The sequence below is a fragment of the Phyllostomus hastatus genome, unplaced genomic scaffold (assembly GCF_019186645.2).
Source record: "Phyllostomus hastatus isolate PE091 unplaced genomic scaffold, TTU_PhHast_1.1 phas_contig_312, whole genome shotgun sequence".
NCBI classification, from domain to species: domain Eukaryota; kingdom Metazoa; phylum Chordata; class Mammalia; order Chiroptera; family Phyllostomidae; genus Phyllostomus; species Phyllostomus hastatus.
In genome coordinates this window covers 4,193,886-4,338,064 of record NW_025333849.1, presented here as the reverse complement: position 1 = coordinate 4,338,064, position 144,179 = coordinate 4,193,886, and the positions used below count along the sequence as shown (strand labels likewise).

The 144,179-nt window shown below is 41.7% G+C and overlaps 1 pseudogene; it reads left to right on the top strand.

The window, feature by feature from the left end:
* Window positions 1–29,322: 29,322 nt before the first annotated feature.
* On the top strand, window positions 29,323–31,417 carry LOC123819463 (annotated as a pseudogene).
* The last annotated feature ends 112,762 nt before the right edge of the window (window positions 31,418–144,179 follow it).

Here is a 144,179-nt window from a genome sequence, read left to right as displayed (position 1 = left end):
TCAGAGCTTCCAGAGATTTGCCTTGGCCTGAAAGCTTTCTGTTAAGCTTTGTCACTGAAATACCCTCCAGTTGTATTCAGCAGCTCAGCTTAAGCTCCACAGGGTGGGAGAAAAGGGATGCATGTGGGTGGGGCTATTGCTTCCCCTCAGGATGATGCTGGGTGGAGGGGAGTGGCCTGCCAAGAAACATGATTTCTGCAGTTTGGGGAATGACTGGGCACAGGGATTTTGGCAGCTGACCCTTCAGCTCTCTAGAGTCACCAACCCCAGACTCCTTATGTGTCTCTAGTCCACTCTGCCCTCCCTCTGCCAGATTTGAGGGTAAGTGGATACAAACAAAATGTTGTGCATTGGCCTTTTGAGAGGCTCTCTGCATCTCTAGCTATCTCTTCTTAGTGGATAGAAACCCCACTGCTTTTCACAGCCAATGTTATTTGGGTTCCTTTTCCAGTTCTGGTGCTCTAGGCTGGGGAACCAGCTTGGAATGTAGACCCACCCCCTTTCACAGGGGAAACCCCTCCAGCCACTAAAATGTTCCTCTGGAGCTTCAACTGCCACCTGTGGGAGCCCAGTCAGCCCTCTCACACCTCTGTACTTCCTACTAGTCTGGTTGTAGTGATGTGGTTCTTCTTTAAGGCCTTGGGTATAAGACTTCTCTCCTGATAGTGTTCAGTTGGTTATTCAGGATGATTTTTTTATAATTTAGGTTGTGAGAGGAGGTTAGTGTAGCTTCCTCTTATTCCTTCGTCATCTTGGGTCTTCCCAAGCATTCCTCTAATAGGCCCCATGCCCAGACTTACTCTGGGCTCACTTACTCTGAGCTCCAACACTCAGGCAGCAGTTCATAAGGTGCCAGGAACATTCAGAGAACTGAGTTGTCCAGTGGGGGCCAGAGGAGCAGCTTTCTTCCAGATAGAAATGCTAGCTGAGGCATTTTCTTAAGCCTTCTCCCTACAGAGCCTGCAGGTGAGTGCCATATCTGAGTCTCTATCTCCCTGACAGTGTTTATCCAGCCCTGGTGATTCTCTGAGACCCCATCTCACACAACTTTCAAACCCACCCAAGTCATTTCCAGTGGCTTTTCCAAACAAATGGTCTTTGCTTTGCTGTGTACTTTCCTAAAATCCTTCAAAGGTTCACCAACCCCAAATAAGCTGCATCTGACCTTAGCATGTCCCATACCTCTTCCTAAGTGGCTCCAGGCCCAGCACTAGTGGCAGCCAGTCTTGGTTTGCAACTTGGCCTGTCCCAGGCACCTCCAAGCCCAGCATAAGTAGCAGCCATCTTCAGATTGCTTTGTAACTCATGCCAGGTGGCCATGGGTAGGGCACAAGTAGAAGTTTACCTTGGCCTACACCTCCCAGGAGGCCCCAGAGCCAGAGTAACCAGTGGACAGCTTCATACCATCCCACAGCACCACCAAATCACATCCATGAGTGGTACACTCAAGGGAGTAGGGTCATTGAGCACCAGAGCCCCACAGACATGAATCCTGCTCCATGGGATTGGCTCTTGCCAACACATCCTCTGCTATGATTATAGCCAGTCCTCACAATTGATCAGCCTGGGATTAAATCCATCCCATTGATGTGCCAGTAGCAATCAAGGCTCAACTACAACAGGAGGGTGCACCCAGCCAATATGGGGGCACCCCTGATGTATTCAGCTTGGATGACTAGGCAGAATGTATCACTGAGCCCTATAGGACACCTACTACATAAGGTCACTATCCCACACCCAGGAGAAATAGCAACTCTATGTAATATATAGAAACAATCACAAGGAGGCAGCCAAATAAGGAGACAAAGAAACATGTCCCAAATAACAAAATAAAACTCCAGAAAAAGAGCTAAACAAAATGGAGACAAGCAATCTGCCAGATGCAAAGTTCAAAACACTGGTTATAAGAATGCTTGATGAACTTAGGGGAAAAGTAGATGAATTTAGTGATAACTTCAACAAAGAGGAAACATGAAATGGAGATATAAACTATAAAAGAGAGCCAGTCACAAATAAAGAATATAATAACTGAAATGGTGAATCCATTATAGGAAATCAACAGTAGAATAGATGAAGCAGAGGATCACATCAGTGGTTTGACAGATAGGGAAGCAGAAAGTATCCAATCAGAACAGCAAAAATAAAAAAAAAAATCTCCCCAAATTAGGATAGTTTAAGAAGACTCACAATTTCACGTCAACCAATATTCACCAAAGGGAGAGAGAGAGAGAGCAAGGAACTGACAACCTGTTTGACAAAAAAAATGATAAAAAATTTCCCTGATCTGGTGAAGGAAATAGAAATACAAATCCAGGAAGGGCAGAGTCCCAAATCAAATGAGCCCAAAGAGGCCCATACCAAGATGTATCATAATTAAAATGCCAAAGGTTAAAGAGAAAGACAGAATCTGAAAAGCACCAAGAGGAAAGCAGGTATTTTTCGGACCATAAGATGCACCTAGGTTTAGGGGAAAATAGGAAAAAAAATTTTTGAAGCAAAAAATGTAGTAAAATATTTAATAACATAAATAACATAGTATTTCACCAATGTAAATGTAAACAGAACTCAACAGCATCATTAACAACCATTATTCCTCCCAAATTGGTCGGGGGCTGGCGGGGGGCGGGGGGGGGGTGGGGTGTTGCATCTTATACTCCAGAAACTACAGTAGCTACCTACAGCAAAGCTCCTATAAAATTGGCAGCTTATTTCTTAACAGAACTTTGCAGGCCAAATGGGATTGGCACCAAATATTCAAAGTAATGAAAAGCAAGGACCTGCAACCAAGATTACTCTATCCAGTAAAGATATTTAGAACTGAAGTGCAGATAAAGAGCTTCCCAGAAAAGAAAAAGCTTATGGAGTTCATTACCATCAAACAAATATGAAAAATGTTACAAAGACTCCTTTAATAATAAGGGAAAAAATAATATAAATAACAAAATTGCCATGAATATATATCTATCAACAATTACTTTAAATGCAAATGAATTAAATGCTTTAATAAAAAAAGACACAGGGAGGCTTAATGGATAATAAAACAAGACCCTTACATATGCTGTCTATAAGAAACCCTCAGATTGAAAGACACACACAGACTGAAAATAAAGAGGTGAAAGAAGATATTTCATGAAAATGGAAACAAAAAAAGCTGGAATAACAATACTTATATCAGACAAAATAGATTTTAAAACACAGGCTATAACAAAAAACAAAGAAGGGCTCAGCAATTCCACATTTGGTTATTTTTCCAAAGAAACCCAAAACACTAAATCAAAAAAGACATATATATCCATATGTTCATTGCAGCATTATTTACAGTAGCTAAGATATGGAAGCACCCTAAATGTCCATCAATAGACAAATGGATAAAGAAGAAGTGGTGCATATAGATGATGGAATGAGACTCAGCCGTAAGAGAATGAAATCTTGCCATCTGCAACAACATGGATGGACCTAAAGGGTATGTGCTAAGAGAAATAATTCAGACAGAAGCAGACAAATGCCATAGGATTTCTTTTATGTGTGGAATCTAAAAAGAGTAAATAAAAAAAAACAAGCAGAACAGAAATAGGTTCATAGATACAGAGAACATTTTGAAGTTTGCCAGAGAGGAGGTGATTTAGAGGGATGGGTAAAAAAGGTGAAGTGATTAAGAAGGGCAAATTGGTATTACAGAACAGTCATGGGGATACAAACTACATTATAGGGAATATAGTCAATAATATGTAATAACTATGTATGGTGTCAGATGGGTACTAGATTTATTGGGGTGATCACTTTGTAAGTTGTATAAATGTCCAATCACTGGGTTGTACTACTGAAACTAATATAATATTGTTCATCAACTATCATTGAAAAATTGAAAAATAAATTATTAAAAAATAAAAGTCATTGTCTAGCTTTCTCATAAACAGTTTCTCTTGATTTCTTCTGTGAATGGACCATACTTTCTTGTTCCTTTTATGCCTGGTAATTTCTTGTTGAAAACTAGACATTTAAAATACTATAATGTGGTTGCTCTGAAAACCAGAATCTTCTACATTTTTAGGGATTGTTTTTGTTACTTTCTGTGGGATGTAGTAGTTTGTTTAGTGACTTTTATGAACTCTTTTTGTAAAGTGTCTATTCTTTGTTAGGTGTGGTCTCAGAAGTCTCTGTTCCTTTAAGTCATGGTTCCCTATTTTTTAAAATATATTTCTTTGAATCCACAAATGAACAAATGAATGAGAAAGGAAGAAAGGGAGGGAGGGAGGGAAGGAGGGAGGGAGGAAGGGAGGAAGGAAGGAAGGGAGGAAGGAAGGAAGGAAGGAAGGAAGGAAGGAAGGAAGGAAGGAAGGAAGGAAGGAAAGAATACTTCTCCAGACTTCAGAGGTTGATTCTGGGTTGGAGTAATAAATGTTACTTAACAAGTTCTTTCATAACATGAAACATAGAAAAAGAACATAAGGAAATCAGGTGAATGATGTCCTAACAAACAGAGTATTAATAAAGTGATGGAAGTTATGAAAAAGAACAAAATACTAGTTTTAGATTTGAAAGATATAACTGGAAGGAAAAATTCAATACAGAACCTCATTAGTAAACTTGAGCACACAGAAGAATCAGCAAGTTTGAAGGTAAGTCAATTGAAGTTATCCAGTCTGAGAAACTGAATGAAAAAATAATGACAAAAAAAGAACATAGACTGAGGATCCTAAAGTTTAATAGCTGATTTCTCATCAGAAGCCATGGAGGCCAGAAGGCAGTGGGAAGACATAATCAAAGTGCCAAGAAAGAGAAAAAAGTCTGTCAACTAAGCATTCTATATCCAACAAAAACTTGGCTTAAAAGTAGTAAGGCAAATTAATGTATTTTGAGCTAAACAAAAATTACTTGTCTGTTTCACCTAATTGGGAATTCTCTCAGGCCAGAGAATTGGCTATTCCTCAAAAATATTATAAGAAAAATGAACAAACTACTACAACTTAGGGCAAAAGATTACAGCTGAAGCAAATAATAAACATATCAAAAGCCTGGGAAGGAAGGCTAGGGAGTTTCTTTGGGAAACAGGTGTTCAAAAGTGCTTGTGTATATTGGGTAATTTAGAAAGACATGTATATAACCTGGGCATGACACATGACACAGAAAAGACCTAGAAGATCCTAAGCTTTCATTTCTGGCTGATCACTAGGCTCAAGGCAAACAGGAAGTGAAGATGAAGGCAGAATTGTAAATTACCTGATGAACCAACAGAGAGATACCCAAATACAGAATCCATCTGTGAAAACTGGGAGAGGTGTTTTTGTGTTGGGATTTTTTGTTTGTTTGTTTTTTGCTTTTTAAATTCTTAGCTACTAGTGGGCTTCAGGATCCCTAGAAGCTTTTCAAAGCCTCCATGAACATCTCATTCCCCAGTTTTTCTTATACTATTGGATCAGTCTATTGTTTGTCCCAACTATTAGTTATAAATTTAAACCATTTCCTGTAATTGTTTCTGACAAACACCCTCAAAAAGACTTTTCATACTGGGTGAGCTCTGACTAAGATCAAATAAAGTTATGCCGTGGCTGGTGTGGCTCAGTGGATTGAGTGTTGGCCTGTGAACCAAAGGGTCACAGGTTCAATTCCCAGTGGGGCACATGCCTGGGTTGCAGGCCAGGTCCCCAGGAGGGGATGTCTAGAGGCAACCACACACTGATGTTTTTCTCCCTCTCTTTCTCCCTCCCTTCTTCTCTCTCTAAGGATAAATAAATAAAAATCTTAAAAAAAACAAAACAAAAACAAATAAAGTTAGCCTTTCAAGCCCCCTTTTCCAGACCAAACAAAAACATACAACCATGTCCCTACATAAATGTGATCCCCAAATGAACAAGAGAGGTTATAGTGGAACCTAAGGGATGGGGGTCAGGTTGGATAACCTCTGGGAAATCAATGAAGCATTACAATACTTAGTAGGTTTAGGTTATAGTCCACAGCAAGAGTTGCTTTTGAGATCATCCTCAACTTCTGTGTCTGCCCCTGATGTCCACCAGTGACAGATAACCACCATAATAGCAGTCTGGCCATCATAGGAACAGGACCGTTCCTGCAAACAGCCACCTCTTAACATTAACTGTGGTTTGGGATCCAAAAATAAACAAAGCTGGCTGCCTCTGTTAGACGTGGATGTCTAAATCTCTCTAATCCAAAGAAGTACTCTTCCTTTAAATGAACCCCTCAAGGAGGTGACAGGCTTGGGGGATACTGGTAATAGGTAATTACCAACTTAACTATTCAAACTGGCCCAGTTTTGATAAAAGATACTTTTGTCCTTGTTGTTTCCCTGAGACTTTTCCCATGGTTGGAATGTACCTCCTCAGTGAGCAGGTAACCTCAGGTAATAAGCCTAAGGCTTTCATGCTATTGGTCAGTACAACCTGACCAATAGAGTATTTATCTATTGGTTGGGGAACAGATTAACCTTTTCCTATCAGTAAAGATGATTTAGGTAAGAAGGGGTATTGATTCCACCATTTCACTTTTTAATTTCTTGGTGTGGCCTATACTTAAAGCAACTACTACTAGTGAAAGCTAACTATAGACATAAGAATTAAACAAGGCTGTTCTCTTTATTGAAGCACCTCTACCAGATATTATTACCTTAATGATGGCATTAATAACAACATAGGTAAAATGTTTGGAGCTACAGGCTTGGCTAACATCATCTATTCAATAAAGATTTTGTAGGAATCAGCCACAATTTGCCTTTACCTTTTAGGGTCAACGGTACACCTTTACCTGATTGCCTATCAAGTACTTAAATGGCCCTGCAATCACAGAAGGGATTTTCAGCCAGGACCTGGATCCATACCCCAAAATTCCACCAGAAACTCAGCTTTTGCATTATATGGATAACATTCTCCTCATTGGACTAAGACTCTCTTCATAGGCCACTGCAGCCATGAGTGAACACCTCACAGAGAGGAGATGGACGATTGCCCCCACAGTACAAGGCCCCTTCCAATCAGTTAAAATGTTGGGGTATATTTGGAGTTCAGAAGGGTAAATTATTCCCAATCTGGTAAAAGACAACCTCTTATCACTCCAACTTCTTTCCATATCAGTAAAAGGATCCAACCAACATTTGGTGGGATGTTTGGAATCTAGCACCAATACATTCCTTCCTCTAGTATTTGCTGACTCCTTTCTATCACTCACCTGTAACTTTTCTTTTTTGAGTTATCAAAACTGAAATCCTTACTGGCAGTAAGCCAATTACTCTATGAATTAAGATTCCTATTATGACCTGGGTAATGGTAAAGCTCCCTATAGAACTGGATCAGCAACAGAGGTATTCTTGTTAAAACAAAAATGGCAGCTTTGAGTTAAACTCAGCCCTACTGGAGTGTCACACTCCGAGGAAATAGCCACTTAACCCTGACACCCTGTTTAACTTGCCAAGACCTCCAGAAATGCCTCTGCTATTTGCCCATTGGGGGTTGAGGGAAGGATGGTTAGCACTTTCAAAACAAGGAAATCGATGTTCTTTCTTTACCAGTGAAGTGAGCAGGGTGTATAAGAGAGACAGGCAATGAACAGTCTCAACCTATTACCCCTATTCAAATACTCTAACTTCCATATTTACATTATTCCAAGCAATAGAGCATGCTCTTGGCAAACATTTTCCTAAGGTTACTATTTTCACAGATATGTGCCTGGTTGCTGGCTAATGGGCTAACTTCTTGATTGGGACTTTGGCAAAATCAGGGATGGAAAATACAAGGCCAAAACATTTAGAATAAAGAGATATGGGGAAAAACAAACCAGATTGGCTCCCATTTTATCCATCTGGATCCACCTCATATGTTGGCTCCTACAAGACAAAATTAGACAAGACATGTAATAGATAACACACAACACCAAAGCTGATAAACTAACCAATCCATCCAAACAGATAAGTCTTCTGAAGAAGGGCAAGCCCCAAAGCTTTGTTATTTCCACCAGTAGGCACATGAGAAGTCAGGGCATTTGGGCATAATGAAGTGAAAAAATAAATTATTAATAGAGGAGCTGACCCAGAAGAAAAGCATTTGCACACAGACATTAGGGACTATACCATATGCCAGAAATCTAGATATTGGGCCTATTGTATGGGAGAAGAAATTTGCAAAGAAGGGGCACATTAGATTCTGCGAATTGACTTCATTATGCCTCTCTGAGCAGCAGCAGGAGTCACTGAATTTGCCTTAACAATGGCAGTTACATACGCAGGCCCTCTATTGACTTTCCCATGCAAGACAACCTCTACTGTCATTGAAGGGCAAACAAAACAGCTTTTATAGCCCTTGAGAGAAAGATCACAAATTTCACTTTATCGCAAATTAAATAAAAAATGGGTACTATAAGGTAATATAAAATAACATCAGCAGGTATCATAGGAATGGGCATTTAAAACAGGCCTATTGAAAGAATATGGAGAAAAATGGTCCCCAAAGTGATCAAAATCCCACCCATTTTTCTGATCACATCACATTAAATCCACAGTCCCTGATTACATTAAACTCATCCTTCCTATGGCATAACTACATTGTATTTAAATTCACAACAACCGAGGGGATTACCAACAGAGATACTGCAACCTCTGCTTGTTGTATACACCCACACTAGACAACAGAATAACCACTGTTTGTGGACATGGTAGCCCTGACTTTGCAACTAAAAACAAAGAAACATCACTCAGTACTTTCACCATTTCATTTTACTTCATAGAAAATTCAGAGCCTGATCACTTCCCATTTGATCCTAACAAGAACCTGATGTGGAAGACCAGTTCTGAGGTCATCCTCAGCTTGAGTTGGCTCATTGTCAGTGTCAGCCATGCAAACCATCTACCACCACCTGGAGAGGCCACCCACATACTTTGTGGCACCAACATGGACCTACACCTGATATCCAAGAGGTATAACTAATCATCTTCATACTGGGTGATGCTCAAGAGACAATTAGCTCTCCAACTCCTAACTGTGGGCAATCTCTGACTTTAATCCCTACTCTGCTGTTGTGCCACTTCCTTACCTAAGAAGTTTCTACTCACACCCACTCCATGTCCACACCACAGAAAGATGCACAACATACATCAGACTGGAGATGATGGGAACCATATCACTGGCTCTTTGGGTTGGACAATCAGCCCTGAAGCTAGCACTCCTATCTCTGCTAGTGCTGGCAATACCCTCTCTGGGTAAGCCAGTCTCTTACCATACCACTTGTGAGTCACAGGTCCCTTCTAAGCCCTATAGGCCAACTTTTACTTTAAATCAGATGAAACTCACTATCATTATAGTTCCATTAAATAAATAGAGCAATAGGGTGCTGCCTATCAAGTCTCATATAAGGAGTATCCAGAGACAGTGAGTTTATACCCAGTATTACAATCAGGATGCTCATTACTGATGCAGTCAGGACAATACCAACAAACCTTATAGGATTACAGAGATAAAATTGTATCTCCTAGTAATCCCTGAGATAACTATAACTCCTGCCAACAATGCTCTTACAACTCTTGGCCTCTCTTTACCTTCATTACAATAATTTTTTCTCCCTCTCTAGTATGAGGCAGGGTGTGTGTTAACAAAATGGCCAAAGGCACATTTCCATGGACCTCCTCTCTGGATGCTAATCAATATATACAAGGAAGGCAATATATACAACATATTACTTGGGCTTATGTATTTCTAAGAAATTAGGGATTTAAAAAATCCACTTATAAATGCACCCATGTAATTCAAACTCCTGTTGTTCAAGGGTCAACTGTATATTCATGTTTCAAATCATTATGTTGTGCACCTAAAATTAATACAATTTTATGTCAATTATATCTCAATTCAAAAAAAGTCTACATGTTTCACCTTACAGAAGGTAGAAACAATAATGAAAAGACCAGTAATGAAGCTAACTTGGGAGGAAATTTGTTGGTGTAGTCACTACCTCCCAAAGGTCCATCCCTGAGGCTTTGAAAACTGTATAAATGTCTCCCCTAGAAAAGTTTCCCTTAGTATAGAGACAATGGAGCAGATGTTCCCACGGTGAAACATAGCATCATTGTAACAAAATCATTGTAACAAACAAGGACAGAAATGGGTCAAACACAAAGTATTTACAATTGATGTCTGTTTTTTAAATAACTTGGCCACCTGTGAGGATCCTGTGTGTGAGTACCTTATAGTTCAGGATCTAATTTGGTGCATAGCTAAATTAACTTTCTTTTTCCCAAACCACTTAGAATACTTGTGAAATTTATTCCATGCCCTCACTAAGGCACACCAGTCTCAGCAAGGATGGAAATACAATTGCCCACCAAGCCAAACCTGCATGTAGCCTTAATCAAAGAAATACCTACCCATACAGATCCAACCCCATGCTGGGTTTGACTCCAACCACATGATTTTAGTACATATAGCATTAAATCTCTCTCCTGGTCACACTCTCTCATAAATCTCACTAATCAAGATGAGCCTATTCCCCTCACCACTGACATCCAATAAGAGCAACTACAATTATTGAATTTATGTGAGGCTAGTCACACAAATGTGTGGGCAATGGTGTGCTGAGTATATAACTCATATAGTAGGCCCAGGTACTGAGTGTGAGGTGGAGAACATCTAAGCCTGTTTGACTATAACATGGTATGCTCCTAGTCCAACCACTTGGAATTGCACTAAAGCCACACAAACTTACCTTCCCTAGGCACAAAGTATACAGGCAACAGAGGGAGCCTGGTGGACCTGAAAGAGAATAAAATTGCCTCCCCTATCACAAGCTTTCCCCTCACCCAACCCTGAAACATATTTGCTGCACCTGGATTTGGCTCAAAATTCTAGTAGACTTTTTCTCAACAGTGGACCCTCTAACTCAACCTACTTGTTTCCATAAACCATGCTAGCTTCAGCTCTCCAATGCCACAAATGAGCTCTTCACTGGTACTAACTTCTCTAGGACCACTTATTCTGGGGAGAGTAGGAACAGCCTAGGTGTGGGACACCTCAAAACAACAATAACAAAAAAACACAGATAACTGTACCCAAGGAATTATCTACAGCAATTAAACAAATGGCCCAGGAGTGGTGGATCTCAGTATACTTTAGGTACCATGGTGTTAGATAACTGGACACCCCTAGGTTATTTATTAGCTGTGAAATGGACAGAGGGGCAGTTTTATCCACCTGTTTACATTGCATGTGGCTCAGTAACACTGAGTCTTACAGATAGCCAGAGTCGCGTTACCAAAGGAGCCATAATGTCAATGTCTACTGACTAAACAGATTGAACAAGTAAAAATCTCCTTTTCTGATCTATTCTCCTGACTTTCCCCCAGGAAGTGGGCCAATTGTCTGCAAATAGACTTTAAATTCTACTTTGTGTCCTTGTAGGATTTGGAGTCTTTGGAATGTTTTATCACAGGCTCCAAACTCAGGAATTAGAAAGCAAGACACAACTTAGATTATAAAACAATGTGGAGCCCAGGACAGATCTGGGTATAAGCAAGCCAAAGATGCCTATGTATTTTGTAGTCCCCAGTGTACTGACCATGATGCTGCTTCCTTCTTCACAGCAGTCTGAGACCTCTAGCTCTAAGCCTGTTGGTACCAAGTTCAAATTTTTACATATTGCTTGCTTTAAATATAGCCCAAATAAGAACATTTTTAGTCATTTAAAACCTGACTCTTTCACATACCCTGTGAAATTGCACACAACATCTGCTAGCCATAGACAAAACTTTGAGCTGCTGCTGCTCATCAGAGGTCTTTGATTCGGAAAGTCCCTGTAATGGGCTGAGTCATATACCCCCAAAATTCACATGTTCCAGTCCCAATACCCAGCACCTCAGAATGTGACTGTATTTGGAGATAAGGTCTTTAAAGAGGTAATTAAGATAAAATGAGGCCGTTAGAGTGGGTCCTAATGAAATCTGATTGGTGTCCTTATAAGAAAATATTAGGACACAGACACACAGAGGGAAGATCATGTGAATACATGGGGAGAAGATAGCCATCTGCAAGCCAAGGAGAGAGGCCTCAGGAGAAACCAGCTCTGCCAAAGCCTTGATTTCAGACTTCCAGCCTCCAGAACTGAGAGAATAAATCTTTATTGTTTATGCTGCCCAGTTTGTAGTACTTTGTTATGGCAGCCCAAGCAAACAAATACAGTCCCCATCTTGCTGCTGAGCAACATCACCTAGACGCATGAGCCACCTCTCTGATTCCCCTCTCCTCCAGGAGTTCCTATTCCCTGTTTCACTCTGGGTGATTGTCCCATGCCACTGCCTCTGGGAAGGTCTGGGTCTATGAGAGACCTCACCTCTCATGCAACCCATCGAAGTGCCACCCAGCTAAATCTCATGTGTGCTACTGCTATCTTGTAGTCATGTCTTTTCCTTGATCAGCCTTGAAATCCTCAAACTTACCCCATTGTTTCTCCTTATCTCTATGCATATTTCTGTTACAAGTGGTTGAGATCTAGCTAAACAGTTCATCATTTCTGAGCTCAAAGAGTGTTGAGAGTCCTTAAAGACATTTCTTAGCCCAAAACTCCTGTTGCTGCCTATTCCTCAAAATAATAACCAAAGCGACAGCATGTGCTAACAGCTTTATATGTGATTATCAGAGGAAGACATCACAACAGTGTTCTGAGATTAGTACCATTATTCTCATTCATTGTACTGTTGAAAAATCTATGCAAATTAAGATACACATGAAGGTATATAAATGTTAATTAACTTGCCTGTTGTGTCAAACAGCAATATCTGACAGATTATAGGCCTGTTTCAGTGTAGAGACTAAGTGAATTATAGACATGCCACTTAATCCCAAGATCTTTCAAGAAACAGGGTGAATTTGCTCTGTAGTCACCCAGCAAACATATCATGAGAGGCTGCTAAGAATATATCATACTTGAGTAACATATATCATTAAACATGAAATAGGTAGATAGAAATAAATTCCCAAGCCCCTAAACTCACCTTGATGTGAATCCTGATTGCTGGATCTTTCTTCTGTCCTGACATATTTCAAAGTAGAACTATGAAGTTTTAATATCAAAGAATTTAAAGCTAAAAGGGGCCTTGGAGATAATCCAATCCACTTCTCACATAGCCTTGTAAAAACCAAGGTCTAGACTTGCCTAGAGATGGAAAGTGTTGGTAGAAGAGCTCTATTACATAATAATAAAAATAATTAAAACAAAATATATTATAATACTAGCTACTATCATTTTGGGGGATCTATGATTACCTTATTTAATCCTTAAAGCAATATTTTAATATAGGTGTTATTATCTCCATCTTAAATAAAAGTTTATAGGTCCAGAATCGCCTAGGTGATACAGAATGACAAAATCTAGATTTGAATCAAGTTCCCTTTGAGAATCAAGATTCTATGCTTTCATACTATTATTTTCATCCTAATTTTTGCCTCAATTTTTATCTATGCTACTAAAACTATAAAAATAATTAAAAATTATATCAATGAGACAAAAGAAGGATTAAGACAAATGTATGTATTTCATGATCAATATCAGAAATATCTGTGCAATATCAAAGCTTTTTTTCTTTCCTCAAGGAAAGTTTGAATGGAAATAATGTATGTACTGCATATCACTACTTCAAGCTGTAAAGATATGGGATCATTTAGAAAAAAAAAATAATGCCTTATTTTTTCTTTTGATTCTCCTGTAAATGTTCCATTTTTATCTTTAATTGTATAGTCTTTTTTTCTTTTTTGACCTGTCCCAGTGATTTTTATACTGATTTCTCAGGTTACATAGAAATAACAGAAGGAGATGCAGATGTGTTTTGTGTTGAGCCTTTTTCATGAACTCTTCATGTTCAGGAGCTTTGCTCACCAGAGTGGCTGTCGAGGAAAATAGCCACTTGTCTTGTGAAGCTTTGCCAAAAAATTCCTCAGGGCTGCTTTTTCTTTATCAATCTCCCTAAACCGGATATTTAGTGCCTTCTGGAGTTTTTGAATGTGGAGCCTGGTCCTCTTCTCCTCTCCCATATTGTTCACAAGGGCCTTCCTCAGATATGCAGGGTCTCCTGTTTTCATGGTGCTTTTCTTCATTGTGTAGCCCATTCCACCCATGTTCAAACTTTGGCAGAGGAAATTCAAGACATGAGTCTGAGGCTGCCTATAAATGCCTCAGTAAAATGATTCTCCTATGTTTGGAATATCAGAACCATGGCACCATGGCAACAGAGACTCACAGAATCTTGGAGCTGAAAGGCATCAGAAGTTCATTTAGTCCAAACTCTCATATCAACAGATTAGAAGTGTTTAAGCTTGTGTATATTCTTAGATTAGAAACAGTTGAGTAGTTTGATAGATCAGAATGGCAATCACAGTGCCTGTTGCTTTTTTGTGCTTACACATAAGTTGAATGTCAAGTGCTTTAGATATTCATAATCAGGACCAGATTCTTTATGAATAGAGAAAATAGAAAGTAGATTCAATAATTCAGTTTGATTACAGAAGCTATTCACCTTTTATGTATTCACTTAGAGTTTCTAAATAATTGAGATTTTGTCATTTGTCTAGGTATTGGATTAGACTTAAAGAACTTCATGAAGTATCTGTTTATCATACAAGAAAGGACAGGAAACAGAAATACACATGCATCTAGTCATGTGTGTAAAAAACTTCAGGAAAGAAAGAAAAAATAAAAGAGATGAGAGACATAAAGGGACAACAGAAAGGGTGGGAGAATGAGATACAGTAGAAAGTATAAAAAGAAAGACACTTCTTTGAGTATACTTTTTAGTAATTCCTACATTTAGAAATATGGTAATTTTTTCATTTGTTCAAAAATAATTAAAATATAAAAGGATTGGTGGAAACCCCTACTTTTTAATGGGTATTCTAGGATTGAGCAAGAAATAAATATATTGTGGATAATGAGAGACAGGTTCTGCCTGTTGGAGAAAAAAACTATAAATAAAGAAATGAGGAAAGCTATAATGTCCTCTTTGGTGCTGGATTGGAATTGGAGATGTCAGTATAAATTTATGGTTCTGTGAATCAGATGAACTCATGATTCTAAACATCATTGTGAATTTGTAGTTCTATTAATATAAATTCATAGTTCTATGAAGCAATATGAATTCATGGTCCTATAAAGCAGTATGAATCTGTCACTCTATAAATTGTTATGAATTCATGGTTCTATGAATCAGTATAAATTCTTGTAAAGAATGGCACACTAAAAACTCTGTCTCCAGGCAGTTCCATTTTCAGTTTGCTGAGGAAATTCCATACTGTTTTCCACAGTGTCTGCACCAGTCTGCATTCCCACTGTACTAGGGTTCACTTTTCTCCACAACCTCTCCAGTACTTGTTCGTTGATTTGTTTATGATGGCCATTCTGACTGGTGAAGTGGTGTCTTATTGTGGTTTTAATTTGCATCTCTCTGATGGCTAGTGATGCTGAGTATCCTTTTGTATGTCTCTGGGTCCTCTGTGTCCTCCTTGGAGAAGTGTCTGTTCAAGTCCTTTGCCCATTTTTAAATTGGTTCTTTTGTCTTCCTGCAGTGGAGTTGGGTGAGTTCTTTATATATTTTGGAGATCACATCCTTGTCTGAAGTCTTATTAGCAAATATATTTTCCCATGTGGTCAGTTCCCTTTTCACTTTACTGCTGTTCTCTTTAGCCATGGAGAAGCTTTTTATTTTGATGAGGTCCCATTTGTTTATTCTTTCCTTTATGTTGACCCAGCAATCCCATTGCTGGGATTATACTCTAAGAATCCTGAAACACCAATTCAAAAGAACCTATGCATCCCAATGTTCATAGCAGCACAATTTACAATATCCAAGTGCTGGAAGCAACCTAAGTGTCCATCAGTAAATGAGTGGATCAAAAAACTATGGTACATTTGCACAACGGAATATGCAGCAGAAAGAAAGAAGGAGCTCCTACCCTTCGTGACAGCATGGATGGAAGTGGAGAGCACTATGCTAGGTGAAATAAGCCAGATGGTGAGAGACAAATACTCTATGATCTCACCTATAAGTGGAACCTAATCAACAAAACAAACAAACAAGCAAAATATAACCACAAACATTGAATTAAAGAACAAACTGACAGTAACCAGAGGGGAGAGGGGAGAGGGACAATGGGGGGGAAATAGGGGAAGGTCCATCAAGGAATATGTATAAAGGACACATGGACAAAGCCAAAGCGAGTAGGTTCAAGGGTGGGAAGCGGGGTGGGGTGAAAATGGAGACAATTGTACTTGAACAACAATTTACAAAAAGAAGATAAAAGAATCTCTGTCTCCAAATTTGCCTTACAGATTTGGAATTTAGACTCTCTCAAACATGGTTTGAGCCCCATTAATTCTTGGCCACAAAATTTTGGAATGGTCTATAACCACTTTATTTTTCTGTATTTTATTGTTGACACTATTGTAGATGCTTCCATTTTCCCTACCTTGCCCAGCTCTTCCTAGCCTTAGTTCCCCCTTTCCTCCAGTCATCACTATACTGTTGTCTGTGTCAACAGGTATACATATATGTTCTTTGGCTAATCCCTTTACCTTCTTTCATTAAATCACACCTCCCATCTCCCCTCCGACAGCTGTCATTCTGTTGCATGGATCCATGCCTCTGTTTCTATTTTGTTTGTATATTTTGTTCATTAGGTTCCACATATAAGTAAGATCATCTAGATTTTGTTTTTCACTGACTGGCTTATTTCACTTAGTACAATGTTCTCTAGATGCATCTATACTGTCACACAGGGAAAATTTTTCATTTTTATGGCCTAGTAGTATTCCATTGTGTAAATGTCCCATAGTTATTTTATCCACTCATCTACTGATGGACACTTGGGCTTCTTCCATACCAGGGCAATTGTAATTAATGCTGCTATGAATATAGGAATGTATATATTCTTTTGAATTGGTACTTCAGGGTCCTAAGGATATATTGCAAAAAGTAGGATCACTGAGTCAAAAGGCAGTTTCACTTCTAATTTTTTGAGGAAACTCCATAATGTTTTCCACAGTGGCTGCACCAGTATGCATTCTCATACCAACAGTGCACTGGGGCACCCTTTTCTCCACATCCTCGCTAACACTAGTTGTTACTGATTTATTGATCATAGCCATTCTGGAGGGTGAGAGGTGATAGCTCATTATAATTTTAATTTGCATTTCTCTGATGATTAGTAACATTGAGCATATTTTTCATATGTCTCTTGCAATCTGCATGTCCTTTTTGGGAAAGTGTCTCTTCAGGTCCTGTGTCCATTTTTAATTGGATTGTTTGGCTTCCCAGTGTTGGATTCCATAAATTATTTACATATTTTGAAAACTAAGCCCTTATCCAATGTATCATTGGCAAATATGTTCTCCCACACAGTGAGTTCCCTTTACATTTTGTTGATAGTTTCTTTTGCTGTGCAGAAACTGGTTAGTTTGATGTAGTCCCATTTGTTTATTTTTTCCCCTTATTTCCATTTTTTAGGAGACATAATGGCAAAAATATTGCTCTAAGAGATGTCTGAAATTTTACTGCTCATGTTTTCCTCTAAGATTTTTATAGTTTCATGGTATACATTTAAGTCTTTTATTCATTTTGAAGACAAAAATCACATGATCATATGAATAGATGCAGAAAAAGCATTTGATAAGGTACAGCACCCATTTATGATAAAAACACTCAGCAAAGTGGGAATAGAAGAAGCATTCCTCAACATAATAAAGGCCATATATGAGAGACCTACAGCCAATATCATACTCAATGGGCAAAAAATAAAATCTTTTCCACTAAAATCAGGAACAAGACAAGGTTGTCCACTTTCACCATTTCTATTCAACTTAGAATGTTTTAGCCACAGTAATTGGACAAGAAATGGAAAAAAAAGGCATCCAAGTCAGAAAGGAGAAAACAAAGCTGTCATTGTTTTCCAATGACATGATAGTGTACATAGAAAATCCTATATATTCTGCCAAAAAACTGCTTGATCTAGTAAATCAGTTTGGCAAAACAGCAGGATACAAAGTCAATATCCAGAAATCAAAGGCATTTTTGTATACCAACAGTGAAATATCAAAAGCAGAAATCAAGAAAAAAAATCTTATTTTGAGTTTATTCTTATGTATGATATTAGTTGGTGGTCTAGTTTCAGTTTTCTGCATCTATTTTCCAATTTTCTCAACACCACTTTTTATTTATTTATTTATTATGTATTTATTTATTTTTCATTGTTGTTCATATTGTTTCATTTCTGGGCTCTCTGTTCTGTTCCAGTGATCTATATGTCTGTTCTTATGCCAGCACCAAGCTGTTTATTATTACAATGGCCTTATAGTATAGTTTGACATCAGGCATAGTAATACCTACAACTTTGTTTTTCTTTCTCAAGATTTCTGTGGCTATTCAGGGTCTTTTTCGGTTTCACAGAAATGTTTCGAAGCTTTTTACTACATCTATAAAATATGTCATTGATGTTTTTAATAGGAGTTGTACTTAATCTGTAGATTGCTTTGGGAAGTATGGAATATTTTGATGTTAATTCTTCCTATCCATGGACACAATATACCCTTCCACTTGTTTGTATCTCTCTCAATTTCTTTCTTCAATATTCTATAGCATTCTAAGTACAGGTTTTTCTCCTCCTTGGTTAAATTTATTCCTAGGTACCTTTTTTTCTTTTGGAATATTAAATGTGATTGTTTCCATGGTTTCTCTTTCTGATAGCTCATTGTTGGTATATAGAAATGCCACCAATTTCTGGATGTTAATTTTTTATCTGCTAATTTACTGAATTAATTTATTAGTAGCTTTTTGGTTGAGTCTTTAGGGTTTCTATGTACAATATCATGTCATCTGCAAATAATGACAGTTTTACTTCCTCCTTTGCAATTTGGATGCATTTTATTTTTTCTTCTTGTCTGATAGTTGTGGCTAGGACTTCCAATACTATGTTGAATAAGAGAGGTGAGAGCAGACATCCCTGTCTTGTTCCCAATCTTAAGGGAAATACTTGTAGTTTTTGTTCGTTGAGTGCAATGTTGCCAGTGGGTTTGTTATATATGGTCTTAATTGCACGGAGGTATGTTCCCTCTATTCCCACTTTGCTTAGAGGTTTGTTTTTTATCATAAACGGGTGCTATATTTTATCAAATGCTTTTCTGCATCTGTTGGTATGATCATGTGGTTTTTATCCTTCATTTTGTTTATGTGGTGTATCATGTTTATGGATTTGTTGATAATGTACAAAACTTGGTATCAATCCCGTCTGATCATGGCATATAATCCTCTTAATATGTTGCTGGATCATGTTTGCTAATATTTTGTTGAGAATTTTAACATCTATGTTAATCAGAGCTATTGCTCTATAATTTTTTTTCTTTGTAGTGTCTTTCTGTGGTTTTGGAATTAAGATAATGCTGGCCTCATAAAATGAACTTCAGAGTTTTCCCTTCTCTTGATTTTTTGGAATAGCTTAAAAAAGATAACTGTTACCTCTTCTTTGAATGTTTGGTAAAATTCACCTCTGAAGCATTTTGGTTCAAAGTCCTTCACTTTTGAAGCACTTTGATTTGTTGAGAGTCTTTGAACATTACTTCAATTGCTCTAATTGTAATCTGTGTATTCAGATTCTCTGACTCTTCTTGATTCAGTTTTGGAAAATTGTTTTTTTTTCTAGGAGTTTATCCATTTCTTTTAGATTGTCCAATTTTTGGCATATAACAGTTCATAATATTTTCTTATAACTCCTTCTATTTCTTTGGTGTCAGCTGTTACTTATCCTCTTTCATCCCTGATTTTATTTATTTGGGTCCTCTTTCTTTTATTCTTGATGAGTCAGAATAAAAGTTTGTCAATTTTGTTTATCTTTTCCAAGAATCAGATTTTGGTTTCATCAGTCTTTTGTATTGTTTCCAGACTCTCTTTCATTTATTTTTGCTCTAATCTTTATCATTTCCTACCTTCTACTCACTTTGGGCTTTGTTTGTTTGTTGTTGTTGTTTTTTTCTAGTTCTTTAAGTGTAAAGTTAGATTGTTTATCTGAGTTTTTTATTGTTTCCTGGGGTAAGTCTGTAATACTATAAATTTCCCTGTTAGGACTGTTTTCACTGTGTCCCATACATTTTGGGTTGTTGTGTTCTCATTTTCATGTTTCAAGGTAACCTTTGATTTCTTCCTTGATCTCATTATTAACCCATTTATTGTTTAGTAGTATAATATTTAGTCTCTATGATTTTGTGTGCTTTTCAATTTCTTGTGATTGATTTCTAATTTCATATTATTATGGTCAGAGAAGATGTTTGACATAATTTCAATTTTCTTAAATGTACTGAGATTTGTTTTGTGCCCTACCATAGAACATGTTCCGTGTGTACTTGAAGAGAATGTATATTCTGCTCCTGTGGGATGAAATATGCGGAGGATATCAAATCCATCTTATCTAGTGTGTTATTAAAAGTCACCATTTCATTGTTGATGTTCTGTCTGGAAGATCTACCCATTAAGTCAATGGGTTGTTAAAATCCATTCCTATGACTGTATTATCATCAATCTCTTTTTTTTATGATATAGAGATTTGCTTTACATATTTAGGTGCTTCTACAGTGGACACATAAATGTTTGGCCAAGTTATAGCCTCTTGTTGGATCACTCATTTTATCATTAAGTAGTGTCCTTCTTTGTCTTTTACTATAGCCTTAGTTTTGAAGTCTATTATGTGTATTACTACCCCAGCTTTTTTCCTTTCCATTTTAATGAAATATCTTTTCTATCCTTTTACTTTTAGTGTGTGTGTATCTTGCTTCCTGAGATGGATCTCTTGTAGGCGGCATATTATATGGGTCTTTTTTTCTTATCCATTCAGCTACCCTAAGTCTTTTGATTGGGGCATTTAGGCGATTTACCTTTAAAGTGATAGGTATGTTTACTCCCTCTTTCCCCTCATTCTATTCCTGCTCCCCCTCCTTCTCTCCTATACTCCTCCTTCTTCAAGCAGGCCCTTTAACATTTCTTGTAAAAGAGTTCCCCGTTCTCCACCTCTTGGCTAGCACTTGTTTGTTGATTCACTGATGATAGCCATTCTGACAGGTTTGACGTGATATCTATTGTGGTTTTAATTTTCACTTCTCTGATGATTAGTGATGTGGAGTATATTTTCATATGTCTATTGGCCATCTGTATGTCCTCTTTGGGGAAGTGTGTATCAGGTCCTTTGCCCATTTGTAATGGGATTGTTTGCTTTTTTGGTGCTGAGTTTTATAAGTTCTTTATAAATTTTGGATATTAACCCCTTATTAGATGTATCAGCAAATATGCTCTCCCATTCAATAGGGTATTTTTAAAAATTTTGTTGATAGTTTCCTTTGCTGTAAAAAAAAGTTTTTAGTTTTATGTAGTCCTATTTGTTTATTTTTTCTTTAGTTTCCCTTGTTGAGGAAAAATATCAGAAAAATTAATGCAGATGGGTACAGCAACTGTGGAAAACATTATGGAGTTACTTCAAAAGATTAAAAATGGAACTTCCTTCTGACCTAGTAATCTCACTTCTAGGAATTCATTAAAAAAAAAAACCCCGAAACACTAATTTGAAAGAATATAAGCAACCCTATGTTTACTGAAGCATAATTTACAATTGGCAAGTGTCCATAATTAGATGACTGAATAAAACAACTACGGTACATTTACCTAATGGAATATTAATCACTTCACCATAAAAAAGAGAACTTTAATCTTTGCAATGGCATGACTGGATCTGGAGAACTTTATACTAAATGAAATAAATGAGTAAGAGAAAGCCAAAGTCTATATGATTTCACTTATATGTAGAATCTAATTATCAAACTGAGCTAGGAAGTGAACAAAAAAGAGACTCATAGAGAACACATTGACAACTCTGGGCATGGGGGTTTTCAGGTGGTGGGATCAAGCAAAAAAAATAAAGGACTCATGGACATTGACAACAAACAGTGTGTTGATTTCAGAGGGGAGTGTGTAGGTGGAGGTAGAAGAGGGTATAAGGTAAATAAATAGTCTTGGAAAAAAATACAACAAAATATAAACTATTAGTACACAGCAATCAAGTGAGAATTATTCCAGGAATATAAGGATGGTACATTCTCAAGTCAAAAAATGTGATTCGCCACATGAACAAAATGAAGGATAAAAACCACATGATTATATCATTAGATGCAGAAAAAGCTTTTGATAAATCCAGCAACCATTTGTGATAAAAAAAAAAACTCTCAGCAAAGTGGGAATAGAGGGAACATACCTCCATGTAATAAAGATGTAAGTCAAGGTCACTGCCAGCATCACACTCAATGGACAAAACTACAAGTGATTCTCTTAAGATTGGGAACAAGACAGGGATGACTACATTCACCCCTCTTATTCAGCATAGTGCTGTAAGTCCTAGCCACAGGAATCAGACAAGAAGAAGAAATAAAAGGCATCCAGATTGGAAAAGAAGTAAAACTACATTTATTTACAAATAACATGATACAGTACATAGAGGACCCCCAAAGATTCAGCCAAGAAACTACTAGAAGTGATAAGCAAATTCAGCAATGTAGTAGGATACAAAATTAGTATCCAGAAAAGAGTTACAATTTTATATGCCAATAACAAACTAACAAAAATGAAAATTAAGAAAACAATTCCATTCACAATTGCTTCAAAAAGAATAAAATACCTAGTAATAAACCTAACCAAGTGTGTAAAAGACCTGTGCTTGGAAAATTATAAGACACTGAAGAAAGAAATTGAAGAAGATATAAAAAAGTAGAATATCCATGTTCATGGATAGGATGATTTAACATCATTAAAATGTTCATAGTACTCAAAGCAATCCATAGATTCAATGGAATTCCTATCAAGATTCCAATGAACCAGCCCTGGCTGGTGTGGCTCAGTGGATTGAGTGCTGGCCTGTGAACCAAAGGGTTGTGGTTTCAATTCCCAGTCAGGGCACATGCCTGAGTTTCAGGCCAGATCCCCAGTAGTGGGCACATGAGAGGCAAGGACACACTGATGTTTCTCTTCTTCTCTTTCTCCCTCCTTTCCCCTCTGTCTAAAGATAAAATAAATAAAATGAAAAAAGATTCCAATGAACCAATATTTGAAAAATTTATATGTAACCACAGAAGGCCCCGCATAGCAACAGCAATCCTGAGAAAGAAGAACAAATTTGGAGAAATCACACTACCTAATATCAAACTATACTACAAGTCCATAGTAATCAAAACAGCATGGTAGTGGCATAAAAACAGACACATAGATCAATGGAACATAATAGCAAGTCCAGAAATAAACCCACATCTTTATAGTCCATTAATATTCAACAGAGGAAGCAAGCACACACAAAGGGCTAAAGATAGTTTATTCAATAAATGGTGCAGGGAAAATTAGACAGGTATGTGCAGAAGAATGAAACTAGAACACCATCTTACACCACACACAAGAATAAATTAAAAATGGATCAAAGACTTAAATGTTAGACCCGAAACCATAAAAATCCTAGAAGAAACCTTAAGCAGCAAAATCTTGGACATTGATCATACAAATGTTTTATCAGCTATATCTCCCCAGGCAAGGGAAACAAAGGTAAAAATAAACAAATGGGACTTCAGCAAACTAAAAGTTTTGGCACAGAAAAGGGAATCATCGACAAAATAAAAAGACAACCCACAGAATGGAAGAACATATTCACCGATACATGTGATAAGGAAGTAATATCCAAAATTTATAAAGTACTTATAAAAATCAACATAAAAAAACAACCCTATTAAAAAGCAGGCAAAGGACTTGAATAGACACTTCTCCAAAGAGGACATACAGATGGCCAATAGACATATGAAAAGATGCTCAATGTTACTAATCATCAGAGAAATGCAAATAAAAACCACAATGAGATACCATCTCACACCTGTCAAAATGGCTGTCACCATTAAATCATAAAACAAGTGTTGGCGAGGTTGTGGAGAAAGGGAAACCTTTGCACTGTTGGTGGGAATGAAGATTAGGGCAGCCACTGTGGAAAGCAGTATTAGAGATACCTCGAAAAATTAAAAATGGATCTGCCTTTAGACCCAGAAATCCCACTGATGGGAGTACATCTGAAGGAACCCAAAACACTAATTCAAAAGAAATAAGCACTCCTAAGTTCACTGTGGCATTATTTACAATAGCCAAGATATGGAACCTGCCCAAGTATTCATCAATAGATGAGTGGATAAAACAACTATTGGATATTTATACAATGCAATTCTACTTGGCTGTAAAAAAGAAGAAAATGTTACCCTTTGCAACAGTATGGATGGACCTGGAGACCATTATGCTAATTGAAATAAGCAAGTCAGAGAATGAAAAATACCATACTATTTCACTGCCTTGTGGAATCTAATAAACAAACTGTACTAAAAAGCAAAACAGAGACAGACTCATAGATGAAGAACAGATGACAGCTAGTGAGAGGGTGGTTAGGAGATGGAGGGGACTGAGCAAAAAAGAAGAAGGACTCATGGATATAGACAACAGGGTGGTGATTGCTTGGGGGGGAATAAAAGAGGACTAAATGGCAATGAAAAAACAATATAGATTCTATATTAAAAAAGAAAAACATTTTTTTTGTAATGCTGGTTTGGTGGTAACTGACTCTATTAGTTTGTTTGTTTGTTTGTTTTTTCTTGTCTGAGAAGCTCTTTATTTCTCCTTCAATTTTATTTTATTTATTTTTTTTCACCCTCCCTCTGTCTAGAACCCCACGGAGGCTGGCACCCAGAGGTGCCCCGTGAACGTTTGCGGACCGAATCAACGACCAAACGAATGAAGGGCTGCCCACGGGGTGAGGCCAGGCTGGGGAGGGGGCCCAGAGGGCCAGGCTCAGGGGTCTGGGCTGCGGCAGCCCCTGGACGGTGGACTTGGTCAGATCCGGGCCGGCTGGAGGGGCTGGCTGGAGACAGGGGAGCCATGAGACAGCCAAGCGACACCCGTGATGGGGAGCCGGTGTGACCCCAGCAGGCCCTGGGCTGTGGCCCGAGACAGGCTGATCCACCACTTTAACCCGCTGCACTCACGGCAAACCCGAGACAGTCCCTGAAGCAGCTCTCTCCAGCGGCCTGGCGTCAGCTCCGCACGGCTCCGAGGTGCCAGCCCGGCAGCATGACCGGTGCTGCAGTGGGCCCTGCCGCGGGCTTGTGCACTGAGGGCCGGGCCTCGGGCCAGCGAGGCCTGGCCACGTTCTGACAAGACAAAGCAATTCCGGAACCCTTCAGGGAGGCGCAGGGAGAGGGGCAAGCCTGACTTTCCCTGCATCATCTGTAAAGATAAAGTTTCAAATAAACGGGGTGGGGGGGGGGGCGGGGAACCCTCAGCTCAGCTGGAAGGAGAAAACAAGTCCTCCCAGCCTGGAGGCTGGGAAGCCTGCTGGCTCGGCTGTTCCCGCACCAGCCTGGCCCGGGGCCCCGCCCCTGCGGGCACCGGCCCAGGGGAGGACCGCGGACACACAAGCCCACCTGCAGGAGCAGGCAGCCCAGCAAGGGTGGAGCTGGCATGGGTTTTAGAATCAGCCCGTCTGACACCCCATTGTACAGATGGAAAAACCGAGGCTCAGGGAGGCAGGAGCTTCTTCCAATGCCAGACAGCCGTCAGCGCAGAGTGGGAGCCGCCCCCACAGCCGACAACCCTGGCCTCCGAGACACAAAGCCCGAACGGTCTGCTGGGCAGCGGCATCGCTCCGCTGTGCTCACGGGGCCCCACACCCAGCAGAGCTCACGTCCAGGGCTGCTGAGGAGGCTGGAGGACCTGGGGCACACACAGGGGCTGTGACCTCACCCACAGGACCCCGCCCCTCCGCTACACTTCCACTGAGGCCCTGCTGCAGGTCCTGGGCCGGTCCCCCTACCAGGCGGTGGGATGGGGACATGGCCCGGGCTCAGGAGCCCACGGCCAAGAGAGACATGGGCGCTGAGGGTCACCAGAGGGCCCAGGGGGGCAGCGAGGGGCCTGGGACCCAGCCTGGGAGATCAGGGGGGCCTCCTGGGGAGGGACCTCGAGCAACACGTGGGGATGGGGTAGCCACAGGGGGAGATGGATGGGGGGGCTGCCAGCCTTCAGAACCGCCTGTGCCAGGGCCCCCGGGCCACGCAGGCAGTGACTGGTGGGCTCACAGCCTGGATGAGGGGGCCACAGAGCCATCTGAACGAGGCAGAGAGGACGAGGCAGGACCCAGCCCAAAACCTGGGCAAGAGCTGCTGAGATGGCTCAACAAAAACACTTGCTCCCTGCAGCCTGGGAGGGCGAGCGAGGCACCTGTGCATGTGTACAGCAATGTGCATGCACATGTGTATGATACACATACAAGCACAAGCATGCATGCATGCACTTATACACCTGTGCACATACACATAGCATGTACACACAACCACACACACTTGTGTGAATATTGCACACATGGGTATGTGCACACACATGCATGAAGTGTATGTGTGCACCCATGCAGATGTGTGATGTGCAGATATGTGTGCACACCTGCTGGGAGTGCACACACATGGATGTGCACCGGTGTATTTGTGTGAAGCGCCGAGTCATGCACATGTGCAGTGCCCAGTACATATGCATGGATGAGTGTGCACAGATATGTACACCTGCATTGTATGTGCATGTGGGTATGTGGGTGTGTGCGGTGTGTAGACCCTGTGCATGCACACGTGCGCACAGCTATGGGTGCAAGACAGGCTGAGGCCCCTTGTGGAGCACAGAGCACCTCATTGCAGGTGTCCCCAGCAGGCCTGCGCCCCAATGCCTCCCTAAGCAGCAGGGCCAGGACCCAACATCCCCAGGTGTGGCCCTGGCTAGACCAACCCCTCTGGACCCCATTCATCCCAGGGATGGGGAGGCAGCTGAAGGGCAAAGACGTCCCCCTTCCGAGTGGTTTCCTCTGAGGTGTACCTCTCCCTCCCCCATGTCCCCCCAGCCCTAGTGCAGCCCCACTCCCCCAGCAGCACCCACCCTGTTGTTTCTCCAGGTCCTGCCAAGCCTGGGCCTGGTCTTCAGTGACCCTTTGGGACAGGCAGTCTGTCCTGGGCCATGCCGTTCTTGTTGCAGGATAACTAGGGATGTGTGCCAACGTCTGGGGTGAGAGGCCACCCTGGCTCCCTGGGGACAGCTTTGGTCCCCAGGCTGTAGAGCGGCGGGCAAGCCTGCGTCCAGTGCAGCCCCAAAGCCCAGCCAAGGGCCACTCTACTTCAAGAACCCCTCGGGGGCCTGGCTTTCCCCAACCCCTGGACCCCAGACCTATGGGAGAGGCACTTCTTCCCGCTCAGGACAGGGACAGGCTGCCAGTAGTGCCATGTCTGTGACCTGAGGTCAAAGGCCAGCCAGGGGCCCCTAGGATGTCCAGGTACACGAGATGCCCCCAGCCTGGCCTGGCTGGGTAGCCCCTTCCTGGGCAGTGCCAAGTCCTATCTCCTTTGGGCCCCCGCTGCTCACAGTCCTTCCCCCCCGCCCCAGTTCCTTGTGCTACGCTCTCCCTGCTTGAGAACACTCGAGGTGTCAAGTGGAACCCGGACCCTGCATGTTCCTGTGCCGGCCCCCAGCGTACTCCTCACCAGAGGAGAACCCTGGCGGTCCCGAGGAGGCCCCCAAGGCTGCCTGGGTACTGGGAGAGGGAGAGAGCCCTCCACAACCTACACTGATGTCTGTGGCTCCCCCTGGCTCCCTGTCCTCCAAGACGGAGCCCACCCCTACCCCAGGGCACATGCCCCCGGGGCCTCTCACCCCCCCAATCCCCTTCATTCCCCAAATGCCCCCTCCTCCAGTCAGCCTTCAGGGAAACCTCACTCACTCCCAGGCATCCATGCCATCCACCACGCCCATCTCAGGGTGTGGCCAGCATGCTAGTGCACGCGTGCCTCGGAGGGAGGACGCAGGTGTGTGCGGGTCTTCCCTGCAAAATGCATTCCCAGGTGCTCCGATCGTTGGCACCTTTAGGTCCCTAGAACCAGGAGGACCTTTCACAAGGATGGTGTCCTCCCACCTTCCCAGGGTCACACACCTCTCACCTGCAGGACGCCTCAGTGCCTGGGGTTGGCGGGGGAGGGTCAGCCCCTCTGGGACGGGCCCACCACCTGGCAGCCTGACTCCGCCCGCCCTGCCTGGGCTCCCGCCTCCTCTGTGTCACGTGGTTAATAAGGATCCAAGTCTCCACTGCCCGTCTCTCCGCTGAGGCCTCTGAGCCCTCCTGCGTCAAGCCTTTTGAGGCCCTGGGGAGCTCTGCGAAGAGGCCCGAAAACCACCCGTTTCTAGGCATCACTGGGCGTTGGGGGGTGCTCCCTTCCCTCCCTGCCAGAAGTGTCCCATCTCTCCTCCAGCCCCGGGAATGACCGCCCCCACCCCGCGACCCCACCATCTAAGGAGGCAGGGGGGCAGCCGCCAGACTGGTGCGTTCTGGAAGAGGAAAGCTCTTCCTGCTGGTCCCAACAAGAACGTCAAGTCCCGAACTCCAACCGCTCCCCAAGGTCTGTCTCCCACAGCCCTCAGGCTGCCCGGAGGAGTGACCGGCCCTGGACGCAGGCCGGGTAGTGACAGTGCACATCTGTGGAGTAAGTGAACGGGAACATGCGACAGGGCGAAGAGCATTACCCTGACCATTCGCCCCTACGCCGGCAAGAATGAGGCACCCACGCAAAAACTCCCGTCATCCGGGCAATTCGATTAGGGGTATTAGAGGTGGTGGTTTGGAACACCCCCCACCCAGCATGAGAATTAAACTTCAACAATTGCCAACATGGGTACAGAGCTTGGGAGTCTGCCTGGAGCTTCCACGGTGGCCGCTGTCATGATTCGTGCAAGCCGGCAAGGCAGGGAACCAAGGTCAGGGGTGCGGAGGTGGCTCTGCCTGGGAGCACTGACCAGAGACGCATCTGGACCCTGCGCTCAGAGGACGGCCAGCGAGAGGCTGGCTCTCCAATCAGGCGGCGGACCCCAGCCAGCTGGTGCTACGCGCGTGTGCGCGCCCGCGTGTGCGTGTGCCCGAGGGGAGGCGAGGATGTTGCGGTCTGAGAGCAGGCTCCGAGAAATAACCGCGCAGGCCGGCCGGCCGGCACTCAGCCCTATCCCGCAGGCTGCAGGCGGCCCTGGAGGGGGCGCCCCGCGCCACCGCCCCGACTCCTCCCCGGCGCTGTGCAGGCAGGTTCGCCGAGGCAGCCTCGGGCTCTGGCTCCCGGCCCACTCCCCCGGGGCTGGCGGTGCTGGCCTGTCCGCCAGGCCGCCCCTGCCCGCCCGCTCCCCGCCCTGCTGCGCAACTCTACCCAAGTTGGAAGCCGAGCCCGGGCGGCTGCACTCGCGCGGAGCGCACGGCGGCGGCGTAGCTTGGGCTAACGAGGCGGCGCCCCCACTGCGGAGCAGGGACCGCGGGGGGCGCCCGCGCTGAGAGCAGCAGGAGGAGGGGCTGGAGAAGGATGCGCAGCAGTGCTCAGCCAGGGAAAGTGAAGTTGGAGCAGGAGGCTGCGCGTGGGGGTGGGGAGGAGCAGCGGCCCGCACTCCAGGGCGCCGGGCGGTAGCCGGCCAAATGGGAGGCAGAACTCCCGGGCTGCCGCCTGCAGCCTGCGCCTCGGCGCCGTGCCGGGGCCGCGGAATCGCTGGGGCCCGCCCGCTCGGGCGCCTAGTCGCTGTGGTCTGGAGGCTGGGGCGCTCCTGCTGAGCAGGGGCCGAGGGCGGGGCCAAGCGAGGATCCTGGAATCTGCCCCCTCCCCCCCGCCGCCTTGCGTCGCCGTTTGCTCCCGGAGCCTCCTGCTCTGCTAAAACGCGTGCGGCAGCTGCGGGGAGCCGGGGAGCCACGCTCTCCGGCGTGCCGCACGCTCGCCGAGCCACGATGGCCGAGGGCGGGCTGCGGGGAGCTTCGGACCCCGGCGGGCGCGCCGGAGGAGCAGGTGGCGATGCGGGTGCCGACACAAGCTGGGGGGCTGCCGAGCTGCAGCAGCTGCGTCCTGGCTCCAGGCGGGACGGCGTAGCTCGCCGGAGGACCACGGCGTCCCCGGCGCTGGCGGCGGCTCTGGCGGCGGCGGCAGTGGCGGGCCCCAACGCAAGCGGCGCCGGCGAGGGGGGGCGGCAGAGGAGCTGCCAACGCCTCGGGGGTCGCCTGGGGGCCGCCCCCAAGCCAGTACTCGGCAGGTGCCGTGGCGGGGCTGACAGCCATGGTGGGCTTTCTCATCGTTTTCACCGTAGTGGGCAACGTGCTGGTGGTGATCGCCTTGCTGACCAGCCGAGCTCTGCGTGCACGGCAGAACCTCTTCCTGGTGTCGCTGGCGTCGGCTGACATCCTGGTGGCCACACTGGTCATGACCTTCTCCCTGGCTAATGAGCTCATGGCCTACTGGTACCTCGGGCAGGTGTGGTGCAGTATGTACCTGGCGTTGGACGTGCTCTTCTGCACCTCCTCCATCGTGCACCTGTGAGCCAGCAGCCTGGACCGCTACTGGTCCGTGACGCAGGCGAGTGCAATCTGAAGCGCGCGCCGCGCCCCGTCAAGGCCACGATGGTGGCCTTGTGGCTCACCTCGGCCGTCATCTCCTTCCCACCACTGGTCTCACTCTCCCGGAAGCCCGATGGCGCCGCCTCCCCTTAGTGCGGCCTCAAAGAGGAGACCAGGTACATCCTGCATCTGCACCTTCTTCGCTCCCTGCCTCATCAAGTGCCTGGTCTACGTGCGCAACTACTGCGTTGCTAAGCTGCGCACGCGCGCGCTCAGAGTGAGGCACACGACCAAGGGCCCCGACGGCGCGTTCCCGTCCGCAGAGGACTGGCTGGGAACGTCGGTGGGCGCTGACCAGAACGGGCACTGCGCGCCCCCGCGCCGCCCGCGCGCCGTTGTGGACCCAGAAGACAGCAGCGCGGCGGCTTCCGGGTGCACTGCACGGGGACTGGCGGCAGCCGGCGGGAGGAGAGGGGGCCGCGGGCGGCGCGGATGCGCTGGCTCCTGGGCCTGCGGAGCCGGGTGCGCTCGCCAACTTCAGGTCCCCGGGGCCCAGCGCGCGCCTGTCTGGCGCCAGCTCGCGGTCTGTCGAGTACTTCCTGTCGCGCCGGCGCTGAGCGCGGAGCGGTGCGTGCCGCCGCAGGGTGGCTCTGGCGCGCGAGAAGCGCTTCACCTTCGTGCTGGCCGCGGTCACGGGCGTGTTCGTGCTCTGCTGGTTCCCCTTTTTTTTTTCAGCTATAGACTGTACGGCAGCTGCCGGGAGGCCTGCCAGGTGCCCGACCCGCTCCTCAAGTTCTTCTTCTGGATCGGCTACTGCAACAGCTCGTTCAATCGGGTCATCTTTCTCCTTCAATTTTAAATGATAGCCTTAATGAGTAAAATAGTCTTGTTTGTAGGTCTTTGCTTTTCATCATTTTCAATATTTCATGCCAATCCATTCTGGACTGAAATGTTTGTGTTGAGAAATCAGCTGATAATCTTATGGGAGCTCTCTTTTAGGTAATTAATTGCTTTTCTCTTGCTGCTTTCCAGATTTTCTTTTTTATTTCACCTCTGCCATTTTTATTGTGATGTGTCTTGGTGGGGCTTCTTTGGGTTCACCTTGATTGGGACTCACTGTGATTCCTGGACTTTTATGCATATTTTCCTTCACCAGAATAACAAGTGTTCAGTCATTTCTACAAGTAAGTTACCAGTCCCTTGCTATCTTTTTCCTTCTCGTACCCCTCAGATGTGGATGTTATATTTTAAGTTATCCCATACTTCCCCTACACTATCCTCATCCTTTAAAATTCCTTTTTTTCCCTTTTGCTGCTCTAATTAGGTGTTTTTTTTCTACCTCGACTTCCAAGATTTGATCCTGTGCTTCATCCAACCTACTTTTTATTCCTTCATTGTGTTATTCATGACAGGTATGTTATTCTTTTCCTTCTGGTACTTTTTCATGGTTATGCCCTCTTTCATGCTGTTGAAAATCCTTATAAGCATTACTTTGAACTCTATTTCTGATAAATTGCTTGCCTTCATTTCATTTAGCTCTTTTTCTGGAGATTCCTCCCATTCTTTCATTTGGGAGTTATTTCTTTATCTCCACATTTGAGCTGTCTTTTTGTGTTTGTTTCTATGTATTATAACCGCTATGACTCCCTGTCTGTGTGGGGTGACCTCACTTAGTAGTTGTCCTATGGGATCCAGTGGTGCGGTCTCCTGGATCTTTTGAGCTGGGTGCTCTAGGAATGTCCCTTGCATGCATTATGTGGGCCCTCCTGTTAGAACCAGGTCTCGATTGCTGTTGTCCTTCTCATGTTTGGGAACGACCTGTAGTCTGGCTGACCATGAGTCTCAACCCTGTCCATGACAAGCTGCTGCTGTGCAAGTGGTAAAAAAACAAAACAAAAAGCTCCCAAACAATAGCAACAACATAAAGATGAAGAAAATAATAAGAAAAGAAAAAGAAAAAAATAAGAGAAGAAAAAATGAAAATATAACAAGGAATAAGGAAAAAATAGAGAATAAAAAAATGGAAAAAATAATAAAAAATATAAGAAAGGAAAGGATAATATGAAAGAAAACAGAAAATAGGAATAAAAAAGAAAAAAGTGGTGTTTCTCTCAGCAGAGTTTAATTTCTGGAATAATCTCACTTTGGATATGCTGTTTGTGAAGCTTGTTGGATCCTGCTCTGATGTTTTCTGAAGCTGGCCACTTGGTGTACGTGGCCTCTTGGGTGGGAATCTGTAAGCCAATGACATATGCTGTCTATGTTTGCCCTCTGCAACCTGTTTGAAGCTACAAGCAATCCACAGTTTGTGGGTGCCTCCACTGGGCTTCTCTTCGTGCAGAAAGTATGAAATTGTACTCCAAGGGTGGCCTTTAGCAGCACAGGGCCCAGGGATGGGTCAGCAAATGTCCTAAGGCACCCTGGGATCTGCCTCCGCCTGCCTCCATCTACCTACCAGCTGACTGATAGGGTTAGTCCCTGAAAATGCTCAATCACTGAAAGAGGCTGGGGCAGGATGGGGAGAATGGGGCTGCTAGATCTCGCCTGAGGGAGAGATGCCATTCAGCCTTCAGGGAAGATAGGTGCGATTCCCCACACCAGAGCCATATGTCTCTGTCTTTCCTATTAGTCTAGCGAGTGAAGACTCTGGAGCCCAGAGGTTGGGTCTGTCAGAAACTGGGAAGATGTTTCTATCAGATCTCCCATGAGGAGGAGGTGCCAGTCAGGTTCATGGGAAAGTGGAAGGAATAGCCCCATCTATAAGGCAGTAACAGGCAACTCCTGAGTTTGCCCAGACTTCCACACCCTGTGCTATACCATTGCTCCTCAGCAGGGTTTAAAAAACACAGGGTGGAATTAATTCCATAGGATGGGGTGATTCCTTTTCTCCACGCTGATGTTACTGGGAGGGAAAAGCTCTGCCCAGGAAAGGTGGCTGCTGCAGTATCAGAGGATGACTCAATAAAGAGATCCTGGCAGCTGTTCCGCTACATCTCTCCCAAAAGCCTCAAACCCCAGACACTCCTCAGGCCACTTCAGTCCTCATTGCCTTCCCTCTGCTGAATGTCAGGGTGAGTGGCTGCCAATAAAATTTTGTGCATTGGCCATTTAATAGGGGGCCTTTGTCCCAAGTGGACACCTTTGTCCTAAGTGGGCTCCATCCTCACTTTGGTGGACAGAAACCCTGCTTCTTTTCATGGCTAGATGCTATGTGGGTGCCTGTTCCTGGGTCTGGCACTCTTGCCTGGGAAGCTGGGCCTGGTGTTTAGGCTTCACACATCTCAAGGGCAACCTCCTGCAGCTAAGATGTCCCTCCTTAATCTTGATTGCCACCCATGGGAGTAGGGCCAGCCCCTTTCGAATCTCAGCCCTACCTACCAGTTTCAAGGTGGCTTCTTCTGCCTTTCCTTGGTTACACATCTTCTCTTCAGTTAGTGTTTAGTTGGTAATTCAGGGGGATTGTCCTCCAATTTAGTTGTATTTCCTGACAAAGGCTTTTATGTCCTTCTCTTGGAATTTTAGCTATGACTTTCATGTAAGCCTTGATTATATTATTTCATTTCTTTTCACCTCATATGAGGAGAGACATACATAATGTTCCAGTACTTCTTAATCAGCAGCAGAAAACCTGAATAATATAGAATGTTCCTAATAGGAAGGAACATTTTTCTTCTAACAGGATAACATTACTAATTTTCTTTGTTTTTTATTGAGGTGTAATTGACATATAACATTATGTTAGTTTCAGGTGTGCAACATAATGATTTGTTACTTGACTATATTGCAAAATGATCACATTCTAGCTGGTGTGGCTCAGTGGACTGAGTGCTGGAAACCAAAAGGTTGCTAGTTCGATTCCCAGCCAGAGCACATGCCTGGGTTGTGGGCCAAGTCCCCAGTTGGAGAATGTGTCAGAGGAAACTGATCAATGTATCTCTCATACATTAGTGTTTCTCTCCCTTACTTTGTCCCTCCCTTCCCCTCTCTCCAAAAATAAATAAAATCTTTTTAAAAATGATCATCACAATGTCTAGTTAATATCTGTCCCCATACATAGCTACAACATATTTTTCTTGTGATAAAAATTTTAAGATCTATTCTCTTACCAACTTTCAAATATACAATAAAGTGTTATTAGCTATAATCTCCATGCTTTACATTGCAACCCCATGACTTATTTTATAACTGGAATTTTGTACCTTCCTCTACCATTTTACATACATCCCTCCCCCACCCCCTGACTCTGCCAATCTGTTCTCTATATCTATGAGCTCTATGAGCTTATTTTGGTTTTTAGAATTCATGTATGTCAGATCATATTGTCTATGTCTTTCTCTGTCTGACTTATTATACTTAGCATAATGTCTTCAAGGCCCATCCAGTTGTCATAGTGGCAGGGTTTCTTCTCTTTTTAATGTATGATTATCCATCTGTTGATGGATACATTTCTATGTGCTAGTTATTGTGAATAATGTAGCAATGAACATGGATGTGTAGATATCACTCCAAAACAGTGATTTCATTTCCTTTGAATATGTATGGAGATAATGGGATTGCTGGATTATGTGGTAGCTCTACTTTTTAATTTTTTTGAGGAACCTGCATACTGTTTTCTATAGCAGATGTAACAATTCAGATTCAACCAACAATGCATAAGGGTTCATTTTTTCTCTATATCATTGCCAACACTTTCTGTCTTTTTGATAGTAGGCATTCTAACAGGTGTGAGGCATTAATTTGTGGTTTGACTTGCATTTCCCTGATTATTAGTGTTGTTGAGCACCTTTTCATAAGCTTGTTGGCCACCTTTGTGTTTTCTTTGGAAAACTGTCTATTCACATCTATTTTAAAGTCAGATTATTTTTTTTACTATTGAGTTGTTTCGATATTAACCCTTGATCAAATAAGTGGTTTGCAAATATTTTTTCCCATTGTGTAGGCTGCTTTTTCATTTTGTTGTTTCTTTGACCATGAAAAAGGTTTGATTTAGTCCCACTTGTTTATTTTTGCTTTTGTTATCTTTGATTTTGCTGTCAAATCCAAAAAATAATTATCACCAAGATAAATTTCAAGGAGCTTACAATCCACATTTTCATCTAGGAATTTTATGGTTTCTGGTCTTACATTCAAGTCTTTACTCAATTTTGAGTGAAATTTGTGTATGATATAAGATATAGGCCCATTTTTACTTTTTCATGAGACTTCCAGTTTTCCAACAGCTTTTATTATAGAGATTGTCCTTTTCCCAGTGTATATTCTTGCTGCCTTTGTCATAAATTGACTGTATATATGTGGGTTTATTTATGGGCTCTATTTTGTTTCTTGGTCTGTGTCTGTTTTTATGACAGTACCATACTTTTTTTATTACTATTTGTAATAAGATTTGAAATTAGGAAGTGAGAGTTCTCCAGCTTTTTCCCTCCTCAGAATTGTTTTAGTTTTTTAATGGTCTTTTGTGCTTCCATACAAATTTTAGGGTTATTCTTACTAATTCTGTGGGAAATGCCATTGGAACTTTGAAAGGGATGCCCCTAAATCTGTAGATGACTATTATATTAATTTTAATGATTTAATTATTTCTACCCATAAGAATGTAATGTCTTTTAATTTATTTATGTCATCTTCAATTTCTCTCATCAATATCATACAGAGCTTTTACCTTCCTGATTAAATTTATCCAAAAGTGTTTCCTTGTTTTTGATGCTATTATACAGAGAATTGTTTTATTTCTTTTTCAGATATATGGCTGCTTGTGTATAGAAACACAGCTAATATTGATGTTCTATCCTGCCCCTTCACATTTAGTAGTTGTTTTTTTTGTTTTGGTTTGGTTTTTTACTTTATTGTTGTTCACTTACAGTGGTCTGCGTTTTCTCCCCACCACTCCCCCCACCCACCCCAGCCAAACCCACCTCCCTCCATTTCTTCCACTGTTCCCCTTGGTTTTGTCCAATGTCCTTTATAGTAGTTCCTGAAAACCCTTCTCCCCACTGTCCCCTCCCTCCTCTCCTCTGGCTATTGTTAGATTGTTCTTAATTTCAATGTCTCTGGTTACATTTTGGTTGCTTTTTCTTTTGTTAATTATGTTTCAGTTAAAGGTGAGATCATGTCCTCTAAAGCAAGGGACATAAAGGAAAGAATAAACAAATGGGACCTCATCAAATTAAAAAGCTTCTGCATGGCCAAAGAAAACAGCATTAAAATGAAAAGAGAACCAGCTATATGGGAAAACATATTTGCAAATGATACCTCAGACAAGGGTTTGATGTCCAAAATATATAAAGAACTCACACAACTCCACACCAGGAAGACAAAAAAATCTAATTAAAAATGGGCAAAAGACTTGAACAGACACTTCTCCATGGAGGACATACAGAGGGCCCAGGGACATATGAAAAGATGCTCAACATCACATTTAGTAGTTCTAACAGGCTTATTTGGTGGAGTCCTTAGGAGTTTCTGCAAAGAAAATAATATCATGTGCAAGAAAATATTTACAGAATATAAACACAATAAAATTAAGAAGGAATTTAAGCATTTCAGTATAAAAATCAATTAAACACAAAAAGAAGTCAGGAAGGTAGGAAATGAGGAACAAAATGAGCTGTAGGGCATATGGAAAAGAAATAGCACAATGATAAAAGTAAGTTCTTCCTTATCAGTAATTATTTTAAATGTAAATGGATTAAACTCTCTAATCAAAAGCAAAGATTGGATGGATAATTATTCAATTATCAGCTGTCTTCAAGACTTGCTTGAGACCCACAGAAGCAAACAGGTTGAAAATGAAGGGATGGAAAAAGATATTCCATGCAAATAGTAACCAAAAGAGAGCAGAAGTGGCTATACTAATATCAAGAAAAATAGATTTTAAGTAGAAAACAAGTTTATAAGAGACACCAAAAGATACTATGTACTAATAAATGGTTCAATACAGGAAGAAGATATGATTATATACATTTACACATTTAATGACGACTACTAAAATTTATGAAGTGAAAACTGACAGAGTTAAAGAGAGAAATAGACATTTCCAAAATAGGAAACTTCAATGGCCCTTTCACAATAATGGATAGCGCAACCAAACAGAAGAACATTGAGGAAACAGAACCAACCACAGCAACATATACATTCTTCTCAAGTGCACATGGGACATATTCTAGTATAGACAATACGTTAGACAACAAATTAAGTCTCAATATTTAAAAAGATAGTTATCACCCTGGCTGGCGTAGCTCAGTGGACTGAGCGCGGGCTGCGAACCAAAGTGTCACAGGTTTGATTCCCAGTCAGGGTACATGCCTGGGTTGCAGGCCATGACCCCCAGCAACCGCACATTGATGTTTCTCTCTCTCTCTCTCTCTATCTCCCTCCCTTCCCTCTCTAAAAATAAATAAAATCTTTAAAAAAGATAGTTATCATACAAAATATCTTCTACCACATCAGGATGAAGTTAGAAATCAGTAACATAATTAAAAATGAAAAATTTACAAAATCATGGAAATTTAACGAGTAGATTAAAAAAAGAAAACATAGGAAAAATTAGAACATACTTACAGATGAATGAACATGAAAGCAACATACCAAAACTTACCAAATATGACAAAAATGATGCTAAGGGAGAAATTTGTAGTGATAAATATTTACATTCAAAAAACAAGATCTCAAATCAACAATCTAACTTTATAATTAAGTAACTAGAAAAAGAATAACAAACTAAACCCAAAGCTAGCAGAATGAAGGAAATAATAGACATTAGAGCAAAGATAAATAAAACAGAGAATAGAAAAACAAGAGAAAATCTATAAAGCCAAAACTTGGCTCTTTTAGAACATCAACAAGATTGCAAACCTTTAGTTAGATGAATGAAGAAGAAAAAGACCCAAATTTCTAAAGTCAGAAATAAAAGTGGGGTCAATACTACAAATACTATAGAAGCACAAAATCTACCAAGACTAAATCTCAAAAAAGGGCAAAATTAATAACTAGTAAGGTAGTTGGATCAGTAATCAAAAATTTTACAACAAAGAAACCCTGGAACTGATGGCTTAACCAGCAAATTTTACCAAATATTTACAGAAGAACCAGTATCGGTCCTCAAACTTTCCCAAATAATTGGAGAGGAGGAAATATTTCATAACTCATACTATGAGGTCAACATAACCTTGATGCCAAAGCCAACCAAAAGCACTATAAGGAAAGAAAACTATAGACCAATATAATTTGTGAAAATCCTTCACAAAACACTAGGAAACAGAATTCAGCAGCATATTAAAAAACTATATACAGCATGACCAAGTGTGACATATTCCTATAATGCAAGGATGGTTTAACATCATACAGAAATCAATTGATATATCACATTAACAAGATGAAGGAAAAAAACCACAGAAACATCTGACTTGAGTTAGAAAAAAAATCTAATAAAATTCAATACCCTTTATGTTAAAAAATACTCAACAGAGTTAGAATAGAAGGAAAGTACTTCCACATAATAAAAGCCATAAATGAAAAACCCACAGCAAACATAATATGGTGAAACACAGAAAGCTTTTCTTTTAAGATCAGGAACAAGACAACCATGCCCACATTCACCATGCCTATTGAACATAGTACTGGAAGTTCTAACCAGAGTAATTAGGCAAGAAAAAGAAATAAAATCATCCTAATTGGAAAGGTAGGAATAAAATTATCTGGTTTCAAATGATATGACCTTAAAAATTTTAAAAAAAAGTTAGAATAAATGAGTTTAGCAAAGTAGATATAAAGTCAACACTCAAAAATCAGTTGCATTTCTATACAAAAACAATGAACAATCTGAAAAGAAAAAAAATTAAAGTCCCATTTACAGCCCTGATTGATGTGGCTTGGTTGGGCACTGTCCCACAAAGCAAAAGGTCACTGGTTCAATTCCTGGTTAGGGGTCAGGGTATATACCTGGATTGTGGGTTCAGTCCCTGTTCAGGGCATGTGTGAGAGGCAACTGATTGATGTTTCTCTCTAACATTAATGTCTCTCTCCTCTTTCTCCCTCTCTCCTCCTCTCTCTAAAGATAAATAAATAGAATCTTTTAAAAAATCCCATTTACAATAATATCAAAAAGAATAAAATACTTTGGAATTAATTAAGGAAATAAAGACCTGTATACCTAAAACTATAAAACATGGCTGAAAGAAATTAAGAGGATATAAATAAAGGGAAAAATATCTCACATTCATGGATTGAAAGCCTTAATATAGTTAAAATATTACCAAAAGTGATCTACAGAGTCAATGCAATGCTTATCAATATCACAATGACATTTTTACAAAAACAAAAATCTACCTAAATATTCACATGGAACCTCAAAGGACCCTGAGGAGCCAAAACAATCTTGAAAAAGAACAAAACTTGAGTACTCACACTTTCTGATTTTAAGCCTACTACAAAATCACAGTTATTAAAACAGTGTGGTATTGGCATAAAGACAGACACATAGACCAATGAAACAAAATAGACAAGCTAGAAATAAACCCTCATGCACACAGTCAACTGAGTGCCAAGACCATTTAATGGGGAAAGGACAGTCTTTTCAATAGATAGTGCTGGGAAAACTGTATATCCACATACAAAAGAATGAAGTTTGACTATTATCTAGCACCATATACAAAAATTAACTCAAAATGGATCAAGGACCTAAATGTAAGACTTAACACAGTGAAAATTTTAGAGAAAAATAGGACAAAATCTTCAAGACATTGAATTTGGCAATGATTTATTGGGTATGACACCAAATACATAGACAACAGAAGAAAAAATATGAATTGAACTTAATAAAAAATTAAATTTAACATATCAAGAGACATTATACACAGTAAAAAAGCCACACATAGAATGGGAAAAATATATGTAAATAATATATATCATAAGAGATTAGTATCTGAGATGGATACCAGCCAGCAGTATCCATCGCTGCAGTTGCTCCTCGAAACACAAGAAAAACATACACATGGACAACCAAGTCCTGTGGGGAAATAAGGATGAAACGGCCACTCTCTCTGATGGAGAGCGCCCTGTTTTCCCGCCTAAGTAGGCTTTTATTAAGAATACAGTTACAGTTTGTAGATTACAGTCTGGCAGGGAAGATCAAACAAGTAGATAATTTTCAAAGAGGCTGACAGAACTCCCACAGGGATTCTGGGCTGAGATTTTGGGCTTTATCACTTAAAAAGACTACAGAATCTAAAAGGCTAGTCTCGTTTCCTGCCCGTGCCTTCATATTCTAATTCAATAGCATCCTCCAGCAAGCAGATCCCATAGGATCTTGCATATTCTATGTCCCAGGCCTGATTACCCCAAGGGTCCACTGACTCTGGTCTGGACTGTACCGCCTTTGTTATTTCCACAGGCCTGAGTCAGGCAGAGGAGACGAAGGTAGCCGGGAGACTTGGATTTCTCACAACTAAGAACGAGGACTCAGGCTTTGACAAAGCCGAGGGGGCAGGGGTTGATGTCGATCACTTCTTCATTTCCACAGCCCCCCAAGTCCTTCCCTGAGGCCTCCACATGATCATGCCTGTCTTAAGCAATTCCCCTTTTGGGAAATCTTACCCATCATTGGCTAACTGATCAAGCATTGGAGGCCAGGCACAGAATAGGCAGTGTCTCCTTAGTGGCTCCTGGTTTGGAGGTCTCTCACTCAGCCTAAGTCTCAGAGGGTTATGTCTTCCTGAGACCAGGCAGGGCAGACCCCAACAAATATCCAGAATATAGAGAGAATTCCTAAAACTCAACAACAAAAATACCCAATTCAACGATGGGCAAAGGACTTGAATAGAATTTCTCCAAAGATATATAAATAGCCAATAAGCACATGAAAAGATTCTCAACATCACAGATCATTAGGGAAATGCAAATCAAAACTGCAGTGAGATACCACCTCACATCCATTGGAATGACTACATGAAAGAGAAAACAATGAGTTGACAAGGATGTGGAAAAATTGGTGCACTTGTGCACCATTGGTGAGAATGTAAAATGATACAGCTGCTATGGAAACCATATGGAGATTCTTTCAAAATTTAAATATAGAATTATCGTAATACCCACTAATTCCACTTCTGGTTACATATAAAAAAAAGCTGAAAGTAGGATCTTGAAGATATGTTTGTACACTCATTCACAGCAGCATTATCCTCAATATGTAAAACATAGAAACAATCCAAGTATCCACCAACTAATGAATGCATACGCAAAATGTGGCCTTAAAAATGAAGGAAATTCTTCAATAATGCAACAACATGGATGAACCTTGGGGACATTGTACTAAATGAAATAAATGAGTCACAAAAAGATGAAACTGTATGATTCCAATTATATAAGATGCTTAGAGTAATCAAAATCATAAAGGCAGAAAATATATGGTCTAGGAAGAAGAGAAAATGGAGTATAGACTTTCAGATTTACAAGATGAAAGAGTTAGGGGATGGATGGTGGTAGAGGCTACACAACAATGTGAATGTATTGTACTGAACTGAACACTTAAAAATGGTTAATATGGTAACTTTTAAGTTGATTTTTAGAGAAAGAGAGGAAGGGTGGGGAGAGAGAGATAGAGAAACATTGATTTGTTGTTCCATTTATTTATGCATTCATTGGGTGCTTCTTGTGTGTACTCTAATTGGAGATGGAAACCACAACCTTGGTGTATTGGGATGATGTTCCAAACAATTGAGCTACTGGGCCAGGGCCAAGATGGTAATTTAAAAAAATTTATTGAGTAACATCAGTTAATAACATTATACAAATTTCAGGTGTACAACTTTATAATACATTTATATACTCCATTGTATGCTTACCACCCCAAGTCTAGTCTCCCTCCATTGCTGTATAATTGACTACCTCTATGATCTTTGTCCTCCCCCCACTCTGCTTCCCCTCTGGTAATCATCATTCTGTTGTCTGTATCTATGAGTTTGTTTGTCTTATTTGTTTGTTTGTTTGTTTTTGTTTTATATCTCACATGTGAATGAAACCATACAGTTCTTCTCCTTTTCTATCTGTCTTATTTCAATTAGCATAATACCATGATACTCTCAAGATTCATCCGTTTTCACAAATGACATTGTTTCATTTTTTATGGCTAAGTAGTAGTTCTTTGTGTATATATGTATGTATGTGTGTGTATATATATGCCATATCTTCTTTATCTAGTAATCACGGTGGTAAATTTTATGTTACATAAAATAAGAAAAAAGGAACTACATGAAGTTAACATGAAGCAAAGCTGCAACCCGGATCTCAATTTGTATCCTGTCTGGGTGTTTTGGCATTACAGAAACCCATCTGGGGACTTCGTGAGTTTAAAAATAAAATGCGGACACTTGTAGAAAAGTTCACAATGTATGGGTGGCAAAAGCAGCCCAAATGCTTCCCTGCCACTTGAAAGGATACCTTATGTTGAGTGAAATAAATTGAATGATAGCTCCTCAAAATATATGTCTATGTCTTATTCCCTGGAACTTGTGATTATGATTGTATAGGTTTTCATGTATATAATTAAGTAAAAAATATTGATTTGATATCATCCTGGATTAGTCAGGTGGGTTCTACATCTAATAACAAATCTTTTTCTAAGAAGAAAAGACACAGACATGGAAGAAGAGAGACCATGTGAAGACACAGACAAGGATTGGAGTGAGTATCAAAAGTCAAGGAATGCAGACAGCCACCAGAAATTGAAAGACAAAGAAACTATGCCCAAAGTTAGCCAAGGGAAGGAAATAACAAAGATCAGAGAAGAAACCATAAGGTAATAGCTCCTTGAAATTGGTCTTGGCAATTTTTTTTTATGTGACACCAACAGCACAAGTAATAAAGAAAAATTAAAAAGTTGGACTATATCAAACCAGAAAATTGTACAGCAAAGAAACAATCCACAAAATGAAAAGCAAAAGGCAACCAATAGAGTGGGAGAAATATTTGTAAGCAATCTAATTAGGGGTTAATACCCAAAATATATAAGAAATTCATACAACCTAATAGCAACCCTCCTTCATAATAACCCAACAAAAATGGACATAGGGCCTAAATATACAGTTTTCCACAGAACACACACAAATGGCTGACAGGCTTATGAAAAGATACTCAAAAGCACTAATCATCAGTGAAATGCAAGTCAAAACCACAATTATATATAACCTCACTTCTGTTAGAATGACTATCATTAAAAAAACAAGTTGAGAAGGGAACCCTCTTATACACTGTTGTTGGAAATGTAAATTGGTACAGCCATTATAGAAAACAGTATTCTGTTTAAAATATGCTTAAAAATATAAAAGAGAACTAACATATGACCCAGCAATCCCACTTGTGGATATACATTCAAATGAAATGAAATCACTATCTTGAAGAGATATCTGCACTCCCATATTCACTGTAGCATTATTCACAACAGATATGAAAATATTAGTGGCCACCAACAGATAAATGGATTAAAAAGATGTGAGATTTTATAATTATATATATACATATACAAAAATTTAGCCTTGAGGAGGAAGGGAATCCTGCTTTCTGTCACAACAAAATGGACCTTCAGAGCATTAAGGTAAGTGAACTCAGAAAAAGAAAGACAAATATTTTATGATATGGTATCACTTACCTGGGGAATATTTAAAAAGCTGAACTCATAAAAACAGAGTAGAGTGGTGGCTACCAGGGGCCAGGGAAAACGGGGAGATATTGGTCAACAGTACAAACGTCCAGTTATAAGATGAATTTAAGTTCTGAGGATCTAATATACAACATTGTGATTACAGTTAATTATTCTGGACTATATACTTGAAAGCTGCTGAGAGAATAGTAGATCTTAAATGTTCAAACCACAAACACAAAAATGTAAATATGTGAGGGAATGAAAGTATTAATTAATCTTCCTTTGGTAGTCATTTTGCAATATATACATATATCAAATTGTCACAAAGTAGACCTTAAACATACACAATGTTGTATGTTAATTATCTCCCAATAAAGGTGAAAAAATCAAAACAAAACAGCAGCCCACTTGATTTTACCACACAACAAATTGTGCACGAGGAGGCACTGCCAACTCTTGGCACTTCCCATCCTTTTTCATATGTGCACACAATCCAATTGTGCCCCAAGTAACAACCTCAACTCTCATGTTAAATATACAAACAAAACCATACTACATATCTCCAGAACATATGTCAAAATATTCAGTCTTTCATATACACTAAACATACATACAGCAGCTACTTGCAACCTGAATACACATACAAACCACATCATACTACATAGATATTTACAAACAAAATCTGCTCATCCAGAATACTTATGTCACACCTACAGCAATATATGCACACAAATTACAAGCTTGAATACCAACATATGAGAACAAACACACTACCTATATGTTCACAATAAACACCCTACAGACACATAGGTCCATCCCCCAAAATACCCACACATAATCCCTAATATACACATAATTCTATAATTCCTGAACACTCAAGCCAACACACCTGATCTGTTTCCAAATACATACACCCAGCCTCTTCCACCTCTAAGAATACATATCCCATAAACGCAATAGCCAAAATATACATGCAGCCATAAAAAACCCAACTTAACCAAATATATAGAAGACTACCCCACCAACACTGAAAACACATGCATAATCCCTCCAAGTTCATCAACCATTACCATTATTTCAGAGGTGACACAAAGAGGATCCCTGAACCCTTTAACACACACACAAAGCCACAAGGCCCTTTTGCAAACACTCACAAATTACCCATGAATATATATCCCTCATACTCAGATAGATATACACCAAACACAAAAAACAGAATATATATTACCACCACAGTCCCCAAACATTTCCCTCACACAGATACAAAAACCCTAGCATTTGCCAAAGTAAATCATTGAGCCCATTCCCGACAACTCCAAGCCCTATGAATAAACTTAAGTAATTCACCCATGCACTAATGGTTTTACACAAGCAGTATGCACTCCTAAGACAAAAAGAAACATCTCTAGCACATTATATATAAAAATACACATAAAGCTCTTCTAAATACAAAATTATACATGTTAAACCACCACCCCCTAAATATTCACATAGAACCCACATACCTCCAGTACATACAAATATATCTCTCTCACTGCCTGGTATAAACACATAACCCTATTACTATACCAGTACAGAAATAGTCCCAGATACATACTAACACTCTAATGAAAAACTGTAAACACATATCATAGAAAATAGATATCCAATCTGCTATACTTCTTAAATATGCACACACACAAACTCAATATACATGTTTCTCACCACAAGCTCCAAATATACCCACAATTACCCAGGTCACTATAAATATGGAAACATACTACCCTGTACCCACAAATACACATACAGCCTCACACTAGCTGCATATACATAATCCCACACTGAAATAACCCCACCATCTTCTGGAGTACAGATTCATGTAAACCACACAACACCAATAATTGTATATATATGACATACCACTAATGCAATAAAATAGTAGTGAGACCTTCTCTCAAACACCCAAATACATCCACTTCCTGAAAATCACCATAAAACACATGTAATCATATAGCACATCCTGAACACATACAAAAGACCACTCAACATTTTGAAATATGCAGAAACATGACCCAACATCAAAAATAATATACACAAGCACTTTTTCCAACATTGCCAGTATGCACATACAACTAAATCTTCCACCCCACCATTACACACACACAAATTTCCAATATCTGGAAAACACATACACATTCTCAAAGTCCTAAATTACAAATACATAATGCTAATATCTTCAGTATATCTTAATTACATCTCAATCAGCCTAAATAAACCCAACACCAGCCACTCATAAAAACACACTGGTGACTCCCACTTACCCTAAATATCTACATAGACATCACTAATCCCCATGTACAAATATACTAATCAGATTCCAAATCCTATAAACACAAAATTAAACATCAAACTAGGATCATTTAAATCCATTTGAAACAGATTCTTAAATAATGACATGCACAAAACCACCCACTTTCCATGAAGTCCTACAATGCCAAGAGATCCACAAACACATATTGCAACATCACATTTCCAGATACACACAACCACCCACAACTTCTCCATTTCCAAAAACAAGCACAAAACTACTTAACATCCTTAAATATGCACAGTGAAACCTAACCAAGAACACACTAAAAATATACCCACACAGTACCTTGTCTCCCCCATAATACAAATATAAACCACCTTCAGCCCAAAATGTTCCCACACTGGTACATTGGCAAAGGTTTAAAAACTTAAATCAAGTCACTCTAAAGTAACTGGGGATAATGCTTTTGTTCATTTTTGTTGGAATCTTGCATCATCAGCCAAACATGTGATCGTAATTCCATAGTGACTTGACAACAAACTTCAGATTCTATCAGATTCAGCAAAGTTGCTCAACTCACTAACAAAAACAGTAAAGTTTGAATATAATTTATGGTTGATATTTTTCATGTTAAGAAGGAAGACATTAGTGAAACTATGAGGATGTCCATGAAAGTTTTGCTCATGTCCACTCATTTGCAATGACTTGAGCTACTTCTTGCTGAAGCAGAGAACATGTTCAAATTTGGAAGAACTGCCCCCTTGCTTTTATTTTTGGCAGGGGTGAGGGGAGGATGAGAGAAGTCTATCTTCTATGGTGCCATCCTAACTTCTCTGCAAATATCTATTATTACGAAATTAGCTTTTTAAAAAAATCATTAGCAGAACATCCACTTTTATTATTTGCTGAAAATATCAAAGGCAGATGGATCTTAGAGGAAGAGTTGCCAGTTCTTTCTCCTTTTTTTAAATTGAAAATACTGGCAGTGTGGAACATTGGTTCATAAAACCATACAGGTTTAAAGTACACAACAAAATGTCATCTACACACTGTGTCCTGGAACTTGTGTTATTCAGAATTACAGGAGACACAGAATGTCACCCAGAGTTATAATAGCATATGCCCATTATAAGAACCATCAATCACTGAACTATCCATGCAGCAGGTTCCCAGTGTAAACACTACCAGAAGTGAGCTGTGTGGGGGCATGAACACAGAGCCAGGGCATAAAAAACACACAGTGTAAACAACAATGAATAAGGGTGACATTTGAGGAGTGAAGAGTCCTCATGTCACTTACTTCCTTGTTTACATAAGATTCTGGAGGCCACAATGCTATGGCCTGTGCCCAGCCAGGATGGACTTTGTGGACCCTCCCTCCCAGTTAGCACATGCATGCCTATTAGAGACAACTGTAGCAATGGACGCTGGGAGCCACTGCAGGACACTCACCTCAGTAATTGTGTTCATGCGACCTAGCGAGAGGCACCCAGAGAATGGGCCCAGGCTGTCTCTGCAGGAAATGAAAGAAATGGAGGGTGGGCTCTCCCTGTGAAGCTTCTCAGACAAGTCTTCCTCAGGAACCTCCATAACTATAGGGTAAGTGGAGGCAGTCTAACTTCCTCACCCAGGAAGTAACTAAGGAAAACAGTGTTCCCTTAGCCTTGGAGGGGCCTAATAAATAGTGTTCTCATAGCCTCGAGACTGAGTCCGATAAACTGTTCTCATAACATGAAGTGGGCTCGTATGCGCAGAATTATGTTATGTGATGTTCTGGCTGTTTTCCAGCTCTGTTGCCCTTGAATACCTAAATAGGTAGGAACTCCCTACTGGGACAATGATGAGAGACACACAAGGGGGCAGGTGCCATGATGGGTATAATGCTGAGGAGCAAGGACTGTGACATGTGCTACTCAGAGACATGCAGATAGACACACAGCTTGCAGTGGGTGTGACTCGCCCACCCATGAATAAAGGCATGTCAGGCATCCCAACTTCTCTGTGAATATTATTCCATCTACGTGAATACCATAGACCTGCCTGGCCTTGGAGGGTCGCCAAACAATGACCCTCCCTCCTTCAAACCAGCACCCTGCTAAATGAGCACTTATGATTTTAAAATTACAAACATTCAATCCATGTGCTTAGCTACACCCTTGTAAAAGAATTTTGGGAGGTCTTTCTAAGGCACATATACTCAAATTGGGGCAAGTGCCTTTGGCCTTTTGGAATTACATTTCTATGGTTTCTAAAAATAGTGGGTCCTGACTTCCAGTCAAGATGGTGGAATAAGTAAACATGGATTGCCTCCTTGCACAGCCACATCAAAATTACAACTAAATTATAGAATAACCGTAACTCAGAACCATCAGAAGTCAAGTTGAATGGAAGTCTAACAACTATGGAATTAAAGAAACCACATCCATCCAGTCTGGTAGGAAGGGTGGGCAGAGATGCTAAATGCGTTGGTTCCACATCCACATGTGGTAGGTAAAAATGAGGGAGGGATATCTTGGGAGTGGAGTCATAGCCTCATACCAGGCAGCCCAGCCCAGGGTTCCAGTGCCAGCAAGATAAATCCACATAACTTCTGGCTTCAAAAATCAGTGGGGATTGAGTAAGTGGAAGAAATTTTTTGAATCCCAAGCATTTCCTCTTAAAGAACCCACACATGGACTTACTCAGATTCACTCTGAGCTCTAGCACTGGTATAGCAGCTTGAAATGCACCAGTGGCATACAGGGAGGAACTGAAGTGTCTGGCATCAAGGCAGGAGATGTGGGCCAGCTTTTTCCCAGACAGAAAGGTGGGCAGAGGCCAAGGTCCCTTTTCTGAGCCCTTGCCCCACAAAGCTGCAGAGCTGGCAGGTGGGTGCCATATCTGAAACTCCATCAACCTGGCTAACATTGTTTGCTCCATGCTGGAGATCCCCTGAGACTCTGTCCAACCCAGCTTTCGGGCATAGCCACTGTTAACTGTGACTTTTCCATATGACTGCCTGCCTTGGCTCATTCTTCACAAATTCCTAAAGCCTATCAAACCAGCAATAGCCATCTCTGTAAGCTCCTAAGCCCTGTACCTCTTGCTATTTGGTCCCAGGCCCAGCACCAGCAGTGGCTAGCCTAGATTCACATCTTTGCTTTACCTGGGAATCTCCAAACCCAGCACAAATAGCAGCCATATCAAATTATTTCATAGCTTAGACAGGGAGGCCCTGAGCAAAACACAGGTGGGAGCTCACATTGACCTGTACCATCTGAGAAACTCAGGGCCTGCACATTGCAGTGGAGAGCTACAGACCATGCTGGAGGACCACCACCATGCCCCTGCACAGCTGATCCTCCATGGAGAGTGGAGGTTGATGGTCAGTGGCCACAGCCAGTTCTTCAGCTGAGTGGTCTGGGTAAATCCCACCCATTGTCCTGCCAACAACCACCAGGTATCAACTACAAGAAGAGGGTGTACTCAGCCCACACGAAGGGTACACCTTGAGTACCCAGCTTGGATGATAAGGGAGGCTGTGCCACTGGACCTTACAGGACACGTACTATATTAGGCTATACTTCTAAGACATAGAATTAAAGCAGCTTTACCTAATACATAGAAACAAACACAGGGAGGCTGCCAAAATGAGGACACAAAGAAACATGGCCCAAATGAAAAAACAGGTCAAAACTCCAGAAGAAGAGCTAAATGAAATGGAGATAAGCAATCTATCAGATGCAGAGTTCAAAACACTGGTTATACAGATGCTCAAGGAACTTAGTAAGGACCTCTATAACATAGAAAAGATCCAGTCAGAAACTAAGGATACACTAAGTGAAATAAAAAACAATTTACAGGGAAACAACAGCAGAGTGGATGAAGTCAAGAATAAAATTAATGATTTTGAACACAAGGAAGAAAAAAAGCCAATCAGAACAATAAGAAGAAACAAGAATTCAAAATATATGAAGATAATGTAACCAGCTTCTGGGACAACTTTAAGTGTTCCAACATTTGCATCATAGAGATTCTAGAAGGAGAAAAGAAAGAGCAAGAAATTGGAAACCTATTTGAAAAAATAATGAGAGAAAACTTTCCTAAATTGTGAAGGAAATAGATATGCAAGTCCAGGAAGCACAGAAAATCCCAAACAAAATGGATGCAAAAAGGCCCACTCCAAGACACATCATAACCAAAATGCCAAAGGTTAAAGATAGAGAGAGAATCTTAAAAGCAGCAAGAGAAAAGCAATTAATTACTTACAGAAGTGTTCCCATAAGACTGTCAGTTGACTTCTCAAAAGAAACTTTGCAGCCTAGAAGGGTTTGGCAAGGAATGTTTAAAGTTGTGAGAAGCAGGGACCTACAGCCAAGATTGCTCGACCCAGCAAAGAGATCATTTAGAATCAAAGAGCAGAAAAAGAGCTTCCCAGACAAGAAAAAACTAAAGGAGTTCATTGTTACCAAACCAGTATTATATGAAATGCTAAAAGAACTTACTTAAAAAGATCAAAACTATGAACAATAAAATGGCAAAAAAAATACAAATCTATCAACAATTGAGTCTAAAAAGAACAAACTAAGCAAACAAGAATGGAGACAGAATCATGTATAAAGAGAGCATTTTGTTGGTTTCCAGATGGGAGGGTTGTATATAGGAATGGGGATGAAAAAGTACAAATAGGTAGTTACAGAATAGCCATGGGGATGCAAATTACAGTACAGGAAATGAAGTAGCCAATGAACTTATAGGCATGACCCATGGACATGAACAATAGTGAGGGGATTGTCTGAGGGAATGGGGGGTGCTGGGTGGAGGGATGCAAAGAGGGGAAAATTGGGAAAACTTTAATAGCATAATCGATAAAATATAATTTTAAAAAATAAAAAATAAAAATAGTGGGTCCTTTCTCCTAACAAGTCTGGATGTTCCATTAAACAATTCTGGCAAAGAAATTTAGACCTTTGAAACAATCCAAGAGATACTTTCACCTGACTGCATCCCTAGAGTTATTCCAAACACATTTACTGTGCTGGAATATTTTTCTTAGTGTATTTATTTTTATGGGGAGATTTTTCAATAAATGTTGATTCACAGGTGTTTCTATTGCAAGGTGGTTATAACATTGATCAAAACTTGACAGTCTGGGCTAGTATCTGTTGACATAGTAAGCAGCATGGGAAAAATTTCACCCTTCCTGCCCCCATTTTTTGCATTCTATTGCAGAATTTCATTTGACGATAAAACATATATGTAGTAGAAAAATAAATTTACTGACTTGAGTTTATTATACTTTCCAGAGAAACTGAAATTATCCAATCCTCTTTCTGGTCATTTGCAATAGAGGAAAGAAGCAGGAGAGAAACTCATCACTGCATTTTTCCATATTGCACAATTTGACTGTGAACTATGCAAAGACATACTTCTTTAAAATGTACATCAAAATCACTCAAAGGGTAAAAACTTAAATATTGAACAACACAATACTCTAAGAAAAAAAGTGGTAATTTTTTTTGTCTTGGTCATGTAGGCTACAGGGTCTTGGCCTGATGGACTGGAGTAAAGAGAATCATCAGTAAGTCTGTGCTGGCTGCAGTCTGCAGAGCTTCCAACACTGGATGGCACTTGGGGCCATAGGAACTCTAGCTAAAGAATGATGTGCATACAGTAACCAGACATGCTGGGTCTGCTGAGTCAATCCTAATTTAAAACACTAGGTTCTGTGTGGCCAAAAGTAGCCATTATTTTTTTCAGGATATACGTTCTGAATGTTGTTCAGAAAGTGTAGCCTGTGTTGAAATAAGCCAAGAGCTAGGTAGGAAGCTGTTTGAGGTACCCAAAACTAGGTTGATCAATCCAGAACTGAAATAAAGCACACATCAAGCAAAAGCCTTTGTGCTGTGAATTTAAAACAACTCAATGTATAAATTGCCTAAGGAGGCCCACACAAATTGCCCCTAAAATTTGAATTGGTTTCTGTGTATCTGCCAGAGCCCTCCATAGAGTGTCTCCACACCCTCGCCCACCCAATCCCACCTGCACTCTGTCCCTCTCTCACTTCAGAATGTCTGGAATCCTATACTCTGCAGTTTAAATTCAAAATCTTCCCTCTTTCATTTGCATGCTGAACATCTTTTGGAGCAGATCACTCTCTGGGTCCTGGACTTGAATTTTCTCATTTTGTCGAGGCTACTAGACAGTGGTGGTCAGTGCCTGAGCCTGCAGGATGACTTCAGCAATAGGTAAGCCTATAGATTTGAGGGGGGTTTGTGTTACAGACTGAGCTGTCCTTCAAAATTTGGGATTAAAATGTGACACTTTCACTGAGAAAACATCATTTAGACTCAAGTAGAGGAAGAAGAAATCACTGGACCTCCAAGGACCTGTCTCCCGGGGAGGTGGGAGCCAGTGGAAACCTGTGACAGCACTGGCTCCTAAAAGGTGGATCAAGATGACTCGGGAAAATGCCTGGGTGTGGAGAAAGGACAGCAGCAGGCACACAGATTCTTTCTAGAGGGGAGACAAGCCACTTTGTCACGTGTGTGTAGGGAGTAGTAGTGGGTTGTGTCATGGTGGTGGCACACAGAGGGTCACAGGAAAGCCTAGTCCTGTGTCCCGTTCTTCAGGCACCTGTAGCTTGCTCCACAATATCTTTAGGGATTGGAACTGACTATATGAAAGCTAATGGTGGCAGTGAGAAGAGGTGGTCTTAGCCAGAAAATTGTCCAGTGGGGCTCTCTGTGGCCAAGTCCACAATATAATGTTCTTCCTGAGGTACTGGAAAAATATTAATAAGCAAAATGGATTTCCTAAGTGGTTAGATTGTGGTTTTCCTCATGCTGCTGTAGTTCATGCTCCAGCAGGGACCAACCTAACTATTTATGACTTTTCAGTCTCTTCCCCAAAATATAATTATATAGGTTATATTCTTAATAGTACCAGATTCCAGGTTAATGGCAGTATATTCACTCAAGGTGAATCTCTTGGACTCTGGTTTACTCCCAGATGGGTAGGCCCCATATATCAGAGTATTTCTCCTCATCATAATAGAACTGCTCTATATCCAGATTTATATATATATAGACTCCTTACTGCTACCAATATAATTTTATTCTATAGGCCAACCAAAACCACCCCAAAAATCTTTGGGGTCTGTGCTTATGTAAATACTCCTCATGCTATACTTGTAGGAAACCCTAACATCACCATGTTAGGAAAGTCATTTCATATCACCTGTAACAATTGTATATTAACTGTCAATTCTGGATTGCCTAAGAATCAAACTACTTTTCTCATAATTCATCAACCTCCTCATATACTCCTCCCAGTTTTATTAGACAGTGAATGGTTTGATGATCCAGGCCTATATACACTGCAAAAATTTGATGCACTAATTAGACTCAAGTGTTTTTTTGTCACATTGATTTTAGGAATTACTGCATTAATAAGCATCATTACTTCTCTTGCATTATCTACTGCTGCCTTAGTTCAAGAAGTTCATACTGCTTATCATGTTAATGAACTATCTCATAATATTTCCTTAGATTTAACTATTCAAGAAAAATTAGATAAGAAACTAGAAATAAGAATTAACGCTCTAGAAGACACTGTAATATACTTAGGCAATCAAATCCAAAATATTAAAACCCAAATGGCCACAAAATGCCATGCTCAATTGAACTGGATCTGTGTAACCCCCTACCCTTATGACAATAATTCATATCCGTGGGACAAAGTTAAGACTCATTTACAAGGAATTTGGTATGATACTGATATAGGCCCTGACATCCAAGCCCTACAGGCTAAGACCAAAGATTTAAGCCATGCCCATCTAACCTCCCCTTTTAATGTTAATATAGCTAAAAATATTCTAACTTCTATTCAAAATTCTGTTAACCCTACTATGTGGTGGTCCAATTTAATTCATATAGGAATTACTGCAATAATTATAATCATTGTTATTTTTATTTTTCCAGTCCTTTTCAGAATAATCCTCTCATCAATCAGAAGTGTCGGCACTCACACTGTAATCAAAACAGCCTGGTACTGGCATAAAAACAGGCACATAGACCAATGGAACAGAATAGAGAGCCCAGAAATAAACCCAAGTCTCTATGGTCAATTAATATTTGACAAAGGAGGCAGCAACATAAAATGGAGTAAAAATAGCCTCTTCAACAAATGGTGTTGGGAGAACTGGACAGCCACGTGCAAAAAAAATGAAACTTGAGCACCAACTTACACCATATACAAAAATAAATTCAAGGTGGATAAAAGACTTAAATATAAAACGTGACACCATTAAAGTCCTAGAGGAGGACGTAGGTAGGAAAATCTCAGATATTTCATGAAGAAACTTTTTTACTGACTTGTCCCCTAGAGCAAGGGACATAAAGGAAAGAATAAACAAATGGGACCTCATCAAAATTAAAAGCTTCTGCACAGCTAAAGAAAACGGTATCAAAATTAAAAGAGAACCAACTGTATGGGAAAACATATTTGCCAATGATACCTCAGACAAGGGTTTAATCTCCAAAATATATGAAGAACTTACAAGACTGCACTCTAAGAAGACAAGGAACCCAATTAAAAAGTGGGCAAAGGACTTGAACAGACACTTCTCCAAGGAGGACATACAGAAAATCCAAAGACACATGAAACGATGTTCAATATCGCTAGCTATCAGAGAGATGCAGATTAAAACCACAATGAGATACCACTTCACACCAGACAGAATGGCCATCATAAACAAAACAACAAACAACAAGTGTTGGAGAGGTTGTGGAGAAAAGGGATCCCTAGTGCACTGTTGGTGGGACTGCAGACTGGTACAACCACTATGGAAAGCAGTATGGAACTTTCTCAGAAAACTCAAAATGGATCTGCCTTTTGACCCTGCAATTCCACTGCTGGGACTCTATCCTAAGAATACTAAAACACCAATCCAAAAGAACCTATGCTTCCCAATGTTCATAGCAGCACAATTTACAATAGCTAGATGCTGGAAGCAACCAAGATGCTCATCAGTAAATGAATGGATCAAAAAACTATGGTACATTTACACAATGGAATTCTATGCAGCAGAAAGAAAGAAGGAACTCCTACCCTTTGCAACAGCTTGGATGGAGTTGGAAAACATTATGCTAAGCGAAACGAGCCAGGCAGGGAAAGACAAATACCATATGATCTCACCTTTAACAGGAACCTAAACAACAAAACAAAGAAACAAGCAAAATATAACCAAAGACACTGAAATAGAGGACAGGCTGACAGTGCCTACAGAAGAGAGTAGAGGGAATCTCAGGGGACAGTGGGAAGGGTTCACAGGAACAAACTTAAAGGACACATGGTCAAAAACTAAGGGGAGGGTGGTAATGGGAGAGAAGTGGGGAGGGGGCTGGATTGGGAGTAAAAAGGAGAAAACTGTATTTGAACAATGATTAAAATAAAATTTTAAAAAAAGAGAAGCGTTGGCACTCAACTCAAGATTCTCAAATTAAAAATTAAAAGGGGAAATGCCACATCCTCTTCCAACCATGTTTGACAAGGTCCGAATGTGGAAAGAAGGAATTGAAGGAATCCATCTTCCTGGAAGAGAACGTGGCATACAAAGGGGGGCAGTAATTTTCCTGGGAGTTGCTCTTAATAATTTCCTTGCTGATATTAATCATGGTCTTACTTTGTACCCTGATTCCCATAAGAACAGGCCATGAGAAGGAGCCTCAAAGTGAGTTAATGATTAACTTTGAGGGAAATTCTGAAGGGACAACTAGTTCTCCCTAGACTATTGAATCATGCCCAAATTGTTTAAACAAGGTGTTTATAAACCTGAGTAAGAAATTATCCCCGATTGTTCCCATAAAAGAATTCATGAATCAGTTACAACAGGCTGAATTATTGGCAGATTCTCTCACACCTATTCCTTATCCACAGATACAAAGGGTCTTCCAAGAAAACAAGAAAAATCTATATAGACCCCTACCCACAGCCCAGGGATTCCCTTAGGTAGCATGTTGGATTAATGGCAAATTATAGTATCCCCCAAGAGGAGCTAATAGTCTCCAGAGGGTTCCAGATCTCCCATTGCCTTATACAGGAGCATATAATGAAGATGGCATTAGAATGGTCAATAAATATGGAGTCCAAGTGCCTTATAATAGTCTAAATTTCATGGAAAGTTTAGCTCGAAGCAGACCTCCCTGGTGTTTATTAACTAAGGAACAAAAAAGGTCACTACTCCGCCAGCTTGTCAAAGAATTTTGCCCATATTTCCCCCTATCATGCAGCAGCTTCAAAAAAGAACTCTTTTTACTATCCAAACAAAAATAGAATATGACCTGAGAAAGTCAAGAATGGCCTGTACCCTACAAAATTTAATAAAATTGCCTAATAAAATAGGTCAAAAGGTTTATTGTAGCTGGATTTCCTGTCTATCTCTCCTTACATGTTTGTTTTGGTGATCAAAAGTTGGTGGGGTTGTTAGATAATTGTATTTCAGGTTTATTAATTCACATAATTCCAATGAAGTTGTACAAAATAATTTCTTGACCAGAGAACAAAATCCCCTCTAATGAAATAGCCCCTGAATGTCTAAAAGCTGTTGGAGTAACAGCCCCTCCTTTACCTTGAATAGGAATATATATCAATTAGAATTAGACAGGCAAAGAAATAAGAAAAGCTGTCTAGCTATTACAAACTAAGCCCATAGAAACAATTACCAGGGAGTCAGAGTCCATAGTACATAGAGAAACATTTTAGACAGAAAAGATAGATAGCTAAGTTAGACATTACAAAGGCCTTATAATAAATTTCCTATAACTTCTACTCAATCTAGCGTATCCTTTTTCTGATAACTTTAATAAACAATACGACATTCAAACTGTGTACATACAGCTATTTCTAATTGTCTAATTTAAAAGGTCACTAGACTAGCGTGACCTGATATCCAGGTAGAAAATTTCCTGCTTCGCCTAACCGCAAACATTAATCACTACCAAAAATGAAAATATAAAAACCTGCTTGTACTTGCAATAAACGGAACAGAGCTTCACCGTCCTTTGAGTCGTGTTGTCGTCTGTCTCCCATCGCCAATGCCTTACCCACCTTTCAGGAACCCCTGGACCCAGCTGCGACCGGACCGCAGCACTGAGGGCTAGTCTGGAAGGTACCATCGCAGCCCAGAGCTTCTTCACTCCTTCCACCCAGAGTTCCTTCTCCTCAATCCAGGGAACTATTTGTTGTCTTGGATTCTACACAGGCAGGACAGCTGGGTAACCTCCACAAAGGTGGGAAGACTTGTCCTCAATTGTTCTGTGTGGCAACTCTGTTCTTCACACCTATGTTTTTTAGTCATGTAACTCAGGGTGCACCCTGACCTGCCTTTTGACTTTGAGGTGAGGGGTTTGCTCACAGTCCATATCATTGCATAATGAACATAAAACAGACGTGGAGCATTGCTGGGGACCACTCTGTGTGGTTCCTGAGAACCATAGCCCCGTGAGAGCAAGCCCTGAAAGGGGTTAGTAAGTCTCCCTGGAAAACCAGGTAATGCAGGTGGCAGACGTGACCCAACTCTAACACCAAGGGTTCTCATGGGAATCAGGCCTGAAATGTACATTGTATCCTTTGAAGCTTGCTTTGCTTTGTTTTGTGTAGCCCTAGTGATATAAACATGATGTTTATGTTAAAGTCATAAGGAATAAACTTCTCATCTCATGAAACACATCTTAAAGACCCTATGGTGTCAGCATGACTAACAGACCCTGACCTATGACAAATCTTTGTGTTCCTTCCTTTGTTATCTGTAGATAATACTTGTTTTCATATGACTATAGCCTTTTGACACTGATTGATGTGCTACCCACGTATGATGTATACACCTACACATACCACTCCCAATAAAAGCCATTTGGGAGAAGGGTTTGGGGAATTCTCCACTAGAGGGAAGTGCCACCCCCTCTTCCACCAGAACAGGAGGATTGTGCTCAGGATGACTTATTTACCATCTGAGGTGGATGGGAGGATTCTGCTGGATGGAGTTTCATCCCATAGAACATGGTTGGTTTTCCTGGAGAACACTTGTGAAGGTGGTTTCCTTTTTAAAGGGGGCAAGGAGAGTAGCACAGAAGCAGGAAGATGATCTTCTGTATCATCAATAAACATCCAAGCATGCCTGTCCTGAGTAATTAGGGGCACACGGTGTGTAGCTTGTTCTCCTAGGGTCTGCATAAATTCCTTTGAACAGGGATGTGTTCCAGACAATGTTGTCCCATTGACACCTGGCTCACACCTGGTTCTTACTGTGTCTTCACTTTCCATTGTTGGTAGTTGGAGGGGAAAGGACCATTTTCTGCAGTCCCACAACCAAAGTTACATGACAACAGCGATGGAATTTTCTGAAAATCTGAGGGACACAATGCCTACTTCACAGATCCTTCTCCTGGGAACAGAGTTCCTAAGGGTGGTCATTAGTCTGAGTGCTGGGGCCAGACTGGCAGAACCTGGCCCATGTGAACTGTTTGCTGTTGTTGATTCTGACAAGCATGCAAACGCTGGGCTGTTGTGTAAAGGGTAATATCAGGGTTCCTGGTACCTTCTTGTGGACAGATATTACTCAAGTGTTTCTGTATTGTGCAAGTCAAGGAAGGAAAGACAGTGATTTATATTTATGAAAAGACTGAAGAGGAGATGGGGCCTGTTCACAAAACCCTTAGGGTATCTAGAACTTACCCTGGAGAAGGTCAATACCACTAGTGTGTCTGCCTAGGGTTGTTTCCCATAGAGCAGATTTCTGTCCAGTGCCATGTCCTGGGGGACAGCCTCAGAGGCTGGCAGAGTCGGGTGCCAGGGCATCCTTAGGGAGGCTCTCTGAGTCAACGCTGGCTGGCACTATTTATTCTTGGCAGACAGTGGTCAGGGAGCCTTGGTAAAAAGAGAGCAAGTTCTCCAGTGCAATAATTCTCAACTGGAGGTCAGAGCACAACAGTGACTTGAGGACATTTGCAAACTCTACAGTTAGTCCCATCCAAATGCCCCTCACCTGTTTAGACTCACAACTCTGATGCCCCATTGGCTAAAGAGGACTCAGAGTGGTCCAGTCCTATTTGTTGATTCTCCTAATCCATTTACCCCTTTCCTTTGTCTCAACAATATCTGAGGTGCTAAGAGTGGGTGTGACTATGAATCCTGGTGCCTCCATGACTCCTTTCACAACATTGCACTCTCCCTTGTCCATAACTGGCTGTGCACACCAGCCACCTTGGGAGCAGCACCTGCTGCCCCTGATGATCGCATAATTCTCTCCTGGCCATCCCCTGATGCTGCCAGCTTTGCCTAGGACATTTCTGGTGTCAGGAAATGTTGGTCATGGCTCCAATGGGACTGGGGCTTGCAACTCTATGGGTCAAGTCAGGTCAGAAGCAAGGCAACCACAGGCTCCCCCCAGACTTAGACCATTGTCCCAACTCAGGACCCTTTCAACAGGAGTGCTCCAGGGACCCTCTGTGGAGGTTCTGAGTATCTTGCGCTACTATTCTTGGAAGCCTCAGCAGTGGAGATGATTATGCCTGCCTCAGCTTTGGGGAGCACCCAGGCCAGCCAGGGACATTGGTGTCCTGACCCTCCTTCTCAAGCTCTAGGATCAGCTGCCCACCTGGCCCCTATAGTCCCTCTAGTGAACCCTGGGCCACGGACACATGTGGCTTTCTGCAAGGTTAGCATGGCGATCGCCTAGTCAAAGGCCTCGCTGATGACTCCTGTAACCTCAACAGTATGTACAAAAACTTGCGACAGTGACAGCCCTTCAAGGCCCTGGCCCAGAGGCACCTTCCTGAGTCTTGATGCCAAAGCTCTTTCCCGCTTTCTCATGTGAGTGTTCTGGGCAGATGCACAGAGACTTACCTGGGGCTTTCATATAACAGAGAAACATGGGCTGGACATGCAGACTGGCCTATCCTGGATTACTGGAAGGAGGGTCTGAGGGTATTGTCCCAGCTATGGAGTGTGAGTGGATGGTCAGCCTCAAGTCCAGGTTCATGGACTGGAGTGAATGTGCGGCAGTAAGAACAGTAGCTGGGAAGGCTTGTCTTTGTGCATATAGATGCCTCCTGCCTCATCGGCTGGTACTCAGTCATGTTGGGGGGGTGATGGGAATATTTGCTGCACAGAGTTGGGTGGATCAGGTGTGTGGATATCAGGCCATAGACCATGAAGTAGCCCAGTGCTCCAGTCCCTATTCCCCAAGCCCACCACGAGGTTCGAAGAGGGAAGAGGGTGGGGCATGCAAGAATAGCAGTACAAAAGCAATTATGACCACATGAGCTATTATGAAATGGCAGAAAAATGAGTCAGGGTTCTGGGTCTTCACCCCTGCTGGGGGTGGGGTGGGGAGACAGTGTGCTGACTGCAGGGCAGGGTCCAGCTGTGGCGGTGCTCATCAGAGAAGATGTTGTTGGTCAGCATGTGGTCTCCAGAGGCCAGAGGTCCTTCTCCCCTCTGGAAACCTCTCCCTCACCTTCAGAGTATGGGTTCTTCTGTCCTATCTCCCCGCAGAGCTCCACCCTCCTCTGACCCTGATCCACCCTTGGTTCCACATGAAAGCTCAGGACAGGCTGGGGTGAATGTGCCCAACCCAGCGGGGTCAGACTCCAGCCAGAGGGGCTGTGCAGGAAATGTTCTCCACCAGCCAGCCTCCTGCTTCCTCAGTGGCCCAGGCCCTGACAGCAGTAAGGCACTTGTTCCCCATCCCTCCATCAGCCATTGTCTTTGCTGGGCTCTGGGAGGCTTCCTTCTCAGTACTGCCTGTGCCTCCCTCACCCTCCAGATTCATGGTGTTTGAGGCAGAGGAGGAGATGCATATTCAGGAGTTGCTGTTAATAAAGGGGATGCAGGGGGTACCTCTTCCAGCCCCACCAAGACCTGACTCTCAGGGGCCCCAGATGAGCCAACAGGGGCCTAGGGCAGGCCACTGTCCCCACATTGGTCCTTTTCTTCAGAGGGACTTTGGTCTTTTAACCAGAACAGACATGAGAGCTAGGAACTCAGCTGCCCTTTGTCACCATGGGGTCTGAACCTGGTCAACTTTCATAACCCCTTTCCCACCTCCCTGTTAAAAGACCCAACATAAAGTCTGCTCAGAAGCAGGCTGGAATGAGGGTGGGGGCCTTGAAGAATCAGTGGTTCCACATGTCCTCACACATGACTCTTGGATTCTCCTCTCCCCTCACACAATCACATGGCTTCAGGGGATCCTGACCCGGCCACATCCATGTTAATGCCCCCCAAACACTGCCCTCACTATTCCATGCTTAGGAGGTGGAAGCTTTAGCTCCTCACACTTTCCCCTCTTTCATCTATGCCCTGGTGCCCATTTCCAGGAAGGATATAACCAGGGTCCAGCAAGCCCACAGACACCAGTGGTACCTGGAGACCGAGGCACCCAATGAGATCCCCCTGAGATCATGAAAGAGTACGTGGACATCATGGATGAACTGCTGGGATTGGCCCACTCTGCCACAGGGCAGCCAAGTGGAGAATGAGAAGATGACAGAAAGTTGTAGCAGGACGAGGATGAGGCCTACCCAGACTGGGATCTCTTGAGCTACATTCAGGAGCTTTGCTCCCAGGAGGCCTTCATCAGCAAGGTGGGCTGGCTCAGAGCTCCAGGGTCTACAGGATTCCAGAGGGTGGCACTCCAGTACCCAGGCCTGGGTTCTGCCCAGGCTGATGGGATTAAGCTCTATTCTTTGTTCCTGAGCTGGGTGTATGCCTATGTGTGTGCAAGTGTGTATTGTGCATGTTTGGTGGGTATTATCTGTGTGTATGTGTGGGTGTGCCCTTGTGTTTGTATGTTTATGTGTTGCTCTGTGTATGTAGCTGATGACCATAACAGTGTAAAACACCCACCTTGTGCAAGAGAATGGGTTGGGTCTTTGCTTTTTCACTTTTCCTCCAGGTCCTGCTGACTCACAGGTTACTCCCTATCAAGGGTGCTCACAGTCTTTTCCTTCTGTTTCAGGTGGTAGGGGTCATTCACCACCCCCACCCCAATTCATGGCCCAATTGATGTTCTCAGAAACAACTGGATCTTTTGGACTGAGCTGAGGAGATGCTGGAGCTGGAGGAAGGATTCCCTCCTGTGCCGGTGAGCCAGGGGAGGAAGGAAACTTAGGAAGATGGGAGCAAGACCCCAGGTGAGCCATGGGAAGGATGGACCCCAGGTGAGTTAGAGGAGGGACCAATCCTAGGTGAGTCAGGGAGGAAGGGACTCCAGGGATCAGGGTTGGGGAACCCCAGGTGATCCATGGGAGTGAGCACCCAGATAAACCAGGGCAAGGAGCAACCCAGAATAGGGATGAACATGACTCTGGCCAGCCCACTCCTGCCTGTGGGCATGGCATGCCAAGTGGCCAGTTCTGGCCTGAGTGTGGAACAGGATGATAAGACAGGGAGGACTATAGGAAGAAGAGAGTGATAGGAAGGAGAGGATGGGAGCCCAGAAGGGGAAGGAAGGACACAAAACTAGAAATATGGCATAGGAGGACAGCAAGAGACCCACATGTATGTTTTGGATTTGAGTGACAGTGTCACCCTGTTTTCCTCCACCCGATGCCATTGTCCCATCACCCATGCCCCCCCTCCTTTCATTCACTTGTGCAGGGCCAGTCACTGTCCCCCTCTTCCTCACAGCTGAAAGTGGAGAAGTGACTCCTGGCCTCAAAGGAGGAGGAGGGTGTGCAGGCACCCCTGAGTCACCATGCACCCCGTTGGACTCAAGTCCTTCTGAGTCTGCAGCCAGCTAAGATGCCTAGAGATGTGTCCATAGCTCCCACCTGGGGGTCAGTGACAAAGCCTGCCCACCATTAACTGATTTCAAGGAACATCAAAAGCACAGTTGAGCAGATGCCCACCTGTCCAAGTCCAAAGTGTTTCTGTCTCTCTGGAACATCAGGAGTACCCACCACTCCAGGTTTCATGCCTCTCTGCTCCTCCCGAGGGTCATGGGAGCACTTACTGTGGCCTGGGACCCAGGGATGCCTCCATTCCCAGAGAGGCCCCTCCTATCAGGGAGACTCATGGGACAGTGGACAGGTCCAGAGACAATGAGGAGGACCTCTCCAGCCTGGCCTTCCTCTGGGCCTCTCCTGAAAGGTTTCTGCTGCCCTCTGGGCTCTCTCTGAGTCCTGTCCCTGCCTCGGACCTTGCCTGCCCTGCAGGTCGGGGACCCTGGGGAACTGTTCTTTCAGAGACTAGTCCTCAGCCGAGCTGCCCCTGCAGCTTCTACGTCAGGAAGCAGCTCTGGGTAAGGGCCTAGCCTGTGCTGAGAAAACTACCTCTCTCCAGAGCGGACCTCAGTGTCTCTGGAAAGCCAACCTTGGCTGTGGGGCCAGTTTGCTCCTCACAGCCTCAAAAGAGAAAGTGTGACCAGTCTGTCCCAGGGCATTGGAGGAAGCACCACTGCAGCCAGTAGGGAGCAATGGGGTATTCCTTCTGCTGCCAACCCCCCAGGTAGGGCCAGAAGATGTGACCTGGCTGTCCTCTAGAAGAGCCAAGGGCTCCTCCTTATCCCAGGGCTGATCCTAGCTGTTCTACTGACATGGAAGGATGGGAGGCAGGGAGGGAGGACAGGACCATTAGCATGGGGTAGGTCTAGGCAGGGATTTGTAGGAGTAGCCCCTCTGGAGCATTGTCTGTCAGTCATGAATAAAAATGGTTTTGTTTGAAAATGTTCTGGAAACTGTTGTCTTATACTTGGGTCTGCACTGCTCCTTGGAGAGAGGATCTGAGAGGAAAAAGGGTGCAGGAGGTCACAGGCACTACGGATCCACAGGTGACACTTTAGTCCCTTCTTCTTGTTTGACAGGGACTCCTTCGGACTGCTCCTGGGAGCACACAGCTCTCTAATTTGCAGAGTCTCCTCTCATCACTTTTATTCCTAAGACCAGACTGCGTGAGGGGCCTACCAAAGCAATGAGACAACAGGTCTGAGCAATTCTCAGCTTTTCTAGTATTTCTCTTGGCCTCAGAGAACAGGCTGCCTGTCTCTGTTTCATTACAGGAGAATCATCCTCTAGTCTCAGTGGGATGATTGAAAGTAGAGAGAGTTGGAGGTAGCGAGGCTGGAATGAAGGGGTGAAAAAGACAGTACTGGTGACAAGCCTTTTAATAAAGGCATGTCAAGCATCCCCACAGCTCCGTGCATTTTTGTCCATCTGCCCAAATCCAGAGTGAACCTGCCAGGCCTTAACAGGCTGCAAGACAATTGGTGATGATGGCAGTATTCACATGGTAGAGAAAAGGAGGAGCTTCCGGGGTCCCCGGAGGGGAGCCAGGATGGGTGGCCTGATACCAGGATGTGGTACCAGGTTGCCAGTCTTCTGGCATTGTGGACTCCCCCCGGGGAGTGGCCCCATGTCAGTGGCGCACCTGACACAGTAGAGCACAGGTGGCAAACACAAGGCCCGTGGGCCAAATCCGGTCCTCCACCTTGTTTTATCTGGCCCGACACCTTGTTTCTACCCTGAGGCAGCACCAAGCTCTTGCTTAACTGTTAAGGAGTACTTACATTTATAGTCCTAAAATTAAATTCAACCCTTTGAAGGCAACCTTGAGGCTGATGTGGTCCCCGGTGAAAACAAGTTTGACACCCTTGCAATAGAGGAGGCCCTGCAGGAGGTTGGAGAGACCCTGGAGCAGCCCACTGCCTGTGTGGCTGTGGAGACTGTGGGCTGGGTGTTTTCTTCAGCTTTGCGAGCTGAGACTGAGGCAGTGTTTCGAGACACAGTGAAACTGCATGAGCTTCAAAGAAGAGAAAAAGCCCTGGGAGCCAGAATCAGTTCCCTGGAAGAAGAGCTGCGAGCAGTGGAGCCACACCAATCTCCCTCCCTAGCTGCAGAGGTCAAGTCGCAGCCCGAGGAAGATGATGTTGAGGTGGAACCATGCTCCCAGAAGGCCTGCCCTGCAGTGTTACAGAAAATCAAATCCCAACAACTCAGGGGGATGTCACCCCCGGGAACCCTGCAGGTCCGGTTCAGATGGTAGAATATACTACCTATAAACCTTATATGCAGACTGAACTGGTCTATCTCACAAACCAATTTTACCAGTGACCTGGGGAGCCTTTAGGCATGTGGCTCTTGCACCTGTGAGATTAGGGGTGGATAGCATCATGTGTACTGATGATGAGATGGAAAAGTTAGTGTCCCTCATGACACACCCCTCCCTACACCAGCGGCTGCAGAATAGCCTGAGGCATGGTGGGGGGCAGGGCTCACATTCTTTGGCGGAGTGGGTAATGGCAGCTATCAGTACTGTCTGGGTAAATGCAAGGGATGTGCCAGAAATGGTGAGCAAGTGGCAGACGTTCACAGACACAGTGCAAATTCTGAGGGAGTTGGGCATGTGCCAGGCTATGTTCAATTCCAATACACAGGGCCTTGATGATGAATGTTTTACAGCTGGAATGTGGGATCTTGTATTCCAGCATGCTCCCCCTGCCTCGTTTGGGTTGTTAATGGCCATTTTAGTTTTGTATGTCGGCCGTCCCATAAATGACCTCATGACAATGGTGGCCAGTCTGGGAAAGGTAGAGTCTCACTGCCAGCAAAAAAACTGTTCCTGCAGTCTATCAGAGTTCCTCTGTTCCTCGGTCAAACAGCGCCCCCGTGTGGATGATCAGAACACAGACGCGGTCAGATCTTTTAGGGGCTAGAGTGGATCTCACTAAGACTGACAGAAAGCCAAACCTGTACCTATTAGAGCTCTGAGCTGACCAACGCTTCCTGTGGTCCCAGAAGAAGAAACTGACGGGGAAATCCGGGGTTGCATCCTGAGAAGCCTATCTAGTCCAGCTGGAAGACCACCTGGCTGTGTCAACCTCCCCAAATTAGGGAGGAAATATCCTTTGGACTTTTGACTAGGAAGGAGGCCAAGGAACCCATCTACAGGGGATGGATGGGAACCAGAGGCTCCATGTTGAATTGTCTATTAATTGGTGCCCTGAAAATATCTAGTGGGTTTCAGCTTTTGTAGATATAGGAGCCAAGTGTACCCTCTTACATAGAAATACTGGAAAGTTTCTGGGGCCTGAGGTCTCTATTGATGGTTATGAGGGACAGAATGTGAGGGTAAAGGCTGTACAGTTCTCTTTGTGTATTGGTTGTTCACCTGTCCCCTAAAGTATACTGTTTCTGTATCTCTCATTCCTGAGTATATCCTGGGTATTAATGTACTCCAGGGTCTGTGGCTACACATGACCACAGGAGAGTTTCGCCTGCAGGTGCAAGTGGTAAAAGCCATTGTGTGGGGACATGCTGACCATCCCCCTGTGCAATTGCCACTCCCACGATGGGTAAGGTGGTGAAATAATTCTGGTTTCCCAGAAAATGTAAGGAAATTGTAGCAACTATAAGAGAGTTAGAGAAGATGGAGATAATTAAGGCTGGCCACAGTCCTTTTAACTCTCTTGTGTGGCTACTGAAAAAGCCAGATGCTACATAGAAAATGACAGTTGATTACTCACAGCTCATAAGGTCATTCCTCCCATACATGCAGTGGTCCCTTCTGTGATGGACTTGATGAACCAGTTAACTAATGAGCTGGGAACTTACAAGTTTGTAGCTGATCTAACAAATGCCTTTTTCTCCATTGACATTGCTCCAGAGAGTCAAGATCAGTTTTCCTTCACGTGGGAAGGCTGAAAGTGGACCTTTTCAAGTGCCGCCTCAAGGATACTTGCACAGGCTAACTATCTGTTATGAGATTGTGGCAAAAGACACAGATCTAAGTGGCCACAGCCTCCAGAAGTGTGCCTGTTCCACTACATTGATGACATTTTGCTAACCAGTGATTCTCTTGCAGAGTTAAAAAAAAGCAGTGACACAAATGCTGTCTCACCTGAAGTCATGTGCCTGGTCAGTCAACAAAGCAAAGCTACAAGGGATGGAATGTATGTAAAATTCTTGGGGGTTGTCTGGTTAGGTAAGACATAAGTCATCCCTGCTGCAGTGACAGATAAAATTCAAGCACATCTGACCTCTGCCACCATGAAACAGCTCCAGGCATTTTTGGTCCTATTGGAGTACTGGAAAGAATTTATGCCTCATCTAGCCCAAATTGTTCATCCCTTGTATTCTTTGGTTAAAAAAAAAAAAGAGCAAACTGGGACTGGACCCCAACCTTGGAACAAGCATTGCAAGGAGCAAAGCACATCATTAAGCATGCCCAGGCCTTGCATGTTCTGGATGCTGCTAGACCCTGTGAGCTAGATGTGCATGTGACACAGGGAGGCTTTGGATGGGGTCTGTGACAGTGATCAGAATGGCTACATGAACCCTTGGGTTTCTGGCCCCAAGTATGGAAGGGAGCAGAGGTATAGTACTCTTTGACTGAAAAGCCATTGTCTGAAGTATAGGCTGCCCTGTTGGCCATAGAGGCTATAACAGGAACTGCTGCTGTGACAGGACCACATATCCCATTGCAGGGTGGGTCCGGGACTGGATGGCCAAACCTCATAGTGGGACATCTCAGATGCCCACGTTGGCTAAGTAGGGAGCTTATCTGCAACAAACAAGTACTCTGTCCACTGTCCCTTGTGGGCTGAGCTACAGGAAGTGCTAGATCCTGTTTCTTATGTCGATAAGAAATCTACTGCTCCTGTCCCTATAGAAGAAATGGAAGCTAGCCCCTTCCACAAAGGGTAGGCACCTATTCCCTCAGATGCATGGTACACTGATGGGTCCAGCAGGGCCAGCCTGCTGTGTGAATGGCTGTGTCAGTCCAGCCAGAGATAGACACAATCTGGTTTGACACTGGCATGGGTCAGAGTAGCCAGTGGGTAGAACTGCATGCCATGTGGCTCTTGGCTGCTAATGAGGTACCACCTGTGACTATTTGCACATAGTTGGGCAGTGTACCAGGGACTAACATTATAGATTTATACATGGCATGCAAATTAATAGATAGTTATGTATAGACCATTGCGGGGACAAGCCCTGTGGCAAGATCTCTGGGAAGTGGGCCACCAGAAACAAATCACTGTATATCATGTGACCAGGCATGTACCCCTAGCCTCCCTTGGAATGATGAGGCTAATACTCTACCCTAAGTGCAGTGGCTGGAAATAGTACCTACCAGCTCATCAGTAAAGGAAGTAGCTCAGTGGCTACACCATCACCTCTTACATTCTGGACAGAAGACCATGTGGTCCACTAACAAAACTTGGGGGTTACCTGTCACCTTAGCAAGTACAAGAAACTTTCAAGAATTGTATTATCTCCTTTCAAAAGCATCCCCAAAGGCCTATGGGAACTATTGGACAGATGGTATGGAGATGGGTACTGCTGACCTAGTAATGGGTGGATATTATAGAGGGACCTAGTTCAGAGGAATATAAGTATACTATTACTTGTGTGGACACAGCTACAGGACTTTTAGCTGCTTATCCCACATGGCACCCAGATCAGAAAGCAATAGTTTCTGCTCTGGAAAGATTATGTGCTGCCTATGAGCAACCCTTGATCATTGAAAGTGATCAGGGGATGCATTTTACTGGAGCCTTGATATAACAATGGGCTCAAGACCTGCAAATTGATTAAAAATTCCATGTGGCCTATCATCCCCAAGCTGCTGGAATGATTAAACGGTGCAATGGTCTCTTAAAGTAGGGCCTGCGAACTGTGGTGGCCACCCCTACACTCAGGGGTTGGACAAAATGCTTATGGACTGTCCTCCAGACTCTAAATGAGAGGAGTCAGAGGGGGTACCCAGCCCTGGTGCAAGTCCTGTTCCACTGGACTGCTGCTCCAATTCAGCTGCAGGTACAGACTAAGGATGCTTTGCTGAAACCAGGCACGGGAAAACGGGGGAATATTCTCTTGCCTGCTCTGGAGGACCTGGAGTGAGGGTAAACAGCCACTTGGATGTCGCCTTGGGAAATAAAAGCAACCCCCCCCCCATGCATTGGGTGGCTCTTGTTGCCCCCTGGGGATAAGAGGTGGAGAAAAACTTGCAAATTGTGCCCTGAGTGATTGGAACATAGCCTCCAATCTTAAAGGCGACATATCCAAGGCCAGCAGACCATAAAATGCTTCTTCGTAGCACCTTTGTAATATCCTTACGGACCATTATGAGTTCTCCACTATTGTTGCAAGTAGATGCTGAGCCCCCAGTTGAGGTGTGAAAGGTCTGGTATTCACACCCAGGAAGACACCCTCTTCCAGCCACTGCCTTATTAGCTGACAAGAAGCTTGCTTGTTTATTGCCTGAGGGTCATGACTTGCCGTTACTGGTGCCTATAACTGCTTTGTCTTTTCATCCTTAGGGTACAGAGTAACAATTTAGTGGACTGGGTACAAACCTATTCCTCAGTGGCTAACCAATCATCATGCTGGGTCTACATTGAAATCCCCCTGAGCATGTCTGCCAGCCTCCCATGGCACATCTTTCCTGCTTCTGTCTCAAATTGGACTTGGCTTCATAATCAGTGCAACACTGAACATCCCTTGTGGAATGCGACTTGAACTGATATTTATGCTGGGGCAAAGCTGCGGTATGATCAGCCCAGGCTGTTAGGCAGCTACTCCATATGGGATGGCTCAAGGATGGCTCAAAGGTGAGGCCATGGAGCTGGCTGGACCAGCTCCCTTTTGCATTGAGAAGCCCAAAAGACAAGCCCAGGTGGGCTGGACTCCAACAGGTCTGTGTCAGACTCAGACTGTAAAGCATGCCTGGGTGGCGCAGAATGATGCATGGGCTGTAGTTCCCACTGGAGCCCTCTGGGTGTGTGGCTCAAATGGGTGGCCTTACCTGCCTAGAAATTAGACTGGCTGTTATACCTAAAAATGGCCCTATTTGCCTGTTCAAGTTCAGAAAACTCTTATAAGCTAGTCAACAAATTGGGAGGCATTTAAAGTATGACACTGATTAAAGCATACTCCCTGGTAATATTATCCATTAGCTACTTTTTTCCCTCAAGCTGCTTCTGTAGTCACTGAGACTGAGATAACTGCTTTGGCTTTGCACACTGTTCGTGTATTAAATACAATACATAATTCCTTAAGACTGTTAAATAAAGAAGTGTATTGATTTTTTAAAAAGTAGCCTTGCAAAATCATATGGCTTTAAATATGCCGACTGAATCCCAAGGTGGGATATGTGCCCTAGTAAAGGCAAAATGCTGTGTATATGTGTCTGATGTCCATCAGAATGTCAGTCAAGTCTTATGGGCATTAGCTTCTGAGACCTGTGCCATTGAATGCCTGATAGGCAATCCTGTGTGGGAATGGTGGGCATCCCTGACCACTGAATGGTGGTGGGTTCTTGCTGTCATAGGTGGCAGTGCTTGTGTTTTGGTTTCTTGTTGCTGTAGTCTATACTGCTGTTGTGGTTTATGGGTACAGGGCTCTGCCCTCCTCATCAAGGGACCTTCATGGAAAATATCCTCACATAGATTATACAGTGAAGAACCCAGAAGGGGTGGATTGTAGAGTAAACAGAGGCAATCTGGATTCCTCACCCAGGTGTCTGGGCAACCAAGGGAAGCAGTTTCCCATAGCCTTGAAAATGGGCCTGATAAGTAATGTTCTCATAGCCTTGAGACTGGGTCTGAGAAACAGTTCCCACAACATTGAGTGGGCATGCATCTGCAGAATCACACTGTTATACAATATCCTGGATTTCTGCTGGCTTTCCTTGTATTTAGTATTCAAGGGGGTATGGGCTCCCCACTAGGGGACATGCAGCTTACAGCATGCATGGATCACCCACCATTAAATAAAGGCATGCCAAGCATCCCTACAGCTTGGTGCATTTTTATCCACCTGCCCAAACTCAGAGTGGACCTGTCAGGCCTTGACAGGTTGCAAGACAAGGTCCATTGCTGCTTCAACCATGGGCAAGCCCAAATCCATGGGCTACTTGGAATCTTGTAGGGATTTGCATATTAATCTTTGGAAAATAACTAGCATAGGTCCACTGGGAAGAAGTGTTTCATATTTTCATTGCAGTCAAACTTCTTTATTACAGAAAAGGAAACTTGATATTGTTACCAGACACTACTTGGGGTCCAGCTGTCTGGCGCCATCCCCTGGGCAAAAATTCTAGAGGCAAAGTTTTGGTGATAAAAGAACGGAGTATTTACTTAAGCCTATCAAGTCACAGCTTTAATCACTTAAGCTTACTAATTAAGGCTAAACTCTAAAACCTGAGTTCTATTTTTACCCTGTTAGTTTTTAGTTACTTGTTTCTATAGGGTTAGTTTACAAACTAAAAACAATATAATATACAAAAACTGCACAATTCTGGAAGAATGGTGGGCTTCTGCCTCAGAGGCTATTCCTTCTAGAACACCCAAAGAATAATCCTGCCACCCTCTGCCAGGCCAGCCTGATCCTAGGCTGAGCCTGGAGTTTCTTCCCATACAAAATAACATCTGTTGGGAAATGCAGGCAGTTGCAGCACTATCATCTAGATCCTCAATGAAGAAGAGCCTGAGAGGGAGCCTAAGAGCCAGAGCCAGAGCCCAAGCCTGAGAGAGAGCTAGCTTAGGAGTCAGAGAGCTCTCTTTGAGCTAAAGAGCCAGCCCTATTTATATTCCCATTGGCTCTGGAGGCATTCCACGTCTCAGCCAATGTCATCCTAAATTGCCCACAATTGCCTCAGCAAACTCCTCCTATGTGGGATTTGTATCACTACTTCTCCCCAGTGATCTGAGTTATCTTAATCAAATCTCTCTGTATCAATTTGACACTTTGCAAGGACAGGGTATAAGGTAGGAATCAAGGAGTTACTAGTGACTGAAATAGAATCTGTGAAAATGACAATGTCATCCATCCAACTTCCAAGGTAACCTGTCTTTCAATTTAATTAATTAATTAATTTTATTGTTGTTCAATTACAGTTGTCCCAATTTTTTCCCTTTTGCTCTCTCCCGACCCATCCACCCCTGTGCTCTGTCAGTCAATCCCTACACTGTACTCCATTACCACAGTCTTTTACACACATTGCCTGACTAGACCCTTACCCTTCTTTCCCTTGTTACCTCCCTCCACCCTCTCCTCTGGTCACTGTCAGTTTGTTCCTTACTTCCGTGCCTCTGGTTCTATTTTGCTTGTTTGTTTGTTTTGTTCATTACGTTCCTGTTATAAATGAGATAATATAGTATTTGTCTTTTGCATTCTGGATTATTTCACTGAGCATAATTTTCTCCAGTTCCATCCATGCCATCACTAAGGAGTTCTTTCTTTCTTTCTGCTGTGTAGTAGTCCAGTGTGTACGTACCACAGTTTTTTTATCCACTCATTTACTAATGGGCACTTGGGCTATTTCCAGCACTTGACTATGATAAATATCACTGCTATGAACATTGGGGTGCATACATTCCTTTGAATTGGTGTTTCAGGATTCTTAGGGTATAATCTCAACAGTGGGATCACTGGCTCAAAAGGCATTCCAGGTTTGTTTTTTTTGTTTTGGGGAGGTTTTTTGTTTGTTTTTAGGATATTCCATACTGTTCTCTATAGTCCGCATTCTTACCAAGAGTGCACTAGGGTTCCCTTTTCTCCAAAACCACACCAACACTTGTTTGTTGATTTGTTTATGATGGCCATTTTGACTGGTGTGAAGTGGTATCTCATTGTGGTTTTAATTTTCATCTCTCTGATAGCTAGTGATGTTGAGCATTCTTTCATATGTCTCTGGGCCCTCTGTATATCCTCCTTGGAGAAGTGTCTGTTCAGGAATTTTGCTGATATATTTAAAATTTTATTTATTTATTTATTTATTAAATTGTGGTTCAATTACAGTTGTCTCCATTTCCCCTCCATTACTCTCCCCCACCCTGCCTACCACCACCTCCCACATTCAATCCTACCTCACATTGTCTTGTCCATGGCTCCCTTATACATGTTCTTTGACAACCTTTCCCTTTCTTTGCCCTGTTATCCCCCTCCCCCTTCCCCTCTGTTTACTGTCAGTTTGTTTTTTATTTGCAAGTCTCTGTGTATATTTTGCTCACTTGTTTGTATTTGTTTCCAAAAACTTTTTATTTTTTCTTTGGTGTCATTGTTAATCCATTCACTGTTTAATAGAATGGCATTTGTTTCCATTAATTTGAATGGTTTTGAGTTTTTCTTTGAGGTTGTTTTCTAATTTTAAGCCATTGTGATCTGATAAAATGCTTAATATGATGTCCATTTTCTTGTATTTATTGAGGCTTGTTTTGTGTCCTACCACAAGGTCTGTCTTTGAAAATGTCCCATGTGCATTTAAAAAGAATGTATATTTTGCTTCTTTGGGGTAAAAGGTTCTTTATATATCATTAAGTCCATTTGGTCTAGAGGGTTGTTCAGTGCCAAAATACCCTTATTTATTCTTTGTTTGGAAGATCTATGTATTGTTGACAGTGGGGTGTTCAAATCCCCTACAATAAGTATGTTGCTGTCTATATCTTTTTTGAAGTCCTCTAAGATTTTCCTTATATATTTGGGTTTCTTATGTTGGGTGCATATATGTTTACAATATTTATGGCTTCTTGATGGATTCTTCCCTTGAGTATTATGAAGTGTCCTTCTGTGTCTCTTTTTATGGCCTTTGTTTTGAAGTCTGTTTTGTCTGATATAAGTATTGCTACCCTGGCTTTTGTTTTTTTCCCGTTCTCTTGTTTGGAATGTTTTTTCCCATCCCTTCACTTGCAGTCTATGTAGGTCTTTTGTTCTGAAGTTTGTCTCTTGTAGTCAGCGTATGTGTGGGTCATGTTCTCTTATCCATTCAGCTGACCCATGTATTTTGATTGGCTCATTTAATCCATTTACATTTAAGCTTATTAATTTTTTGTTTTTACTTATTTTTTTTAAAAAATATTTCATTGATTATGCTATTACAGTTGTCCCATTTTCCCCCTTTACTCCCCTCCACCCTGCCCCACTCCCACCCACATTCCCATCCCTTTACTTCATGTCCATGTGTCATACTTATAAGTTCTTTAGCTTCTACATTTCCCATACTATTCTTGCCCTCCCCATCTATTTTCCACCTACCATCTGTGCTACTTATTCTCTGTATTTTTCCCCCTCTTTCTTCCACCCACCCCCTGTTGCTAACCCTCCATGGATCTCCATTTCTGTGGTTCTGTTCCTGTTCTAGTTGTTTGCTTATTTTGTTTTTATTTTTGTTTTAGGTGTGGTTGTTAATAATTGTGAATTTGCTGTCATGTTACTGTACATGGTTTTTATCTTCTTTTTCTTAGATAAGTCCCTTTAATATTTCATATAATAAGGGCTTGGTAATTATGAAATCCTTCTACTTGACCTTATCTGGGAAGCACTTTATCTGCCCTTCCATTCTAAATGCAAGCTTTGCTGGATAGAGCAATCTTGGATGTAGGTCATTGCCTTTCATGACTTGGAATACTTCTTTCTAGCCCCTTCTTGCCTGTAAGGTCTCTTTTGAGAAATCAGCTGACAGTCTGATGGGAACTCCTTTGTAGGTAACTGTCGCCTTATCTCTTACTGCTTTTAAGATTCTCTACTTATCTTTCATCTTGGATAATGTAATTCTGACATGCCTTGGTGTGTTCCTCCTTGGGTCCAAGTTTTTTGGGACTGTCTGAGCTTCCTGGACTTTCTGGAAGTCTATTTCCTTTCCTGCATTGGGAAAGTTCTCCTTTCTTATTTGTTCAAATAACTTTTCCACTCGTTGCTCTTCCTCTTCTCTTTCTGGTACCCCTATAATTTGGATGTTGGAATGTTTAAAGATATCCTGGAGGTTCCTAAGCCTCTCCTCATTTTTTTGAATTCTTATTTCTTCAATCTTTTCTGACTGTATGTTTGTTTCTTCTTTCTGGTCCACTCCATTGATTTGAGTTCCAGTTTCCTTCCCATCACTATTGGTTCCCTGTACACTTTCTTTTAGTTCACTTCATTTTTTCATCTTATTTGTGACCAAATTCAACCAGTTCTGTGAGCATCCTGATTACCAGTGTTTTGAACTGTTCATCTGATATGTTGGCTATCTCTTTGTCACTTAGTTGTATTTTTTCTGGAGCGTTGATCTGTTTTTTCATTTGGACCTTTTTTTTTTTTGTCTCAACATGTCTGTTTTGTAGTGAGGAGTGTAGCCTTAGGTGTTCACCAGGGTAAGATAAGCCACATCACTGCGGTGCGACACTCTATGTGGGGGCAGGGTCCAAGAGGGAACAATGGTGCTTGCTCCACTCTCTGCCAGATTTCAGTCACTTCCGCCACTTCCCCCAAGCAAACTTGGCCCTTCTGGTGCTGATTCCTGTGTGGGTGAGTTTGTGTATGTTCTAGGACCCTGTGGGTCTCTCCAACAAACTCTCCTGTGAGGCTGGGAGTTTCTCCCAGCACCTCAACCCCAACAGGTGTTTTTGGGTGTTTCGAAGCTTTATTTCCCCATGCTTGGATTCTGGGTTGCATGGCCTGTTTTGCTCCCCAGTTTCACCTGGTTTATCTGCACATACGAATGTGGGAGTGACAGGTCAGCCAGCCACCTTGCACACCATGCCCCACTTCACAATCATTGCCTCACTGGGCCTGCTCATTACCACTCCGCTCCCAGGGCTCGCCTGGTGCGGTCTTGCATGCCTTGGGTTTGTCAGCTGCTGCCTTGTATGCCTGGTGCCACCACTTTTTTTGCCTTTTTTTGCCATGACCCCTCTTCACCCAGCTACCAGACTCTGCCCCCACTACCTGTCTGGATAAATGTGTCCATTTTAATTCCTTGGTTGTTGGACTTCCATACAGTTCAATTTTCTATCAGTTCTAGTTGTTATTTTGTCTCTAAATTGTTGTTGTCCTGATTTTGGTTGTGGGAGGAGGCACAGTGTGTCTACCTATGCCTCCATCTTCGCCAGAAGTCTGGAGACATACTCTTCTAGCCTTCTTTTGTTTGGAAAGCTCTTTAGTTCACCTTCTATTTTAAATGAGAGCCTTGCTGCATAGAATGGTCTTGGTTGTAGGTCCTTTTTATACATGGACTATTTTATGTCAATCCCTTCTGGTTTGTACTTTTTCTATTGAGAAATCTGCTGATAGCCTTATTGGAGCTCCCTTGTATGTTACCTGGTGTTTCTCCCTTGCTGCCTTTAAGATTTTCTCTTTGTCTTTGAATTTTGCCATTTTAATTATGATGTGTCTTGGAGTAGGCCTTTTTGGGTTCATCTTGACTGGGACCCTCTTGTATGCTTCCTGAACTTGTGTGATTTTTCCCCTCAATAAGTTGGGAAGTTTCCTGTCATTATTTTTTCAGACAGGTTCTCTCTCCCTTGCTCCTTTTCTTCTCTTTCTCATAGTCCTGTGGTGCAAACATTACTACATTTTATGTTTTCTTGAAGTTTCTTTATACTATCCTCATTTTGGAGGGTCTTTTTTCATTTTATTGCTCTGCCTGAGTATTTCTTTCTACTTTGTCTTCCAGGTCACTTATTTGGTCCTCTACTGCATCCAACCTGCTTTTAATTCGTTTTTACTGTATTTTTATTTCAGATATTATATTCTTAATTCTTTGTTTCTTGTTCACAGTTTATTTCCTTTTCCATGCTGCTATTGTTCCCACTCAGTTTCTTATAGTTGTCACTGAGTTCCTTGATCATCCTTATAACCTTATTTTTGAATTCTACATCTGATATATTGCTTGCCTCAATTTCATTTAGCCCTTTTTTAGGGATTCCTCCATTTCTGGAAGTTCTTTCTTTGTCTCCCCATTTTAGGTGACTCTTTTTTGTTTGTTTGTTTCTGCACCTTAAGATGCTCTGCTTTGCCTGCCTGTCTTTGTAGTGTGGTCTTCTGAGGTAGGAGTTCTGTGAGACCCAGTGATGTAGTCTTCTTAATCTGATCTGGGTGCTGTAGGGTTTATTCAGTTTGTGCAGGCTCTCTTGTTGTACATTGGTTTTGCTTGTTGGTGGCTCATTCGTTAGTGTGTTCTCCCCTTCCACTGGCTGACTGGCAGTCACCACAACTTCCACCATGTCTTGTATGTGGTTGTACTGGTTGGTTAATAAAGAAATATTACCAGAAAACCAAACCCATTCCAGCAAAACACACACACACACACACACACACACACACACACACACGAACCCTACCATATCAGCAATATCAATAGCAACTGAGCAACAGTTAATAAAGGTGGAGAAAGATTAAGAATGTTATAAGAAACAGGGAACATGAGATGACTAAAAGATTGAAAAATAATTTTGAATGGAAAGTAGAAGGAAAAATAATATGAGTAGGGAATAGAAATGGGGTGGGGAAAGGGAGAGAATAAAATTTTAAATGTAAGTAATACAGGGAGTGGTGATGGCAAATTGGAATATGAAAAGGCAATAGTATACCATGAGATTTGAAGTAAAAGTAAAAAGGTATTGAACCAATGTGAACAAAATCACAGAAAAAACACAGCAGTGTCAATAACAATGACAGTTGAGCAAAGATTAATAAACTTGGAAAGGGAATAAGAATATTATACAAAATAGAAAAGTGAATATGAGATGTCTACAGTAAAGAAAAGTGATTTGAAGAGGTTGGGGAAGGAAAACTAACAAGATTAAGGAATAGAAACCAGGCTAAGAAAGGAAAAAAATTACAATAAAATTCCTAACTCAACTGATCAAGGGCAGGGACAAGGGAAAATGGAGTAAGACTAGAGGAGGGTATCCTATGGGGTTTGAAGTACAAATAGTGAACAAATAGGAATACTGTTGGAGAAGAACGACAATAACCATGATATCCTCACACAACTAGCCACAATTTGTAAAGGCAGAAAGGAAATAAGATTATTATAAGATGGGGGAGAAAAAAACATGATCTGACTTGAGGAAGGAATAATGCTTTTGCAAGGATAGATGGGGGAAATAGTAAGTGTAAGAAATAGGAATATGGCATATCATGAGAGAAAATAAAGTTTACAACAACAGTAAGAGAGGTCAGGAAGAAGGGGAAATGGAGTAAGACCAGGGAAGGGTACTATGTGCAATTTGAAATAACAAGATAAGAAAAAAAGACATAATCTGAATAAAAATAATAAAAAATAAAAGAACAAGAGTAATGAGTTAATTGGAATACAATTGAAGGAAAAGAAGAAATACTAAAAAGCTACGTGAAAGGAAACACAGAAGGAAGAAAGAAAAAAACATGCAAATTCTGAGGAATAGTGGGGTGAGATTCATTTTTTTTTTCTAGGAATATATATATATACACACACATTTTAATTGTTAATCAAGCACAGTTTTTTGTCTTTTACTCCCATCCCAGCCCACCCACCTTTCTCTCCCCATCTCCCTCCCATTTCCACCCCTCCTAGTTTTTGTCCATGTGTCCTTTATATTTGTTGCTATAAACCCTTCCCCTTTTTCCCTGAAATTCCCCTGAAATTCCCTCCCCTCTCCCCTCTGGTCACTGTCAGTCTGTTCTCTATTTCAGTGTCTATGGTTATATTTTGCTTGTTTGTTTGTTTGTTGATTAGATTTCTGTTAAAGGTGAGATCATCTGCTTTTTGTCTTTCATCACCTGGCTTATTTCGCTTAGCATAGTGCTTTCCAGTTCTATCCATGCTGTTGCAAAGGGTAGGAACTCCTTCTTTCTTTCTGCTGCATAGAATTTCATTGTGTAATGCACCATAGTTTTCTGATCCATTCATTTACTGATGGGCACCTAGGTTGCTTTCAACACTTGGCTATTGTAAATTGTGCTGCTATGAACATTGGTGTGCATAAGTTCTTTTGGATTGGTGTTTCAGGGTTCTTAGGATATAATCCTAGCAGTGGAATTGCTGGGTCAAAAGGCAGATCCATTTTGAGTTTTCTGAGGAAATTCCATACTGTTTTCCTCAGAATGGGGAATTGTACCAGTCTGCAATCCCACCAACAGTGCATTAGGGTTCCCTTTTCTCCACAACCTCTCCAACACTTGTTGTTTGTTGTTGTGTTTATCATGGCCATTCTGACTGGTGTGAAGTGGTATCTCATTGTGGTTTTAATTTGCATCTCTCTGATTACTAGCAATACTGAGTATCTTTTCATGTGTCTCCAGATCCTCTGTGTGTCCTCCTTAGAGAAGTGTCTGTTCAAGTCCTTTGTCCATTTTATAATTGGGTTGCTTGTCTTCTTAGAGTGGAGTCATGTAAGTTCTTTATGTATTTTAGAGATTAAACCCTTGTCTGAGGTATCATTGGCAAATATGTTTTCCTACACAGTTGGTTCTTTTTTTATTTTAATACCATTTTCTTTAGCTGTGCAGAAGCTTTTTATTTTGATGAGATCCCATTTGTTTATTCTTTCCGTTACGCCCCTTGCTCTAGGGGACATATCAGTACAAATGTTGCCACGTGAAATATCTGAGATTTTCCTGCCTATGTTCTTCTCTAGGACTTTAATAGTGTCATGGTTTATATTTAAATCTTTTATCCACCTTGAATTTATTTTTGTGTGCAGTGTAAGTTTGTGCTTGAGTTTCTTTCTTTTTTTTTTTTTTTTTGCATGTAGCTGTCCAGTTTTCCCAACACCATTTATTGCAGAGGCTATTTTACTCCATTTTATTATGCTTCCCCCTTTGTCAAACATTGACTTTAGAGACTTGTCTTTAGAGACTTGTCTTTATAGACTTTGACTGTAGAGACTTGGGTTTATTTCTGGGCTCTCTGTTCTGTTCCATTGGTCCATGTGCCTGTTTTTATGCCAGTACCAGGCTGTTTTGATTACAGTGGCCATGTAATACACTTTGGTATCAGGTATTGTGATCCCTCCTACTTTTCTCTTCTTTCTCAAAATTGCAGCAGCTACTTGAGGTCATTTATGATTCCATATACATTTTTGAAATGTTTGTTCTATGTCTTTCAAATATGCCATTGGTACTTTAATAGGTATTGCATTGAATCTGTAAATTGCTTTGGGTAGTATGGACATTTTGATGATGTTAGGTCTCCTGATCCATGAACACAGTATATTTTTCCATTTGTATCTTTCTTGATTTCTTTCTTCAGTGTTGTGTAGTTTTCTGAATACAGGTCTTATACCTCTTTGGTTAGGTTTATTCCTAGGTATTTTATTTTTCTTTTTGCTATATCGAATGGGATTTCTGCTTCTGCTGTTTCATTTTTGGTATACAAAAATGCCTTTGATTTCTGGATATTGACTTTGTATCCTGCTATTTTGCCAAAGTCATTTATTAGGCCCAGCAGTTTTTTTGGCTGAGTCTATTGGATTTTCTATGTATACTATCATGTCATTTGCAAACAGTGAAAGTTTTGTTTCCTCCTTTCTGATTTGGATGCCTTTTATTTCCTTTTCTTGTCTGATTTCTGTGGGTAAAACTTCCAATACTATGTTGGATAGAAGTAGTGAAAGTGGACTACCTTGTCTTGTACCTGATCTTAGTGGAAAAAGTTTTAGTTTTTCTCCATTGAGTATGATGTAGGCTGTAGGTCTCTCATATATGGCCTTTATTACATTGAGGAATGCTCCTTCTATTCCCACTTTGCTGGGTGTTTTTATCATAAATGGGTGCTGTACCTTATCAAATGCTTTTTCCGAATCTGTTGATATGATCATGTGACTTTTATCTTTGCTTTTGTTTATGTGATGTATCACAGGTATTGATTTGCAAATATTGTACCACCTTTGCATCCCTAGGATGAATCTCACTAGGTCATGGTGTATGACCTTTTTAATATATCGTTGGATGTGGTTTGCCAATATTTTGTTGAGGATTTTAGTGTCTAAAATTGATATTCATCACTGATGTTGGCCTGAAGTTTTCTTTCTTTGTTGTGAATTTATCTGGTTTTGGGATTAGGCTGGTGCTGGCTCCATAAAAAGAGTTTGGGAGTCTTCCATCTTTTTGGATTTTTTTGGAATAGTCTGTGAAGGATAGGGGTTACCTCTTCCTTAAATGCTTTATAGCATTCTCCAGTGAAACCATCTGGTCCAGGGCTTTTGTGTATCGGGAATTTTTTGATTACTGCTTTAATTTCATCTGCTGTTATTGGTCTGTTCAGGCTTTCTGCTGCTTCTTCATTGAGTTTTGAAAGATTATATTTTCTAGAAATGTGTCCATTTCACCTAGGTTTTGAAATTCCTTGTCATACAGTTCTTCATAGTAATTTCTTACAATCCTTTGTATTTCTGTGGTGTCAGTTGTAATCTCTCCTCTTTCATTTCTGAATTGTGTCTATTTGGTCTTCTCTCTTTTCTTCTTGATGAGCCTGCTTAAAGACTTGTCGATTTTGTTTATCTTTTCAAAGAACCAGCTCTTGGATTCATTGATCCTTAGAATTATGCTTTTAGTCTCTATGTCATTTAATTCTGCTCTGATCTTGGTTATTTCTTTCCTTCTACTTGCTCTGGGCTTTGTTTTTTGTTGTTCCTCAAGTTCTTGTAGGTGTAGGGTTAGGTTGTTTGTTGAAATATTTCATAGTGATATACCTGTATCACTCTGAACTTCCCTCTCAGGACTGCCTTTGCTGTGTCCCATGTGTTTTGGGTTGTTGTGAGTTCATTTTCTTTTGTTTCCAGAAACTTTTTGATTTCTTCCCTGATTTCATTCTTGACCCATTCATTGTTTAATAGCATGCTATTCAATCTCCATGAGTTTGAGTGTTTTGGGGGTTTTTCCTTGAGGTTGGTTTCTACTTTCAGTCCCTTGGTATGGTTTCAATTTTCTTGAATTTGTTGAGGCTTGTTTTGTATGCTCTCATGTGGTCTATCTTTGTAAATATTCTATGTGCATTTGAAAATAATGTGTATTTTGCTTTTTTGGGATGAAGGCTATATATATATATCAGTGAAGTCCATTTCATCTAGGGCATTGTTCAATGCCACAATATCTTTGTTGATATTTTGTTTGGAAGATCTGTCCATTTTTGACAGTGGGGTGTTAAGATCCCCTATTATAATTGTATTGCTGTCAGTATCTTTCCTGAAGTCCTCTAAGATTTTCTTTATGTATTTGGGTGATCCTATGTTGGGTGCATATATATTTACAATGTTTATTTCTTCTTGATGGATTCTTCCCATGAGTATTATGAAGTAACCTTCTGGGTCTCTCTTTATGTCCCGTTTTTGAAGTCTATTTTGTCTGATATGAGCATTGCTACCCTGGCTTTTTTTTTCCTGTCCATTTGTTTAGAAAATTTGTTTCCAGCCCTTCACTCTCAGTCTGTATAGATCTTTTGTTCTGAGGTGGGTCTCTTGTAGGCAGCGTATGTGTGGGTCATGCTTTCTTATCCATTGAGCTATTCTATGTCTTTTGATTGGAGCATTTAATCCATTTATGTTTAAGGTTATTATTAATAGGTACTTATTCATTGCCATTTTCACACCTGTGTTCCTCTCTCTCTCTCTTTCTTTTTCTCCTTTCCTTAAAGCAGACCCTTTAGCATCTCTTGCAGAGCTGGTTTGGAGGAGGTGTATTCTTTTAGACTTCTTTTGTCTGGGAAGCTTCTTATTTGGCCTTCTATCTTGATTGAGAGCCTTGCTGGGTAAAGTAACCTTGGTTTCAGGACTCTGGTTCTCATTTCTTGGAATATTTCTTGCCATTCTCTTCTGGCTTGAAGCGTTTCCATTGAGAAATCAGCTGCTAGCCTTATCAGGGCTCCCTTGTATGTTACTTCCTGTTTCTCCCTTGCTGCCTTTAAGATTCTGTCTTTGTTTTGAAATTTTGCCATTTTAATTATGACGTGTCTTGAGGTGTTCCTCTTTGGGTTCCTCTTGATTGGGACTCTCTGTGTTTCCTGGATCTGTGTGACCTTTTCTCTCATCAAATTAGGGAAATTTTCCATTATTACTTTTTCAAATAGGTTTTCTCTCCCTTGCTCTTCTTCTTCTGGTGTCCCTATTATATGGATATTATTACATTTCATATTGTCCTGCATTTCTCTTAATCCCTCCTCATTCTTTCTGAGCCTCTCTTCCTTTTGTTGCTCTTTCTCAGTGTTTTTTTCTACTTTTTTCTGCAGCTAACTGATCTGATCTTCTGCTTCATCCATCCTGCTTTTCATTCCTTCTACTGTGTTCTTCATTTCCTTTTTGCCCTTATTGATAGTTTCTATTTCCTTTTTCATATTGATATAGTTTGCAGTAAGTTCATTGTAGTTTCCCTATAGTTTCCAGTAATTCACTGTGAGCTCATTGAGCTTCCTGATAACCATTGCTTTGAACTCAATATCTGATAGTTGAGTTGCCTCTATTTCATTTAGCATTCTTTCTGAGGCTTCCTCCTTTCCTTTCATTTGGGGATTGTTTCTTTGTCTTCCCATTGTTTGTGAGACTCTTCTTGTTAGCCTCGGCTTCTTAAATAGATCTATTCTGGTTCCCTGGGTTTATGGTGTGAATTTTTGTAGTAGAATACCTGTGAGACTCAGTGGTGCAGTCTCCTTCAGATATCCTGGTGTTCGCAGCTTCCACCTGCTCTTTTTTTGTGATCAGTTGTAGGGATAAGGCAAAATGGTTTAAGACAGCAAGAGAGTATTCTATATTTACAGTAACAGCCTGTAGAGAAGAGACCCTTTGGCTATGTATAGTATTAACCATGGTATTCCACCCAACTAGCCACATTCCAACTAGCCACATTTTAGAAAGGATGGAAAGAAGATAAGACTCTTGTTGGGGATGGAAAGATTGTGAGTTGGATCTAGAAAGCAGTGAGGTTGTTGAAGGTCAGATTCTGAGGTAAGGCAAGAGTAAAGGATAGTAAATAGGTGTAGTGTGTGAGAGAATAGAGTTAACCACTACAGTAATAGAGTTCAGGAAACCGTGAAGTTGGCTAAGGTCTGGGAGGGGTGTTGTGTAGTATTTATAATTGTATGGAGTAGCTATTATTTACAATAATATTAGAGCAACAATCATATTACAAAATCTGTGAGATCTAGATAACAAGAATAGGGAGTATAGGACCTTGAGTAGTGTGCTAATGGAACACAAGTGAAGGACAGTCAATTAGCAATTCATTATGAATGAGAGAACAGAGGAAAACTGTCCAATGATACAATATAACCAGCCAAGCAAAGAAGACTATACAGAAAGAAGAGGGGTACAAAAATACTATTAGAGTAAAAGATGTAAGAATAATGAAAAAATAATAATACAAATATGCAATAACTTGCAGGTGCTCTGTAATAGCAAAGTAAAATTTGTCTCACTGTTTCAGCTTTTGTGGTGCCTCCTCTTTGGGTCCAACTCTGGTCTTTTCACAGTTCCAGGTTTTTTGGTTTCACTTGTGAGTTTTTAAAAAGAAAAAAAAGAAGGAGGAAGGAAGAAGGGATAAAATTGGAAAGAAAGGAAGAAGGAATAAAACTAGAAAGAAGGGAAGGGAAGCAAAAGGAATTGAGAGATATAAAAATAATAAGAATTAAAAAATTAAAAATTACTTAAAACAAAAAATCAAACAAACAAACAAACAAACAAACAAAAAACCTCTTGCTGTTTTCAAACTGGCCAAACCAGTTTTTCTGGTCTTGCTAGCTGCAGCAGGCTGAGCAGTGATTGGTATTGCTTTTCTTTCTTTCTATTCAGCACTCAGTCAGCCTCATGTGTACTCTCCCCAGGGCTAGCTGTGCATTTTCCCCAGAGCTAGCCTGGCCCCTCTCTCCAGGGCCTTGGGTGTGGGCTCTGGGCCTTCCTAAGCACATGATCTCCCCGGGTTATGGGTGTGGGCTCTGGGTCTTCAACAAAGCACACTCTCCCTGGATTGCAGGCAGGGACCCACAGCCAGGCCACCTCTGGTCGCACCAGTTCGGGCATGCACTCTTCCCAGGGCTATGCATGGGTGCTCACAGCTCCTGTGTGTTTGCCACTTAGTCCTTATTCCCCTCTCTATCACTCTAAGCCACCAGGTCTCTTCCAGTGCTGCTCAAACCTTGTTTGGTCAGGGTGGGGGTGGTTGACCCAGCTCTCTCCCAAGAGCCCTGTGGCAGACTGGACAAGCCCTGGGCCTGGGGCTGAAGCCTTTCTGGTCCCTGAGCTGATCCCTGGGCCCTTATTGTCCTGAAGCACTCTCCTTACCATCTGGTTTTTTAATGTCCGCTACAATTTTTTATCTATTTTCATATATGCTGTGGTACTGTTGGCTGTTTGCTCTGTTTCTCCATAGATCAGCTAGGTTTCTCTCCCATGTGTAGAGAGAAGTAGAATCTGCTCCCTCCTACCATGCCACCATCTTTGGGTGAGATTCATTTTAGCTGTTGGTGTTCACTTTCTGGCTTCTCTGTGGATCTGTCTCTAGTTTTTTATCAGCACAAGGTCCCAGGATGGGTCATCCAACTTGGCAACACCACTTGTATCTCCTTCACCTACTTCTAGAGGGGACTTCATTGAGATTGAGAAGGCATGGTCTCTGTGTCTCCCCTGGAAGGTACTGTTCAGTCTTCTGGGAAAATTGTGGGTGCATTCCTCCTGCCCCTACACCTCCCATCTTAGTCTGTCCCAGCTTATTTCCAATAATGTATATATTCTGATTAAATAACTGTCCATTTCATGGGGGTGGGAATGCAATCTGTGAAGAGTGTCAGCTTTCTCCTGCTTGGTGTAGTCAGCAGCTCTGTGTGTGAGCCAAGGCCAGGCAGAGTTCTGAGTCCTTCTTGCTGCACTGCTTTCTGAACTCCCTATTTGATGACCTCAGTGCAATAGGATCCTAAGACTCAGTGTACTTTCTCTCCCTGTAAAGAGTTCAAAATGAGCCCTTTCAGGTATTCCTTTTGCTGTCTTTCTCTTGTGGAAATGCCCCCTGCAGGATTGTTAAGCCTGCCCAGCTGGTTTTGCATATCTTCCCTAATTTCTAGAGGTGGGGGCTGGATACAACCTTCCCTTCCTGGAGGTTTTGCTAAGGAATAGGGCTCAGTCTGGCTTTAAATAATCTCAGGTGCACAGTTCCCAGCCCACTGCCCTCAAAGCAAACAGCAGCTCGTACTTTCCACTCTGCACAGCTGCGCCAGACCGGGGCCAAAAAATCACCTCACTTTGCACCTTTTTGATCAATCTTCCTAGCTGCACTGAGCGGGAGGAAACTGTGCCCTCAGTCCTTTTTCCTTGTTGGCAGGGCATCTTTGTGTGGAGTCCCTGCCCAGCACACCTGAGCTCCCCTTTTAATAGAGACTCTCTGAACACTCCCACTGCAGTACTGAGTCACTGTCTGACTTTCTGTACATGCCACCTCTCCAAAAATTCATGAGTCTATTACAGTCATGGCTAGCTGTAGCTCTCCTACTCCATTAGATCCAGGTGCAAATAGTATCTTTCTCACTCTCTGGCATTCTCCCAGTTGGTGTTTGCCACCACAGCTATGGGTGTGCCAATAGCTTTGTGTGTGTAGCTTTGTTCTCCCTGATGACTTTGTGTATCCAAGTTGCTTCCAGCCTGGGTCTGGTGATTCCCTGCCCTGGGAGGGGAGGGAGCCACCAAGCTGCTGTCTCTGATCAGGCTCTCCATGGATGCAGGCACTGCAGCTGCAGGTGCTGTGGCTGCTGGCACCATACCCAGGGATTTTCCCCTCCACCTATAAAGCTCCTTACCACTGTTTTTGAAACATCTTCTGTACTCCTTGGCTTCCAAACTTCATACCAGCTAACATTCCATTAACTGTTCACTTTATTTTTTGGGAGATCAACTAAATGTCTGAGTTGGGTACAAGAGCAAGTGGACTTGGCTTCCACCTACTTGGTCACCATCTTCCACCTGGATGGAAGTCATGATGCTCATAGAGATACTGAGCACTCTATGGTGCTCCAATTCCAAGTATCTCATTGGGTGTACATAGAGAGCCTGGGAGCAAGTCACATCTCACCCATTTTTCTGTGAGGAAAGTGGGTTCAGGGAGGTCGGGGGACTGAGTGCACTGGGATAGCCTGGAAGCACCATACTGATTTGGCTCCAGAGACTTCCTCCTCCCCCATTAGGGATAAATACCCTGGAGAAAGCCATGGTATGCTGGGGAAATCCCAGTGATATAGGACCAAGACCTGTCAGCACACTCATGATTCTGGAGTGGCATCTCATTGTGAGTTGAGATTGCATTTTTCTGATATTGAGCCTTTTTCATATATTTATTGGCTATGTATATATCTTCTTTGTAGTTATGCATATTCACCCTTTGTTAGTTTTTAGTTGGTTTGTTTTTAATTATTGAGTTGTAAGAGTTCTTTATATATTCTACGTAAAAGTGTCTTTCCAGAGATATGTTTTGCAAAAAATTCTCCCATTTTGGGTGTTGTCCATTACTTATTTGATAGTGCCTTTGTAAGGAAGAGTCTTACCTTCTGGTGAAACACAATTTATTTCATTTTTCTTTTGTTGCTTTTGTTTTTGGTGTCATATCTAAAAATCTCCTGACAACCCTAGGTCATGAAAATGGATTCCTATGATTCCTCCTTTTTAAAACCATCTTTACCATTTTAAGTGTACAGTTCAGTAGTGCCAAGTATATTTTCACTGCTGTGCAACAGATCTATAGAAAATTTTCATCTTTCAGCACTGAAACTCTATATACATGAGACACTAATTCTACCATTTCCTGACCCAGACCTCGATAACCACCTTTCTACTTTGTGTGTCTGTGTCTTTGAATGCTTTTGATACTTTATATGAGTGGAATCATGCAAGATTTGTCCTTTGTGACTTGGTTATTTCTCTCAACACAGTGTCCTAGAGGTTCATTATATTAACCACAGTTTAGCAATGATGCAGTTTCCTTCTTTTTAAGGCTCATAATAGTCCATCATATGTACAGACCACCTTTTCTTTATTCATCTGCTTATGGACATTTGAGTTTCTTTTGGCTAATGTGAAAAATGCTGGGGGTTGGGTGGGCTGGGATGGGAGTAAAAGGCAGAAAATTGTACTTGAACAACAATTAAAATTTAATAAAATTTACATTAAAATAAATAAATAAAGTAGTGTAACAAAAAATAAAAATAAAGTTACTTCTCTGTCACTAAAAAAACAAAAGAAAAATACTGCAATGAATGTGGCTATGCAAATACCTCTTTGAGATCCTGCTTTGAATACTTTTGGATAAATATCCAGAAGTGGGTTGTGGCATCACATGGTAGTTACATTTTTAATTTCTTGAGGACAGCCCAATTTGGTGTATATCCACCTTATAAAAGTGCTTATGCTTTTATTACAGATGCAGATAATCAAAATTATATATAGTGGTAATTTGGGGGGTTATATATACTGTTGTACTGTATATATTTTTATATTGCCTTAATCTTTTTTAACATTATGAATTCATTGCAATAAAATTCATATATTTTAATATTATTTAATTTTTTAGTTTTTCATAATTTCTCATTGTGTGTGTATATTTAAAATAACTTATTAGTATCTTTTTCTTGAACTTTTATAAATTATAATGTTACAGGATAATCAGTTCTAGATGCAAAGGTTTTCTGTTCAAGGACTTTGAAAAATTGTTGCATCTAAGCTTTTTCTAATGCCTGCTGAAAATTATGCCATCATTTTAATAACCCTTTCTTAGTAGGTGATCATCTTTTTTGCTAATTAATTTTAAGATTGTTTTTGTCTTTTGAGTTCTACCATTTCAAAAGGGTTGGCTATTTTCTGGTTAAAATTTTTTCTTTCTTTTTTGGAGAGATGTTATTTATTTATTTTTAGAGAGAGGGGAAGGGAGGGAGAAAGAGAGGAAGGGAAACATCAATGTATTTTTGCCTCTCATTTGCCCCCTGCTGGGGACGTGGCCCACAAGCCAGGCATATGCCCTGACTGGGAATCGAACTGATGACCCCTTGGTTCACTGGCCAGTGCTCAATTCACTGAGCCACACCAGCCAGGGCTGGTTAAAAAAATTTTCTACCCTCCACATGATCTCTTTTGCTTCATTAACTGATAATACATATTCTTCATCAACTCTAGAACATAATATCTTTTCAAAATATCTTGTCCTTTCTTGTCTCTACTTCTGGAACCCAATATACATGTATATTATAACACCTTATATACCTGTATGTCTTCATTAGTTCAGGCTGTTATAACAAAATACTACAGACTAGGAGATTTAAATAACATTATTTACTTATTTTGTTCATTTTTAAATTTAATTTTGAAATTTTTAATTTCAGTTCATATTCAATGTTATATTAGTTTCAGGTGTATAGCACAATGGTTAAACATTTATATAATTTACAAAGTGATCCCTCTTGGAGTCTTGCACCCAACTGACATCATATTTAGTTATTACAGTATTACTGACTATATTCTCTAAGCTGTACTTTACATCCCCATGACTATTTTATAAATGCCAATTTATACTTAAGCCATTCACCTTTTTCACTCAATCCCCACAGACCCCTCCCATCTGGCAATCATGAGTTTGTTCTCTGAGTTATATATGAGTTAGGTTTAGGGTTATCGATAGGTATATAATTATTGCCTTTTTATTTTTCAAGTAGTCTCATTACATTTTTCATAATATTGGTTTGGTGGTGACAAAGTCCTTAAGCTTTTTCTCATCTGGAAAACTCTGTATCTCTCCTTCCATTCTAAATTATAGCTTTGCTGGATAGAGTGATCTTGATTGTAGGTCCCTGCTTTTCATCACCTCAAATATTTTGTGTCATTTCCAACCAGCCTTCAAAATTTCTGTTAAGAAATCTGCTGACCATCTTATGGGAGTTCTGTTTTATATAACTAACTGCTTTTCTCTTGGTGCTTTTCAGATTCTCTGTGTTTTACCTTTGCCATTTTAATTATGATGTGCCTTGATGTGAGCCTCATCATAGGTTCATCATGTTTGGAACTCTGCTTACTGGACTTGTATGTCTATTTTCTTCACCAGGTTAGGTAAGTTTTTTGTCATTATTTTTGAAAGTAGGTTTTTAATTCCTTGCTCTCTTTCTTCTTCTTTTATCAAGGTAGTGGGAATGCTGCTATACTTGATGTTGTCCTAGACATACCTAAAACTACCTACATTTTTTTAGATCCATTTTTCTTTTTGCTGTTCTGAATGGGGTTTTTTTTTTTTCACTATCTTGACTCCAAATTGATTCAATTTTCCTCTTCATCTAATCTGCTGTTGATTGTAATGTATTCTTAATTTTAGTCATTGTACCCTTCATTTCTGACCGTTCTCATTTATGTTTTCTCTCTCCTTTTTTACATTTCCTATCTCTTTGTTAGAGTTCTCACTAAGATAATATATTCTTTCCCTAAATTCACTGATCATCCTTATAAAGTGTTCTGAACTCTGCATCTGGTAGGTTGCTTGCCTCCATTTTTTAAAAAATTATTTTTCTGGAGTTTTGTCCTGATCTTTCATTTGGGACATATTTCCTTGTCTCCTAATTTTGGTTTTCTCCCTATGTGTGCTTCTAAGTATTAGGTAGATCTGCTGTACTCCCAGTCTTGGCACAGTGACCTTATGTAGTAGGTGTCCTGTGGGGCCCAATGAAGCAGTCTGCCTGATTTTCTGAGCAGGTGCCCCAGGGGTGTCCCATGTGTGGATTGTGTGTGCTCTTCTGTTGTAGGTGAACACTGATTGCTGTTGGCCCATCAGTGGTCAAGACTGACCCTCAGGCTTACTGACTGTGAGGATTTTTCATCATTACAGTGGACAGCTGTTGTGAAAGGACTGACCTACTGAGGGGATTCATTTTAGCATGGTTCTTGTGCCTGCCAAGTTCATCCTTTTGGTACGTGTACTTTTTGGCACTAATAGGGTGGTGTTTTGGTGTGGTCTGAGTAGAGCCACCAGGTATATTGGTGCAGGCTCAGGTAAGCTCCTACCTGTGTCTGGCTTGGAGCCACATGGTAGGTACTACAACATGATCTGTAGTTGGTTGCTGCCTGTGCTGAGCTTGGAGGCACCTGCTAGTGGTCATCCTGTAAACTGAGGCTGGCTGCCATTCTAGTGCAGGCTGCTTAGAAAAAGGTATAGGGCCTGCTGAAGCCATTGTTGCTTGTTTGGGATTTGTGAACCTTTGATGGATTTTAGAAAACTCTACAGTGTGGGCTCAGGTTGATTGTGTGGATTAACTTCTTAAACAGATTCTGGCTGGCCCATGAATTGGGTGGGACAAGGTCTCATGCAATCACAGGGTGGGGTTATGCAGGTTAATGGAGACTCAGACTTAGCATTAGCTGAGACTGAATCTGAGTGTATGTCAGAGTGGGAAGTGGTGAGAAGGCTCACAAAGGAAAAACTGTGCTTGCCAGCACCTTAGTCCAGAGAAAACTGCCCCATCAACCCTTGCCCTGAAGCCAGAAAATACAATTCCTCCCCATATGTCCCTGGTGCTTTTCAAGCTTTTGACCCTTTGCTAGAATTTTGGACAAGTTTTTGTGAGCAAGTACATCTGTGTTCAGGCCCTTTAAGATGCTTAGGCCTATAGCAGCCCTCTGTGTCACCAGGATTTAGTCCTCATTGATTTTTACAACCACCACTATGGGGACTCCTCTTCCCAACACTGGTGCTTTGGATGGGAGCTCAGTTTGTGGCTGAAACCTTTTGTTCCACAGTGGGGACCTTTGCAGCAAAGATATTTCTTCCAGTTCTTAAGAGTCACAGGCATGTGTGGGACCAGCTGTTATGAGTATCTTCTCCTCCTTCCAGGCTTTTGTAGCTTCTCCTTTATATCATTAATTATATGAGTTCTCTTAAGCTACTCTTCGTGGTTGAGAAGGGCTTTAATTTTGATGTACTCATGGGAGGAAGCAAGCAAAGTGGTTTCCTGCTCTGCTGTCTTGACTGGAAGAAGAACATTGTTTATTAAAATGGATATTTGTTTCTCACAGTTCTAGAGGCTGGAAGTCTAAGATCAAGGTGCCAGCAGACTCTCCTGTCCATAATTTTCTCGTTCATATTTTCTGACTCTTTCTTTTCTGTGCTACATTTTACCTAATTTAGTACATCAACCTTCTATGTCATGAATTTCTTCTTTTGCAGAATTTTGCAATGGTTTGATCTTATCTACTCTTTCCCCCATTCACTTTAATATAAATATGGGTGGTGTTTGTGTGTTCAATTTCATCATCTCTTATCAAATATATTCAACTTCAATAGTCAAGATTTAACAACAAATTATTTTTACCACTTTATCTGGAATATTCTTAACTGAAATGGGTACTTTTAAGCACAGTTCCTACTAGTACAGTTTGATACCAATCCTTGATATAGGTTGAGGTGCCAGCAGTTCTGCCACCATTGCTTTTGCACCATTAGTGTGTCACACAGTTGTTCTAGGAATAATCATGGGATTCAAGAAAAATATCCAGCAATGGAATATTTCAGCACCACTTTTCTTGGTGACAAGTGAAGGTCTTCAGTGATTATTTGGTACTGATACTGAACACATGCAAGGAAAAAAAAAGCCAGCCATTTTTTTTGTTGTTGCTCCATTAATTTGAGACAAAAGTCCTGGTAAGCTTTCAACTCAGCTTTGTGTTTGCATCTTTAACTGTGTAATTGGAAACTGTCAGGGCTATTATTTCTTTCACCGCATATTGTAACAGAAAGCTTGTACAAATGTGCTGCTAAAGTGGCTTTGTTTGAAGGAACTTGTTAAGTGATGCGTAAGGAGCCATGTGTTCCCAGTAGGATTTGGACTCTCTAGCTTGCAGGTGACCTTCTTGTCAGACAAGCAATTCTGCTTATTAGAAAATTGGCTCAGTGGATTGAGCTTGGGCTGTGAACCAAAGCATCGCAGGTTCGATTCCCAGTCAGGGCACATGCCTGGGCTACAGGCCAGGTCCCCCAGCAACCGCACATTGATGTTTCTCTCTCTTTCTCCCTCCCTTCCCTCTCTAAAAATAAATAAATAAAATCTTTTTAAAAATTACAAAAAAAAAAAGAAAATTGGCTAGTGTCCTTGGCTCTGCTGCCATCCCTTAAATGGTAGGCATATAAAAGACTGAAAGGGGATGGGGATAGTGGATACCCTGACCAATAGCACAGAGCCATCACATGCTGCTTTCTCACCTCCACTGCCCATACAGACACAAGAGGGTAAGAGATTCCTGTTTAATAGATGCTACTGATAACACCCTGACCTCCCAAGGAGTTTCAAATACCAACTTTTCACTACTCAGAAGCATAATGGAGAAAAGGAAAATGGTCCATGAAAGTCACTAAATGTCTTGTTTCAAGGGAAACTTGCTTATTGTGCAGAATGTGGTTCTTAGTTAATCAGAATAAGGGTGCCCTTTCTTTTGTAAAATGATGTTGATGATGTTTGAAAAATGAAGATTGACAATCCTGTGAGAAACTGTTTTTTTCTGAGTGGGGAGGAAGGGGAGTGATGAAAATTTGATTGTTGAAATGATGAGAGGGCAGGTTCACCTTGTGAAAAACTGCTTCCCCACAGGTTGCCCTCCATGAAGGCTTCATGGACACTGCCCCTACCCAGGGATTAAGGCTGCCAAAGCTGGTGTGTGCTGCCCGTTGACTAAGCCATGGGCCTATGAGCAGTACACAAGCTCAGACTCAGTCCTGACCAGCATGGGAGAGGAGAGGCTGGTGATCCCCTCACCCTGAGTGCTTGTTCAATGGAGAAGGGCCTGCAAGTCGCCATGCTCATTCCAGTCCCTGCCCACATAGGACCTGGGATTCTCTGGTCATGCAACATAGAGTACCAGAGCATGAGGTTGGGTACCTCTCCTGGACCTGAGTCCCTAGGGGATCCCTAGTTTTGACCCAGGAAGCAATGTGCAGTAGGGACTCACACACTTTCCACTTTTTCTTTCTGTGAACTTCCCTGATAAACACACCTCCAGCAGCCTGTAGTTCATATTTTCAGGGCATTCCCTTATACTTACTCTACAAGTGCAAATGACTGAGAACTACTATGTAAAATTAATAGCTGGAAAGTTTAGAAACTTCCACTCAAGATGGTAGTATAGAGAGACATGGCTGGCCTCTTTGAACAACCACATCAACATTACAACTAAAATATAGAACAACTATTACTTAGGACCATCAGAAATGAGTTGAATGGAAGTCTGACAACTGTGGAATTAAAGAAACCACATCCATCCAGACTGGTAGGAGGGCCACAGGTGTGGAATGGGCTAGCTCCTTACTGACATGTGGTGGATAAAAATTCTGGAGGGGTATCTTGTGAGCAGGAGTCCCAGCCCCACACCAGGCCCCCCAGCCCAGGGTTCCAGTGACAGGAAGATAAATACCCACAACTTCTGGTTACAAAAATCAGGGGGGACTGAGTCAGTGAAAGAAACTTCTGGAACTCCAAGCAGTTCCTTTTAAAGAACCCAGACATGGACTCACCTACTCAGACTCACTGCCTCTGAGCTCCAGCACCGGGGTAGCAGCTTGAAATGTACCAGTGGTATACAGTGAGAAACTGAAGCATCTGGCATCAAGATGAGCAGAGACCACTGTCTCTTTTCTAAACCTTCCACCCAAAAAGCCAGCAAACTGTGGCCATTTCTGAGACCAAATCAACCTGGCTAATACTGTTTGACTCACCTCAGAGATCCCCAGAGACTCAGTCCCACACAACTTATGGGCCAACCCAAGCTGATTTTCCGTATGAATGGTTGGTCTTGATTTATGCTGTATAAAATCCTAAATCCTATTAAATAAGCAACATCTGGCCTCAGTGAGTCCCAGGCTCAGCTCTAGCAGCAGCCAGTGTAGATTTACAGTTTGGCTTCAGTTGGAAATCTCTAAGCCCAGCACAAGTAACAGCCATCTCAGCTTGCTTTATAGAGTAGGCCCAGGGCAAAACAAAGGTAGGGCCTAACCTTGGCCTGCACCACCACCCTGCCTCTGCACAGCTGATCATCCATGGAGGGTGGAGGTTGGTGGTCAGTGGTAATAGCCAATCCTTGCAGTTGACTTGCCTGGGTAAATCCCTCCCATTGATTTTCCAGCAGCAACCAAGGCTCAGCTATAAGAGATATACTCAGTCCACATGACAGGTACACCTCAAGTACCCAGCTTGGGTGATAAGAGAGGCTGTGCCACTGGATATTACAGGACTATATACTACATTGGGCTACATTTCCAAGACATGGAGTAAAAGCAGCTCTACCTAGAAAATAAACACAGGTAGGCTGCCAAAATGAGGAGACAAAGAAACATGACCCAAATTAAAAAGTAGATCAATACTCCAGAAAAAGAGCTAAACAAAATGGAGATATGCAATCTATCAGATGCAAAGTTCAAAACACTCATTATAAGGATGCTTAAGGAACTTAATGAGGACCTCAACGCATAGAAAAGATCCAGTCAGAAACTAAGGATACACTAATTGAAATAAAAAACAATTTACAGGAAAACAACAGTAGAGTGGATGAAGCCGATAATCAAATCAGTGATATGGAACATAAGGAAGCAAAGATCAACCAATCAGAACAACAGAAAGAAAAAAAGAATTCCCCCCCCCCTCAAAAAAATGAAAATAATATAGGAAACCTCTGGGACAACTTCAAGAAGTCTAACATTTGCATCATAGGAGTGCCAGAAAAAGAAGAGAAATTGGAAATCTATCTGAAAAAAATAATGAAAGATAACTTCCCTAATTTGGTGAAGGAAATAGACATGCAAGTCCAAGAAGCCCAGAGTCCCAAATAAGATGGAAGCAAAGAGGTCCATACCAAGACACATCATAATTAAAATGCCAAAGGTTAAAGATAAAGAGAGGATCTTAAAAGCTGCAAGAGAAAAGCAATTAGTTACCTACAGGGAGTTCCCATGAGATTGTCAGCTGATTTCTCAAAACAAACTTTTCAGGCTAGGAGGGTTTGGCAAGGAATATTCAGTCATGAAAAGCAAGGACCTACACCCAAGATTGCTCTACCCAGCAAAGATATCATTTAGAGTTGAAGGACAGATAAAGAGATTCCCAGACAAGAAAAGCCAAAGGAGTTCATCATCACCAAACCATTATTAAATGAAATGTTAAAGGGACATATTTAAGACAAAGATAAAGCTATGAACAATAAATTGGCAAAAAATACAAATATATCAACAATTGAGTCTAAAAAAAACAAGCTAAGCAAACAATAAGAACAGAGGCAGAATCATGGATACAGAGAGCATTTTGATGGTTGCCAAATAGGAGGAGGTTATGGGGTAATGGATGAAGAGGTGAAGGGATTAAGAAGTACAAAATGATAGTTACAGAATAGCCATGGAGATAAGTACAGTATAGGAAATGGAATAGCCAAAGAACTTATATGTGTGACCCATGGACATGAACAATGGTGTGGGGATTGCCTGAGGGACTGGTGGGTGCTACGTGGAGGTGTGGCAAAGGCAGGGGAAATCAGGACAACTGTAATAGCATAATCAATAAAATATAATTAAAAAAGAAAGTTTACTCCAATTATGTCTAAAGAACCTATATGGGGTTATTAAACAAACAATTGCATTTTCCTCTTATGTCCAAAGTTTAAGTTTAAAATTATATGAAAGAGAGAATAAGAAAAGAAAGCCTCTAAACACTTGGAAGTGAAGACACACACTTCTGAACAAATCATAGTTAAAGAGGAATTTAATGAGAAAAATACATTCTATGCAGTCCCTGTCAGAGTCCCAGAAGATCTTCTTTGGATGGAAATTGACAAGCTGATCCTAAAATTCAAATGGAAATTCAAAAACATAAAATTGCCTATCTGGTTTGGAAAATATAAATCTCAGGGCTTTTGCTATCCAGTTCAAAAATTACTGCAACCCATATTAATCTAGACCACGAGGTTCTGACACAAAGGTAGACTTGTACACCAATGGTATAGAATCAGGAGTTCAGGAATCAGCCTTACTTTTTATTATCATCAGAATTTAACAATGTCCCATAACTATTCAATAGGGAGAATCAAGTCCTTTTTTTTTAATGAAGCCGTGGTGCTGGGTCAAATGGATATCCACTGGCAAACCAAACACACATACACACAAACACACAACTTACACACACACAAAAAAAATGAAATCAAAATTGATTACAGGCCCAAATATATAACCAACCCTTACAATTTTTTAAAGAAAATATGAGAAAATCTTTATGACATTTCATATCTGACAGCAAAAGTGTGATCCATGTAAGAAAAAATTGATAAACTTGACTTCATAAAATTAAAAGCTTTTGCTCTTTAAAACCATTGCTGAAAGAATAAAAAGTCAAGCCACATATTGGAAAAAATACTTGCAAATCATGTCTCTGATAAATAATTTATATCCAGAATACAATATTTGAAGAACTTTTACAACAATGAAAAGACAAACAGCACACTTTTTGAAATAGGCAAAAGATTTGAATAGACATTTCACTAAAGATAATATATGAGTAGCCATTAAGTGGATAAAAACATGGCCAATGTCATTAGTCATTAGGGAAATGCAAATAAAATTACAATAAGATACTGCTTCACACCTAACAGAATGCCTGTAATAAAAAAGATGGATAACATCTAGCGTTGGCAATTATGCAGAAAAAGTAGAACTGGGGTGGAAATGTAAAATGATACAGACATTTTGGAAAGCAGTTTGGCAGTGTTTTAAACTTCAAAGATAAATGTACCAGCAATTTCATTGTAGGAATCTACCCAAGAGAAATGAAAACATACATCCACATAAAGACTTGTACATATATACTCAAAGTAGCTTTGTTCATAATAGCCTGAAACTGAAAACAATCCAAATGTCCATCAACAGATAATCAAAATGTGTTACAATACAATGAAATGAAGAGGAACAATATACTGCTATGTGCCCCAACATGGATGAACTTAAAAAAAACATTATGCTAAGTCAAAGAAGTCAGACTTCAAAGACTACATATTGTGTGATTCCATTTCCATGAAATGCCCAGAAAACACATTTAGAGACATAAAGCATATCACTCATTGTCTAGAACTGGGAGTGGGAGCCAAGATTAATGTAAATTTCCTGATAGTTTCACAATTCTAAAAATTAACTGAAAGTCGTGAATTTTCTGTTGTAATAAGTAGATTTCAAGGCATATAAATTAAATCTCAATGAAGCTTCTAAAAAGTGAATAAGAAGTCATATATATTTAATCTTTTCTATGTTTAAATTTACCACACACAGGCCTCAGTCTCTTACTGACTCCTTTTTATTTTTTAACTTGGCTCTCTTCTGTGTATTGGTCTGTAATTTTGTTCTATATGCTTTGTTTTGATGATTTACCTATCTGATAGCTTCAACTGTCACCTCAATTCCTAAAGTACTACATCTCCTACTAAACTGTATCTATATCTGCAACCCAAATACACTCCCCAAGTTCTAAAGTGGCAGTTTAAATATTGGACAAATCCCACTCAATATTCCATAGATACCTCAATCTCAATTTATTTGATGTAGTCCTCATTATCTTACTTCACCATCAACCCTATAGTTCCTTTTACAATATTAATGCTTCTTACAGTCTCTATATTGAAGTATAAATTCTTCCTAACACTAGTACAACTTTATCAGACCCTACATATTTTTAAAACTTTATTGAAATTAAAGTTCTTAACCAGTAAGTAAGACTGTGTTACCCTTGGTTTTTACTTTCATTAATAAGAGTAGTAGTTATTAACTTGATATTTTAGTGTATACTGTGTCCCGTGCTATTTTTGTTACTCTCTTATCCCTAGACTCAGTGGTGAATAAAATAATTTCCCTGTAGTCTAGAGTTTACAGTCTAGTGATGAAGACAAACCCAGAAAATGAATGGGAAATGACAGAATCTTACCTCTAGTACAACAATTCCAAGGAATTGCATCCTGGAGTAGACAGGAGGGAACATGTTTTTCAAATTTGGATGTCTCCCTCATTCCATGGCAAAATCTCTGATTAACAGAAGATTAGGGTTCTTTATCAATCTGAAAATGTTGAGAATTTGATGGTTGAAAATGATGTTTTAATTTTCATTTTCTAGATAACTAAATAGATTGACCATCTTTTTCCTGTTTATGGGTCTTTTTAATTTACCCTTCCATCCATGAATTACCTTTCATACCCTTTCCCATTTTTCTGTGCATAGTTTACTCTCTTCTCATTAATCTGTAAGAGCTCTGGTTGCAATCTGTAAGAGCTCTGGTTGTACTTAAGGCCATACAACCTCCTGGGCAAAGACCAGGCATGGTTGGTGTCGGGAGCCCTTCTGGGAGGAGTCATGGCCCGGGTCAGTGTTGGGTCATTCTGGGGTAGAAGGTTGTCGGTGGTTGGGGTCAACCCAGGGTGGGGTCAGGGCCAGGGTTGGGCCGAGGTCAGGTCGAGGTCAGTGGCCCTGACAATGGGCACTGAGGCGTTGACTCACCCAGTCCTAGGCCATCCCGTGTTCCTGCTTTGGTTACTGCTGCTACTGCCCTTGGCCACCTCGGGACAGCAACGGTCCCCATTCACTCCTGCCCCGGCTTCCGGCGAGACATTGGAGCGTGGTGCCCCCACCTCCGTTTTTCAGCAGTTGGTCCCTGGAGCCCCAGGTGCATGGGCGGCACTGGGTGGGGTGAACAAGAGACACTACAGGGCTAGGGAGCCAGACTGTGGACAAGGACCCAGTGATTGGAGTCACTGGAGTCTCATCCCTTCTCTGTCCTCCCTTACACTAGACAGTCCAGAGACCACTCAGCACAAATGGATCTCAAATGGTTACTCCACTCCCTGGTTTCTGGTGGGAACTTTCCAGGAGACCCGAGGGTGGGGCTGTGGAACCCTTGCTGGGTGAGATAGAGCACCAGGACTGATGAATGAAGGGCCCTGAGTTGGGCCCAGGCATCCCAGTCTTCTTCCTGAGACCTAAACACAGGCTCTGGATGAGAACTCACCTCTCAGAGGGCCTGGTACACCCCTGCACCCCATCTTTCTCAGGCATGAGTACTAGAACCAGGGTTACAGTCATAGCCCACTCTCTCTTTTTAAACTATTGTTGATATTCAGTATATTATTTTATATTAGCTTCAGGCATACAGCATAGTGGTTAGACATTTGTGTAATTTATGAAGTAATTCCCCAGTACATCTAGTACCCACCTGACATACATAGTTATTACATTATTGACTATATTCCCTTTACTGTACTTTTTAGATCCTTCTATTTTGTAACTACCAACTTGTATTTTTCAATCCCTTCTCTTTTTTACCCAGTTTCCCCACACCCCCACTCAACTAGCAAACCATCAGTTTTTTCCTTGTATGTACAAGTGTTTTTGTCTAGTTTATTTAGTTTATTTTTTATACTCCACATGTAAGTGAAATCATGTAATATTTGTCTTTCTCTGTAAGACTTATTTCACTTAGTATAATACCCTGCAGGTCCATCCATGTTGTCACAAATAGTAAGATTTCATTTTTTTTCTCATGGCTGAGTAATATTCCATAGTATACAGTATTTGCACCACCTCTTCTTTATCTAATCATATATTAATGGTACTTAGGTTGATTCCATATCTTGGCAATTGTAAATAATGCTGCAGTAAACATAGTGATGCATATATATATTTGAATTACTGTTTTGGATATTTTTTGGATAAATACCCAGAAGTGGGATTGCTCAGTCATAAGGTAGAATTATTTTTAACTTTTTAGGTCCTTCCATATTGTTTTTACATAGCAGCTGCACAAATTTGCAGTCCCAAAAATAATCAAACAGGGTTCTCTTTCTCTGCATCCAAGACAAGATTTGTTGTTTGTTGATATAATGATAGTAACCATTCTCACAGGTGTAAGGTGATATCTCATTGTTGTTTTAATTTGCATTTGTCTGATGATTAGTAACATAGAACATCTTTTCATATGTCTATTGGCGATCTGCATGTCCATTTTGGAGAAACATCTATTTGGGTTTCAATGGATTGTTTGTTTTTTTTATTTTTTTATTTTTTTTATTTATTTTATTTTTTTTGTTTGACTGGGTATTTTAATGCAATGTATAATTCTTTGGATACATTCCCCAAAAACATGAGTTTAAAAACTGAAAGTTTCTTTTAAATATACCACCAAACAAGCTGATGTTTTGGTATTTAAAAATAACATAGTATCCTTGTATATGGAAAACTAGTTTTACAATGACCAGCTTTCTTTCTTTTTCCTTATTTGAAGGATTTCTTTGACCTTGGGATCTTTTTTTTTAATCATTGTTCAAATACAGTTTTCTCCTTTTTACTCCCAATCCAGTCCCCCCTCTCACTCTCCCCACTTCCCTCCCATTACCACCCTCCCCTTAGTTTATGACCATGTGTCCTTTAAGTTTGTTCCTGTGAACCCTTCCCACTGTCCCCTTAAATTCCCTCTACTCTCTTCTGTGGGCACTGTCAGCCTGTCCTCTATTCCAGTGTCTTTGGTTATATTTTGCTTGTTTCTTTGTTTTGTTATTTAGGTTCCTGTTAAAGGTGAGATCATATGGCATTTGTCTTTCACTGCATGGCTTGTTTCGCTAAGCATAATGTTTTCCAGCTCCATCCACGCTGTTGCAAAGGGTAGGAGCTCCTTCTTTCTTTCTGCTGCATAGAATTCCATTGTGTAAATGTACCATGGTTTTTTGATCCATTCATTTACTGATGGGCATCTTGGTTGCTTCCAGCATCTAGCTATTGTAAATTGTGCTGCTATGAACATTGGAATGCATAGGTTCTTTTGGATTGGTGTTTTAGTATTCTTAGGATAGAGTCCCAGCAGTGGAATTGCAGGGTCAAAAGGCAGATCCATTTTGAGTTTTCTGAGGAAGTTCCATACTGCTTTCCATAGTGGTTGCACCAGTCTGCAGTCCCACGAACAGTGCACTAAGGATCCCTTTTCTCCACAACCTCTCCAACACTTGTTGTTTGTAGCTTTGTTTATGATGGCCATTCTGTCTGGTGTGAAGTGGTATCTCATTGTGGTTTTAATCTGCATCTCTCTGATAGCTAGCGATATTGAACATCGTTTCATGTGTCTTTGGATTTTCTGTATGTCCTCCTTGGAGAAGTGTCTGTTCAAGTCCGTTGCCCACTTTTTAATTAGATTCCTTGTCTTCTTAGAGTGCAGTCTTGTAAGTTCTTTATATATTTTGGAGATTAAACCCTTGTCTGAGGTATCATTGGCAAATATGTTTTCCCATACAGTTGGTTCTCTTTTAATTTTGATACTGTTTTCTTTAGCTGTGCAGAAGCTTTTAATTTTGATGAGGTCCCATTTGTTTATTCTTTCCTTTATGTCCCTTGCTCTAGGGGACAAGTCAGTAAAAAAGTTTCTTCATGAAATATCTGAGATTTTCCTACCTACGTTCTCCTCTAGGACTTTAATGGTGTCATGTTTTATATTTAAGTCTTTTATCCACCTTGAATTTATTTTTGTATATGGTGTAAGTTGGTGCTCAAGTTTCATTTTTTTACACGTGGCTGTCCAGTTCTCCTAACACCATTTGTTGAAGAGGCTATTTTTACTCCATTTTATGTTGCTGCCTCCTTTGTCAAATAGTAATTGACCATAGAGACTTGGGCTTATTTCTGGGCTCTCTATTCTGTTCCATTGGTCTATGTGCCTGTTTTTATGCCAGTACCAGGCTGTTTTGATTACAGTGGCCTTGTAGTACAGTTTAGTGTCGGGTATTGTCATCCCTCCTACTTTACTCTTCTTTCTCAAAATTGCAGCAGCTGTTCAGGGTCGTTTATAATTCCATATAAATTTTTGAAGTGATTTTTCTATGTCTGTGAAATATGTCATTGGTACTTTAATAGGAATTGCACTGAATGTGTAAATTGCTTTGGGTAGTATGGACATTTTGATGATATTAATTCTTCCAATCCATGAACACGGTATATGTTTCCATTTGTTTGTGTCTTCCTTGATTTCTTTCTTCAGTGTTGTGCAGTTTTCTGAATACAGGTCTTTTTACCTCTTTGGTTAGGTTTATTCCTAGATAATTTATTTTTCCTTTTGCTATTTCAAATGGGATTTTTCCCTTGATCTCTGTTTCTGCTGTTTCATTGTTGGTGTACAGAAATGCCTTTGATTTCTGGATATTGACTTTGTATCCCGCTGTTTTGCCAAATTCATTTATTAGGTCAAGCAATTTTTTTGGTAGAGTCTATAGGATTTTCTATGTATACTATCATGTCATCTGCAAACAGTGACAGTTTTGTTTCCTCCTTTTCGATTTGGATGTTTTTATATCTTTTTCTTGTCTGATCACTGTGGCTAAGACTTCCAGTACTATATTGAATAGAAGTGGTGAAAGTGGACAGCTTTGTCTTGTTCCTGATCTTAGTGGAAAAGATTTTAATTTTTGCCCATTGAGTATGATGTTGGCTGTAGGTCTCTCATATATGGCCTTTATTATGTTGAGGAATGCTCCCTCTATTCCCACTTTGCCGAGTGTTTTTATCATGAATGGGTGCTGTACCTTATCAAATGCTTTTTCTGCATCCATTCATATGATCATGTGGTTTTTGTCTTTGCTTTTGTTTATATGATGTATTACATTTACTGACTTGCAAATATTGTACCATCCTTGCATCCCTGGAATGAATCCCACTTGGTCATGGTGTATGATCTTTTTAATGTATTGTTGGATGCGGTTTGCAAGTATTTTGTTGAGGATTTTAGCGTCAATGTTCATCAGTGATATTGGCCTGAAGTTTTCTTTCTTTGTTGTGTCTTTATCTGGTTTTGGAATTAGGATGATGTTGGCCTCATAAAAAGAGTTTGGGAGACTCCCATCTTTTTGGATTTTTTGGAATAATCTGTGAAGGATAGGGGTTACCTCTTCCTTAAATGCTTTGTAGAATTCTCCTGTGAAAACATCTGGTCCAGGGCTTTTGTGTGTCAGGAGTTTTTTGATTACTGCTTCAATTTCTTTTGTTGTTATTGGTCTGTTCAGGCTTTCTGCTTTTTTTTCATTGAGTTTTGGAAGATTATATTTTTGTAGAAAGTTGTCCATTTCACCTAGGTTTTCAAATTTCTTGGCATACAGCTCTTTATAGTAATTTCTTACAATCCTTTGTATTTCTGTGGTATCTGTTGTAATCTCTCCTCTTTCATTTCTGATTGTGTTTATTTGAGTCTTCTCTCTTTTTTTCTTGATGAGTCTGCTTAAAGGCTTGTCGATTTTGTTTATCTTTTGAAAGAACCAGCTCTTGGATGCATTGATCCTTAGAATTGTGCTTTTGGTCTCTATGTCATTTAATTCTGCTCTGATCTTGGTTATTTCCTTCTGTCTGCTTGCTCTGGGATGCCTTTGTTGTTGTTCCTCGACTTCTTGTAGACGTAGGGTTAGGTTGTTTGTTTGGAATGTTTCTAACCTTTTTAGGTGGGCCTGTATCGCTATGAACTTCCCTCTCAGGACTGCCTTGGCTGTGTCCCATAAGTTTTGGGTTGTTGTGAGTTCGTTTTCATTTGTTTCCAGAAACCTTTTGATTTCTTCCCTAATATCATTCTTGACCCATTCATTGTTTAATAGCATGCTATTTAATCTCCATGATTTTGAGTGTTTTTGTTTTTTTTTCCTTGGGGTTGGTTTCTAGCTTCAGTCCCTTGTGGTCTGAGAAAATGCTTTGTACGATTTCAATTTTCTTGAAATTCTCGAGGCTTGTTTTTTGTCCTATAATGTGATCTATCTTTGAGAATGTTCTGTGTACATTTGAAAAGAATGTATATTTAGCTTCTTTTGGATGGGAGGCTCTGTATATATCAGTAAAGTCCATTTCATCAAAAGTATTGTTCAATGCCACAATATCTTTGTTGATATTTTGTTTGGAAGATCTGTCCATTTTTGATAGTGGGGTGTTAAAATCTCCCATTATAATTGTGTTGCTGTCCATATCTTTCTTGAATTCCTCTAAGATTTTCTTTATGTATTTTGGTGCTCCTATGTTGGGTGCATATATATTTACAATATTTATGTCTTCTTAGTGGATTCTTCCCTTGAGGACTATGAAGTGACCTTCTGGGTCTCTCTTTATTGACCTTTTTTGGAAGTCTATTTTGTCTGATATGAGTATTGCTACCCCAGCTTTTTTTTTTCCTGTCCATTTGCTTGGAAGATTTGTTTCCAGCCCTTCACTTCCAGCCTGTGTAGGTCTTTTATCCTGAGGTGGGTCTCTTGTAGACAGCAGATATGTGGGTCATTTTTTCTTATCCAATCAGCTATTCTATGTCTTTTGATTGGAGCATTTAATCCATTTACGTTTAAGGTTATTATTGATAGGTACTTATTCATTGTCTTTTATGTACATGTGTTCCTCTCTCTCTCTCTTTTCCCTCCCTTCCTTAAAGCAGTCCTTTTAGAATCTCTTGCAGAGCTGGTTTGGTCGGGGTGTATTCTTTTAGATTTCTTTTGTCTGGGAAGCTTCTTATTTGGTCTTCTATCTTGATCGAGAGCCTTGCTGGATATAGTAGCCTTGGTTGTAGACCTCTGGTTCTCATTACCTGGAGTATTTCTTGCCATTCTCTTCTGGCTTGAAGTGTTTCCATTGAGAAGTCAGCTGTTAGCCTTATTGGGGCTCCCTTGTATGTCACTTCCTTTTTCTCCCTTGATGCCTTTAAGATTCTCTCTTTGTCTTGAAATTTTGTCATTTTAATTATGATGTGCCTTGGGGTGGGTCTCTTTGGGTTCCTCTTGATTGGGACTCTCTGTATTTCCTGGATTTGTGTGACTTTTTCTGTCATGAAATTAGGGAAGTTCTCCTTCATTATTTGTTCCAATAGGTTTTCGATCCCTTGCTCTTCTTCTTCTCCTTCTGGAATCCCTATTATATGGATATTATTACGTTTCATATTGTCTTGCATTTCTCTTAACCCCTCTTCATTCTTTCTGAGCCTCTTTTCCTTTTCTTGCTCTTTCTGGATGCTGTTTTCTACTTTGTCCTCCAGCTCGCTAATCCTATCTTCTGCTTCATCAATCCTGCTTTTCATTCCTTCTACTGTGTTCTTCAGTTCAGAAATTGTATTCTTCATTTCTTCTTGACCTTTTTTGACAGTTTCTATTTCCTTCTTCATGTTTATATAGTTTGCAGTGAGATTGATGTAGTTTCCCTCTAATTTCTGAAAGCTCATTGTGAGTTCATTGAACTTCCTGGTAATCATAGTTTTGAACTCACTATCTGATAGTTGAGTTGCCTCTATTTCATTTAGCATTTTTCCTGAGGCTTCCTCGTTTCCCTTCAATTGGGGGTTGTTTCTTTGTTTTCTCATTGTTCGTGGGTTTCTTCTTTTTTTCTTCTTGTTTGTTAATTTGATCTGTTCTGATTCCCTGTAATTATGGTGTGAACTTCTGTGGTAGAATATTTGTGAGATTCAGTGGTGCAATCTCCTTCGTGTATCCTGGTGTTCACAGCTTCCCCCTACTCTTTTTTGGGATCAGTTGGAGGAGTAAGGCAAAATGGTTTAGAACAGCAAGACAGTATACTATGTATTTACATTAGCAGCCAGTAGAGAAGTGATGGGTTATCCTTTGGCTCCTTATAGTCTTAACCGTGATCCTCCACCCCACTATCCACGTTTTAGAAAGGATGGAAAGAAGTTAAGACTCTTATTGGGGACAAGAGGATTGTTTGTTGGGTCTAGAAAGCTGTGAGGCTGTGGGAGGTCAGATTCTAAGGTTGGGTTGGACTAAAGATTAGTATATAGGAGTAGTGAGTAAAAGAATAGAGACAACCCCCACAATAGTATAGTTTAGAAAATTGCAAAGTGGGCTGAGATCAGGTAGAGGTATTGAGAAGCATTTACAATTGTATAGAATAGGTCTTACTAGCAGTAATAGTAAAGTGACAGTCTTGTGGCAGAATTGATGAGGTCTAGATAACAAGAATAAAGAGTATAGAACCTTGAGAGGTGTATTAATGGAACACAGATGAAGGATAGTAACTTATCAACACCTTGTGACTGAGATACCAGGGGGAACCTATCAAATGACAGTATAACCAGCCAAGCAAAGAAGATTATACAGAAAGAAAAAGAATACCAAAATATTATTAAAATAAAAAATGTCAGAAAAGTTAGAAAAAGATAATACAAATTTACAGTAACTTGCAAGATTTAAAAAAAAAGGAAAGAAAAGCAGAAGATGTAGTGCAGGAGAGATAAATTTGGAGTGGAAAGAATAATATTAGGATGAATGGAAGAAAAACATAAGGGATTGCGAGATAAAAATAATAAGAATTGAAAAATAAAATGTCACATAAAACACGAGATAAAATCAATCAACCAACAACAACCAGAGACACCAAACAAAACCAAACCAAACAAAACAAAAAAACCCACAAAAAAAAGCCAAAAAACCTCTTGTTGGTTTCTAACTGGCCAGACCAGTTTTTCTGATCTTGCTGGCTTCAGCTGGCTGAGGGACCTTTGAAATGCTTCTCTCTCTCCCAGCCAGATCTCAGCAAGTCTGTCAGGTACCCTGGGCGCTCCCAAGCACACTGGCTCTCTGGATCTCACTTCCACGTTCCTCCGGACTCCGGGGTCCTGCAGGGTTCCAGCTCTATGATATCAGGAGGCACCCGCGACGTTTTGGGATTCACTGCACCCTCCCTGGGGATCGTAAAAGGGTGCGCCCCTCCCCCAAACTTTTGAGATTGGGGTCTAGGATCGCCCTAAGTGCCTCGCCGGGACCCTTCCAGATTCAAAACGCACGAGAGTCAGTCTTCCCGATGGTGCTCAAGCCAAGCGCTTTCCAGCTCCGTGTTCCCCGCTGAACCACACTCTGATCCGGTGTTGGCACCTTTCCCGGCTCCCCCGGTCAGGCTGGCTGGAAATTTCTGAGCCACTACTGTAGGAACCCACCAAGCGCCACGTCCCTCCCGGGATCGCAGCGCACGATTCAGGCCTCCCTATGGGGTGCTAGCTGAGTGCGGCCCGGCTCTGTACTCTCCACCAATCTGCACTTCCACCAGGCTAGGGGTGCGGGTGCTCTTCCAGGCTGCCCCTGGTCCTGTCGGCTAAAGGCCCTCACTTCTCCCAGGTCTCTGGGCGGGTGTTCATAGTCTCTGGGTGATTTTTTCCCAGTCCAACTGGCCAATCTGTTCCTTCTAGCAACACGTTCTCCCCTGGAGTTGCTCATCCCCCGTATTGGGGGGAGGGTGCAGTGACTTCCCTCTCCCGGGAGCCCTGGGGCAGACCCCGGAGCACCGGGCGGGCCTGGGGTCTGCACACCCCTAGACCCCGAGCTGATCCCTGGGCCCCTTTTGTCCTGTAGCTGTCTCCTTACCGTCTGGTTTTTCAGTGAGTGCAATAATTTTTGATGTCCTGCTTTCAAAAGTGATTCGGTAACCTAGCCCACTTGCTCTGTTTCTCCACCGATCCGCGAGTTTCCCCCCTCTTCACAGAAGCCGAGAAAAACACTGCCTAGAGTAAAGCCGCCATCTTCCGTCCTGGTTTTTATTTTTTATTTTTAGATGTATGAGTTCTTTATAAACTTTGAATATTAACATCTTAGTTATGTATCATTGGTGAATATCTCTTTTTGTTTTAGTGTTCATTTCCTTTGTTGCTCAATAACTTTTTAGTTTGATACAGTAACATTACTGTATTTCTCATTTTCTTGCCCTTTGTCTGAGGAGATCTATAAAAGAATAACTAAAAGCAGCCCTGGCTGGCGTAGCTCAGTGGACTGAGCGCGGGCTGGGAACCAAAGTGTCCCAGGTTCAATTCCCAGCCAGGGTACATGCCTGGGTTGCAGGCTATAACCCCCAGCAACCGCACATTGACATTTCTCTCTCTCTCTCTATCTCCCTCCCTTCCCTCTCTAAAAATAAATAAATAAAATCTTTAAAAGAAAACTAAAAGCAATGTGATAGAGTTTACTGCCTTTGATTTCTTCTAAAAGTTTTGTGGTTTCAGGTCTTATATTACATTCTTGAAACCATGTTGAGTTTATTTTTTATTTTTATTTTTTTATTTTCATTGTTTAAGTACAGCTTTCTGCCTTTTACTCCCATCCCAGCCCTTGCTACTTCCCTCACGTTTCTACCCCCTGCCCTTGTTTTTGTCCATGTGTCCTTTGTACTTATTCCTGCAAACCCTTCCTCTTTTCCCCTGAAATTCCCTCCCCTAACCCCTCTGGTCACTGTCAGCCTGTTCTCTATTTCAGTGTGTTTGGTTATATTTTGCTTGTTTGTTTGCTTTGTTGATTAGGTTCCTGTTAAAGGTGAGATCATATAGTATTTGTCTTTCACCGCCTGGCTTATTTTGCTTATCAATATGCTTTCCAGTTCCATCCATGCTGCTGCAAAGGGTAGGAGCTACTACTTTCTTTCTGCTGCATAGAATTCCATTGTGTAAATGTGCCATAGTTTTTTGATCCATTCATTTACTGAAGGGCACCTAGGTTGCTTTCAGCATTTGGCTATTATAAATTGAGCTGTTATGAACATTGGGGTGCAAAGGTTCTCTTGAATTGGAGTTTCAGGATTCTTAGGGTATAATCCCAGCAGTGGGACTGCCAGGTCAAAAGGCAGATCCATTTTTAGTTTTTTGAAGAAATTCCATACTGTTTTCCATAGTGGTTGTACCAGTCTGCCATCCCACCAACAGTGCATTAGGGTTCCCTATTCTCCACCACCTCTCCAATACTTGTTGTTGCTTTGTTTATGAGGGCCATTCTTACTGGTGTGAAGTGGTATCTCATTGTGGTTTTAATTTGCATATCTCTGATAGCTAGCAATACTGAGCATCCTTTCATGTGTCTCTGGCTGGATCCTCTGTATTTTTTATTTTATTTTTATTTTTTTTGTTGTTGTTCAAGTGTAATTGTCTCCATTTTCACCCCACCACTCCCACCCACCCAGCCATCACATCTCCCAACTTCCATCCGACCCCTTTTTAGCTTTGTCTATGTGTCCTTTATATATTTTCTTTGATTACCCTTCCCACTTTTCCCCCGATATCCCCTCTCAACTCCCCTCCAGTTACTGTCAGTTTTTTCTTAATTTCAATGTCTCCAGTTACATTTTGCTTGCGTGTGGGTTTTGTTGATTAGGTTCCACTTACAGGTGAGATCATATGGTATTTATCTTCCACCACTTGGCTTATTTTGCTTAGCATAATGATCTCCAGATCCATCCATGCTGTCGAGAAGGGTGGGAGCTCCTTGTTTCTTTCTGCAGTGTGGTATTCTATTGTGTAAACATACCATAGTTTTTTGATCCACTCCTTTACTGATGGGCGCTTAGGTTGCTTCCAACACTTGGCTATTGTAAATTGTGCTGCTATGAACATTGGGGTGCATAGATTCTCTTGAATTGGAGTTTCAGGATTCTTAGGGTATAATCCCAGCAGTGGGATTGCCGGGTCAAAAGGCAGATCCATTTTTAGTTTTCTGAGGAAATTCCAAACTGTGTTCCACAGTGGCTGCACCAGTCTGCATTCCACCAACAGTCTACTAGAGTTCCCTTTTCTCCACAACCTCGCCAGTAGTTGTTGTTTGTTGATTTGTTTACAATGGCCATTCTCAATGGTGTGAAGTGGTATCTCGTTGTGGTTTTCATTTGCATCTCTCTGATGGCTAATGATGCTGAGCATCCTTTCATATGTCTCTGGGCCTTCTCTTTGGAGAAATGTCTGTTCAGGTCCTGTGCCCACTTTTTAATTGGATTGTTTGTCTTCCTGGAGTGGAGTTGTGGGAGTTCTTTGTATATTTGGAGATCAAACCCTTGACCAAGGTATCATTGGCAAATATATTTCCCCATATCATTGGTTCACTTTTCATTTTTCTGTTGTTTTCATGAGATGTGCAGAAGCTTTTTAATTTGTTGTAGTCCCATTTGTTTATTCTTTCCTTTATATCCTTTGCTGCAAGGGACATATTGGTGAAAATATTGCTGTGTGGAATATCTGAAGTTTTCCTGCTGATGTTCTATTCCAGGACTTCTATGGTGTTGCAACTGGTATTTAGAGTTTTTTATCCAACATGAGTTTATTATGGTGTATGGTGTAAGTTGGTGGTTGACTTTCAGTTTTTTTTACATGTAGCTGTCCAGATTTCCCAACACCATATGTTGAAGAGGCTATTTTTATTTCATGTTATGCTTCTGCCTCCTTTGTCAGATATTAATTGACCATAGAGATACCGGCTTATTTCCGGGGTCTCTGTTCTGTTCCATTGGTTCATGTGTCTGTTCTTATGCCAGTAACAAATTCTTCTGATTATAGCAGCCTTGTAATATAGTTTGATGTCAGGTATTGTGATGCTTCCTACTTTGTTCTTTCTCAAAATAGCTGAGGCTATTCAGGGTCATTTATGGTTCCATATAAAGTTTTGAAACGTTGATTCTATCTGGGAAGTATGTTATTGGTATTTTAACAGGGATTACAGTGGGTCTATAAATTGATTTGGGTTGTATGGACTTTTGGATGATGTTAATTCTTCCAATACATGCACATGGTATATGCTTCCATTTATTTCTGTCTTCCTTAATTTCTTTCATCAGCGTTGTGTAGTTTTCTGAGTACAGGTCTTTTACTTCCTTTGTTAAGGTTATTCCTAGGTTCTTTATTTTTCTTCTTGCTGTAGCAAATGGGATCTTTATCCTGATTTCTGTTTCTGATATTTTGTTGTTGGTGTACAAAAATGCCTTTGATTTCTGGATATTGACTTTGTATCTGCTGTTTTGCCAAATTCACTATTTAGGTTGAGTAGTGTTTTGGTGGACTCTATTGGATTTTCTATGTATACTATCATGTCATCTGCAAACAATGGCAGCTTTGCTTCCTCCTTTCCAATTTGGATGCCTTTTATTTCTTTTTCTTGTCTGATTGCTGTGACTAGGACTTCCAATTCTATGTTGAATAAAAGTGGTGAAAGCAGACATCCTTGTCTTGTTCTTCATCTTAGTGGGCAAACTTTTAGTTTTTATCCATTGAGTATGATGTTGGCTGTAGATTTTTCATATATGGCATTTATTATGTTGATGAATGCTCCGCTATTCCCACTTTGCTGAGTGTTTCTATCATAAATGGGTGCTGTACCTTATCAAATGCTTTTTCCACATCTATTCCACATTTCCCCACATCTATTCATGTGGTTCATCTATTCATTTTGTTTATGTGGTGTGTTACGTTTATTGATTTGCAAATATTGTACCATCCTTGCATCACTGGGATGAATCCCAGCTGGTCATAGTGTATGACCTTTTTAATGTATTGCTGGATATGGTTTGCCAATATTTTGTTGAGGATAGCAGCATCTATGTTAGTCAGCAATATTGGCCTGTAATTCTTTCTTTGTTGTGTCTTAACATGGTTTTGGGATTAGGATGTTGCTAGCTTCATAAAAAAGAGTTTGGGAGTCTTCCATCTTCTTGGATATTTTTGGAATAGTCTGAAGGATAGGGGTTAGCTCTTCCTTAAGTGCTTTGTAAAATTCTCCCGTGAAACCATCCAGTCCAGGGCTTTTGTGTGTTGGGAGTTTTTTGATTACTGTTTACATTTCACCAGCTGTTATCAGTTTGTTCTGGCTTTCTGCTTCTTTTTGATTCAGTTTTGGAAATTATATTTTTCTAGAACATTGTCCATTTCACCCAGGTTTTTGAATTTCTTGGCATATAGTTTTTCATAGTAATATCTTACCATCCTTTGTATTTCTGTGGTGTCAGTTGTAATCTCTCCTCTTTCATTTCTGATTGTGTTTGTTTGGGTCCTCTCTCTTTTTTTTTCTTGATGAGTATGCTTAAAGCCGTGTGGAATTTGTTTATCTTTTCAAAAAAAAACAAACAAAAACCAGCTCCTGGATTTGTTGATCCTTTGAAATGTTCTTTTTAGTTTCTGTGTCATTTAATTCTGCTCTGGTCTTGGTTATTTCCTTCCTTCTACTCACTCTGGGCTTTGTTTGTTGTTGTTCCTCCAGTTCTTGTGGGTGTAGGGCTGGGTTGCTTATTTGAAACATTTCTTTCTTTTTTAGGTAGGCATGTATTGCTATGAACTTCCCTCTCAGGGCTGCCTTTACTGTGTCCCATAAGTTTTGGACTGTTGTGAGTTCATTTTTATTTGTTTCCAGAAACTTTTTTTATTTCTTCCTTGATCTCATTCTTAACCCATTCATTGTTTAATAGCCTGCTATTCAATGTCCACAAATTTGAGTGTTTTTGAGGTTTCTCCTTGAGGCTGGTTTCTAGTTTCATGCCCTTGTGGTCCGAGAAAATGCTTGATATGATTTCGGTTTTCTTGAATTTTGTCAAAACTTCTTTTGTGTCCTATCATGTGGGCTATCTTTGAAAATGTTCCATGTGCATTTGAAAAGATGTGTATTTTGCTTCTTGGGGATGAAAGGTTCTACATATATCAGTTAAGTCTATTTGATCCAGTGCTTCATTCAGTGCCGCAATATCCTTGTTGATATATTGTTTGGAAGATCTATCTGTTGTTGAGAGTGAGGTGTTAAAATCCCCTAGTACAAGTGTGGTGCTGTCTATATCTTTCTTGAAGTCCTCCAAGATTTTATTTATATACACGGGTGCTCCTATGTTGGGTGCCTATGTGTTTACAATGTTTATGTCTTTTTTTGATGGATTCTTCCCTTGAGTATTATGAAGTATTCTTCTGTGTCTCTTTCTATGGCCTTTGTTTTAAAGTCTATTTTGTCTGATATAAGTATTGCTACCCACCCACCCCATTTTTCCTGTCTATTCACCTGGAATATTTTTTTCCAAGTATTCACTTTCAGTCTATGTAGGTGTTTTGTTCTGAAGTGGGTCTCTTGGAGGCAGCATATGTGTGGGTCACGTTATCTTATCCATTCAGCTACCCTATGTCTTTTGATTGCAGCACTTAACCCATTTACATTTAAGGTTATTATTGATAGGTACTTAGTCATTACACTTGTATCCCCTTTGTACCTGTGTTCCTCACTCTGTCACTCTTTTTTCTTCATCTTCTTAGAGCAGTCCCTTTAGGATATCTTGCAATGCTGGTTTGTTGGAGGTGTACTCTTTTAGCCTTCTTTGGTCTGGGAAACTCCTTATTTTGTCTTCCATTTTAATTGAGAGCCTTGCTGGCTAAACTAGTCTTGGTTGCAGACCTTTGCTTTTCATTACTTGGGATATTTCTTGCCATTCCCTTCTGGCTTGTAATGTTTCTGTTGAGAAGCCAGCTGCTAGCCTTATTGAGGCTCCCTTGTATGTTACTTCCTGTTTTTCCCTTGCCACCTTTAAGATTCTCTCTTTGTCTTAGAATTTTGCCATTTTAATTATGATGTCTCTTGGAGTGGGCCTGTTTGGGTTCCTCTTGATTGGGACCCTCTCTGCTTCCTGGATTGGTGTGCCTTTTTCTCTCGTCAAATTAGGGAAGTTTTCCATCATTACTTTTTCAAACAGGTTTTCTATCCCTTGTTCCTCTTCTTCTCTTTCTGGTATCCTTATTATACATAAATTATTATGTTTCATGTTGTCCTGCATTTCCCTTAATCCCTCTTTTTTTTTCAGTCTTTTTTTTCTTTTTTGTTGCTCTTTCTATGAGTTTTTTTCTCTATCTTTCTTCCAGCTCACTGATTCAACCCTCTGCTTCATCTAGCTTGCTTTTGATTTCTTCTACTGTGTTCTGCAATTCAGAAACTGTATTCTTCATTTCCTCTTGGCTCTTGTTGGTTGTTCCTATGTCCTTTTTCATGCTGGTGTAATTCACAGTAAGTTCCTTGTAGCTTGCCTGTAGTTTTTGGTAATTCTCAGTGAGCTCATTGAGCTTCCTTATAACCATTGTTTTGAACTCAATATCTGATACTTGACTTACTTGTATTTCATTTAGCATTCTTTCTGAGGCTTCCTCCTTTCCTTTCATTTGGGGATTGTTTCTTTGTCTTCCCATTATTTGTGAGACTCTTCTTGTTTGACTCTGCTTCTTAAATTGATCTGAGTTGACTCCCTGAGTTTGTGGTGTGAACTTGCATGGTAGGACACCTGTGAGATTCAGTGGTGCAGTCTCCTTGATCTCCTGAACTTGATACAGTTAGGATGCGCTTTATGTCATTTATGTTGGCTCTCTGGATGTAATTGTTTTGATTGTTGTTGGATCTTTCTTTGGTGAGTCCTTCCCTCCAGCTGGTTGACTGAGGGTGACTCCACCCACCATGTCTTATATGCTGTTGTGCAGGTGCTGCCAGAACAAGGACCAGGGAACAAACCCACCTCCACAAAAATATCTGCCTTGCCACCCCCCTGCTATTCCACTATCAACAGCAAATGAACCAGTATTAATAAGGGTGTAAAGAGATTAAGACTATTATAAGAAAGGAGAGAAATAAACTATAATGTAAAATCTAGTAACTTAATATGCACAGACTTGTTGAACAAGAAATTAATGTTAAAAAAGCTATGCAGGCAAGAAAATATCGCTAATTGTGGAGAAAACCACAATGGATTTCATCTCAGTAGCCTCTAGTATTTCCCACTGTTTTTCCTTTCTGAATCCGCCTCCTTTTGATGTGAGATGTTGACCCCATCTGACCTAGGCAGCCTGCTCCCAGACTTCCAAGGATCTACTGTCTGTGGCTTTTTCATTCAGTTGTTAATGTAGTCACCCTGCACTCAGAAGTCAGGCTTAAGCTCCATAGCCTAAATCCCTCCTGGGGCCAGGGTTCTTGTTTCCCCTCAGGCTGCTGTCACTCAGAGGGGAGTGGTCTTCCTGAGCAGGATGGCTGCTGCAGTATGGGAGATGACTTAGCACTGGGATCCTGGTGGCTCCTCTCTCAGTTCTTTCCCCAAAGCTTCCATCTCCAGTCTCTCCTCAAGCATCTCTAGTCCACTCTGAACCCCTTTTCCTTGGGATCTACTCTCTGGGGCTGTCTCTTTCAGTTGTTATTCTAGTCACTTTGCACTCAGCAATGAGGTTGAAGCTCCATAGAGCTGGGTAGAATCTCTCCTGGTGTTGTGGCTGTTGTTTACCCTCTGGCTGCTGCTGCTCTGAGTGCAGTTGTCTGCCTGAGCAAGATGGCTTTGGCTGTATGGGTTATGACTTAGCACTGGGATCCCAGAGGCTACCTTCTCCGCTCTCTTCTGGCTTCTGTCCCCAGTCTCTCCTCAGGTGTCTTCAGCCCACTCTGCTGCCACTATTACCAGAGCCCCAGGTAAGTGGATGCACATGAAAATTTTTTTCTTGGTCTTTTAAATGGGTCTTTACATCTCCAGCCATCCTTCTCTGGCAAAAAGCAACCCTGCCATTTTTCGCCACTGGTTGTTATCTATGTACTTTTGGGGCACTGGTGCTGTGGTTCTGGGATGGACCCCACAGTTCTCAGGGGATCCAACCAACTGCTTAATCATCCCTCCAGTGCTGTCGCTTGTGGGTGCCCAGCCAGCTCTCTGAAGCCTCCACTGCAGCACTTACCAGTCAGTTACTGCTAAAGATAATTCTTCTGTCTGTCCAAGGTTATAAGGTTTTTCTCTTGCTATTGTTCAGTTGTTTGTTCCTGGTGATTTCTCCATAATTTAGTTGTAATTTCAGATTGGTCCTGGGAGGTGGTTAGTGGGGCTTCCATTTACTTCTCAGCCACCTTGCCTTTCCTCTGACTTTACTCTTGTATATGGTGTAAGAAGGTAGTCTAGTTTCTTTCTATCTATCTTCCTTTTGCATGCAGCTGTCCAGTTTTCCCAACACCATTTCCTAAATATACTGTCTTTACCCCATTGTATATCCTTGCCTTCTTTTCATAGATTCATTGACTATATAGGTGTGGCTTTATTTTTGGGTTTTCTATTTTGTTGATTGATCTATATGTCTCTTCCTTTGCTAATACCATGTAGTGTGATTACTATAACCTTGTAGTATAGTTGGATATTAGGTAGATTGATACATCCAACTTTGTTCTTCTTTCACAAGCTTTCTGTGGCTTTTCAGGGTCTTTCGTAGTTCCATCTAAATTTTAGAATTATGTGTTCTAGTTATGTAAGAAGTGCCATTAGTATTTTGATAGGGATTGCTTTGAATCTATAGAGTGCTTTGGGTAGCACAGACATTTAAATAATGTTAATTCTTTCTATCCATGAGCACAGTATATACTTATATTTATTTATATATTCTTTGATTTCTTTATTCAATGTCTTATAATTTTCTGAGTATGGGGCTTTTTCCTCCTTGGTTAGATTTATTCCTAGGTATTTTTCATGAAATTTTAAAAGGGCTGTTTTCTTAATTTCTCTTTCTGGTAGTTTATTATTGGTGTATAAAAATTCAACCAAGAAAACCACCTGACCCCGGCCAAATAGGGGAATAGGTAGATGCACTGTGCCTCCTAGAACAACCAAGAGAAGGACAACAACAAATTTAAAAACAAAAACAACCAGAGCTGACAGAAAATCGAACTGTATAGAAGTCTGACAATCAAGGAGTTAAAGAAGAAACATTTATCCAGATTGGTAGGAGGGGCTGAAAAGGGAAGCTGAGTGGAGAGGACTCATGTCAAGGAGGCAGCTGGGGGAGCAGACATTCCCACATTTGTATGCAGATAAACTGGAAGGAACAACTGGGGAGTGAGACAGACTGTACAACCCAGGGTTCCAGTGTGAGGAAATAAAGCCTCAAAGTCTCCAACTGAAAGAACCCTGTGGAGGTTGAGGCAGCAGAGAAACTCCAAGCCTCACAGGACAGTTAGTTGGAGAGACCCACAGGGTCCTAGAGTATACACAAACCCATCCGTCCAGGAATTGACACCAGAAGGGCCCAATTTGCTTGTGGTTAGTAGAGGAGTGACTGAAAGCCAGCAGAGAGCTGAACAAGCAGCATTGTGCCCTCCTGACCCCTCCCCCACATACAGTGCCACAACACAACAACAAGGATTACCCTGCCCTGGCGAATACCTAAGGCTCTGCCCCTTACTACATAATAGGCACACTGAGGCACAAAAACTGGCCCAAATGAAAGAACAGGTCAAAGATCCAGAAAATCTACAACTAAGCAATGAAGAAGTATCTAACCTATCAGATGCAAAGTTCAAAACACTGGTAATCAGGATGCTCACAGAAATGGTTGAGTATAGCCACAAAATAAAGGAAAAAGTGAAAGCTGTGAAAAGTGAAATAAAGGAAAATGTACAGGAAGCCAACAGTGATGGGAAAGAAACTGGGACTCAAATAAGCAGTTTGGACCAGAAGGAAGAAATAAACATTCAATCAGAGCATAATGAAGAAACAAGAACAAAAAAAAATGAGCAGAAGCTTAGGAATCTCCAGGACAACTTTAAATGTTCCAACATCCAAATCATAGGGGAGCCAGAAGGAGAAGAGGAAGAACAAGAAATTGAAAACTTATTTGAAGAAATAATGAAGGAGAACTTCTCCAGTCTGGTAAAGGAAATAGACTTCCAGGAAGTTCAGGAAGCTCAGACAGTCCCAAACAAGTTGGACCCAAGGAAGCACATACGAAGGCACATCATAATTACATTATCCAAGATTCAAGATAAGGAGAGAATCTTAAAAACAGCAAGAGAAAAGGAGGCAGTTACCTACAAAGAGGCTCCCATAAAACTAGAACTTGAATTCTCAAAAGATACCTTACAGCAAGAAGAGGCTTGAAAGAAGTTATTCAAAGTCATGAAAGGCAAGGACCTGCACCGAAGATTATACTATCCAGTAAAGCTATCATTTAGAATGAAAGGGTAAATAAAGTGCTTCCCAGATAAAGTCAAATTAGAGAAGTTCATCATCACCAAGCCCTTAGTATATGAAATGTTAAAGGGACTTATACAAAAAAAGGAAGAATATCAAAACTATGAACAGTAAAATGACAACAAACTCAAAACTGTCAACAACCAAACCTAAAAAAACAACAACAACTAAGCAAACAACTAGAACAGGAACAGAATCACATAAATGGAGATCACTTGGAGGGTTATCAATGGGAAAGGAAGGGGGGAATTGGGGGAAAAGGTACAGGGAATAATAAGTATAAATAGTAGGTACAACATAGACAGGGGGAGGATACATAGTAAAGGAAATGTAGAAGCCAAAGAACTTATATGTATGGCCCATGGATATGAACTAATTTCAGGGAGTGGGCGGGAGATGGTATGCAGGGTGGAGGGGAATAAAGGGGGGAGAATGGGACAACTATAATATAATAATCAATAAAATATATTTTTAAAAAATGCAACCAAATTCTGAATTTTAATTTTGTATGCTGCTACTTTACTGAATTCACTTAACAGTTTTAATAATTTTTGGTGGAATACTTAGGGTTCTCTCTACATAGTATTACCTCACCTGCAAATGATAACTGTTTTACTTCTTCCTTTCCAATTTGGATGCCCCTTAGTTCTTTTTCTTGTTTGATGGCTGTTGCTTGAACTTCCAATTTTATGTTGAATAAAAGTGGTGAAAGAGGACATCCTTGTCTTGTTTCTGATCTTCAGGAAAATTCTTTTTGTTTTTTACTGTTGACTATGATGTTAGCTGTGTGTTTGTCACATATGGCCTTTTCTATATTGTGGTATGTTTCTGCTATTCTAACTTTTTCTAACATAAGTGGATGCTGGGTTTTGTCAAATGCCTTTTCTGAAACTATTGATCTGATCATATGATTTTTATCTTTCATTTTGTTTATGCATTATATCACATTAGTTTATTTGCATATAGTTAACCCAGGAATAAATCTTACTTGGTAATGCTATATGATCTTTTTGATTTATTGCTGAATCCAGTTTACTAATATTTTGTTGAGAATTTTTGAATCTGTGTTTATCAGGAATATTGGATTACAATTTTCTTTTTTTGTAATGTCTTTGGTTTTGGATTCAAGGTAATTCTGGCCTTGTAAAATGAGCTTGGGAGCTTTCTTGCCCCTTGAAGTTTTATAATTTTTTGAGGAAGATAGGTGTTAATTCTCCTTTGAATGTTTGGTAAAATTTACCAGTGAAGCCATCTGTTTGAGACTTTTGTTTGTTTGTAGTTTTTAATTATTATTTTGATTCATCTCTTCGGGTATCTGTTTCTTCTTGATTCAATCTTGGAAGATTGTAGGTTGCTAGGAATTTATCCATTTCTTCTGGATTGTCCAAAGTGTTGGCCTATAATTGTTTATAGTATGTTCTTAAAATCCTTTGTATTTCTGTGGTGTCATTTGTCACTTCTTTTTCATTTCTGATTTTATTTATTTTGGTCCTCTCTCTGTTTTTTTTTCTTTTTTTCTTATGAGTCTGGTTTAAAGTTTTGTCAATTTTGGTTGTCTTTTCAGAGAACCAGTTCTTAGTTTCATTGATGTTTTGTAATTTTTTAAAGTCTTTTATTTATTTATGCCCTGACTGTTGTTATTTTCTTCCTTCTACTCATGTTGAACTTTGTTTGTTGTCCTTATTCTAGTTTCTTCAGGTGTAAAGTTAGATTGTTTATTTGACTTTTTTCTTGTTTCTTGAGGTAGACCCATATTGCTATGAATTTCCTTCTTACAACAGCTTTTGCTGTGTCCCATATATTTTGGGTCATTGTGTTTTCACTTTCTTTTGTGTCAAGTTATCTTTTGATTTCTTCCTTGATCTCATTGTTAACCCATACACTGTTTAGTAACATGTTATTTAGCTTCCATGTGTTTGTTTTTCAATTTTCTTCTTGTAATTACTTTGTAGTTTTATATCCTTGTGGTTGGAGAAGATGCTTGATATAATTTAAATCTTCTCAAATTCATTCATACTCCTTTTGTGGTCTACCTATAAAATATTACATGTGTGCTTGAAAAGAATGTATATTCTGCTGCTTTGTACTGAAATGGTCCAAAAATATCAATTAAAGGCATATGGTCTAATGTGTCATTTAAAGCTGCTGTTTCCTCATTGATTTTCTGTCTGGATAATGTATCCATTGGTATCAATGGGTATTAAATTCCCCTGGAATTACGGTATTACTGGCAATCTCTTACTTTATGTCCCCCAGTATTTGCTTTATAAATTTAGGAGCTCCACTGGTGCCACTCTTCTTCTTTTAGAAATGTAGAATCTTGAGTCAAATATGGGGAGCAAATTTCCCCAAGTCACATAACACCAGACTCCTACCTGTGAACGTGTCTGCCTGAGATACTGGGGTGAGGTGGTGGGGCAGACACTTAGAAGCCACAATCTTAAGCAAGGCACATTGTTACTCTTTGAGGCCTTTAGTTCTTTGATCTTCAGAGTAGGCATAGCATGTGCTATTAAGGAAAATAATTCCTTTGATGTTCCAAGTCCTTGGAAGACCCACTCAGGGATGTCTGTCCTCCAGGAGATACTGTTGTGACCTACTGTGGCCACACTTGTTTCCTCTAGCCCCACCCTACGGGACTTTCTTGACTGTGCTCTGCAGTCCAGTCTTTGGCAGCAGTCAGTGTAGGCAAAGTCCAAGTAGTCCTGTGATTTTGGCCAAGCCACTTGACCTTTGACCTTCCTTTCCCCATCTGTGAGGTGGAGAAGGGTCTCCCTGGTACTGGCATTTGGGATACAACTGTTGTCTCTAACGTAGGCCAGGGGTTTTCTCCACAGTGTGTGGGAAGCCCAAGGTGATGGGGAAGATCTATGGTGGCCAGGATGTGGTGGCTGGCCAGTGGCCATGGCAGGCCAGCCTGCTCTACCAAAACCTGCACATCTGCGGAGCTGTCCTCATCGACTCCTTCTGGCTGGTTTCCACTGCCCACTGCTTTCTCAAGTGAGTCCTCCTCCCTGGGGCTCCAACAGATGGGCTGGTAGGGGAGGAAGATGTAGGGAAAGAAGAAAAAAGGCATGATGAGTATACCATGTCAGCTCCTCTGGGCTTTGCTCTGAAGCAGCTGGTGGCCTTCAAACACATGTCATTCTTTCCTTCAACCTGCATCCCCTCAACCTGGAATGTTCTTCCCCCCTATCCTGCCCAGGTTATCCTCATCCTTCATTACTAGCCTCTGTGCTGGTCCCCCAGGAGATTGGCAGTGTCCATTAAAGCTGCCATGCACTGGCTGTTTGCCACCTCAGACCACAGCTTCTCCTTAGTGTCCTCATAGCCTGAGTGTCAGAATCTAGGTGGGGACCTGGGGCTGCAATGACAGGCAGAAACTGAGCAATTCTTCTCACTTCAGCAAAGCTGCATGCTTGGGAGAAGCCGTGATGCATGGCTGTGTGGGTGACCTTAGAGAGTGACATGGCCACTTAGGAGTCTTAACTCCTTCATCCCCTCTAGGGCTGGCTCAATGTCCAACTTCTGAACAGACAAGGAATGAGCCTAAGGAAAAAGAGACATCACAGCCTTGGTCAGGGTGTTGGGGTTCATGTAGCAACTGGCTTTGAAAGTCCAGAGTCCTATTGGCACCTTCTCTGTGCCACACTTCATGTGAACCCCTCTGTGGCATAGGGAGTGGCAAGACCCTACCTTGTTGTGCTTCCATTCTGTCAAGAAAGAAAGTCCAACATGGGCTGAGAAGGGCCAACCCCACAGGAGAGGGAGGGAGGGAGGTCAGGAGACAGGCTGTGCTACAGTTGGTATGGAGCAGAAGGGGCTTGCCCAAGGAAAACAGTTTTTGGGCCTGGGGAGTATGGGGAATGGCTCCAGATGAATGAGCCATGCAAACAAAGTCAGGAAGGTGGGAAGTTTTATCACACATGTTCAGAGATCAAGGTGAGGTTTTGTTTCCTGCACTCATTTGCTCATTTAACCCATCTTTTGTGAATGCTTATAACCAAGTGAACAAGCAGCCCTTGGACAAGAAGATGTTTGAAGAAAGGAGGGGCAGAAAAAGTGTTGGAACCAGGAAGTAGGTCATGGGGAGCCTTGGGAAGGGTCCAGTTAAAGCTAGAGTTGTACACCTCTTCTTGTGTACAATCCAGAGGCCCTGATGTGATGACCCCACCAAAGGCCCCTCTAGCATTAGGTATCTCTGTTCCTTCAGTTCTAGGGTGTGATTGGTAAGCCATGTGTCCTGAGGTTGTGAGTAGACCATCATTCAGCCTACCTTCCCTGATAGTTAGAAAGGGAAGACAAAAGCTGTCTGCACCATGAGGAACATGGAGCCCACAAGGGTGTGGACAGTTAGACAAGGATGCAGGGAGAGAGAGCTGGCCCAAACACTCAGAGATGATGCTGACAGTGGCCCCTTCCTCCTCCAGCAAATCCCATTTCCCGGAGGACTACCAGATTCTGTTGGGAACCACCCAGCTGTACCAGCACACCCAGCACACCCAAAAGATGGCCGTGAACCGGATTATTATGCACCCAGACTTTGAGAAGTTCCACCCCTTTGGAAGCGACATAGCCATGTTGCAGCTGCACCTGCCTGTGAACTTCACCTCCTACATTAGTCCAGCCTGTCTCCCAAACCCTGGAGTGCAGCTGCCCAGTCACTTGTCCTGCTGGATAACTGGTTGGGGGATGCTCAGCGAGGACAGTGAGGGGGTGTGGGAGAGGTGGGTGGGTGAGAGTAGGGAGGGGGAATGAGGGGAGCAGTGCAGGGGTGGGGAGAGGGGAAGGAAGAAGGGAGGAATAACTCAGATTGCAAGGTCCCCATGCAAACAGACCACTGGTCTTTGGCCCTTTATGCCTTATTTCCAGAGGACTGAACAGTTCTAGTCCTAGTTTTGAAAAGTCTGTGATTCTAAAGCATCAGAGTTCCCTAAGTTGAAGACTGTGAAAGTCTGGGACTTTCACTTTTGAAATCAAGAATCTGGAGTCTTAGAGTCTTCATGGTTCCAAGGTTTTAATCATCCATGGATCTGAGATGACTTGATTCTACTTACATGTCATCCTTGGGGCCTGGCCTATTCCAGGCCACTGCCAAACACCCTGATTTCCTATTGCTAGAGAAGGTGCTTGGGAAAAATGAAAAAAACAACAACAACATCAACACATATTTATGGTTTTTGACCTCTGAGCCTAAATGATCAAGTTAGAACCTCATTTTGGTAAATTGCCTACTTTATGGGCTCTTTAGATGAACTGAATAACACAGAAAAACATTTGTTATTTTTTTAGGTTGAAGGAAAAAATGTAGGTGAAGACTTAAGGACAGGAGTATTTATTAAAGAAAGGAGTATTAATGGTTTTGGGAAATACTCATGGTATGCAGGGAAGAAATAACATATATTTGTAATTATTCATAAGCTCATAGTTTGGTATGGTGTTTCTCAATAGCAGTGGTACAGGCATTTTGGATAGACCATGTCTTCATTGGGTGGGAAATGCCAGAATCCCTGGCCCTTGCCTACTAAGTTTCAGGAACTTCTCCTAGTCATAAGATAACCAGGACTCCAACATATTTATTCTCTCTCTCCCTCCCTCTCTCTCTCTCTCTCTCTCTCTCTCTCTCTCTCTCTCTCTCTCTCTCTCTGTCACACACATATACATACATACATACATGCAAACACATAGAAGCTGGTTATTCCTTGAAGGCAAGGACAGCATCTTACTCATTTTAATATCACAATCTGTGCCACAGGGCCTGGCACATGGTAGATACTTCACCACTGTCACCCTGGATCAATAGAACATCATTTCTGGCCTGGACCTCCAGAGTGGTCTCCCAGCTCCCACCCTGTGTTCTCTGCTTTAGTTTCCACACAGCTGTCTGTTTGTGTTAAAAGGAGTCATGCCACTTCCCCACTCAGCACCCTAAATGCATTATCATTTGTGCTTAGAAAACAGTCCAAACTCTATACCTTAGCTATCAGCCCCTGTATGATGTTGGCCCCAATCTCTGTTTTATCCCCTACTGCATCTCTCATGCATGCCACCCCAGTCACCAGGTCTCTTTCCTACCTTGAACATGCCAAGGTCATCCTCACTTCAGGGTCTGATCCTTGACTCTCATCTCTGCTGATAATCTTTGCATGACTCATTTCTACATCACATTTACAACTCAGCTCCTCCTCTGAGGAGATTTACTTGATTGTGTGAGCTACAATAGACAATTCCACATCTTCCTGTTTTATTTCCTTCACACTACTTATTAGATGTAAAATAATTGTATTTACATTACTTACCCTATCTCCTCCAATGAAAACATTCCCCTGTATAATTAGTGCCTAAAAGATGACTACAAAGATAGATAAATAGATGAGTGGCTGGATGAAAGGACTGGGAGTATAGGTGATAGGATGGGTGAGTAGAAGGAAAAAAGATGGATAAGTGTGTGGTTAGATGACAAGCAGATAAATAGAGAGGGTAGATATATTGATAGATGGAGATGGAAATGGGCAGGAGAATAATAGAGGGATGGATGAAAAGGTGGTGATGGAAAAATGGAGGGAAGGATGAGTGGATAAGTAGGGGTATGAGGAAAGATGGGTAGATGGATGGAGGAATTAATAGATGGAAGGGTAGGAAAGTTAATGATAGACAAATGGAGAATCGATAGAATGGTTATGAAAAGTGTAGATGGGTTGATGAATGGTCGCTAAGCCCCAGTGAATGGCATGTGTCCCTGGGATTTACCTTTTTTCTTTGTGAAATAGAAGACATATAATCTAATGTTATGAGAGAGGTGGAGAATAGGAGGAGTTTGAAAATGTTTGAGAAACAGGGGAGGAGCTAATTGGGGGTGGTAGAAAACTGAAGCCATGTTGAAAGCTCAACTGTGCTGAGAAAAGTCCATGTGTAGGGGGCAGTGGTGAACAATAAGAGAGAGTGGGGCTCAGAGTAACCTGGCCTCCTCAGCTAGGCTACAGCACCCTTCATGGATCTCCTTCTCCTTGCAGAGCATCTACTCCCACCCTTCCATCTCCAAGAAGGAAAGGTGAATCTTATTGAGAACAAGTTCTGTAATATGTTATATGAGCAAAGACTTGGTAAAGGCAAGACCTACCCTGTGCATGAGGAGATGCTGTGTTCCGGGGACTTCTTGACTGGAAAGGCCATCTGCCAAGTGAGTGAGGCCATTACTGTTCTTCCCTTGCCTGAGCTCAGGGCCTCAGTTTCCCCAAGGGGAGCCTGTGTTGCCTCTACTCCCTTTATGAGACCCCTAGGACTCCCTGTTCCTTCCCTTTGCATGTTTTTCCTGGGCTCCACCTCTTAGCAGTGTTCCCCAGGCCAGTCCCTTCTTAAGCCCATATCCCATGACTGTGTCTGCTGGAAGGACCCACAAACAGCATCTATTTTAGGCATATTTTAAATTTTTTTAAAAAATATTTTATTTATTTATTTTTAGAGAGAGGAGAAGGAAGGGAGAGAGAGAGGGAGAAAAACATCAGTGTGCAGTTGCCTCTCACATGCCCTCAACTGAGGAGCTGGCCTGCAACCCAGGCATGTGTCCTGACTGGGAATTGAAGTTATGACCCTTTGGTTCGCAAGCTGGCACTCAACCCACTGAGCCACACCAGTCAGGGTATATTTTAAACTTCTGATTGAAGTATGGTATACATTCCAAAGAATATATGATTGAGTATATAATTACTGAGTACATAGTTTAATGAATGTTCACATACTGACACATGTGACCAACTCCACAGATTCCCCACTAATGCCCCTTACTCTCACTAACACCGCAGGGAACCACTATCTTCAATTTTAACACCTCAGATTAGATTATGAATTTTCTACAAGTGAAATTTATTTCCAGTTGGCCATCGTTTGTGACTTTTTAAAATTGATTATGCTATTACAGTTGTTCTATTTTTTCCTCCTTTTCCCTGCTCCACCCAGCACCCCCACTTCCTCAGGCAATCCACACACCATTGTTCATGTCCATGGGTTATACATAGGTTCTTTGGCTATTCCATCTCCTATACTGTACTTATCCCCATAAGTCTTCTATATACCTATTTATACTTTTTTCTTTAAGATTTTATTTATTTATTTTTAGAGAGAGGGAAGGGAGGGATAAAGAGAGGGAGAGAAGCATCAATGTGTAGTTGCCTCTTGTGCACCCCCTACTGGGGGCCTGGCCCACAACCCAGACATGTGCCTTGGCTGGGAATCAAACCAGTGACTCTTTGCTTCCCAGTCTGGCATTCAGTCCACTAAGGCACACAAGCCAGGGCCATATTTCTATTTCTTAATTCCCTCACTTCTTCACCCATTCCCCCCCACACCCCTCCCATCTGACAAACATCAAAATGCTCTCTATATCCATGATTCTCTCTGTTCTTCTTGTTTGCTTAGCTTGTTTTTTAGATTCAATTGTTAGTAGATATGTATTCATTGCCATTTTTTGTTCCTAGTTTTGATCTTCTTTTTCTCAAATAAATCCTTTTAACACTTCATATAATAATAATGGTGTGGTGATGATGAACTCCTTGAGTTTTTCTTGTCTGGGAAGCTCTTTATCTGCCCTTCAATTCTAAATGATAGCTTTGCTGGGTAGAGCAATCTTGGCTGTAGGTCCTTGCTTTCCATGACTTTGAATATTCCCTGCCAAACCCTCCAAGCCTGAAAAGTTTCTTTTGAGAAATCAGCTGACAATCTTATGGGAACTCCCTGTAGGTAACTAACTGCTTTACTTTTGCTGCTTGTAAGATCCTCTCTTTATCTTTAACCTTTGGCATTTTAATTATGATGTGTCTTGGTGTAGGTCTCTTTGCTTCCATCTCATTTGGGACTTTGAGCTTTCTGGACTTGCATGTCTATTTCCTTCACCAAATTAAGGGAGTTATCTTTCATTATTTTTTCAAATAGATTTCCAATTTCTTGCTCTTTCTTTTCTCCTTCTGGCACCCCTGTGATGCGAATGTTGGGCCTCTTGAATTTGTCCCAGAGGCTGCTTATACTATCCTCATTTTTTAAAATTCTTTTTTCTTCTTGTGGTTCTTTGTTTCCTTATATTCCATATCACTGATTTGATTATCTGCTTCATTCACTCTACTGTTGTTTTCCTATAAATTGTTCTTTATTTCACTTAGTGTATTCTTCGTTTATGACTGTATTTTTTATGCTATTGAAGTCCTCACTAAGTTCCTTAAGCATCCTTATAACAAGTGTTTTGAACTCTACACATTGTTTGATAGATTGCTTATCTCCATTTAGTTTAGTTCTTTTTCTGGAATTTTGATCTGTTCTTTCATTTGGGTCATGTTTCTTTGTCTCCTCATTTTGGCAGCCTCCCTATGTTTGTTTCTATGTATTAAGTAGAGCTTCTATGACTCCCTGTCTTGGTAACATGGCCTAATGTAGTAGGTGTCCTGTAGGATCCAGTGACACAGCCTCCCCTATTATCCAAGCTGAGTACTCCAGGTGTGCCCTTCATATGGGCTGAGTACACCTTCCTTTTGTAGTTGAGGCTTAAGTGCTGTTGGCAGGTCAATGACATGGATTTACCCAGGCCAGTCAGCTTCAAGGACTGGCTGTGACCACTGACCACCAATCTCCATCCTATGTGGAGGATCAGGTGTGCAGAGGCATGGTGATGGTGCTCTGACATGGTCTGTAGCTGTCCTCTGGGTGTGTGGGCTCTGGGGTTTTCTGAGTGATGCAGGCCAAGGTCAGACTCCACCTGTGTTCTGCCTGGAGCCACCTAGCATGAGCTTTAAAGCAATCTGAGATGACTGCTCCTTGTGCTGGGCTTGGAGATTCCTAGGCAAGGTGAAGCCAAGTTGTGAATCTAGGCTGGCTGCTGCTAGTGTTGGGTCTGGGGCCACTTGGAAAAAGAACAGTAGCTGGGGGCTTACAAAGCCAGCTACTGCCTTTTTGATAGAATGTAGAAAGTTGTGAAGCTTGAGCCAACACAGCCATTCATATGGAAAAGTCATGGTTAAGAGTTTGGGTGTGTCTGTAACTTGAATTGGATGGAGTCTCAGGGGATCTCCAGTGTGGGGCAAACAACATTAGCCAGGTTCATAGAATTTCAGATATGGCACCCACATGCCAGCTCTGTGGATCTGTGAAGTGAGGGCTGAGAAAACAGACATGACTTCTGCCCTCCTTTTTATCTGGGAGAATTCTATCCCCCAGCTCCCATTTTGATGCTCCAGGGAGGTACTGAAGTGTATGCCACTGGTGTCTTTCAAACTGCTTACCCCAGTGCTGGAGGCCGGAGGGAGTAAGTGTGAGTAAGTCCGTGTGTGGGTTCTTTAAGAAGAAATGCTTGAAACTCTGTAACTTTCTTCCACTGACTCAATCCCCACTGGATTTTGCATCCAGAAGTTGTAGGGACTTATCTTCCTGGCACTGGAAACCCTGATTGGGGGAACTGGTGTGGGGCTGGGACTCCTCACTCCTGACATATCCCTCCCGAATTTTTATCCACCACATATGGATGTGGGACCAGCCAGTTCCACATCTCTGGCCGTCCTGCCAGTCTGGATGGATATGGTTTCTTTAATTTGCAGTTGTCAGACTTCCATTCAACTTGTTTTATGACAGTTCTGAGTAATGTTTGTTCTTTATTTTAGTTGTAATTCTGATGTGGTTGTACAAGGAGGAGAGCTGCGTTTACCTAGGCCACTATCTTGACTGAAAGAGCCAGCCATCTTTTGTGTTTTAACATTATATTTGTGAGATCATTCAAACATCACATTTGGTTATAGCTGGCTCATTTTCACTGCTCTATAGGACTTTCTCATGCAAATTGTATTCTATGGTCAGTTCTTCTCTTGATGGGTATTTTAATATTTTCCAAGCTTTTCATTTCATTTCATTTCATTTCCAAGTGTTTCATACATTTTGTAGGAGTCCGTGAGTAGAATTGTTGGAGTCACATGCATGTGAATGTTCACCTTTGGCTGATGTCACCAAACATGTCCAAAGTGGTGGTACCAGTTCCACTTCCTCCAGCAATGGATGAGTTTATATCTTCACCTGTCACTTTCCATGTTTTCTTATTTTGGTTGGTATGTAATAATATTTTATTTTGGTTTTAATTTGCATTTTCCTGGTGGCTAATTAAGTATGTTTTCATATATTTATCATCATCAGGTATCTTCTTCTGTAAAGTTTCCCTTCAAGTTTTCTCCCCTCCCATTTTTCTGTTGGGTTGTCTTTTTCTTTTAGGAGTTGTTGGTATATTTGTATATTCTGGACATAAGTCCACTGTTGGATATATGGATAGTGAATATCTGTCTTCATTCTTCATATTGTCCCATTTTATATGTGTGCAAACAGGCCCAGAGAGGAAAAGTGGCTAGCCTAAATTAAGGCAGCACAGCCTGACCCTGTGTTCTCACTCCAAGCTCAAACATGCCTCCACAGCACCCCCAGGGCCCAACCTCCTGAGCTGGCCTTGGTGCTCTGAGCTTTTGCATAGATGGTACCATGGAGGGGAGGCAGAGTGTTTGGGCTCTGGGGTCAGGCACAGTGCTCTACCATGAGTCTCTAATCTGTGACCTCAGGTAACCTCTTCACCTTCTCAGCCTATATCCTCCTTCACAGTGTGGCATTCTGTGGCTTCCTTCATGAGACTGTTGAAAGGATGGTGTGGTGAGTTAAATAGTGTTTCCTAAATTCATGTCCACTTGGAACCTCAGAATGTGACCTTATTTGGAAATAGGGGTTTTGCAGTCATGATTACTTAAGAATCTTGAGATAAGAGCATTCTGAATTTAGAGGAGGCTCTGAATCCAATGACCAGTGTTCTTAAAAGAAGAGGGAAAGACACAGAGACAGACTTCAGACTTCTGGCCTCCAGAACTGTGAGAAAATAAATTTATGTTATTTTTATAAACCACCCAGTTTGTGGTGATAGATTATGGCAGCCCCAGGAAAGGCAAACTGGAGGGATGGGATGCATCTGACCCATGGGAAGGCCTCATGGACAGCTGTTTCCCTTATTTTCCAGTGGACTGCTGAGCCAGAGGGTAGAAGCTTGGCCACCTGCTCTCCTGGTAGAAGGTAGATTCAGGTTCCTTGGTCCCAAGTCCATAGCTAATAGCATGGACCTGCTGGCTGTCTGAAATGGCCCATCCTCCTCACAGAGTTAGCTGCACCCAGAGGCAGAGCAAAGGGCTCAGCCCCTGAATCCTTGTATGGTTGCCATGCTAGACTTTCTTTCCAGGCTTTGCCTTTACCTGCCTTCCCCTGCAAAGGCCACGCCTGTGGAGTGCAGCCCAGCATACTTTGTATGCCCTATTGACCCCATGCCTCCTCTAGTTTCTCCCAGGCTGAGGAAACAAATGGGCTGGACACCTGGTAGTCCTCCCTCCTCCCTTAGCCTTCCTGTCACCACAGCCTGTACTTGGGATTTCCTCTGAATTCATCTTCTGGATTCATCTTGGCCTGCTCCAGACCCCATCCTACATCATGGGGCTCCTTTCTCCCCCCGAAGTGTCCCTCCCCTTACATGGGGCACCCAGAAACAGCACTTGTTAGGACAGTTGGGGCCACAGGGTGACTTGCAGCTCAGACTGTGGGGCAGGACAAATCTGGTTCCAGTCTTCAATCTGTTGTTTTCTGGCACTGTGACTGGCTGTTTCCTCACCCATGAACTGAGGCTGCTAACAGCTTCCTCTTCATTAGGTTCTCATAGGAAATCTATCACAGTACCTGGTATTTAGTAGGTGGTGAACAAGTGCTGGCTGTTCTCCATAGTCTGCCTCCCTCCATCAGAGTTGTACTCATTCTTCTCATTCTGTGTTACACCCATCCTCTCACTGAAAGTAGAATTCACTGTCCTGCCCCCATGTGTACACATACATACACACAGTTTGCTCTGTCTCTATGCTGATGCAAACCACAGCTCACTTTGCATGGGATATGTGAGTGCTGATGTTTCCTCTGCCTTCTGAGAGCTCCCCTGGAGCCAGAAGGCTGTTGGAGCTTTTGCCATCTCTCCCAGACTGGCCCAGAATCCATTGTCATTTCAGCAACCACATAGTTCATCTGTGTGAATCATTGAGACCTGGGGTGAACAAGAATTACTGACCCAGCCAGGGACCAGGCCTTCCCCTGGCTTCAAACAGCTGGGAGTGTGTACACTGTCAGGAAGGTCAGGGACACTCCAATTGGGGACCACTGAGAGGAAGAGCTACGGCAATGCTGTTGCAGCCTCACTGTCCCCATGTATGAATTTCTTGAAGCTGTTGTGACAGATAACCTTAAACAGTAGTTAAAACAACAGACATTTATTATTTTATATTTCTAGATGTCCAAAGTCAAAAATCAAGATATGGGTAGGACCCGTTTCCTTTGGAGCCTCTAGGGGAGAATGTTCCCTTCCTTTTCCAGGCTTCTAGAGGCTGCCCACATTCCTTGGCTCTTTGTTCCTTCATTCATCCATGAAAGGCATCACTCCAGCCTCTGCTTCTGTCATCACATCACCTTCTCTGACTGACCTCCTTCCTCCCCCTTTCCTCAGGGGACCCTTGGGATTACATTGGACTCTCTCAGATGATCCATGATAATCTCCCTATTTCAAGATCCTCATCTTGAAACTGCAAACTGTCTTTTACCACATAAGGTAACAAAATCACAGGTTCTAGGGATGAGGATGTACATTTTGGGGGGTCATTCTTTGACAGCCAAAACATAAACACTTCTCTCTCCTTCAAGTCACCCTTCCCCAACCCTTCCTGTCAGCTGGAAAGCTTGCTTCTTATTTCACCAAGAACACTCTGGCAGTCTGACCAGTGCCTGTTCATCATCACCCCCAGCCATAAGGCCTTGCATCCCCTACAATTCATCCTGCATCTTTCCTGTGCCTCATGTCCAGCTGACCCCTCCTGGAGCACTGGGCACTCAGAGGCTCTCCTGCTTCTTGTCCTCTGTTTCTCCCTTTCATGACTGCTGTGTAAACTTGCAGCAGCAATCTCCTCCTGCTACTGCCAAGTTTCTCTGCCTCTCTTCCCAAAAGACTGCTCTGACAGCACTGAGTCTCTTTGACCCCTCCACCCAAGTGTGCCTCCACCATGCCACCAAAGCCATGTGGCCAACATCCCCACCAGCTTTGGTCTTGCAGAGCTAGGTTGTCCTGAGTCCTCTGCTCACTCAGCACATCAGGAGGTCTCACTCCCATTTCCTGGGCCCTAAACTCCACAGCTGCTACACTCTGCTCCTGGTCCCCTTCCCACCCACCATGAAATGTTGGAGATCTCAGGGCTCCATGCTGAGCCTGCCCACTTCTGTCTCTGCACTTTTTGCCTGGTTGGTGATGAAGGCTCAGATTCCACAGGTCCCATTGGCTCCTCCTTCAAAATATTATCCCAAGTCTGACTGTTCCTCAGCACCCTGGCCACTCCCTATCAATAATCTCTCATCTCTCTCCTGCGGCCACTTCCTAACTGGTCTTCCCTCTTTAATTCTTGCTCAGGACTATCCATTCCCCACAGTGCACCAGAGTGATCCATTCTAGACAGGTCAGGTCACCCTTCACCCCCACCCCCTGAGTACAGTTTTCCATGAGGGGAAAACCCAAACCCCCAGCCATAAGACCCTGTGACCACATCCTTTCTTCCCTCCTTACTCCCTGCATGGCCCCCTCACTGCTCTTCTTCCCTTCCACCTGTTGAGTCCCCTCTTCTCCTGAATATGAAAGGTAAGTTGTTTCCTGTTTGGAATCTTGGCTCAGGAAAGCCTTATGACATCACCATGCGAGATATCCTCCCTGACACTGTCCCTTCCATAGCTTTTTCCCACATATCACATCTGACCGGGGTGGATTAATTAGCTTGTTTACAAAGCACAATGAGGGAGGGGCCTTGTCTTCTCACCTCTGTGCTCCCAAGTGTGGAAGCTGTCTTGGGTGTTCCCTATGCAGGTTGTATGTGTGGGTGTGGGCCCTGCTTCTGTACCCCCCAAGGATGAGTCCCTCCATTTGGTCAATGAAGTAAGGGGACTTCCAACTTGGTGGTCTTTGCCAGATATCATCTCAGGACTTCAGTTACCCACAGGATCTTTCTGGAGACCCCTTCTCATTCCCCTAGCAATGCAAGCTGCCTCTACCATGCCTCTACCATGCTTCCACCTGGGCATTTTCTAAAGAACCTGAGAACAAACCAAAGGCCTGAGTGATTATAAAATGAAGAGGAGCCAGGTGGGGATAGACTACTGTAGCTCAGTGTGTGGCAGGAGATGGGGATCATTGGAGGCTTTCAATGGCCAGATCTTCTCACAGGCTAGCCCTCCTGAGCCTTGTCCATGTAGCTGTATTCAGATGGCCTTGGGCATTGCCTTGTCCTGGGACACTGGGCCCTCCCTGGGTACAGGGGCAGAGGGTGGAGTCCACATACTAATAGATGTAGATTCCAGGATCTTCCTGAGGGTCAATCAGAAGCTCTCTGAACTGTGATGTTAGTGCCCACCAGGGTAACTTTGATGGGGTCTGCAGTGGGACACTGGTGTCTGGACTTTCACAGTGGGCCACAAGTATGGCCTATATAGTGCAGACTGACAAGCCCCACCTGTCCACTTGGTGTGTCAGACCCTGTCTTCTCACTAACTCTTTTCTCTTACTTAGGGTGATTCTGGGAGCCCCCTCGTCTGTGACATCCTCAATGCCTGGGTTCTGGTAGGGCTGGCCAGCTGGGGCTTGGACTGTCGGCACCCCATCTACCCCAGTGTGTTCACCAGTGTCACCTACTTCTCTGACTGGATCAATGAGATCCAGAGGCTCACACCTCCTCCTGATCCCATATCTGCTCTTCCTCAGACCCCGTTTCCACACCAGCCTCTACAGGCTACAGGCTCTTCCAGGCCTGGCATGGCAGTCGTGCCTACACTGACCTGGCTCTCACTGCTATCTGTGCTCAGGGCCCAGGGGCAGGCCCTGCAGTGACTCAGGGAGCCTCCCTGCTCCTGCTGTCTGCCTCAGGGCCCAGTCTCCAAGCTTCCCCTCCTCCAGTGCCACAAGCTCTCGGGTTCCTTCTCCATGGCTTTCTCGTCCCTCAACTCCCACCCCTTCCTCCAACCAAGCCTGAAAAACAAAGCAAAAGCAAATAAAAGATTAATTCACCTCCTGTATTGGGACCCCGCTTCCCCTCCTGCACCTTAGTACTCACCCTTTCCCTTGGGGTCAGTCATCTGGCTCCTCAGGCAAGTGTACAGGGCCTGGCAAAGACACTGTCCCAAGAGGAAGGCAGGGATGGAACACTGAGGGGGTGAGCACAGGAGCTTGGGAGAGAGCAGGATGTCTTTACTCACAGACTCTTCTCCTGTTGTATGGCACATGCAGGCCTTCAGAGGGAGCATGTCAGTCAGTGTGGGCTCCTGTAAACAAACACCACAGCCTGTTAAGCAACAGGAATTTATCATCTCACAGATGTGTAAGCTGGAGGTTCAAGGTCAAGGTGAGGGCAGAGTTGGTTTCTCACAAGGCCTCTCTCCTGGACTTGTAGATGGCTCTCTTTTCCCTGTGTTCTTATATAATTCTCCCTCTGTATATGTCTTTGTCCTAATGTCTTTTTCCCTATAAGGACAACAGTCATATTGGATTAGAGCCCATCCTAATGACCTCATTTTAATTTAATCACCCTATTAAAGACCCTACCTCCAAATACAGTCACATTCTGAGGTGCTGGGGGCTAGGACTCCAGCAGATGAATTTTAGGAAACACAATTCAGCCCATAACTGGAAGTAAGACGTCTTTCCAGATGTCCACAGTGCAGTGGAACAAGGGTCTTCCCAAAAGTAGAGAAGCATCTCTCCGGGGGTTTGGAGGAAAAAAAAACTGACTCCCAGTAGAGGTGGAGGGAAGTTCCCAGGGCAATTGAGCTAGACTAGGGTCCATGACCCAAACCAGGAGGAAGGGGGCTCTGGCCTGTGGTATATTGGGCTCTCAGATTGGGGAAGCAGTCTAGAAGAGTGAGTCAGAAGCAGACAGAGGAGGATAAGTGCCAGACTGAGAGCTGAGGTTCATGCCAGCAGTCCCTAGACCTATGCTTCTGAAGTTAACTCCCAGCACCCTCCCCACCTGTCCCCATACCCCCACTCTCCCAATATGAAGAGACTCAACCCACTTCCCACTTCCATGGTACCCAACCCCATGTGAAAATGTTCCTTCTGTTCAAAGCCACAAGTTAACCTGCCCCACAGTGTCCACATACTCCCTGCAGTTGTACCCGGGTATCACCTTTTCAGCTAAGCTAATGCAGTACTTAGTGGCTAGGCAATAAGCCTGAAGCAATGTCCTAGGTCATCTTTCCTGCCAACCTGCCTGACACAGGGTCCTTGTGCAGCCATCAGGACCCAAGCAGGCCTTAATGCACATAGCCCAGCCTTCAGAACCCCTGAGAAAGTGGGAAAGCTTCCATTTAGTGCATGCCCAGTATGGACCAGATGCCATTCAAAAGGTGCAGTGAAAATTCTTTCCATTTCCAAAACATCCTGGACCCTCACCAGCAGGTGGTTACAAATGGATTTATGTGCCCATTAATACTGAGATCCCACCAGCCTGAGCTTGAACTTGCACCAGAACTCCCTTCCCAAGGTAATGTGGGGAGGCCTCAAGAAAGTGTCTTCCCAATGTCCACACATGTATGGGCATTTCTGGTTGTCCTGTCTCTGGCTGTCCCTCTGGCTGGAGCTCCACCAAGGTGGTACCACTATGTGTAGCTGTGCACCAAACACCAGTGTCAGCCATTAAGAGCTCACCTGTTTCTGGAAGGAGGAAGATGAACACTCTCTCCCTTGGTGCCAAACTCAGTTAGGGGGTCTCTGGCAGGGTGGCTCAGAGTCCTGGATGTCAGTGAGTTACTGGGAGAACATGTAGTTCAAACACATTCTCTGATTCACATAATGAAACTTCCTGAGGAGTTGAAAATGTTATATATTTTTACCTAATCTAGATGTTGGTTGCACAAGAATAAATTCATGTAAAAAGTCACTAAGCTGTATACTTAAGATTTGTGAATCTTACTGTCTATAAATTATACTTCAAATAAGCTATAAAAATTTTAAAATAATTTGCATTTATCGAAACCACTGATGGTTTTAAAACATGTCTGAAAATTATTTGATACTCCTCCTTTCAAAATGTGAAGCTTAATTTTCTTTCCCTTGAATAAATAGAAGTGATCCTATGTGACTTTTGAGGCTGGGTCCTAAAAGTGATGTAGCATTCACCTGACTCCTCTCTTAAAACATTTGCTATTTGAGAAGGCAGCACCATGTCACAGAGGCATTCAAGCAGCCTTTCAGAGAGGCATTCAGAGTGAGAAACTGAGGCCTCACACCAACAACCTGTAGCAATTTGCAGCCATGTGAGTTGGCCAATATACATGTAGGTCCTTCAGCTTATCAAGCCCTCAGATCCCTAAAGCCATCACCATCTTGCTTTATTAATCAATTAATTAATTAATTTTAGAGAGAGGGGGAGGGAGGGAGAAAGAGGGGGAGAGAAACATTGATATGCAAGAGAAACGTCAATTGGTTGCTTCTCACACACCCCAACCAGGGACCTGGCCTACAATCCAGTCATGTGCCCCTACCAGGAATCAAATCAGTGAATTTTTGCTTTACAGGACAACATGCAACCCACTGAGCCACACTGGTCAGGGTGTCACCAGCATTTTGACTACAACTCATAAGAGACCTGGGGCCAAAAATATATAGTTAAGCTGCTCCTAAGTCCTTGTGCCACAAAAACTTCCAGAGATAATAAATGTTTGTTGTTGTTTTAAGCCAGTAAATTTGGGAGTAATTTGTTACACAGCAATAGATAATATCTGTTGTCAGGGTTAGGCTTCTATTTGAGTAGGATACTTCACAACTGTAAATGCTTGAAATATTTGAAGTTCTTTATATTTTAGATTCTAATTTGGAAAAATAGTTTTGAGTGCTTCATAGAAGGCATTATTTATATTAAAACATATTTGAGTCTTAAAAATTAAAAAATGCAAGTAATATTATGTTACTAACTTTCTCATGTTTTCAACTTCTGGCCAAATGGAGGCATGGGTAGATATGCTTTGCTTCCTCATAAAACCAAAAGAAGGCCAACAACCAATTTAAAAATTAGAAATAACCAGAACTGCCAGAAAATCAAATTGTATGAAAGTCCAACAACCAATGAGTTAAAGAATAAATATTCATCTATGTTAGTAGGATGGGGTGGACATAGGCACCCAGAGAAGAGAAGACATGTGGCAAGGTGCTAGCTGGTGGACCAAGTGGGAGCAGTTGTGGCTCAGGGCACATGCCTGAGTTGAAGGCAGTCCCACATTTGAGTGTGGATAAACCAGGAGGAACAACTGGAAAGTGAGACAGACCACACAACCCATGGTTCAAGATGGGGAAAGAAAGCCTCAAAATCTGTAGCTTTAAAGACCTATGCGGGTTGCGGTGGCAGAAGAAACTCCCAGTTTCATAAGAGAGTCTGTTGGAGGGACCCATAGGTCCAAGAATGTACACAAACCAACCTACCTGGGAATCAGTACCAGAAGGACCCAATTTGCTTGTGGTTAGCAGGGGAAGTGACTGAAAGTGGGGCAAGACTCAAGCAAGTGACATTGTTCTCTCTCTGACCCCTCTCCCACATACAGCGCCACAATGCAGTGATGTGAGTTGCCCCTCCCTGGAGAATACCTAAGACTCTACCCTTTATAATGTAACAGGTATGCTGAGACAAAGAAATATGGCCAAAATGAAAGAACAGATCAAAACTCCAGAAAAATAGGCCTGGCTGGTGTAGCTCAGTAGATTGAGCATGAGCTGCAAACCAAAGGATCGCTGGTTCTATTTCCAGTCAGGGCACATGCCTGGGTTGCAGGCCAGGTCCCCAATGGGGGATGTGTGAGAGGCGACTACACATTGATGTTTCTCTCCCTCTCCTTCTCCTACCCTTCTCCTCTCTCTAAAAAAAATAAATAAAATCTTTCAAATAAAAACTTCAGAAAAATAACTAAGTGACAAGGAGACAGACAATTTTATCAGATGCAGAGTTCAAAACACTGGTAATCAGCATGCTCACAGAAATGGTTGAGTTCAGTCACAAAATGAAGGAAGAAGTGAAGGCTATACAAAGTGAAATAAAGAAAAAATATACCGGGAACCAACAGTGAAGGGAAAGAAAATGGGACTCATACAAATGATTTGGAACAGAAGGAAGAAATAAACATTCAACTGGAACAGAAGGAAGAAACAAGAATTCAAAAAAAAAATGAGAAGCTTAGGAACCTCTAGGATAATTTTAAACATTCTAACATCATGATCATAGGGATGCTAGGAGGAGAAGAGGAAGAGCAAGAAATCAAAAACTTATTTGAAAAAATAATGAAGGAAAACTTCTCCAATCTAGCGAAGGAAATAAACATGCAAGTTCAAGAAGCTTAGAGTCCCAAGGAAGTTGAACCCAAGGAGGAACACACCAAGACACATCATAATTAAATCGCCCAAGATTAGGGATACAAGATGGTGGAAGAGTGAGTGGAAGCTACACTAACCTCTTCTCAGGATGAGTCTGGATTGCAACTAAATTGTGGAGATATCACCAAGAACAAACAAGAGAACAATAGTGAGAGAGAAGCCTTATAGCCACAGTCAGACAGAAGAATCAGCTTCAGCACAATGTGACTGATAGAGATTGTGGTAGAGACATGAAAGGAGTGGCTGGATACCCACAGACAGCAGATGAAGCACCAGAAGGTTAAGTGGCCAGTTGGATGCCCCTGAAAAGTGTGGACTCTAAACCCTAAGCTGGGAACTCCACCCTAGAGCACCAGGGCCTAGAAAGTACACAGATAATATGCAGCTGTGAAAGGCATCAGGGTTGTTCTCTGCCAGAAACAGATGGCTGGAGAACAAAGAGCCATTTAAAGATCAAGTGCATAAATTTAACTTTGTAGCCACTTACCCTGGGCTCAGGCAAAAGTAGGGGGCAGAGTGGACTAGAGATGCTTGAGGAGAGACTGGAGATGGAAGCTTTGGGGAAAGAACTGAGAGAGGAGCCACCAGGATCCCAGTGCTAAGTCATCTCCCATACTGCAGCAGCCATCCTGCTCAGGAAGACCACTCCCCTCTGAGTGACAGCAGCCTGAGGGGAAACAAGAACCCTGGCCCCAGGAGGGATTTAGGCTATGGAGCTTAAGCCTGACTTCTGAGTGCAGGGTGACTACATTAACAACTGAATGAAAAAGCCACAGACAGTAGATCCTTGGAAGTCTGGGAGCAGGCTGCCTAGGTCAGATGGGGTCAACATCTCACATCAAAAGGAGGCGGATTCAGAAAGGAAAAACAGTGGGAAATACTAGAGGCTACTGAGATGAAATCCATTGTGGTTTTCTCCACAATTAGCGATATTTTCTTGCCTGCATAGCTTTTTAACATTAATTTCTTGTTCAACAAGTCTGTGCATATTAAGTTACTAGATTTTACATTATAGTTTATTTCTCTCCTTTCTTATAATAGTCTTAATCTCTTTACACCCTTATTAATACTGGTTCATTTGCTGTTGATAGTGGAATAGCAGGGGGTGGCAAGGCAGATATTTTTGTGGAGGTGGGTTTGTTCCCTGGTCCTTGTTCTGGCAGCACCTGCACAACAGCATATAAGACATGGTGGGTGGAGTCACCCTCAGTCAACCAGCTGGAGGGAAGGACTCACCAAAGAAAGATCCAACAACAATCAAAACAATTACATCCAGAGAGCCAACATAAATGACATAAAGCGCATCCTAACTGTATCAAGTTCAGGAGATCAAGGAGACTGCACCACTGAATCTCACAGGTGTCCTACCATGCAAGTTCACACCACAAACTCAGGGAGTCAACTCAGATCAATTTAAGAAGCAGAGTCAAACAAGAAGAGTCTCACAAATAATGGGAAGACAAAGAAACAATCCCCAAATGAAAGGAAAGGAGGAAGCCTCAGAAAGAATGCTAAATGAAATACAAGTAAGTCAAGTATCAGATATTGAGTTCAAAACAATGGTTATAAGGAAGCCCAATGAGCTCACTGAGAATTACCCAAAACTACAGGCAAGCTACAAGGAACTTACTGTGAATTACACCAGCATGAAAAAGGACATAGGAACAACCAACAAGAGCCAAGAGGAAATGAAGAATACAGTTTCTGAATTGCAGAACACAGTAGAAGAAATCAAAAGCAAGCTAGATGAAGCAGAGGGTTGAATCAGTGAGCTGGAAGAAAGATAGAGAAAAAAACTCGCAGAAAGAGCAACAAAAAGAAAAAAGACTGAAAAAAAAAGAGGGATTAAGGGAAATGCAGGACAACATGAAACATAATAATTTATGTATAATAAGGATACCAGAAAGAGAAGAAGAGGAACAAGGGATAGAAAACCTGTTTGAAAAAGTAATGATGGAAAACTTCCCTAATTTGACGAGAAAAAAGGCACACCAATCCAGGAAGCAGAGAGGGTCCCAATCAAGAGGAACCCAAACAGGCCCACTCCAAGAGACATCATAATTAAAATGGCAAAATTCTAAGACAAAGAGAGAATCTTAAAGGTGGCAAGGGAAAAACAGGAAGTAACATACAAGGGAGCCTCAATAAGGCTAGCAGCTGGCTTCTCAACAGAAACATTACAAGCCAGAAGGGAATGGCAAGAAATATCCCAAGTAATGAAAAGCAAAGGTCTGCAACCAAGACTAGTTTAGCCAGCAAGGCTCTCAATTAAAATGGAAGACAAAATAAGGAGTTTCCCAGACCAAAGAAGGCTAAAAGAGTACACCTCCAACAAACCAGCATTGCAAGATATCCTAAAGGGACTGCTCTAAGAAGATGAAGAAAAAGAGTGACAGAGTGAGGAACACAGGTACAAAGGGGATACAAGTGTAATGACTAAGTACCTATCAATAATAACCTTAAATGTAAATGGGTTAAGTGCTGCAATCAAAAGACATAGGGTAGCTGAATGGATAAGATAACGTGACCCACACATATGCTGCCTCCAAGAGACCCACTTCAGAACAAAACACCTACATAGACTGAAAGTGAATACTTGGAAAAAAATATTCCAGGTGAATAGACAGGAAAAATGGGGTGGGTGGGTAGCAATACTTATATCAGACAAAATAGACTTTAAAACAAAGGCCATAGAAAGAGACACAGAAGAATACTTCATAATACTCAAGGGAAGAATCCATCAAAAAAGACATAAACATTGTAAACACATAGGCACCCAACATAGGAGCACCCGTGTATATAAATAAAATCTTGGAGGACTTCAAGAAAGATATAGACAGCACCACACTTGTACTAGGGGATTTTAACACCTCACTCTCAACAACAGATAGATCTTCCAAACAATATATCAACAAGGATATTGCGGCACTGAATGAAGCACTGGATCAAATAGACTTAACTGATATATGTAGAACCTTTCATCCCCAAGAAGCAAAATACACATCTTTTCAAATGCACATGGAACATTTTCAAAGATAGCCCACATGATAGGACACAAAAGAAGTTTTGACAAAATTCAAGAAAACCGAAATCATATCAAGCATTTTCTCGGACCACAAGGGCATGAAACTAGAAACCAGCCTCAAGGAGAAACCTCAAAAACACTCAAATTTGTGGACATTGAATAGCAGGCTATTAAACAATGAATGGGTTAAGAATGAGATCAAGGAAGAAATAAAAAAGTTTCTGGAAACAAATAAAAATGAACTCACAACAGTCCAAAACTTATGGGACACAGTAAAGGCAGCCCTGAGAGGGAAGTTCATAGCAATACATGCCTACCTAAAAAAGAAAGAAATGTTTCAAATAAGCAACCCAGCCCTACACCCACAAGAACTGGAGGAACAACAACAAACAAAGCCCAGAGTGAGTAGAAGGAAGGAAATAACCAAGACCAGAGCAGAATTAAATGACACAGAAACTAAAAGAACATTTCAAAGGATCAACAAATCCAGGAGCTGGTTTTTGTTTGTTTTTTTTGAAAAGATAAACAAATTCCACACGGCTTTAAGCATACTCATCAAGAAAAAAAAGAGAGAGAGGACCCAAACAAACACAATCAGAAATGAAAGAGGAGAGATTACAACTGACACCACAGAAATACAAAGGATGGTAAGATATTACTATGAAAAACTATATGCCAAGAAATTCAAAAACCTGGGTGAAATGGACAATGTTCTAGAAAAATATAATTTCCAAAACTGAATCAAAAAGAAGCAGAAAGCCAGAACAAACTGATAACAGCTGGTGAAATGTAAACAGTAATCAAAAAACTCCCAACACACAAAAGCCCTGGACTGGATGGTTTCACGGGAGAATTTTACAAAGCACTTAAGGAAGAGCTAACCCCTATCCTTCAGACTATTCCAAAAATATCCAAGAAGATGGAAGACTCCCAAACTCTTTTTATGAAGCTAGCAACATCCTAATCCCAAAACCATGTTAAGACACAACAAAGAAAGAATTACAGGCCAATATTGCTGACTAACATAGATGCTGCTATCCTCAACAAAATATTGGCAAACCATATCCAGCAATACATTAAAAAGGTCATACACTATGACCAGCTGGGATTCATCCCAGTGATGCAAGGATGGTACAATATTTGCAAATCAATAAACGTAACACACCACATAAACAAAATGAATAGATGAACCACATGAATAGATGTGGGGAAATGTGGAATAGATGTGGAAAAAAGCATTTGATAAGGTACAGCACCCATTTATGATAGAAACACTCAGCAAAGTGGGAATAGCGGAGCATTCATCAACATAATAAATGCCATATATGAAAAATCTACAGCCAACATCATACTCAATGGATAAAAACTAAAAGTTTGCCCACTAAGATGAAGAACAAGACAAGGATGTCTGCTTTCACCACTTTTATTCAACATAGAATTGGAAGTCCTAGTCACAGCAATCAGACAAGAAAAAGAAATAAAAGGCATCCAAATTGGAAAGGAGGAAGCAAAGCTGCCATTGTTTGCAGATGACATGATAGTATACATAGAAAATCCAATAGAGTCCACCAAAACACTACTCAACCTAAATAGTGAATTTGGCAAAACAGCAGATACAAAGTCAATATCCAGAAATCAAAGGCATTTTTGTACACCAACAACAAAATATCAGAAACAGAAATCAGGATAAAGATCCCATTTGCTACAGCAAGAAGAAAAAATAAAGAACCTAGGAATAACCTTAACAAAGGAAGTAAAAGACCTGTACTCAGAAAACTACACAACGCTGATGAAAGAAATTAAGGAAGACAGAAATAAATGGA